Source organism: Mirounga leonina, unplaced genomic scaffold (assembly GCF_011800145.1).
Source record: "Mirounga leonina isolate KUSES-001 unplaced genomic scaffold, KU_Mleo_1.0 Mir_174, whole genome shotgun sequence".
Taxonomy (NCBI): domain Eukaryota; kingdom Metazoa; phylum Chordata; class Mammalia; order Carnivora; family Phocidae; genus Mirounga; species Mirounga leonina.
The window spans coordinates 30,961,586-31,105,764 of NW_023270451.1; the positions used below are offsets into that span (position 1 = coordinate 30,961,586).

The 144,179-nt window shown below is 36.6% G+C and overlaps 1 pseudogene; it reads right to left on the reverse strand.

The window, feature by feature from the left end:
- Positions 1-16,412: 16,412 nt before the first annotated feature.
- LOC118021287 lies at positions 16,413-82,496 on the reverse strand (annotated as a pseudogene).
- Between the last annotated feature and the right edge of the window lie 61,683 nt (positions 82,497-144,179).

Below are 144,179 nucleotides of genomic sequence, written 5' to 3' on the forward strand. Positions count from 1 at the left end.
GGAGGTGGGGAGGACCAGGGAGGGAATGGGGTGGCTCGGATATCCTAGGGACCCGCACGTTTCCTGAGCTTTTGTTATGTACACACGGAGGCGGAGGGTGTCACTTACTGTACTTGACGCTTTCACTTCCTCTCCAGCTTTTAAACCGCCAGAGCCCGGAGCTGGGGGCGAGCGGTGATGGGGCTCGGGTTTCAAGGACAATGATCGGGACGTTAAAAAGTGTGGGCTGCAACTCTGAAACCACTTGCCCTGACGCGCCTATGAGGCTTGGAGCTGTAAAAAGTCACTTAGGCAGCAGCCTCGGCCCAACAGTGGATGGGAGGCCGTGGGGATGGGACCAGCGTACTTAGTGGTGTTGAAATTTACTTGTGATCCTGATGGCGACCAGAGCTAGAGACCAAAGGACGTTTCCGGCAGCTGTTCCGCCTTAGGGAAACGTGCTGCAGTTCTCAATTTCTATTTGAAAGTTTCCTTCCTTAAATGGAACGTGATGGAGACGCATTGAAATGAGAGTGTGAGCCCGTAAGACTCAATTCCGGACCCATGGAGGGAACTAGGAGGGTAAATATCTCTGTCAAAAAAAAAAAAAAAAAAAAAAAAATTAAATAAACAACAACAGAAAAAGTATCACTGGGGAAGCACCCAATAACTGTGGACAGCAAGGACACCCACCGTGCATTCCCTCAAACTAGTTAATCCAAGTAGCCGGTGCAAACGCGAGCACCTAACAAGCACTTGGGGCGGGAACTGCACTTTAACCTCGGCCACGGAGGGGTTCCAGGCACAGCCTGGGTCTCCAAGCGGAATAGTGAGGCTCTCGGGTACATTCTGAGGGTGAAATCAGGCGAGGAGCCAATAGCAAGAGTGTCCCGCCGCCCAGCATTCCTGGGATAAACCAGCCTCTGTAACGTGAGCAACAGTTTCCAAAGCCCTTCTCAACGGCCAAAGCCCGACGGGTATCCAGGGTAACCGAGAGGGGGCGGAGCTTTAGGGTAGGCCCCCGCGAGGTTCTCGCCTCAGCCAATAACGTGTCGTATGTTCCCAGCCCATTGTTGTTTATTGCTGACCCCGCAGCGCTCCGCTAGGAGATTGGCCGCTTCAGGGGAAGGGGCGGAGCTTCTCCCGCCCTTGCAGCCACCTTTCGGCTCCATTCACAAAATTCCGGCCTTTCTTGGTCACGTGCTTGGGGGCGGGGAGGGGCAGGGGAAATGACACAACAAAGGCCCAAGTTTCCCAAACCAAAAAACTTTTTTCTATCCCTCTACCTCCTCTATGATTCGTCCCTGAACAAACACTATCTGAAGAAAAGGAGGGTTAGGTCTGAGGACAAGAGGAAAAGAAATAACTCGAAAATTAAAGGAATGCTCACAGGGCGACAATCTCAGGGCGCACTGCCTACGAGAAAAGCTGCGGAAGAGGAAAGGAAGAGAAAAGGAGAGTGGGGAGAAAGCATAAGGACAGACTAGTAACTTGCTTGCTGCTTCAAGCCATTGCTTTTAGAAGTGCAAGCAGTTCAATCCCAGATAGATTTCAGTTTTCTCACCTAACTTTCTGTAGTTTTCAATTCTACCTTTAATTTATCCCACAGTTTTTTTGTTAACTTTTTGAACTTTCATTTAGGGATACTGCAGGACTTTTCTGGCTGACAGTTTTAGTTTCCATTTCCCAAGTCCTCACTCTTTTCACAGGCTCCCAAAAAGCACTACCCCTTCTCCCCACCAACGCTGGACCGGCAAAAAGAAGCGGCGCCCTAATCCTCCGATTTTACTCTGTAGTGAGGGGATTCCATATTTCCGCCTTGGGATTCTTTAAACGCACTCAGCTCTTAACTATTTGATCTTAACAATAATTGAAAATGATGTTATGTGAATAAGCAGACAGTGAGTCTCGCTACAGCTCAGTTTTGTTGGGACAGCACAATTTTTCTGAGATAAATGTCCCCCTCTAGCAAGTGAACTATTGGACCATGCTCTTTTCTCCCACTTTCTCTTCTGCCCTTTCTCTCTCCTTTTTGTTCTGTGATACCTAGTGAAACACTAGCTTTTAGCTTGGCTGCTGTTTTATCTTTATGCTTGGCACTGGGAAAAAAACCAATAGACCTAGATGCCGAAGATATTTCAAGGACTGAAAATTTGTTTTTCAGAAAAAGTTACCCCTGTGGAAAATGTCTAGAGAGGGAGCTGTTCTATCCACAGAGAGGAACGTCAAAAGTTGCATAGAATTTCCACTACTTTTGAAAGTGAGTCTTTAAAAAAATAAGCTTAGTAAATGCCAGTCCTTGAATGGAAAATTTAATTTTGGCAGGATTTCAGGCAAAGAATGGCAGAGCAGAGGCCAAGAGGCTTTGACATTTATTTACTTGTAGTTTGAAATCCCATTTGGCTTTTGAAATAGGAGCTCTTGAGAGAAAGCCCCTCCACTTAAAAAAAATCCATATCCAAGTTTGGAAAATTTTTAACTTTCATATAAGCTACTTAAATCCTTACAGTTTCTTTGCTGTTATTAAATGAAATAATATTTATTAGTGGCTTTTCTGCAGTTAACTTATTATATAGCATTATACTGAAAATGCATGATGTTAAATTGCGTGTTTCTAAAAGCAGCAAAAACAAAGAGAAAAATGATACCGCTTGTTTTAAATTATTAATATGATTAAAATTAAATAAAATTTGTTCAAATTGGGTTGATTATTAAGTAAAATAGTAACTTTTATCATTTGTTTCTTTAAAATATTATATAAAGCAAATTGTTAATGGCCTAGTTTGCACAGAACTACATCAAATAGTTAAGAAAAAAATCGACTATTAAGTAGCCAAATGTGCAAAGGAAATAAACAGATGACTATAATTCCAAAAGAAAACTTAAGAGACCTGCCAGAATGGTGAAAGATAATTAGTGGCTTAGTGGGCTCCCTGTGAAAAGAAAAAGCAGGGATTTGATGGGAGGGTGGAGCCTAGGAAGAAGGGAAGAGTATCAAAGAAACTGACCCTGTGTAGAATGTCTTGGCTCCCACTCTCAAACCTGCCATTGTCAGCTTGGGGATATCTGCAAACTCCCCAAGAAGAGGAAATGCAAAAACGTGATTAAAAAATTCTTAACTGTACTAGAAGTCAGAATATTATGCATTTAAAAAATAAAGAATGTTAGCCCCACATCGGGCTCCTGGCTCAGAGAGGAGTCTGCTTCTCCCGCTCCCTCTGCCTACCCTTCCCCCGCGTGTGCTCTCTCTCCCTGTCAAATAAATAAATAAAATCTTTTTTAAAAATTAAAAAATAAAGGAAGAAAGAATGTTAAAATTTTTTTTTTTAATACCCAGGGATGTCACTATTGGGATAAGGGCACTCACATATATTGCTGGTCAGAATGTGACTTTATGCAACATTTTTAAAGTAATTTTACAATATCTACTGGATCCTAAAATTAGACCCCATAATCTGATTTGGAATTTACCCTATAAAAATAAAAACAATGTGCTTAAGGAGGTTTACTGAAGTATTATTTATAGAGAGAAAAGTTTAGAAGCATTTTCAATACCCATCAATAAGGGAATGGTTTTCGTTTTTAAGTTTTTTCACTCCCCGTTAGCTAACATAGTGTTATATTAGTTTCAGGTGTATAGTATAGTAATTCCACACTTCTGTACATCACCTGCTGCTCTTCACAAGTTCACTCTTTAATTACCATCACCTATTTAACCCAACCCCCCCTCGGCTTCCCCTCTGGTAACAATCAGTTTATTCTCTATAATTAAGAGTCTGTTTCTTGATTTGTCTCTCTCCATCTCTCTCTCTCATTTATTTTTCTTTGCTTGTTTTGTTTCTTAAATTCCACATGAGTGAAATCATATGGTGTTTGCCTTTCTCTGACTTATTTCACTTAGCATTATACTCTCTAGCTCTATCCATGTCATGGCAAAAGGCAAGCTTTCATTCTTTTTTATGGCAAAATAATACTCCATTGTATAAAAACTTCCCCACAATGAAGGAAACAATCAACAAAACTAAAACTCAACCTATGGAATGGGGTAAGATATTTGCAAATGACATATACAGTAAAGGATTACTATCCAAAATATATAAAACTTATAAAACTCAACATCCAAAAAACAAATAATCCAATTAAAAATAGCCAGAAACATGAACAGACATTTCTCCAAAGACATTTAGATGGCCAAAAGACACATGAAAAGATGCTTATCATCACTGATCATCAGGGAAATGCAAATCAAAACCACAATGAGATATCACCTCACACCTGTCAGAATGGCTAAAATCAACAATACAAATAACAAATGTTGGGGAAGATTTGGAGAAAAGGCAGCCCTGGTGCATGACTGGTGGGAATGCAAACTGGTGCAGCCACTGTGGAGTATAGAGGTTCCTCAAAAACTTAAAAATAGAACTACTTTATGATCCAGCAATGGCACTATAGGTATTTACCCAAAGAGTACAAGAACACTAATTCAAAGGGATACATGCACCCTCTATGTTTACAGCAGCATTATTTAAAATAGTCCAACTATGGAAGCAGCCAAGTGTCCATCAATTGATTGATGCATGGATAAAGAAGATGTGGTATAAATAGGGGAATGGTTTTAACAAAGTATGATAGTTTCATGTTTTGGAGTTCAATTCTGGTTGTGTAGCTGTTAAAAAGTGCCCAATGTCCTTGGTTCACAAACTTGAGATTGCATAAGAAACTCCATGTTAAAAATTCAGATTCCTGGGTAGATCCATAGAGTTTCTAATTCAGTAGGCCCGAGCTGGGGCCCAGCAAACACATCACATACAAATTCTGTTGCAGGGGATTTTGTTGTAATTGGTTTCTGAATCTTTCTTGGGAAACCCTGGGTTGGACTTCTACTAAAATCCAAAGGGGGGCCTACATGTTTATTAGCAAGGACATGTTTGGCTTGACCCACATAATGTTGACCCTCATGGGGAAATCACTGTCAACTTCTAAAATTTAGATTTCCAGTATTGCTTGACAAATCAGAGAATATAATAACACTGAGTCCAAATTCCTTCATGGCTACCATTAGCTGGAGCCAAACACTGCTACTCGTTAAAGGGTAAAGGAGCATGGGCTCTCAATTTTGCTATGGTCCACATTCTTCCCCAATCCCTGTTTTTCTTGTTTATGTTACCCAGCTGACCCCTGTAAGCATTTGCATGTGTCAACCCTGATTTACATGTGACATATCATAGTCAAGTGAAAACAGCACGGAACAGAGTAGAGAGAATAATATATCCTCTCTTTGTTCAAAATAGAAAATAATGCACATAAAGGTGTACATATATACACATATAACAAATATATATATACATATACACACACACACACGTATATACACACAGGCACATATATACCAGTGTTTCTCAACATTGTTTCATTATTTCCCCTTAAGGAACCTTTTCAGACATTTTTTATTCCTAACTGCCCTTCTCCCATTAAATTTTAGTATCAGAAATATACTCTATATCTGTTCTTGTCCTGTAATTCTTTGGAGAGTCACAAACTATTATAATACCATCCATTCCTCCAAGAATGAATTTTCAACACTGGGGGCAATATCACCCCCACTGAGCATGTACAATATATATCTATACTTCTTTTTTCTTTCTATAGATACTATATTTACCTAAACATGTTGATTTTTTTATCATCAAAAAGGATACATCCATTTTTATTTTTAGTCACATGTACCTCTAGTAGAACTGATTAATATGAAGTAAAAGATAACTGAATTTTTCTTCTAGTATTTAGAATGGTTGGTTACAATATGCATGTATTATATTCATGTTTTTTAATCCATTGAAAGAATGAATGATTTAGTAGTTTAAATTAGAATTAGTTTTGTAAGAACTGAAGAAGTTTCCATTTGTAGAACAGCAATATATGTAGGTGGTCAGGGGTCATAACTTCTAAGTGGCACATAATTTGGAATAATTAATAAGCAAAGAATAAAATACAAATCCTTTACTTTCCTTTAGAAAGAGGACACCTTACATTTCTTTTAAAACCAAAAGCATAGCATTGGTAACTTTAAAACAAACAGCAAAAAATAAAATAAAATAAAACAAAATAAAATAAATAAAATAAAATAAAATAAAATAATAAAAAACAGCAAAACAGCAACAAAGTTCACCAATTCCTACTCTTAGAGTTGTTTTCTGGACCACAACAAGAAATGAAGATATGGTTGCTATGCTTTCCTCAAATGTAAAAGATGGATTAGTTAACAAAGGCAAAAAGGGTTCTAAAGGTCCATTTTAGAAATGGAATTCTATTCTTCTGGGACACAACTTGATTTAGAACACTCTAAATCACTAACAAGTTAACCTTGTATGTGTATTAGACACTTCCAGGCTGGCTTCCCAAGGTACCTCCTCTAGAAAGTCTTCCTGGAAAGAGTTTGTTTTACCCAGTTATGATTCCCAAAAGAGAATTAGGAGAATTCCTCCCCATGGGCTCTCAAAGCTGACATTTTTCCATAGCTCTAAATTATGTGTAAATGTTTCTTACTGTCCTTTATTTGATAAATTCTTTAGGATCTTGATTACAATGCTGTCCTTAGTCATTGACATATAGAAGGTGTTAAATGCTTGTTTCAGGATGAAGGGAACAAATGGATAGCATGCTGTTGAACTGCCTTGCTCTACAAATATAAACAAATTTCAAATATTTAAGCAATGTTATGAGCAATGACTTTCTGAAAACAAACAAAAATTTACTGGACAGTTGAAAAGGGCTGACCACCTGAGTACAAATGATTTTTAGATAAAAGTTTGCTCTTAAAATTATTGTCAAAAAAAAAAATTAAAAGCTGCACTCAACTGAATATATTTCTCACATTTGTAGGTTTATCTCATTAAAAAAAAAAAAAAAACCTTCTTTGTGATTTCTAAGGCAGCGATATTTATGTGGCCAAAAGCAAAGTATCTGAAATATATAATTCAGAATCATAGCTTGTATGAATATGACCTTTCTAAAAAATTTATTAAATGAAGGGTTTGTACTCGATGCCCTTAGAACTCTTATGAAAGCAATCCCCTGACTTTCTTATATTTAATCAATGACTATGTTGAGCTCAACCACAGGCAGGGAGAAAAAAACAGTATAGTGGAAAGAGGATCGGGATCAGAGAGTCATGGATTTGAATACTGGCTCCAACACAAGCCAAATCACTTTATTTCTCTAAGTCTCAGCTTCCACATCTATATAATGGATATAAAATCTATTTTTCAAAATTGCTGTGGGGAAGAAAGGAGCTAATGTATTTAAACTGAAGAGTTGGTACCCCATAAAATTCACCTTTCTTGTCTGTTGGAACTTTTCTCTAACTTAAGACAATAGACCTCAACTCTCAAGTTAGTCCTCATTGATGCCATAGTTATATCCTTATGACCTTCCGGATGACTTTTAGAAATGTCTTTGACACCTGGGAACACTCAGCCTGACTTCCTACCCATGTTTAAAATAATTTTCTACCTTCCCATCTATGTGGGGGCCAATTCCTGGTCTCCAATACGTATCCTGCTCAGGCCAGGGACTGACACACCAGAACCATCCCCCTGGTCTCTGGTGGTTGGCTGACTTGATGCCTGACACAACAGACCAGTGATCTTGCCTTTAAGATCTCATTATTGAGTTCAAAAAGTCTAGCATAGTAGTTGAAGGAGAGAGAGAATTGACAAGAGTGCACAACTGAGGAATTCATCTCAAGAAAGTAAAACAGAATAGTTGTCCAAAACAGAGCAGTTTCTGAAAAGGGGGCAAAAGAATGGCCTCATGTCCATAACTTCCTTAAAACCTAGAAAGTCTTCCTTGAATGAGGGTCACAAATGATACTTAAGTCAGCTTCTTGGTATTTGAAGAACAATGTGTCTTTGAACTTCATAATAATGATTTCACTTCTTTGTGATCTTCCCGAATTCCCTTTTATATTTAAAATGTTCCTTTTGTCCTGAATTCCTTCTCAAGTTTAAAAATAGCCGTTTGACTACAGGCATTTCATGTAAGCACATCAAAGAAAGCTACCAATCTTCTTTGTATCTGTATGACACACTCTAAATAAAACTCAGGTTTTTATTCTTGGTTCACTTTTATATTCCAAATTGAAGTTACTCCCTGTTTCTGTTCTGTCAAATATTATCAATGCTTATTGGTTTATAAAATATATTTTGAGGCAACATAGTCCACCCAGAAAAGAAGTTATTTATGAACGAAAGCTTTACCTTTGTTAGGAAAGATGGGTATCATTTGAGTCAATAAAGGAAGGCATTATCAGAAAGGCATTCAGGAAGCAGAACCCCATTGCCTCAGGTATGTATACAGATGAGACCTAAAAATAAATTTTGCATTTAGAAGTAAAACAGATATTTTTTCCTATACATACACACATTCTCACACCCCCTCCTACTGAAATCTACTCAGAATTCTTCAAATAATAAGTGTTATCAGTTAAAATAGAGGAAAAGGCCATGGCATTCATTATAAATAGCTCTTGTTATTTGACTCATTTGTGACATAGTTAGAGATACCAGTGCTTGGATTCTGGATAATTTAATCTTACAGCAGGAAGAAGCATCAGTAGCTCACCTAGTTTGATATCAGTACCATAACTAGTCTTATTCTCCAACATGTCCAGCTATACTTAATAAAAATTTGTTAATTCTTACTTGAGTCTTACATATCTTACATATCTAATATAATTGTCAAGAATACTCCACACCATTGTTTCTCAAACTAACTGCAATGAAAGACCCTGATTAGTTATCTATACTGAGTAACAAACACCTTCCAAATTTAGCAGCTAAAATCAATCTACAATTATTATCTCACAGTATCTATCAATCAAAGAATCTAGAAGCAAGTCAGTTGGGTGTTTCTGGCTCAGGGTCTCTTTTGAGATTGTAGTCAAGCTGTGGGCTTGAGCTGCAGTCATCTGGAGGGAAATCTGCTTCTAAGCTTGCTCATGTGGTGGTTGGCAGTCTCAGTTCCTTGTGACTACCGGCTATACAGCTCAGTTTTTCACCATGCGGATTTCTCCATAGGGCTGCTGATGACATGACTTCCCAAGTGCAAATAATCCAAAAGACAGAAAACTCAAGATGGAGGCCCCGATCTTTTATTATCTAATCTTGGTAGTGACAAACCATCAGCTCTGCCATATGCTATTGGTCACATAGACCAATACAATGTGAGAGAGGGATGGCACAAAGCTGTGAATATCAGGAGGCTGCAATCATTTGGGGACCATTTAGAGGTCTCTATAAGACTTTTTTCTTTTTAAGATTTTATTTATTTGAGAGAGAGCATAAGCAGGGAGGGTGGTGAGGGGAATGGGTAGAGGGGGAGGTAGAAGCAGGCTCCCCATTCAATCCCAGGACCCTGGGATCATGACCTGAGCCTAAGGCAGATGCTTAACCAACTGAGCTACCCAGGCGCCCCAATAAGGACATTTTTCTCTTAAAAATGTCCAATCTATCACATAGTGAACAGAGTTATTTGCCATTCTAATTTATTCAAAATGGCTTCCACAATTAGACTTAAGGCTCTAGGGCAACAAGGACTTTATCTTATTCATGGTTGTATTCCTACACATAAATGACTGATAACTTGAAAGATTAAGTAACCACATCCTATTTTTAAAGCTGCTAAAACAATGTTCCAGGCTAAATATTTGTATCCCCCTGAAAATGCATATGTTGAAGCCCTAACTGGAATGTGACAGCATTGGGAGATGAGGCCTTTGGGAGATAATTTGGGTTAAATTAGATCATGAGAGTGGGGCCCTCAAGACAGATTAGGGGCTTTAAAAGAAGAGAAAGGGATCTCTCTCCCCCCTCCTTCTCCCCCTTCCCTCCCTCAGTCCCTCTCTTCTTCCCTCCTTCCCTCCCCAAGGGTCCCTCTCTTTTCCACCCTCTCCCCTCCCCCTTCTCCCTCCCTCTCTCTCTCCCCACAAGCAAGCCATGTTAGCACATAGTGAAAAGCTACGCTATGAAGAGAGATCACCAAAACATGACCATGCTGGCACCACCAATATTGGATTTCCAACATTAAGAACTATGGGAAAATAAATTTCAGTCACTTAAGGCACTATTCTGTAGTATTTTGTAATGGCAGCCTGAGCAGATTAAGACACAAAGGAAATCCAGAACTTCAAGTAACAATACCATTTAGGGATTCAATACTTCAGGGTTGGGATAGGTCTAATAATAACTAAACTAAATCCCTTATGCTGAGGTTTAATTATTTCCTCCTATTAAATTCTCCATTCAGCATTCATTACCATAGTGTACCAGGCATTGTATTATATGAGAAATACACAAATATAACACCCCCAACCAAATGGGAAGCATAAACTAAAAGTAGAGATAGAATAACAGCAAAACACCCCTTTGGAGGGGGCTTTCATGACATCCCCCCCCCCATGTTTCTCCTAACTCACTCTCTCTTTAGTATATTAATCTGTTTTATTTTCATCACAGGATTTAGCTTGTTTAAAATTTTCCTACGTGTATATATGTGCCCCTAGTTTTTGTTTGCTTCCAGACCCCTCCTCTCTCCTCCTCCGCCTACTACAAGATGTAAGCTCTGGAAAGTAGGGTGGATCCCGGTGGTCTTGACGATTATTTTATTTACAAGCCTGCCTAGAACTTGACTTGGCTCAAACTAAGTATGCACCACATACACATTGAATGAATATAGTTAACTAGAGGTATGTTCATGGCGAGATGGAATCTTTTACCCTCTTCTATAAATCCCGTCTCAGAATGTCCATGACAGAGCCTCAAATTCTACTTTCTCTTGTTTATGCTTCCGCTTAGGGTCTTGCCTCTCAGGGTTTTAATCACAGGCTTTGCCTTTTGCCAGCTTTTGTAGTTGTGGAGCCACAGAATGAGCCCAATATTCTTGCTTGTGTGCAGTGATTCTGCTTTTATCATTTACATTACCTAATTTAGTTTGGAACTAAGTGATGTCAATGGGAGTTTTGCATGAATAAGGACGGCAAATGAATCTGTTCCAATTAAATGGAAATTAAAGAGACATTTTCCAGGACATTTATTCTAGAAATTGATCTGCTTTGCAATTAGTCTCATGTAAAATTTTTTCAGTAGTCATGGAAATCACAGGTAGCCCACTAACCCAAGATGAGTAAAGTAGACAATTTCCTCAGAATTTATAAAAACTTGGATGGGAAAAGTTTTGTTTGTTTTTGTTAAATTAGAATTTTTTTTGTTGCTAATTTTTAACTGTTCTCATTTGTGAAACATAGCAAGGTGAAGGATGGGTGGGAAGAAACACTGACTTCTGCTCTGGGCACTGGGCACTTTACATACTGCTTGATTTTTCTCCCTGGATCTTGAGAACAGTATTAGCACCAGCAGTGTCAGTGGCCTTTTTTATAGTCGAGGAAACCGATTATCAAAAAAGTGAAAGGATTCACCCACAAGTCACAGAACCAGTAAGTGGAGAAACAGAGCCATAAACCAGTTCATTGACTCCCATTCACCTCAAGACCATGAATGAATGGATGCTGAATCACTGTTCACGTCCGATTTCAAGTACTTTCTAATGCGTAGTCCTGACAACTGTAATGACATAATAAAGGGAATACAGTTTCTCAAAGTTCGTCCTGGGGGAAGGATATTATCTTGGAATACTAATAGGTGCTATGGGGGGGAGGGGTTTGCTGGGGAAAGTTTGAGAAATGCTGAGTGGAATGCAAGTAAGTCCATTTAAAATAAAATACAACAAATAACGCTTTGGCACTTCTCAGAGCCTTTAATATGCTAATGTTCCCAGTGAAGTAAATTTCAGTGGAGGTGGTTTAGAGCCACCTAGAGATGGGGATGGTGAGGGGTTGGGGTTGAGACAGAGTAAACTTACCGAAAGTATTTGAACACCTAATATTTTTCCCTGGCAGAACATTGTGTAGGACTAAAGCTCTATGGATTAGAGTTGGTGAAATACTCGTGTAAATTAACTGAGCAAAAACAAAGCAGCAAAGCAGCAGTAGAAGAGGTCTACCACTAGGGCTACTAATTCTACTGATTCACCATGTGGACATAAAAGACGTTCTTTCCTAAGAAAAAGTTAGAATACAAATAGGAGAAAATTAGTATGGATTAATACTGATGAAATTATTCCCTCCACCCACCTTGCTGCCCCTGTACCTCTTCTCACATTTCCATTTTTGTTTTTTCTTCTGTAGTGCCCTAAGGCTATCAGTCTCTCAGGTACCTAGGGCCGTAATGAGCTCATTCAGGAAAAAGGAGAAATGGTTTGTCACTTAGAATACCAGAGATCCGGGCGCCTGGGTGGCTCAGTTGGTTAAGCGACTGCCTTCGGCTCAGGTCATGGTCCTGGAGTCCTAGGATCGAGTCCCACATCGAGTCCCGCATCGAGTCCCGCATCGAGTCCCGCATCGAGTCCCGCATCGGGCTCCCTGCTCGGCAGGGAGTCTGCTTCTCCCTCTGACCCTCCCCCCTCTCATGTGCTCTCTCTCATTCTCTCTCTCTCAAATAAATAAATAAAATCTTAAAAAAAAAAAAAAAAGAATACCAGAGATCCTTTATAAAGAGTTGGGGTTTCTTGAGTAGTTCATCAGTTTGGTCCAACTGGGGATTGGTAAAATTAAAACAAACAAACAAACAAACAAAAAACTATATAAGGGTTAACATAAATTTAACAGTCTTTATTTTGTCAGATAAGAACCAGGAATAACAAAAAAGGCCGGGATGGGGTGGATAGATATCAGTGGAGAGAGGGGAAATACTTACTTTAACTCTAAAATTCTTTTATAAAGGAAGAATACATTTTAACAAAACATTTTAAAAGTACAAAGAGCATATAGCTGAAAAAATTCTAAGAATTAACTACTACGATCTCATACCACACATACACATATATATATGTGTACGTGTGTGCAAGTGCCTTAGTCTCTTCAAGGTGCTAAAACAAACATACACTGGCTGATTTATAAACATTAAGAATACAAGTCCAAGGGGCACCTGGGTGGCTCAGTGTTAAGCGTCTGCCTTCGGCTCAGGTCATGATCCCAGGGTTCTGGGATCAGGCCCCACATCGGTCTTGCTCAGCAGGGGGCCTGCTTCTCCCTCTCCCACTCCCCCTGCTTGTGTTCCTGCTCTCGCTATCTCTCTCTCTGTCAAATAAATAAAATCTTTAAAAAAAAAAAAAGAATACAAGTCCAAGATCAAGGCACCAACATGGTCGTCTCCCAGGGAGAGCCCTCTTCTGGATCACAAATTCCTTACTTCTTTTGTAGTCCCACACAGCAGAGGGCAGAGACGGCATTCTTGCAGCTTTTATAAGGATGTTAAAACTATTCATGAGGGCTTTACCCTCATGACTTCATCTAATTCTATTTATTTCCCAAAGGCCTTACCTTCTAATACCATCATATTGGTGGATAGGGTTTCAACATATGAATTTGGGGAGGACCTAAATATGCAGTCCTTAACAATCTGTGAAAAGATTTTACTGTGTAGGCACTTGATTGTGAGCCAGAAGTGAGGAACCACTATCCTAATGTGAATCCCCAAACCAAAGTATGTGCCCTCAATCTCTTAATTGAAACCCTCATTATTTTTCATAGCACAGAAAAGAAATACATACCTCAATACACGGCATATTACATAACACTTAAAGGGTATGGAACTCTGGAATGTGACATAGCACTATTTCTCCAATAAAACATGGATATTCACACAAAAAAAATCAAGTAAATATAGATTGTAACAAGGCTTGACGTCAGTACAAGTCAGGATGCAACATTTAAAGTACCTTTTAATTTTCAGAGTATTTTCAGACCTAGGTTGTCAATCCCCAAATATGGCTCTCCATTGAATTAATGAGGCTTAGTGAAATAACTTATTTGATTTCAGTCATATGTTTTGTGAAACTGACCTCAGCTGCATTTTGTTGTCTACAAGCACTTTCTCTTGTGATCTGAGTATGGGGTTTAGCAGTAACGAGTGAAATCTGCATGGAAAGGAAGATTCATATTTCTTAATCCCTTTTGGTTGGGAAGTGTTGATGAATGCCATTAACTGGGAAATAGGAAGAGTGCTAAATAATAAGTAGGTAACTGTGGGAGAAAATTATTTCCACAACTAAACTGAAGAATGTGTATCTGTGAACTTTATTTATTAATGAGAGGCAGCATAGCACAACAGTTAAGAACATGGCTGTAGTTTGACATCTGTGGGCCCTGAATGCATTTGCTTTCATGGGCTGCTTCCTACATTGAAAAAAAAAATTATACATATATATATAGTTATATATATATATATATAATTTTATTGTTATATTTTAAGTGTTTGTTGGCATAAGGAAGCATTATATATTCAAGATTATTATATTCATTATATTTATTATATAATCAATGTTACTATATTCATTTTTTTACTTCTGATTTTAGAAGAAATTAAAATCGAAACATTTCTGTGACCCCCTAAAATATGGTGGGCCCTTGGCACTGTATCTGCATGCTTAATGGAGAAGTCAGCCCCTATTAAGAACAAAGATTCTGGAGCCAGACTGCATTGGTACAAACTGTAGCTTCTCTGCTTAGCAGATGTGTGACCGGAGGTAAGTTACTTTACTTTTCTGCACCTTCATTTATTCTGCAAAATGGGGAAAATAAAATATCGACATCACAGTCTTGATAAAAGGATAAAAGGAATTATCTTTTGTCAAGCAGTTAGATCAATGCTTGTCACATTCACTTTCTCCCAGATTATACACATTTGATTATTTTAAAAAATTTGATATCACAGCTGAATTTTTTCTGAATGGAAACAAGCTGCTTCTTGTCTAGGAAGACAAATAATAATAATAAAGCTATGCTGGATTCAGCTGAAAGGAGATGGGAGGGGAGGAAGACATTGAGAAGGGACACATTCCTGGGGCGAGACTGCCTGATGCCAGGGCTTCCTTCTGCCACTTAATAGCTGTGTGTGATCCTAGGCAGGTTGTTTCATCTCTCTAAGCTCTGTTTCCACACTTGTGAAACGGGGATTAAAAATAGCATGCAGTTTACAAGGTTATTGTTGGCTTAAATAACCATTTAATGATATACTTAATAAAAGTGGCTACATAATAAATAATAATAAAGTCAACATGTATTTTTATTTCTTCATAACTTTTCCACTTCTCCCTTTTTACTGCAACTTTTTTTGGGAATCCAGCTCACAGTTCCAACTCTATGGAGTGACAGCAGTCAACAGGGAGACTACAGTGGTCTCCTGTTCCTCCCTTGATCCGAAGTGTGTAAAGAAATATGAAACTTGGGGTGCCTGGGTGGCTCAGATGGTAAGCATCTGCCTTCGGCTCAGGTCATGATCCCAGGGTCCTGGGATCGAGCCCCGCATCAGGCTCCCTGCTTGCCAGGGAGCCTGCTTCTCCTTCACCCTCCTACTGTTCCCCCAGCTTGTGCTCTCTTGCTTTCTCTGTCAAATAAATAAATAAAATCTTAAAAAAAAAAAAAAGACTTTCTTTAAAAAAAAAAAAGAAAAAAAGAAATATGAAGCTTGAACACTAAGGAAATCCTACAATATAAATACAAACTCTGTCATTAAAAAATTATCTTTCTTGGGGCGCCTGGGTGGCTCAGTCAGTTAAGCATCTGCCTTTGGCTCAGGTCATGACCCCTGGGTCATGGGATTGAGCCTCCTGTTGGGCTCCTTGCTCAGCAGGGGGTTTGCTTCTCTCTCTCCCTCTGACCCTCCCTCCTGCTCATGCTCTAGCTCTCTCTCTCTCTCTCTCAAATGAATAAATAAAAAATCTTTTAAAAAATTATCTTTCTCACCATTCTTTCACTAATCTCCATAAACACAAATCCTTTCTTAATTTGTATTATCAATTTAGCTATTACCAAAAAAACCCCAAAACAAAACAAACAAAACAAGAAAAAAGGGGGGCGAGGGAGGTAGGGAGAAAAATATTAGGATGTAGGAAAGAAAGTTAAGTGTAACCTTCAATTAATTTGCTGTACATATCATTGGTTCTAAAGAAGAATCTCAGAGAAATGACCATTATCAAGAAGAACTGAGACATTTATATGCAAGCCAATCCTTAATATTTTCAAGATAAAATATTATTTTGGACAAAAAAAATACAATGAAGGCCCATGTAAGAGTGAGGCCCTGGAAAGTGTTGAGTCCCCTCTTGTGTTAGGACAGGACTGCTTAGATGTTTCATAATTCTCTCCTTGTCTCTTCTATTCTCCCACACTATTTCCCCCCCGCCAGGCAAAGAACTTTATTAACCTTGCTTCAAACTTTATTCCCAGGTTTCTTCAGCTTAATTAGCTGCAAAGAATGAATTGTGTATAAGCAAAAACTGAAAAGAGCTGCAGTGTCCAAGGGGCTTGGGCTTAAAAATATTAGAGATCTAGATTTTATCAGATTCATGAACAAAATTTTAAAAAGCAGTCATAATATAAAATAGCAGCTCCCAGTAACTTCTTTAAGTTTTATCTTCTTCAGAAGTTGACTCAATTAAGTTTGCTTCCTTCTTGGAAGCTTTATCAGAATTCTCCAAAAGATCTGGAACTTCATCATCATCATCCTCTCCAGTAGCAAGTGGGGCTTTTTCATCCACAGATTGTGTGGGTGGGCAAAGCTTCGGCCAGTCTTCTTCAACTAGTCAGACTGTCTGCACCAAGTTGGTTTAAGATCCTGGGCAGCACTTCTGTCAGCTGCTTTGTCTCAGCATGGCCTGTAATGGTGATGAACTTTGGGGTTGTTAAAGTGGATCATTATTCCTTGGTTTGTGAACATGTTCACATCTTCAATACCAGAGATGTTGTTTACCCCAAACTTCTTTAAGGAAAACTCAAGTTTTTTATCATCTGCTGTAGTCATTCTATGAACCACCTTCTTCTTTCCAAGAGCAATTCCTTTCCCACCAATGCACACTTGTGCTTGTTTGGCGAGTTTCTCCTGGTTCATGATAGTTTCTTTCTCTTGTTGGAGTGGAAATGGGACCGAGTGGGGGAAGAGGGTTGGCACTCAGGGGGTCTTGGGCAGACCAGCTGAGATTAGGTGCACACATGCGGGGACACAAGATGGCAGCTAGGGCTCTCCCACACTTTTAAGAATGAAAGGGGTGGGATGTATATGTGTATTTGGTATTCATAATCTCATTTTAATGGTTGGCTTGTGTTCAACAAAAGTCTCTAATTCAATGAAGCGGCTTATCTTTAATGGAAGAATAACAAAGGAGGAGAATTTGCATTTCCTGTTTGATAAAATGAATACAATATATGGAATTAGGAAGTGGCTACTAATATTGTCAGGAGGTGGTTTATGTACTATTACAAAAGATTTGCTTTCCAACTGAAGTCCTATATACTGGCATTTTCTACAAAGAAAAGAGTTGAAAATTTTGAATCCGATAAACTGCGTGTATATAAATATATAAACACTTTTTAAAAATATGGGGCAGAGGAAAGTATTTACAACATATTTGTCTATTCATATGAGATTTTCCTACAATTTGACTGCTTAGCTTATTTTCTGTGGGTTAAGGAAACCCACAGCGATGTAAAAATTTCACAGACACTTCATAAGACAGGCTGCCTCCCACCACGATATTATTTATTTGGGGTTATTTATATATGTATTTAGCTATTTGTATTATTATTTCTTTAGGGAGTGGGTGAAAATTTATTTTATAGGCTAAAAATTCTTATTCTTCGGTAAGTACAAAGTGTAGCCTGGAAGTTCTACTGAGAGGATTAGTCCTTTTTTTTATGATTTTATTTATTTATTTGAGAGAGAGAGAGAGAGGGTGAGATCATGAGTGGGGAAGGGGGGAGGGAAGGGTTGAGGGAGAAGCAGACTCCTTGCTGAGCTGGGAGCCCAATGTGGGACTCGATCCCAGGACCCCGGGATCGTGACCTAAGCCAAAGGCAGATGTTTAAATGACTGAGCCTCCAAGGCACCCAGGATTAATCCTTCTGACTTTATTTTCATAGACTGAAAGATAATGGCTTAAGATTCTTTATGTGCTAGACTTATCATTGCCTACTCTCTCTGTGGAACTCACTTAATGATGTCTCTGCTTTAGTTTTTCTAACTGTAAAATGGAATTATTACCTTTTTCTGCTTTCTTGCCTGCCCTCAAATCCTGTGGACAAATCTGAGTATTCAGAGTTTAAGTGAATGCCTTTATTTTAGTCTTATTAAAGCATTGCAAGCAATTCCCACTGATAAAGGTTAAATGTGAACAAAATATGTATTCATATTGTAATTGTACAGTTATTGAACTGATTTCCAGAAAACATCCCAAATCTTTAAATTTGAAAAAATGCTGGCACTTCGATATTGTGGGTCTTTGGTTAGCAATGGGGACATGTCTAACATATGCCTCTATAAAAGGGCATTTCTTAAAGAAAATCATAAATAAGGGTTCTGGTCCAAGGTGGTGATGTAGAAAGATCCTGAACATAACTCCTCCATAGAATACACCATATTATTCCTATTTAGAGAGCAACTCCTCCTGAAGAAGAACTGAAAGCTGACTGAACAACTTCTGCACAACAAAAGACAAAGCGAATGACAGAAGAGAATAACAAGAGAGACATTCCATTCCTTCAAGCTTACAAGAAGTAGCTGTTCTGCCTAATCTATATGAACAAACACAAAATGTCAAGCAAAATGGGGAGGCAGAGGAATTTGCTCCAAAAGAGAGAACAAGAAAATTATGAATAAAAAGATGTAAAATATGGCAGCATATACATAAAATATGGAGGAGAAAGTAAAAAACATGTTTTTTTTTAAAAAGAATATGTTCAAACTTACATGACCATGTGATACACCACATCAACAAAACAAAAAATAAAAATTATGTGATCATCTCAATAGATGCAGGAAAAGCATTTAGCAAAATACAACACTGTTCATGATAAAAACTCTCAACAATGTGGAAATAGAACATACCTCAACATAATAAAAACCATATATGAAAAATCCGCAGCAAACATTATACTCCAAGGTGAAAAACTAAGAGCTTTTCCTTTAAAATCAAGAACAAGACAACAATGTCCACTCTCTCCACTTTTAGTTAACATAATACTGGAAGTCCTAGTCACTGCAATCAGACAAGAAAAAGAAATAAGAGGCATCCATTTCATAAGGAAGAAGTCAAACTCACTATTTGCACTACTATACATAGAAAGCACCAAAAATCTATTAGAAGTAATAAATGAATTCAATAAAGTTGCAGGATACAAAATTAATACCCAGAAATCAGTAGTATTTCTATACACTAATAACAAAGTAGCAGTAAGAGAAATTAAAGAAACTACTGCATTTACAATTATACTAAAAATGATAAAATATCTAGGAATAAACATAATCAAGGAGGTGAAAGGCCTGTACTCTGAAAACTAAAAAACACTAATGAAAGAAACTGAAGATGACACAAAGAAGTGGAAAGATATTCCATGCTAGAAGGACTAGAAGAATTAATATTGTTAAAATGTTTATACTACCCAAAGCAATCTACAGATTCAATGCAATTCCTATCAAAACACCAATAGCAGTCACAGAACTAGAACAAATAATACCAAAATTTGTATGGAACCACAAAAGACCCGAATAGAAAAAGCAATCTTGAGAAAAAAGAACAAAGCTGGACCTATCACAATTCCAGATTTCAAGGTAAACTACAAAGCTGTAGTAATTAAAACATTATGGTACTGGCACCAAAATAGACACAAAGATTTATAGATCTATAGATCAGTAGAACCAAATAGAGAGCCCAGAAATAAACCTACACTTGTATGATCAATTAATCTATGACAAAGGAGGCAAGAATATACAATGGGGAAAAGAGAGTCTCTTCAATAAACTAGTCAGCATCATGCAAAAGAATGAACTGGACCATTTTCTTACACCATACACAAAAATAAACTCAAAATGGATTAAAGACCTAAATGTGAGACTTGATACCATAAAAATCCTAGAAGAGAGCACAGGCAGTAATTTCTCTGACATCAGCCATAGCAACATTTTTCCAGACAGGTCTCCTAAGGAAAGGGGAAAAAAACAAAAATAAACTGTTGGGACTACATCAAAATAAAAAGATTTGCACAGCAAAGGAAACCATCAATAAAACAAAAAGGCAGCTTACTAAGTGAGAGAAGACATTTGTAAATACATATATTATTTATTATATAAATACATATTATTATATATTTTACATATAAATAGATATCATTGTAAAAATGATATATCTGATAAGAGCTTAATATTCAAAATATATAAAGAACCTACACAACTCAACACCAAAAAACCTAAACAATTCCATTAAAAAATGGGCAGAGGACCTGAAAAGATATTTTCTTTTTCTTTTTTTTTTAAGATTTTATTTATTTGACAGAGAGAGCTATCACGAGCAGGGGGGAGGGGTAGAGGGAGAAGCAGACTTCCCACTGAGCAGAGAACCCAATGCAGGGCTCAATCCCAGTACCTTGGGAACATGACCTTAGCCAAAGGCAAAAGCTTAACTGACTGAGCCACCCAGGTGCCCCCTGAAAAGATATTTTCCAACAAAACACACAGATGACCAACAGACACATGAAAAGATGTTCAACATCACTAATCATCAGGGAAATGCACATCAAAACCACCATGAGGTATCACCTTATACCTGTCAGAATGGCTAAAATAAAAAAGATAAGATATAACGTGTGTTGGCAAGAATGAGGAGAAAAAAAGAATCCTCTTGGGCGCCTGGGTGGCTCAGTTTGTTAAGCAACTGCCTTCGGCTCAGGTCATGATCCTGGAGTCCTGGGATCGAGGCCCGCATCGGGCTCCCTGCTCGGCAGGGAGCCTGCTTCTCCCTCTGACCCTCCCCCATCTCATGTGCTCTCTCTCTCTCATTCTCTCTCTCTCAAATAAATAAATAAAATCTTTAAAAAAAAATGAAAAAATATTAAAAAAAAAAAAAGAATCCTCTTGCACTGTTGGTGACAATATAAATTGGTACAGCCACTGCAAAAACAGTACAGAAGTTCCTCAAAAAATTAAAAACAGAAATACCATATGATTCAGTAATTCCACTACTGGGTATCTACCCAAAGAAAATGAAAAAGACTAATTTGAAAGGTATCTGCACCCTTATGTTATTTATAGTAGCCAAGATAGGGAAGCAACCTAAGTGTCCACTGATAGATGAATGGATAAGGAAGATATCATACACACACACAGAATGGAATATGACATGGATGTAAAAAGGATGAGATTGTGCCATTTGTGACAACATGGATAAGCCTGGAAGGTATGATGCTAAATGAAATATGTCAGTCAGAGAAAGACAAATATCGTACGATTTCACTCATACGTGGAATCTAGAAAACAAAACAACAAAAAATAAACTGTTGGGACTACATCAAAATAAAACAAACAAAAAAGTAGAATCAAACCTACAAATACAGAGAACAAAGTGATGGTTGCCAGAGGGAAGGGGGGTGGAGGATGGGCAAAAAGGGTGAAGGGGAGTGGGAGATACAGGCTTCCAGTCTTGGGAATAAAAATACAGCATAGGGAATGCAGTCATGTATATTGTGATATCATGTATGATTACAGATGGGAGCCACACTTGTGGTGAGCATAGCCTAATGTAGAGAGATGTTGAATCACTATGGTATACACCTGAAACTAATGTAACACATATGTCAACTATAGTCAAATAAAAAATTAAAAATATACACATGATTTTGCAGCTTCTCTGGTGTGTTTTATCAGTTTAAGTCATTATCTCTTCTGAGATCTAGATCTTTTCTAGAAATCCTAATTGAAATTGGCATTTCCATAAATACTGTGGATTTTTTGCTTACCATGTCTTCCTATATACCTTGGTATGTTATTTATTTTTCTTACTTGGAGCCTTGAAAGTTATATACATTGTTTTTAGTTTTTCTAGTATTGCTATTACAAATTTAATTAATATAACCACATTTATAGTTGTCATTTACTACTTCTAGAAATTAAGTAAAAATAAAAAGTAAATAAAAGAAAAATTAAAAAAAGAAAAAATAAACAAAAGGAAAATATTTAATATGTCGAGAAAACAAAATAGGCTCAAACTATTACTTTTCACCTTCTAATAAATGAGTTCAGAAATTCCAGTTCAGTCTCCCTACACTTCTGAAGTATAATCTTTTGTTCAGTTAAATGTACATATGCAGAGGGGCACCTGGGTAGCTCAGTCAGTTAAGAGTCTGCCTTCAGCTCAGGTCATGATTCCGGAGCCCCGTGTTATGCTGGGGTGTCAGGGCTCCCTGCTCAGCGGGGAGTCTACTTTTTCCTCTGACTCTCCCCCCTCTTTTGCTTTCTCTCTCTCACTCTAAGTAAATAAATAAAATCTTTGAAAAAAATGTACATATGCAATAAAAATGAAGCCTCTTTTGCTAAACATTGATATAAGTGTGGTATCATTACTTCTGATTTTTGAAGAAGAGCAAATGATGTAAATACATACTCTTTCTGGCCTTAACCTACTACTTCCTACAATTCATAAAACCTTACCGATGTTTCAAAAAGAAAAAAGAAAGAATATCCTAAATAAGGCAAACATACATATTTAGTGAAATGAATATAATATATAAACAAAAGGATGATGCTTATTTCAAGACATTGCCATTGCCTAAAATACTTTCCGATTTCATCCTTTGTAGATGCCATCAGTGCCGGCAATATGTTTTTACTGAATAATTTTAATTTAAGAGAGTTTTTTTTTTTAAAGATTTTATTTATTTATTTGAGACAGAGAGAATGAGAGACAGAGAGCATGAGAGGGGGGAGGGTCAGAGGGAGAAGCAGACTCCCCGCTGAGCAGGGAGCCCGATGCGGGACTCGATCCCGGGACTCCAGGATCATGACCCGAGCCGAAGGCAGTCGCTTAACCAACTGAGCCACCCAAGCGCCCTAAGAGAGTCTTTGAGTGTGGGTTTTTTTTTTTTTTTCAAACAAGTTAAACCATTTGGAGGGCCGTCTTGTGAATAAAAAGAGGTGGGTAATGTTGCCTTTGTTCAAATACTGGTGTGAGTTTAAAGTCATAGTATTGACACTTTGTTGCAGAACTCAAATAGACTCTGAAAACAGTAAGAGGGGAATTCTGAAATTGTTAGCTGAAGCAAGAATCAGACTTCTTTAACTGGTGATATTGACAGATGAATGGCAGGGAAGATGGGAGTTCTCAGGATATTTGGCAAAAGTCCAAGAAAATAAAGTATTTGAAAAAATTATAATAAAAAATTCAAATTAGCTAAAGCTTTGGCATCTCTCATTATAATCTTTATAATTTGCAAATGATACCACTGAGAATCAGAGAAGTTAAGTAACTGAACCAAGTCCACAGGGTTAAGGTCAGAAACTGGGAGTCGAGTTAGGATACTTGACACACAGTAGAGTGTGTTTCCCACCACCACATCATGGTGACAAGTTAACTGGACTCTCTCAAAGTAAGCTTTGTAAAGGCAAATCTTTTGAATGTGTAGTGATGTACACTCATAAGTGCTAAAAAAAATTGATTTAAAAATTTTTACTCCTTGGGTGGGTAAAAACAAGTTTGAGAGCTTTAAATTTTTCTGTGCATTAAAAAACCTAGAGAATTTATATCTGCAATGATCCATTCTAACAAACTATAACACTATTTTCTCTCTCTCTCTCTAGTTTGAACTTTGCTTTTTGATGCTTAGAGGGAAGGAAAATAATTCTAATTTAATTATTCAGAGTTATGTTTATAGTTCATTTTTAAGGAATTTTTTACTGCTCAATACTTGCGGCCGTTATACTTTTTAGTTCCTAAACTCACAAGCAATACATGTCACATTATCTTTCTTGTCATTAAATCAAATTGAATCTGACTCCAGACTTCTTGCTTGGTTGGTAAGAGATCCGATGTCAGTCATTTTGGCAACATCTATCTGCCTTTCTGGGACCACACAGGAATCCAAGGATTTCACAGGATGACTGGAAAATGGGAGAAGATCTCCGTTCTTCAGTCAAGCAGGACTCTGATGACCTACTCAATATGCAAGCCTATTTGTTCTTAAAAGTAGGTAGTGCCAGTCAAAGGTAGCTTTGTCAAGTACTTTAAGACCTGCCTCCTTAGAAGACCCATGTTTTCAACCAACCTCCCTCAAGTTCTTCCACACTCTTGGGGGTTCAGGCAAGGACTCACATATGGAGCTTCCTAGTTAAGACAATCTTTTTCTACTTTGATTGCTTTTTTTTTTAAGATTTTATTTATTTATTTGACAGAGAGATAGCATAAGTAGGCAGAGAGGCAGGCAGAGGGAGAGGGAGAAACAGACTCCCCGCCGAGCAGGGAGCCCTATGCGGGACTCGATCCCAGGACCCTGGGATCATGACCTGAGCTGAAGGCAGCCGCTCAACTGACTGAGCCACCCAGGCGCCCTACTTTGATTGCTTCTGCTCTTCTGCATCTTCCTCCATTCCCTTCTCTCCAGCCTCCAGCGTAATTCCTCAATAAACTGAGACTTTTGAAACAAACACTGGGAGGGAAGTTTATCTTTAGGTAACAGAAAGAACACAAATTTTAGCTACTTTCTGGACTGAGGAAGGGAGTGAAATAGAGATGCCAAAATAAAAATAGCTCTTGTTTTTTCTGATCCTTCCATAGCAATGAAAATGAAACACAAATTAATATCTTACATGACCCTGTCACACGTTCTACACTCAAGACCCTCACAGATATGGTCTGTATACTGGTCACAAATAACGGTTAAACACAATTCTTTATCACTACAATATCCTATTATCAGAGGTAATCCTGGAGCTGATACAATTCTAATTCTTTAAAAAAAAAATGAAATTAAGAATCAGAGTGAGCTGTCCTTTTTCTTATCATCACGTACATACTTTGGTAAAGGTAGTATTAATGACCAGCTCAGCATTCTTTGTACTGAAAAATTCAAACGCTTTTCCTTATGAATATGAATAAATGATGGTAATGAAAGCCATAGAATTTTTTAAAGCACTAACATAGTCAAAGTTGACTCTGGTTTCAGGTACCTTGCACATAGTTCTTGCCTGATCTAGATCTGAGCCCTAGTTAAAAATCAAACAATACAACAGTGAATAATCATATAGAAATAAATGACATTTTTATTACAAATTACTTCAAGTTAGAACATACTTCCTGCCTCTCCATCCCACCTTACAGAGAAAACAGACAATAAAAATGCTTAGACTGGGATAAGTGAGTTTTTTGTGTTCCCGCTTTAATGATAGAATGATAGTTTGGGGGACTCATTTTCCTGGGGTATTTCTCTTACCTGCTCTCTATTTATGGCAAATGGGGGCAAACAACACATCTGATGGGACCCACTTTTCAGATCTCCTGGAAAAAAGAGAGAGAACCAGAAGTTATTAAACTGTATGTGGCAAAAGAAAAACAAAGGCCGAACTGCAAGGCTCATTTTGACATGAAATTAATAAGAAAGCTGGGCTAAGGATTTTTGGTAGGAAATCCAAACAGATATAAAATAACTGAGAGTTAAAGAGAATTCAGAGTTAAAGAGAATATTGGACCTTCAAATCTGTGGCAATAATACTTTTTAAACAACTCTTCATGTTGAGTTTTCAGACCTAGGCACTTAAGTATAACTAATGTATAACAGTTACTAGTTGCATATTTTTCCAAGAAGAAAAAAATGAAACAGTTCATTGAGCCCTAAATTTTCATTATTTTGAGCTTTCTAAAACTGTTCTATCTTGTATACAAGGGACTAGAAAGGAATTTAAAGGTTTGACCATCCCAGAATTGGTAAGAAAATTTATAGCTAAATGCATAGTTACAGATTTTATTAAGTATCATAGCAAAGGAGTAGACTTTTTGAAATAAGAATGCATAATATAGCCTAACAAACTGTTCTTATGTAATATTTTACTTAGACTATAGACAATCACTGGCAAGCACTCAGGGAGGCAAGGTATGGTAAAATTAATAAATGTTGAATATTTTGTTCAATGATGTCATTTTCATATGGAAGACAATTTAAATGTCTAAAATATTCTGCAGTGTATTTATATAAACATGCTACATGAAGCTTCCTTTAAGGAAGGGTTTATTGAAACTGGTTTTAGGCCACATGCATCAGATTCAACCTGGGTAATTATTAAAAATTCCTATCTTAAACAATTTTCTCATGAATTTTATCACTGCAGATTAAAAATTATTCCTTTTCATTCTTCTGTTTGGTGATGCAAACAGGAAACAAAATCTAAATCCCTTAATATTTTTAAGTATAGTTTTACTCATTGAATAAATGGCATGAATGAAATCACTGTAATTTCTCACACTGGTAGAATTATGAGTAATATAATGATTAGTATATCTTATAAAAATTTTATCAAGTATGAAGACAAAGTTAAATATTTTTTTCCAGTTTCATAATGGAGATATAAAAACTAAATTTCAATAGTGGTAAATTTTCACTTATTTTCAAGTTCCACTTGTTACAAGGAATATGTATAATCATATCTATAGAAATATTTTAATATACATTCATATTTCAGATATGAACTATAAATGTAAACATAATAAAAACTAATTATAAAGATACATGTGGTAGGTAGATCACTGTTCTTAATTCTTCATATTTTTCCTATGCATCCATGCACTTTGCCATGTCACTTGGGAGTTCCCCTCATCAGAAGCATTTATATTGGGCCTTGCCAAATTACTTTCTTTGGCCAATGGGATGTGGGCATAAATGACAGTGTGACAGTTTAGTCTATTTCTTGAGGTCCAGTGATACACCAAGAAAGAAATGCCTCAGGTAGCTGCTGCCCCATTAGCTTGGCCCCCAAAAAGAAGACGTATGAAAAGAACCTGAACCCAACTGTAGTTAAGCCCAGCTGAAATGCCTCCTAAAGCAGAACTCAATGTAGTTCAGCTGAAGCATAATCAACGGACTCCTAAGTATGCAGATCAATGCTTCTCATTGTATACCAATAAAAATTTGTGATTGTTGATTATACACCATTATTGAAGCAATAGAACAAACTTATACAAGGTTATACAATATATTTATACAAAAGTGAAAAATAAATATACTAATTCATGACAAAATAAATGTATAAATCATTTGGACAAAGAATTAGTCCAACATACTATTGGACCCAGTGTCATCCTTAACAGCATGATTTGGGCAAGTTATTGTAGCTCTCAGATGAGCTAAACTGCAGTGCTAGTTAAATGGATGATTTCTTTTATTTTGTCTTAATTTTTTTTAAGATTTCTTTATTTGAGAGAGAGAGAGCACACAAGCCAGGGGAGGGGCAGAGAGAGAGGGAGAAGCAGACTCCTGCTGAGCATGGAGACCAACACGGAGCTCATGAACCTATCATGACCTGAGCCAAAACTAAGAGTCGGACGTTCAACCAACTGAGTCACCCAGGTGCCCCTTAATGGATGATTTCTAAGGTCCATATACATTCAATAAAGAAAGAATGGCTTTGCTTTCTAAGAATGATTAAAGTGCCAAAATATAAATATTTTATAAACTGAGTGTCTCTAGAAACCCATTATGGCAAGTGACATGTTACTATCACTCATTCATTCAGTGGTTACTTTAGAACAGCCATCTTAAGACCAGAATAATGCCAAGCACCATGAGGGATGAAGAGCAAGAGATGGTGTGTTTTTGTCTGTAAGAAATAAAAAACCTAATAGGGGACATAATACAAAAAAAGAAAAATCTAAGTGTTAGAAAAGTGTTATTAACTAAGGGCTTCAAGGAGGTAATCTCTTCCAGCTGGAGAGATTAGGAAAAGCTCTTGGGAGGAAGTGGTGTTCAAGCTGGATCTTGGTGGACATGATTTCAACGGGAAGAAATTTAAAGTCATTTGTTGACTGAAGGAAGGGCACTGAAGCAGGCAGAATTAGTTATTTGAAATGGTGAGTTTCTCTCTTTCAGTGGAATATACTGTGTCAGGGACCAGATGGAGATATGGCTAAAAAGAGAGGTAGGGGCCATATTTTGGGGGATTTTAATTTCTACATTCAGAGGCTTAGCATTTACCTTTTAGAGGATAATTAACAACTCAAAGATTTTGAAAAGAAGAGTGTCTAATGAGTGCTTTAGAGAGATCCAAGTGGTCAAGTGCTGGGAGAAAAGAGATAAAGGAGACTCCAGGGAAGTTGGAAGCAGTTTTGAATGGGCCTGAGCTTGGGGGGTGGGTGGTAGGAGACGGAGTGGGCATTTTAAATACAAACCTAGCAATGTGTTCTTCCCTAGAACATAGCATATTGAGGAGATACAAAGATGGAATTACTAGAGAGTGATTTTAAACTACTACTATATAAGAAAACTGCATTAAAAAATAAAAGAAAGAAAGAAAATTCTGGGGCTAACTAATGTTTTTCAAACTTTAATATGCAAAAAAATCACCTGGGGTTCTTCTTAAAAATGCAGACTCCTGGGCCTCAAGCCTAGAGATTGTGAAACAGTTGGTGCTGAGAAAGACCTAGAATTTGTATTTTAATAAGTACCTCAAGTAATAATGATGCAGGCGGTTGGTTTGTAAATCATTCTTTGACCCTGGTTGGAACACATAGTAGTAACAATGAAAGGAAACATTTATTGCCTACTTCCCATGTGGGGACACTTGGCTAAAGGCATGCATGCAATATCTCATTTTACCCTCATGATGAGCCCAAGATGTAGCTATTAACACTATTCTCCAACTTATAGAAGCCAAGAATTAGACGGATTCCACAGCTCTCTGAAAGTTATAGAGCCAGTAAATGATAAATTCAAGATATGATTCAAAGACTGCCCAACTTCAGAACTCACATTGGAGAAGTTCATGACATTAAAGACTTGAGCTTTTGTCTTTTTTCTATTTTTTCTTCTTAAAACTTTCAACTGATTGGGACCAGTGCCACATTTAACAAGATTGTCTGATTAAATTTACTCTAGTAAAAAATTTCATTCCTAAGTAGAGAAAGACCAGCTGGAACATAATCAGTCATCATAGTGGGATGCCCTAGATATGAAGATGCCCATCCTACCAAGAATAATGCATATGCACATAGCAGTAATTCTAAAATAAATATAGAAAATTTCTACAGCATGTGTTATTATAACCATTTAAGCAGAAACACAAGAACTTTAAAGTGGGACATTATCATTGCCTTGAACATTTTTCCTTCACGATCTTAAAACTGACATCTCAAAATAAATCATGATCGTGAAGCCTAAGCATTAATTGTCTAAAGGAATGGGCCACAGTAAAACATGCTAAAAGTCAGACTTAACTTTATTCTTTTTAAATACTCTTGGCTCCAACCCCTGTTATTTACTTATTTATTTTTTTAAGACTGAAGAACCAGTCATTTATCTGTATTTCCTATAATAATGGAAGTAGTAGTAACTTTCGTTGCTGCAAGAAAAGGAAATGAATTAAATATGTTATGTGACAGAGTCAAAGTCCAATGAACCCAGTACTGACATTAATTCTCCCCACTTTAAGAAAGAGGCCTAGACAGGGAGCCATTAATAGAGTTTTCTTCATAAAACTTAATGAATAAAAAAAGTTTCCAGAGTTGGAGCAGAAATTGTTATCTGCCGTCAGGTGTAATTTTCCAGTTTTAAACCTAATAACTGTTCAATGTTGTTATTTGTTCTGGAAGATGTGACTGAGAAAAAGGTGGTGGTAGTATGTTGTCACTGTAAACTAATAATGGAGTTTTTATTTGCCTTTCTTATCACTGATAGTCTTTCATTTAGTGACATTTCTCTCTTGCTCCCAGAGGTGAAGATGATAGTGTTAGAAGTTCCTTTTAATTTTAGACTTAGAAATCCAAGTCAGTTTATGAAGTTGTATCATTTTGTTCTAGGCCCTTTAGAGTGGCTTCTATTTAAAGTTGATGCAGAACCGACTCTGTCCCAGGCACTACGCTAAACTCTATGCAGGGCACAGGTGGGGACCGATTTCTCTGCTTTCCATTCCATTCATGTCCAGCTTGCAGTGTATCTTCTTATATCCTTAAGTAACTTATTGAACCTTAAAGAATAAGGGGAAAATAAAAAGCCTACTCTGAAATATGAGCAGAAAGTTTCTTACAGCGAAATAATATATATTTGAAAAATATATAAAATAAGTGTTATAGAATTTAATTCCCTTAAAAGAATCATTCATCACCAATGCTGGACATTTGGACATGACAAAAGATACATTGGATAACCCTTCAAGGTTGCAGTCCACATATATCCTCTGGTCTACCCTTCAGTATAAACTTTTTGATTGCTTGATAATGTGGAGAGAGCCTGGCAGCTTTTTATAGAAATGGAAGACTGAGAACAAGGTGCCAAAATTATAGACTTAGGATATGATTATTTATTGGGAAACCAAAGAGAATCAACTGATATTATTTAAAACCAATGTATAAATATAAAAAGTGGATATAAGATAAATATATCTACATGAATAATACTCTTACATTTAATCAAAAAATTCTTTGAAAATAAAAATAATATCCCACTCCAATGTCCACTCTCACCACTGTTATTTAACATAGTACTGGAAGTCCTAGCCACAGCAATTAGACAACAAAAAGAAATAAAAGGCATCCAAATTGGCAAGGAAGAAGTAAAACTTTCACTATTTGCAGATGACATGATACTTTATATAGAAAACCTGAAGGATTCCACCAAAAAACTTATAGAACTGATAAATGAATTCAGTGAAGTCGCAGGATACAAAATCAATGTGCAGAAATCTGATGTTTCTATACATCAATAATGAAGCAGGAGAAAAAGAAATTTAGGAAGCAATCCCTTTTACAATTGCACCAAAATCAATAAGATACCTAGAAATAAGCCTAACCAAAAAGGTAAAAGACTTGTACTCTGAAAACTATAGAGCACAGATGAAAGAAATTGAAGAGGACACAAAGAAATGGAAAGACATTCCATGCTCATGGATTGGAAGAACAAATATTGTTAAAATGTCTATACTACCCTGGGGCACCTGGGTGGCTCAGTCAGTTAAGCGTCTGCCTTCGGCTTGGGTCATGGTCCCGTCATCCTGGAGCCTGCTTCTCCCTCTCCCTCTGTCTACTGCTCTGCCTACTTGTGATCTCTCTCTCTCTCTGTCAAATAAATAAATAAAATCTTAAAAAAAAATGTCTATACTACCCAAAGCAATCTACACACTTAATGCAATCCTTAATCAAAATATGACCAGCATTTTTCAGGGAGCCCGAACAATCCTAAAATCTGTGTGGAACCACAAAAGACCCTGGATAGCCAAAGCAACCTTGAAAAAGAAAAGCAAATCTGGAGGCATCACAATTTTGCACTTTAAGTTATATTACAAAGCTGTAGTGATCAACAGTATGGTACTAGCCACCCCCACCAAAAGTCCAGAGATCAAGAGAACAGGATAGAAAACCCAGAAATGAACCTGTAACTATCTGGCCAATTAATCTTTGACAAATAAGGAAAGAATATCCAATGGGTAAAAGAGAGTCTCTTCAACAGAGTATTGGGAAAATTGGGCAGCAACATGCAAAAAAATGAAACTGGACCACTTCCTTACACCACATACAAAAACAAATTCAGAATAAATGAAAGACCTAAATGTGAGACAGGAAGCCATCAAAATCCTAGAAGAGAACACAGGCAGTAACCTCTTTGACATCAACCATAGAAACTTCTTTCTAGATATGTCTCCTGAAGCAAGGGAAACAAAAGCAAGAATAAACAATTGGTACTACATCAAAATAAAAAGCTTCTGCCCAGTGAAGGAAATAAGCAGCAAAACTGAAAGGAAAATTAAGGGATGGGAGAAGATATTTGCAAATGATATATCCAATAAAGGGTTAATATCCAAAATATATAAAGAATTTATATAATTCAACAACCAAAAAATGAATAATCCAATTAAAAAATGGGCAGAAGACATGAATAGATATTTTTCCAAAGAAGACATCCAGATGGCCAACGGACACATGAAAAGATGCTCTGTATCACTGATTATCAGGGGAATGCAAATCAAAACTACAATGAGATATCACCTCATACCTGTCAGAATGACTAAAATCAGCAACACAACAAACAACAGGTGTTGCCAAGAATGTGGACAAAGGGGAACCCTCTTGCCTTGTTGGTGGGAATGCAAACTGGTGCAGTCACTCTGGAAAACAGTATGGAGATTCCTTAAAAGTTAAAAATAGAACCACTGTATGATCCAGCAATTGCACTACTAGGTATTTACTCAAAGGACACAAAAATACTAATTCAGTGGGATACATTCACCCCAATGTTTATAGCAGCATTATCAACAATATCCAAATTATGGAAAGAGCCCAAGTGTCTGACTGATGAATGGATAAAGAAGTTGTGGTATATGCATATGTGTGTGTGTGTGTGTGTGTATGATAGAATATTACTCAGCCATAGAAAAGAGTGAAAATTTGCTATTTGTAACAATGTGGATGGAGCTAGAGTATATTATGCTAAGCACAATAAATCAAAGAAAGACAAACACCATATGATTTCACTTATATGGGAATTTAAGAAACAAAACAAGCAAGCATAGGAAAAAAAAAAAAAAAGAGAGAGGCAAACCAAGAAACAGACTCTTAACTATGGAAAACAAACTGATGGTTACCAGAGGGGAGGTGGGTGAGGGGATGGGTTGCATAGGCAATGGGGATTAAGGAGTGCACTTGTTGTGAGGAGCACTGGGTGCTGTGTGGAAGTGATGAATCACTATATTGTACACCTGAAACTAAGGTTACACTCTATGTTAACTAACTGGGATTTAAATAAAACTAAAAAAAAAAAAAAAATCCCGCTCCTAATAAAACAAAGCAAATAAAATACCTAGTGCAAACCTAAAAAAGGAACAGAACCTATGTGAAAGACCCATAGAAAATTATCTTTTTATATGACACTTTGCATAAATGGAGAGATGACAGAAATGAACACTTAATATTGGAAAAATGTTGATCTATTCCAAGCGAAGCTATAAATTTAGCACAATTTCACTCAATACCCATATTGTCCCGTAAGAATAAACAAATAAGAATAGGTCCGGATATTTTGTCTTAAGAAGAGTATTAGAGGTATAATTTAAGATGCATTTAATCTTATTATTAATGCAATGTGGTATGCACACAAGAATTAACAAACAGGTAAGTGGAATGTAAGAGAAAAATCCCGAAATACACCCTAACATGTATAACTCAGGATATAATGAAGTAGCACTTGAATTTGGAAGGCATATAATTAAATATTTACTACTGAGATAATGAGAAGGAAATGCAATTAAATATTTGGTACTGATATAATCATTTAGAAAAAACATACATCAATAGTTCCCAATCTCATACCTTACCATAATAAATTTAAAATATATGAAATAAAAATTAAATGAACGGGAAACTAGTTTTCTATTCATCAGATTTGACAAAAAGTAAAAACAAGGATGGTAAATATAAATTGGTTGAAAAGTTTGAACAAGGAATTGGGTAACATGTACCAAAAGCCAAATACAATGTGTATAAAAATCTGTTAGTTAGTACACCTTAGTTTCAGGTGTACAATATAGTGATTCATCACCCACCTCCCCTCTGGTAACCATCAGTTTGTTTTCTATAGTTAAGAGTCTGGTTCTTGGTTTGCCTCTCTTTTTTTTTTTTTCCTTTGCTAGCTTTTACACACATAGACTAGTAATTCAAGTTTTAAGAATTTATATTAGGAATACAAAAAGGCTACGTGTGAAACTATTTATGTATAGGAATTTAATGTATTTTTTTTAAGGGGGAGAATTAGAACTGACTAAATGATCAAGAGTTGAGGAATCATTTGGTAAATGATGATACAACCATGCCATGGAATGTTACCAATGATTCAGAATGATGATTGGAATGTTTATTTGAACGTGTTTGTACAATGTGCCAACATTTTCATGTGTATGTAAATATAAATTTTAAAATACACTTGATCTCTGAATGATGTAGGGGTTAGGGGCGCCAACCCCTGTGCAGTCAAAAGTCCACATATATCTTTTGACTCCCACCAGAACTTAACTACCAGTAGCCCACTGTTGACCAAAATCCTCACTGATAAATAATTAACACATATTTTATATGTTATATGTATTATATACTGTATTCTAACAACCATAAAGTAAGCTAGAGAAAAGTACATTTATGGTACTGTACTGTAAAAAATTCTATGTATAAGTAGGCCCAAACCTGTGTTGTTCAAGAGTCAACTGTGTTTACAAGTAAACGTATCTTGAAGGAAATACATAGAAGGTTTAATAGTGGCTATTTCTTGTTTGTAAAAATACTAATATTCCTCATTTTCATCATCCTGCTTCTCTGGATTTTTTTAATTTTCCAAAATAGAGTCTACTTTTAAAAGGGAACAAAAAATTCATTATTCCCGGGCACCTGGGTGGCTCAGTCGGTTGAGCGACTGCCTTCGGCTCAGGTCATGCTCCCAGGGTCCTGGGATCGAGTCCCACATCGGGCTCCCTGCTCTGCGGGAAGCCTGCTTCTCCCTCTCCCACTCCCTCTGCTTGTGTTCCTGCTCTCACTATCTCTCTCTCTGTCAAATAAATAAATAAAATCTTAAAAAAAATTCATTATTCCCTCTGTCCTGAAAAATAGAGCAGAAGGAAAATGAGGGAAATAAGTACCCTGTCACACAACCTAAAATGTCCTTGCCACTCTTACTGCCTTCTCACCGAGACCAATTTTGCAGGAATTAATTCCCAAGTTCCTGGAACCAGGACTCATTCACTGAGTTGTAAGTACCTTTGAGGGTAACACAGAGGAAGTGGAGGCCAGCTGTCTTAAAGGATCTTAGAAAATTCTGTTAACTATATTGTACAAATTTTGCCCTGGGAGTTGAACAATAACTTTGTACAAGACAAACTTGGAGCATTCAAAAAGATTTTTAAAACCTCAATATATAATACTTTCTCCAGCCTCTTCCCAATTTAACTTTCTTTCATTATAACCCACAGAACAAAAGGGCAAGTGGAAAACGGACTGGTGTTTATCACATCACAGGCCCTAGTTTCTCTTTGATATGCCAGGGCCAGTCACCTGCACATTCCATGTCGTGCATTTCAAATCTGAGGTACCTTGCTCCTAAGGTGGTGATCAGGTAGGGCATCTCCACAGCCAGTATACCTGGATTGAAATTCTGGCTTTGCCTGTTAACCACTTGTGCAAACTTGAGGACACTGTGCATCAGTTTTTCATTTGCAGTCTGAGGATCTTAGAATCTATATGAATTTTTCTGATTCTTAATGCTAACTCAAGTTTCTTTTGTAAACACGGTGTTGTTTAAACTGAGCACATATGCTGGTGGGTCTGGTCCATAGACCGCCACCTAAGTGACCTCTTGGGACCTTCAGAATTAACTTTAAGCTCCTCGGGTTGGCCTAAGAAACCCTTCTTTGATCTGGCCCTGTCTTTCCTCATTTTGTCAGAGGCTGCTTTCAGATCTTCATACACAGCACATACCTCAGTAGCTGTGCGTGCATAGTACATAGTTCCATTCTAACTCTTTCCTTCCTGAATAACTCTTTACATACAGAACCCAGGACTACCTTCCCCAGACGTACTTACCAACCCTACCTTAGTCTAAGCTAGAGTCTCTTTCTAGACCTCCCAGAACATAGCCCTCAGTACATAGTTCCATTCTAACTCTTTCCTTCCTGAATAACTCTTTACATACAGAACCCAGGACTACCTTCCCCAGACGTACTTCCCACCCCTACCTTAGTTTAAGCTAGAGTCTCTTCCTAGACCTCCCAGAACACCATGTGTATTACTCAATCATAGCACTTAGCAAATTATGTAGTAATTGTAGATTTGCCTTTCTACACTAAACTATAAACTCTTTGAAGACAGGCACTATGTCTAATATTCTAAGTTTCTAGCACAGTTCTTTGCCCCCCCAAAATGCCAATAATTTTCTTATCTTATGTCTCTTCATACCTAGCAACAATGAACAAATTCACACTTTGGTGTGGATTTCTCACAAGTCTTAGGCATTGCTCATTATCAGGTATTTGTATTTATTGTGGGTCCCTTACCTTTTATCCATTTATGATACTAATGGCCATTTTCTTGTCACTTCATTTTTTTCTTCCAGGCCCATTATTCCCTGCTCTACAAATCTTATTAACCTGAAGACACACAAAGCATGAAGAATTCTGAATTTGTGATCCCAGGCATTTTATTTTCATGTTTACTTTTTTCTTCTTTTTGCTCTCTAGTAGGCTGACGGTTAGAATACATAGAACCTATATGAAAAGGATAGAAGAGGACCCACTTGTTAGGAATATGGGATATTTATAAATTGGATAAGTTGTTCTGAATCTAGGAGAATTGGCTACTTAACACTCCTAAATTAAGAGCCAATATTTGGGGTGTTGGGGTGACTCAGTCTGTTAAGCAGCTGACTGTGGCTAAGGTCATGATCTCAGGGTCCTGGGATTGAGCCCCACATCAGGCTCCCTGCTCAGCGGAGAGCCTGCTTCTCCCTCTCCCTCTGCCCTTCCCCACTGCTCAGGCTCTTTCTCTCTCTCAAGTAAATAAATAAAATCTTAAAAAAAAAAAAAAGAGCCAATATTTGTAGTGTTATAAATTGCTTTAAGCTTCTATTGGTAACTATGTCACCTCATCATTTGGTATAAAATGAAGATCTATAAATAATTCTTTAACCTTAGTTAAGACTAATTCTTCTTTTCTTTTTTCTTTTTTTTTTTTTTTGTGTGTGTTCACAGGAGATACGGAATGAATTCAAGGAACAAATAATTAAAACATAGTACATACCAATATCTTAATCTAGGAGAGCTGCGGAGCCTTCTTCAGTTTCACCATGGTCCATTTCCTCATCTGGCCCCAGCATTAGAGCAAGCCTGACCCAACATCCTATCTCATCATCATCTCAAAAACCTGCTAATATTCTCAATGTAAGGTCCAGAAGGCAAGCAAATTTGGAATCAGAGTCTTCTGTGACCTAATCTTGGATAATATCACATGATTTTTGCTATATTGTCTTCACTAGAAGCAAGTCATTAGGTCCAGCCCATACTTAGGGTTGAATACCAGGAGGTGAGTAACACTGGGAGCCAACCTAAAAGCGGCCCACCACAAGCAAACTGCACCTCTTACCTCTTCCATTACACATATGACTTTCTCTCGCAATTTTTACCTTAGTCACTCTGCTTTAATTACATGGGCTCCTTTGCTGTTCCATGTGAGTTATACCCTCTCAGGCCATCTGGTCTACAAAGGTGAAAAGGTTTTAGATTTTTAAAGGTTGCATCCAAATTCTAAGAAGTTGTCTGGAGCAACAAGAATGGTAGTGATCTCATATAAACTTCACAGGAATCCACTGTCCTGAAATCAATAGCATGTTTAGAGTCTAGCTGCTGAGAGTGGGCTATATGATGTACTGCCATGAATTTATAGTATTGTGCATGATGGAAAACATCTGAGGAGTCCTATGGAGTTGGCTTTGAGAACTACAGAATTCTCTCCGACCAGTTAAAATTTCATCAGCAGGTAGGAAGTGAGTCTCAATTATCCCAGAGCTTGTTCATTAGTTAAGAGAAGAATGTCATGGTGGCTGCAGGCTCAGAATAATCAGAAGAGAAATACTCTGTAAAAAGTCAAAGTACAAGTTCAGATGGAAAATAAAAAAACATAAGACTAACCACAAAAAAAAATTACCGAAAAACAATAGATGAAAAAAATGACTATGAAAGTTAACCAGTTGAGCTTCACAGGAACTTGAAGCTAAAACTACAGGCAACCTGCAGAGTCTCTAAATGAAAAGAAATGTTAGTGCGATAGGATCTAGGATATGGGTAACATACACCATTATAGAAACAAGACCAGAGATATGCGCCTAAATTGTGATTGTGAAACAATATACACCATTTATCTGCTTTGATGGAACAGTCATAGGAAGTGAGAAAGCTAAAAGGACAAAGATATCATAGGAAGAATTCCATTTTGATAAAATATTTGCCTTTGTTCCACCAGATCTTTCATTAGTAGCTCTTTATAAGGGTTGGTTACGTTAGCGTACGCCCCTTCAGACAAAGATCAGGCTTTGTGGGTTTCCAGTGAACTTTATAGATACTTCATAAATACTAAATAATTCTGATCTAGCAAACAATGACAGGATCTTCAACAATACTACATTTTCCTGACCATTATGTTGTCCAGGGATAAACAGATCTGTAAAAAAATAACTGAACAGTATATTTATTTAAAGTATTTATTTTTTATTAATGTACTATCTCCCACAAAACATTTATGACTAATTTAATATGAAATTATATTTTCTACTGAAATATCAAGATAAAATTTGAGTATTATAATTACTACTGTAAGTATGAAACACTAAGAAAGAATATTTGAAAAGAAGTAATTTTACTGTTTGACTAAAAGCTACAGACCTTTTACAATTCTTATACTGTAAAAAGTTGACTATAAGTTAGATTACTAAGGCAAACATTTCCAATTGCTACATAGTGCATAAACAGTAAGGTTTTTAATATTATATATAATAGGAAGAGGTCATGGTTTTGATTAAATGTATCTAATACTAACTAATCATATTCAGAGTTCTCTTTACCTAACACTGTTTACCTGACATTTAAAAATTAAATAGGAAGAAATGCATCTAAATCTATGCTACACATTTGAAATTGATAGTTTATATTTGGTATAAAAGGGATAAAATTTATAGTCCTGAGTGACAATTTTATGTAACAAGGCATGAGAATGTAAAATTCCATTCAAATTCCTTTCTTATCACTATTCATGAAAATAGCATTTCTCAGCTGGGAAAGCTAACAGTGATATTACATGGTGACATTATTTCAGAAGTGTTGTCTACGATGCAGAATATCTAATTTTTTCACACGAGTAAGGACTATGTAAAATTTAGCATTTAATTTGCATTCTGTATGCAATATTTTAAAGGGCAAGGTTAAGTATTTTTTGAAATATTATAATAACCTAAAATTAATTTAAAAACAAAAATTTAATATTTATGTACCTCTATCTGTCCAAGTCTTTCCAAATAGCTTTTTCAAAAAGAATAGTATATCTTGATATACTAAAGATACAAACACTATTATTGCTGTTTTAGTAAAAAGGAAACTGGAGCATGGAATTGCATAAATGATTTTTCTAAGGCAATCCAAATAAAGTATAAAAGTAGAGGAATCATAATATAGCCACAGCTTCGTATTCCTCATTTTAGTGTTTGATGCTTTTTCTTTTAAATATTAAAACCAGTGGAACAGTCTGATAACAACATGAGCAAGGGACAAAGCTGTTAGCTGCCCTCTGTACACAACCTTACAGAAGCACAGTCAATGCAAGACCACGCAATTTAATTCCGTCTTTATGGACAAGAAAACTTAAATCTAGTGGGATTGTGACTTGCCCAAGGCCATAGAATATGTTAGTGGGACAGATGAGACTCAAACTCAGGTGTCCTTTATTCCCTGGGTAGTGCTGTGTCCACCACGATTAAAGTGAAAGAATTTAATCAGGTTCCCAGACACTTTGATCCTTTATGTAATTAGATGGATGATAGAAAGAGTTTTTGTTACAAGAGATTTTGACTTTAATATGTTTCAAATATGATCTGTAGAGCAGGCATTGTTTTTACTTGCCTGTTATACTTAAGGGACAACATTATTTTAATAATCTTCTTAATTTGGAAATAAAGATAAATTGCTGCTACTCTTTACACCTGATTCTCCACTTACTTATTTATTAACAATATGGGCACAACTCTTGTTCCTGCAGCATAGCCAACTAACGTAGGTGTCAGCAAACTTTTTCTGTAGAGAGACAGATAATAAATGTTTTTGTAACAACTCGCTTCTAGTGGAATCACCAGTGTTTGTACCACCGAAGCAGCCACAGATGATATGTGAGTGAATGGAAGTGGCTGTGTTACCATCAAAGAAACAGGTGACTGGCCAGGGGCTGCAGTTCGTCCACCTTGATTCCCACAGAATGAAGGACCAAGATGAGGACATTCTGTGGCACTTCAATTCACGATATTTCAGTTCTGTAACAAAATCACCACCAAATTCTGGGAGTTCTAGTTTTTTTTTTGTTTTTGTTTTTGTTTTTTAAGTGGTATCTATAAACCTGCTGAATTGGCATAACTTCTTAAAAATAAAATATATCTCAATTTTTTTAGATTTCTTTTTAAGTTATCTTAGTGTTATCATTACCATCTTTTTTTTTTTTATTTAGGAGAGAAAATTCAAGAAATAGACAACCTATAGGGTTTAAAATATCACAATACATGCTTTCTTAATTTAAACTCAAGTATTGCCACAACTTTGATCCTCACACCCATGTGTCTCTTTTAGCTCATTGCTCATCTTTGCCTCTTGAGAATCCCAATGACAGGGACGCCTGGGTGGCTAAGTCGGTTAAGCAGCTGCCTTTAGCTCAGGTCATGGTCCCAGGGTCCTGGGATCGAGTCCCGCATCAGGCTCCCCCTGCTTCTCCCTCTGCCTGCAGCTCCCCCTGCTTGTGTGTGTGCTCTCTTTGACAAATAAATAAGTAAAACCTTAAAAAAAAAAAAAAAAAGAATCCCAGTGACATGCCAACATAAGAAATTAAAAAATGTATAGAAACATGAGGTTGCAGAGAACTGGAGGAGAGAGATTGATGGGTCATATTTGGAAGATGGGAAGCAGAAGGAGTGGTGGTGACCCACTTAGCTTAGTGGAGGAGGCTAAGTGCAAAGTGCTTGCAGAGGGGGCCAGGATGAGAAATGGACCAATCCAAACTTCAAATTGCAAAATGTCAGGGAGACTCAGCACTTGAAGGCACCAGTTTATAAGGAAGTTGAGTTGTGTGAGGTGTGGAAGTAAGGATAGGAATACTGATTTTACATATCTTTATACATATAAACATTTTACAAAGTTTATACATATAATGGGCAGTTGCTTCCTTCCTTTTGCCAGATCCCCAACTCTCTCACAGTCCTGTGTCCCATCAATGGCTCCATATCAGTGGGGACTGGAAGTTTACTCTAAAGAAACTGAGCCAGAGAAGCGCGGGGCTCAGGGACACCCAGCCCACTTGGGAGCTGGAGAAGGGAATGGAACTGAAAGCAAGGAGATCAAGGTCCAGTCAGGGCACTGAATTTGAGATCCTTTATGCTTCTTTTCCTAACTTGCTCCCAGAATACCAGCTAGAGAGCCCAAGAAGATTTCTCCTGAGAAACTAATAGTTCTGTAGAAAAAGTAGAAAGGAAAAAAATCCACAATTTATTGACATAGGAAGGTCCTCATGACCCAACTTAAATACTCAAACTTCCTTTGTTCTTCCTGTCTCTCCTTTCCAATCTCTCTTCCCACCACCAAAGCTCCTATTAGCTTTTTAGCATCTCATTATTAGATGTGATTTGTCGGCTAATGATCACCAACTCTTTGAAGAAAGTCTCTGATGTGAGAGAAAAAGACACCAAACCAAAAATAAATAAATAAATAAATACAAAACAAAATAAGACTCAAAACAGAAACCTAGATGAAACAGACCCAACACAAGAAATAGGAGGAAACTAACATTTAATATCATCAGAGAGATAGGAATATTTATTACATCTCTAAAATGGGAAGAGAATGTTATTACAAAGGAACAATGACAGAATAAAGAGAAATCTCTTAAAATTAAAAATATGGCAATGGATACAGAAATAGTAATTCAAAAAGATATATGTTCCCCTATCTTTACAGCAGCATTATTTACAATAACCAAGATATGGAAGCAACCTACGTGTCCACTGATACAGTGATAGATGAAGGGATAAAGAAGATGTGAGACATAAACAAACAAACAAGCAAATAAATAAATAAACGTAATGGGATAATATTCAGCCATAAAAAAGAATGAGATTGTGTCATTTGAGACCACATGGATGGACCTAGATAAGTCAGACTGAGAAAGACAAATATCCTAACATTTCACTTATGGAGAATCTAAAAAAAAAAAACCCCACAAATGAACAAACAAACAAGAAACAGAAACAGAATCATCAATACAGGGAACTGGCAGCTGTCAGAGGGGAGAGGATTGGGGGAATGGGTAAAATACGTGAAGGGGGTTAAGAAGTACAAACTTCCAGTTAAAAAATAAATTAGAGAGATGGAAAATATAGCACAGAGAATATAGTCAATAATATCGTAATAATGTATGGTGACAGATGGACATTGTGCTTACCATGGTGAGCACAGCATAATGTGTTTTATATTATATGCTAACTATACTTCAGTAAAAAATATGACAGTGAATATAAATCAAAAAGAGAAAATCTCATACATTAGAACAAAGAAACAAAGAAGTGAAAAATAAAGAAAAAAAACTTAGAGGATTGATACTACATGATCAACATCCAAGTGATAGATTTTTCAGAAAGATATATGAAAAGAGAAGGGAGTAATTTATCAAAGAAACAATAAAAGTAACTTTCTGAGAAATTATTGATATTTTTAAAGAAATACACTCTTTTAAATATCCTTTAATAGTTTCTATAGTATTTTTATACCTAAAGAATGTTGTAATAGAGACCAGAACATGGGATACTATAAAATTTAGAGCAATTTTAATACTTTGGCAATAGAAATGAATTATGAATCATGTCAGAAAGGTTAATTTTGACCCATATTCTAATTCAGGCAAATAGTAAATGGAAATACTGCATTCTGTATTGGGTGTCATACTTTCAAAGGGATAGCCACTCCAACGAGTGGAGTAATGAAATGTGTAATGGACAATTTACTGTATTGGTTATTTAGTGGGTAACAAACCACACCAAAACCGTAGTTTTGAACAACAATCATTTCATTTGCTCATGACTCGAGGTCAGCGATTTGAGCTGGGCTCAGCTGGGCAGTTCTCGTCCCGGTCTTATCTGGGCTTATTCATTCAACTACGGTCATCCTGTAGTTAGACCGAGACTGAGTACCTCCTTTGTGGGTCTGAGAATGGGTGGTGGTTGACAACTGAGCCATTCTACTCCTTGGGGAAACAAATCCAGGTTTTTTCACATGGATGTGTCAGATTTCAAGAAAGTGAGAGTGGAAGCAGCAGGGCCTCTTGAGGGTTACACCCGAAACTCTCTTAACATAACTTCTGTCACATTCTACTGGTCAAAGCCGGCTGCAAGAGAAACCCAGATTCAAAGTAGAGAAAATATATCACCCTCTGGTGACAAGCTGCAAAAGCATGTGCATACAGGGATGGGAAGAATCTGTCACCGTTATTTTGCAAGTCACTATATTTATCCCAAACCAGATCACATGAAGAAGGGTTAAAAACTTACACACGATTAGCCTGCAGTATAGTAAAGGAGCTACTGTCATTATTTTTGGACACGTGAAGTGTTGTTGTGTGGAGGGGATGTTACACTTCTTTTTTTATGGACCCCACGGATCAAATAAAATATGTATAAAGAAGTTCCAGATAGCAGGCTTTTGCCCAATACAAGGAAGAACTTTTTTTTTTTTTTTTAAAGATTTTGTTTATTTGAGAGAGAGATACAGGGAGGGGGGAAGGGGGAAAGGAGGAGGGGCAGAGGGAGAGGGAGAAGCAGGCTCCTCACTGAGCAGGGAGCCTGATGTGGGACTCGATCCCAGGACCCTGGGATCATGACCTGAGCCAAAGGCAGACGCTTAACCGACTGAGCCACCAGGTGTCCCACAAGGAAGAACTAAAAAACTGTGAAGTGTCCTGTAGTGGGAAGGCTTTAGGTATCTGTTCAGCCACCGTTTGTTTAGGGTGTAGCAGAAGGGGTTTGTGTATAGAAGGACTTTCAGTGTCTCCTCAATACCAGATCCTGACTGTCTTCACAATTTGTAGGGACTGTAATGGAGTACTTTGGACCAGATGAGATGTTTGCAAGTGGCCTGTGGCAAATGACTCACCTCAGTAGCCCTAGTTTATAAACAGGGAGAAGAGCTAGAGAGAGGAGGAGTAAACCCTCGGGGGCTCTGAAACTCCAAGGGGAGGAAAGAAGAAGCAGGGCCAAACAGAGGAGTACAAGAGAAAAGAAAAAACCCCAAAACCAAACCAAACCAGAATGACACATAGTATGTCACCACAGCATTTATCTCTGCGTGTAGAATGTTGTACTCTTCAGAATCTCTATTTCACCTTATTCCTCTCTGATCCATAAATCTTTCCCCTCTGAAATTCCTATTTGTGAAGTTATTACTTGGTTACAGAGTTATTCAGATTCAAATGGCTCCCTCCCCTCAGAGTTGCCCATTTATAATAGCATCCTAACTAGTATATCTTTCCTGGGAGGATAAATTACTACAGCTGTGGGTTTAAAATCTATCGTTACCTTCCAACCTCCTGCATTTTTAACTGAATTTGTATTCGGGCTCTTCAGAGAGAAATATGACTCAACAACCAGGAGAAGCTTGCATTACCTAATCCAACTGTACATTAGTGGCAGGATAAAGACACACTCTCACTCTAGACCCAATATGCAAGGTAGACAATTTCCTGGAGACTCTTGTGTCTCCTACTTCTGTATTTAGCTCTTACCCGGGACGGACTCCAGTATCATAATGGGGAATGTTATCGATGGAGAGATATCCACATTTTTATGAATCCCTCCCTACTCCTAGAGTAATAAGACCTTTGTATTATAAATTTAGTAGATGGAAGACTACAGAAAAGAACAAAAACAAAACTGTCAATAAAAGATTAATTATAAGAAAGCCCTTTCAAATGGAATCACGAAGCCTACAAGTAAATGAGGTCCACCTACAGCACTGAATTTAGTGTAAGCGGGAGACATTACAAACAAACAAGGTCTGAATGGGGTTCCTTCCACAATCGGACTTTGCAATGACTATCATTTGATGTGATCATGCCACTTCACTGAGTTGGGGTAAGCAACGAGAAGGGAATTGCTGGGGCTCAGGAAGTATCAGGCTTAGTCCCATGCGTTTCTCTAGCTTGGCTGTAGAGGAATGGCATGCATATGTGCCTGCTTGCCTGGGTTTCCCCCTGAAAATCTCCTGGCTGGCACAACTGACACTTATTTACTTGAGTAATTTCTACTTATGCAGATGTATGGGTAATACACCCATTACTAACATGTTCCTGCATTCTCCGAACTAGACAATCTGTCCATGGAACTTAACATTCTTCTTTCCAAATTCTCCTAGATTCTTATCTTTTGTGACAACATGACCCATGCAGTGCTCTTTTTTATGAACTTTCTAAATGAACCTCTAATTTGAAATGTCATATATATAATGAAATAAATTTTATGTATATATTTTAATTTATATCATGCATTACATATAAATATATATGACCTGATATCGAGACATATAAATATGCCCACACATATTTTCTAACACACACACACACACACACACACATATATATATATAAACAATTATTTCTAATTTCTTTTCCTACATCTTTTGAGGTCTTGAAAAATCAAAACAGGTTGTTTAGGATTCTTTAAATGGAGTTTCCTTCCTGGCTGCTGTTAGCTTTGGCATTTGTCTTCAGTTACCAATAACCAAAATGCTTAGCATTTTATTTATATTCACAAAACAGAAAAAATATTGGAATGAAGATGATAACATTTCAGTAACTCCAGGCCCTAATGCACGTATCTTTTTCCAACTCTTTTTTTTTTTAAGATTTTATTTATTTATTTGAGAGAGAGAGAGAGATCACAAGCAGGGGGGAGGGGTAGAGAGAGAACCAGACTCCTGCGGAGCAGGGAGCCCAATGCAGGACTCGATCCTAGAACCCTGGGATCATGACCTGAGCCGAAGGCAGACGCTTAACCAACTGAGCCACCCAGATGCCCTCTTTTTCCAACTCTTAAGCAAACCATGCTTCAAATACCTCCCTCAGAGCCCTCCGAATCAGCAAGCACACCCCTCACTTGTTTGAGAAGTCATTAGTTTTTATTTTTGTTAGTACATGTTCGTATATATTATTACTAGTGAACAACTTTCCACAATGATAACCAATTTGGGGAAAATATATCAAGTAAGAAGTGAAAATTCCCGAAATTTTCCTCTACCCCAAGCCACAAAGATCATCATTGTAACTGTTTCATGTCTACCAGGATTTCCAACTCCCACCACGCTGTTCTTTTATTCACCCCAATAACTGGCATCATGCCATATATGTTGATTTTTATAACTTTGTATCACTGACATTGTTCCAGATCAAGTGGTGTTATGTCATTATTTTTAATAGCTTGCAGAATGTGCCTCTATTTTATTTAATGGTTTCTTTATTAATAGACATGTAGGATTTTTTGTTTTGTTTCTCTGTTACAATCGATGGTACACTGAACACACACAGGCACAAAATTACACTATTTTTGTCACGGAACATAATTCTGTAAGTGGATTTGTTGAATAAGAGAAAAATGTACCTGCTAAGAAAGACTATCAGTTTGTAATTTCACCAAGAGTTCTTGAGAGTATCTTTTCTCCAATAATCCAAGTCAAAATATTTTTCAATTTTCTAACTCTGCTGGCAAAAACCTCACTGGGTATTCAATTTTTAGTTTGAGTACCATTGCTACATAACCTTTGCCCATTTTTGAATTTGGTTGTCTTTTTTTGTATCAATTTTGTCTCCACTGATTTGGCAAATACTGTATCTGTATTTATGTCTTAACAGTACATCTGTTATATTTCTTGTGAATATTTTCCACCTGCCTATTTTTTCCATTTATTTTTCTTATGAAAGAGCTCTGTGTGCTGTTTCCAATCACATCCTCTTACCTGCTCCCACGCCAAACAGATAATCATTTATCATTAATCATTTTATCTTAAATTTTTTTCATTCTTTGTTTTTTATAAAATAGCGTTTTACCACATATGTATGTATCCCTAGGCAATATGGTGCTGAATTTTGCTTGTTTTTGAACTCTGTAAACATGGAATTCAACTGTTTGTGTTCTTCTGTATCTCGCCTTTTTCAGTCAATGATATATTTCTAAAATTTATTTCATGTTAATATTTGTGGCTGTAGTTCATTTCTTTTCAGTAATTACTCACATGTTCAAAATATGGTGAATGCTACTTTTTTTTTTTTTTTAAGATTTTATTTATTCATTCATGAGAGACAGAGAGACAGAGAGAGAGGCAGAGGGAGAAGCAGGCTCCCAAGGAGCAGGGAGCCCGATGCGGGACTCTATCCCAGGACCCTGAGATCATGACCTGAGCCGAAGGCAGATGCTTAACGACTGAGACACCCAGGCGCCCAGTGAATGCTACTTTTAATTATAATAGATGGTCCGTGTATGGGTTGTATTTTCTATCTAGGCTATCATAACATTTTAAGTAATGGCTGTAGTACTTCTTACTTCCTACCTCCCAACTGCTATCTCATTTCTTTCTTTTTCTTCTTTAATTGATCTAACTAGGCCCTGTCCTCAACAGTGTTCTGACAAAGCCGCTCCCTCCTACTCAATCCCCCTTTACCGCTCCCATCCTTGATTTGTAGTATTTGCCAGTTTTCATAACGCAAGTAGTTCTACCGTGGCTAATTTCAAGCTACCAGCAGCGTCTTGGATTCAGGAAGAAGTGTGCATAATGGGCTTTCTTTGTGTCTGTATGAGCAGACTGCATCAGGCCATCGAACTATAGCTGCTCTAGTCTAGTTCCTAACTTTTTATCATTGAATCGGATGATCGCTGTATTTTTCAGACATACCCTTGGTAAGTTAGAGTTCTCTCCCATTTCAAGTTCACTAAGGGTTCTCATCATGGTTTTTGAATGTTCCAGTGGCATTTTTTTTTTTTGTATCAACGAGTGAGATAATATCGTTTTAATTCCTCCTTTATCTGTTAATGTGTAAATAAAATTTAGAACTCTTTTAGTGCTGATACTCTCTTATCCCTAGGGTAACCTAACTTGCTATTTAGCTATTATCTTCTTTATAGACTGTTAGATTTAGTTTGCTAATATTTTGTTTGGGATACTGCATCATATACATGTGGTAGTTGTTTTGTTTTGTTTTTCTTTTTCTTTTTTACAATTGCCATCTGACAATGTAGTCTTAGCATAATTGGAGGAGTTTTTCTTCTTTATCTGGGTAAGTCTACACATGTTCTGAGTTATCTGTTTCAGAAATATTTGGTAGAATTTGCCTAAAAACCTGATTGGGACTGGTGTCTCCTTTGTGAGAAAACTTTAATTAATAATAATTGATTTTGGGGGATACCTGGGGGGCTCAGTCAGCTAAGTGTCTGCTTTTGCCTCAGGTCATAGTCCCTGGGTCCTGGGATCGAGTCCTGCATTGGGTTCCTGGCTCAGCGGGGAGCCTGCTTCTCCGTCTCCCTCTGCCGCTCCCCCTGCTTGTGCTCACTCTCTCTCTTTGACAAATAAATAAAATCTTTTAAAAAAATTATCGATTTTTTAAACTAATGGATATAGGAGTATTCAGGGTTTTGTTTCATGCTTTTTGAGTCAATTCTGGTAAGATTTTTTTCTAGGAATTTTCTATTTTTTATATACTTTTAATATTAAAGAAGTATTTCCTTATATTTGTTCAATAATTTTATCCTTTACTATATCCTTGATAATGTCCTGTTTCCAAACTGTCTTTTTTTTTCCTTCACCAGTCTTTTTGTAAGATTGTACGTTTCATCAGTTTTTTTCAAAGAATAAACTTGTTGATCTTGGTTGAGCCTCTATTGTACTTTTGTTTTACTTGCATTAAGTTCTGCTTACAGTTTTGTTATTTTTCTACATTCTTTACTTTTTGACTGCTTTTTAATAGGTGTATTCATGGTATATTTTATCATAAAGTTTATTTAATTTTTATCATTAAATTTGTCAGTTTTTCACTTTGTGGTTTTTGAGTTTTTTGTCATTCAAAGGAAGCTGTTTCACACACCTAAGGTAATAAAAGAGGGATATATATATTTTTTCTAATACTTTTATCATTTCTTTTTCTTCTTATGTATTCAATCTACTTGGAATTCACTTTCAGGTGTGTGTTATTTTCTTACCAGCTGATAGCTAATTGTCCCAACAAAGTGTAATAAATGTTTTCAATTTTGATATGCTTATTTGAAAATCATATATTAAATTCCCATCTCTACCTGGATTCATTTCTGAATTCTATCTAGCTAGTTGTCTGCTTGTCTCATGGGAATATGCTGTTTTAATTACAGTAGCTTTATCAATTATTTGAACAGTTAATAATACATAACCTCTCTCCTTATTCTTGTTATTTTCCTACAATTTTCTTAGCTATTTCACACACTTTTCTCCATGAACTTCATTTCCTCTAAGATTTGGTAATACTTATTTGGTGCATGTATTACAAAATTTGCAAAAGGAAATACAGATAAATATAAGTAAGTTCCTTTCTTGTATACCTCACCTTAGCTCCTCAAACTTCTTATGGAGACAGCTCCTCTTGTCAGAATCAGTCAACTCAATAATGAAACGTATTTTCCTTTTATGCTCGTAAAATAATAGCACTGTCATGTCTTTTGCCTTTTTTCACTTACTATCTTGGCCATTTTGTTAATATCAGATATAAGGAGCTATGCCTAATGAACCTCAAAAACAAAATGGCAAATTTTCAACAAAGTCTGTATCACTGAAAACTCAAACATATGACCAAAGGTCATTTTTCAAGTGCTATTTCTAGTAACCTAAATCAAAGAAGTAATATTTTATCATGTTGTATGAAGTCAGCTTTTCTATTCAAATAACAAATTAAGTCAGTTTGTGGATAATATTCTTTAAAAGCTGTAACCTATCAGTTTTCGTGTCATCACAACGTCCTGAGGAAATGTTAACTTAAAATATATATTTCATAAATTTGGGCAAAGTATTTTCTCTATTCTTCAGTTTTCTCATCTTTAAAGATATGAATGAAATAACTAAGATCACTTTCAGCTCTAAAGTCTCTAAAGTTTACTTTTTTATTATATTCTCAAAGCAATTACTTCTTGCTAGCTCAAACAGAGATACCAATGTATTGGCATGATGATGTAATCTATTTTGACTTCCTGGAAGAAGTGAACAATTGATATTTAAAAAGCTTTGTAATCATGACATCTTCATGTGGCCCCTACAGTAGCCAGCCATGGGCTGCTTAGCAAAGTATTATCACTGATATGATTCAAACCTCTATACTTCCCTTTTCCATGTCTCTGGGTTCAAAATTGGACATTCTTAGGACAGAGTGTCCAGATTGGCTTGGCTTTAGTCTCCAGCCACCTCTGGTAGAAGAGGCTGCAGGTGACAAAAATATGTAGAGTAGATCTCATTGCTGGAGGACTTCACTGTGAATTGAAGGTTTTCTGAAAAGACGATGCTATTGTCATGACCCTGGCAGCTATACCAAGAGATATTTATTCACAAAATAGAAAGGGTATTCTGAATATCGTTCTGAATACTAGGCATATTCTAGTTCTTTTGTTACATTAGGTGAGAAAGTACTGGACACCATTATTAAGTAAATAGTTCAATTTCACAAAAGCAATTCAATTGTAAACACTGTATTTGCAATGCTTTTTTCCTACTTATATAAAATTCGAAGATTTTCTTTTGAGTTTAGTTCAGTCTTGTTCTGGTATGGGATTACTGCCAAAATGTTTGTTTGATTTCTTTAAAAGATATTGGAGTCTTATCGAAAATGGAGTAATCAGTATTGATCTCACTAGGAAGTCAAAGAATTTCTAAGATAATGCATTCATTTTCATTTTCTTATACCTCTTTATTTAATGGATATGGCACTAGACTAAAAATGAAGTCATGTTACTTATCTATGAATGGGGACTAATAATTCTGACCCATGGGGGAGGGAGCTGTGAGGATTAAGTAATTTATTTAGAGGAATTCAGGAATAAAAAAGTTGAAAATATGACATTGTAAAAGTTTATTTGTGGGCTAGCTTTTCCTTAACAGTTTTACTGGACGATTGCTAGGTTGCGAGGTCCCTAAGGACAAGAATCAAATTCTTATCACTTAGTATCCCTAGAAACTGTGGCAAATGATTAATGCCTGTGTATTTGATAGAAGGAAACTGGTCCTGAGGGGAAAAGAGAAATGGAATCATAATACAAAATACACTTAAAATGAGACTAATAAAACCGTAATTGCAGAGGTGAACTGGCATAGAATCTGAACAGGAATGTGCACACAGAGCAAACAGAATTGGGGAAAACGGAGGTCAGAGCCAGGCTGGGCCAGGAAACAGGCACATGCATTAAGACTTGAGCAGCCCTCAGACTGCGCTACCCCAGGCAGCTGTTGATCTTTCTCTTGTCCTTGTGCCAGCCTGTCACTCTCCTCTGATTCTTTGAAACCAGGTAGATTCTACAAAAGTCCAAGGAATATTTTCCTTTTACAGCTTTGAATCTCTAAATCATATTTGGTTGGTATCTGACATACTTGTTGACAGCCTAAATGGATTTTTTAACAGTGTAGCTTAGATAAATCTTTCTTCCATTGTAGGGGAGCCAAAAATGTTTTTTATGGCTACCTCTAGCTTAATAAGCAGCCAGAGTTCTTCTTTTTTTTTTTTTTAAATGCAACCATTTAATTTTTAATATAGATGTGTTCCTTTTGGTAATTAAAAACAAACATTTTGTAAAACTGCCAACATATTTGTCAAAATAATATAGGGTTATGTATGTCAAACATTTAAATATATTTTAAACCTTTCCGAGATGAAGTCATGAAGCACTATTAAAACAGACTGAAACAGGACTTTTTGTTGCTTATGCGTGTTGTAGACCAAAGGTCATATATAAAGTTCAACTAGGCCATATTAAATTTCAGTAGGTTTACCTGGGGTAAACCATAAATGTGTGTGTCGCTATCCTAACATGTAGCACCAGAAAATAAAATCAGGACGTATCACCTTGATTATGTAGGCCTCAGATTTCTTGCCACTAGCCAAGTTTGATCACTGATGATCCAAATCTCTTCCATTTTTCTTTTGTTAGTAGCAATGCTAAATGCTGTTTTCAAGTCAGGATGACAATGAAACTAGACCTTTCTTGGCCACTTAGAGCTAAAAACTCTGTTTTAGCCAGAGACCAAATAACAGGGCCCAAAAGGAGAGTTTTCTCTCTTTATTCCTGCCTAAAAGGTTATGTCATTAGCAAGCAGTCAAACATAAGGATTATAAAGTATAATCATTTCAAGGCCCTTGAAATGTTATGCTTTGTGTAGTTCTATGCAGAGTGCTGGCATTTCATTCCCTTCTACTAATTCTGTACTGCAGGGGGAGTCCAGAATTTCTTCTGCTGTCTTAGCTATTATATCAGTAAAATAAAAATCAAATACTAATTATCTTATATTGGTTCGTAATAAAAATCTACATGTTAACATGTCAATCTTAATATTAAATATCAAGTGTCTTACTGTTTACTAGGATCTTACTAATTTTCCAACATCAAACATACATACATATATGTATGTGTGTGTGTGTATATACATATATACACACACATATATTTATATCTATCTATCTTTTTATCTATCTCCTATAGTGTCATCCTGGCTGGCACCACTTTTGGCTTAATCAGAATCTTAGAGATGTTAGAATGTTAAGAATGATCAGGCATTGTATGGAACCACCAAAGATCTCGAATGTCCAGGCAATATTGAGAAGAACAAAGTTAGAGGCATCACATTTCCTGATTTCAAAGTATATTAAAAGATACAGTGATTAAAAATAGCATGGCCTCTTTATAAAAACAGACACACAGATCAATGGAACAAAAGAGAGAGTCCAGAAATAAATCCATGCCTATATGGTTAATCAGTTTTCAACAAATAAGCCAAGCCTATACAATAGGGAAAGGATCAACTCTTCAATAAATGGTGTTGGGAAAAACTGGACCACAACATGCAAAAGAGTAAAACTGGAGCCCCAACTTACACTATACACAAAAAGCAATTCAGTGTTTGATTAAAGACTAGAACATAAAACTTGAAACTATGAAATTCCTAGAAGAAAACTGGGTTAGCTCCTTGACACTGGTCTTGACAATGATTTTTTGGGCTTGGCACCAAAAGCAAAGGTAACAGAAAACAAAACTAAACCAGTGGGACTACATCAAATTGAAAAGTTTCTGCACAGCAAAGGAAACCATCAACAAAATGCAAAGGAAACCTACAGAATGGAAGGAAATATTTGCAAGCCACATATACGATAAGGAGTTAATAACTACAATATGAAATGAACTCGTACAAGTCAATAGCAAAAAAAACCAAAAAACAACAATCCAATTAAAAATGGACAAAGGATCGGGCACCCGGGTGGCTCAGTTGATTAAGCAACTGCCTTCAGCTCAGGTCATGATCCCACGGTCCTGGGATCGAGCCCCGCATCGGGCTCCCTGCTCTGCGGGAAGCCTGCTTCTCCCTCTGACCCTATCCCCTCTCATGCTGTTTCTCTCTCTCTCAAATAAATAAATAAAATCTTAAAACAAAAACAAAGGGGCGCCTGAGAGGCTCAGTCCTTAAGCGTCTGCCTTGGGCTCAGGTCATGATCCCAGGGTCCTGGGATCGAGCCCCACTTCGGGCTCCCTGCTCTGCGGGGAGCCTGCTTCTCCCTCTCCCACTCCCCCTGCTTGTGTTCCCTCTCTCGCTGTGTCTCTCTCTGTCAAATAAATAAATAAATAAAATCTTTAAAATAAATAAATAAATAAATAAATAAATAAATAAATAAATAAAATAAATAAATAAAAATGGACAAAGGATCTGAACAGCTTTTTTCCAAAGAAGACATCCAAATAGCCAATATGTACATGAAAATGTGCTCAACCTCATTAATCATCAGGCAAATGTAGATCAAAACCACGATGAGATATTACCTCACACCTGTTGGGATGTTATTAAAAAACATCAAGAAATAACAAATGCTAAGTGAGGATGTGGAGAAAAGGGAACATTGGCACACTATCGGTGGGAACGTAAACTGCTACAGCCATTATGAAAAACATTATGGAGGTTCTTTGAGAATTAAAAATAGAGCTACTATATAATCCAGGAATTCCCCTTCTGGCTATATATCCAAAAGAAATGAAATCACTATCTTGAAGAATATCCCCCCTACACACACACAATGGAATATTATTAAGCCTTAAAAAAGAAAGAAATCCCGCCACTGTGGATAACATGGATGCAATCGGAGGGCATTATGCTAAGTGAAATAAGCCAGAGAAAAAAAAAAAACTCCATGGTACCACTTCTTCGTAAAATCTAAAAAAAAAAAAAAAAAGAAGAAGAAGAAGAAAAAGAAGAAGTCAAATTCATAGAAACAGAGTAGAATGGTGGTTGCCAAGGGTTAGGGACTAGGGGTTGGGGGTAATAGAGAGAGGTTGGGAAAAGGATGCAAATTTTCCATTATAAGATGAATAAGATCTCAGTATCTAACGTATAACATGGGGACTACAGTTACTAACACTGTCCTGTATAATTTTCCTCAGTAAGTAAAGCTTGCTTGATACTATTAAAGGATGCTCCTCAATTAAATGACAAACTCGGTGAAGTTAGTTTAACAAACTGAATTCAAAAGAACATTTCCCCTGCTCAAAACAATGCAGCACCATTAATTTTTAGAGAACAGGTTTCAAGCGCTCATAGTTCGGCCTACACAACGTTTAGAAGCTTTAAGTACTTTGAAATGATGTGAAAGCATGTGTGGAGATGGAGTTTGGACTGAAACTTTAACTACTGTATAGATTTGTCTGCTGTTTCGTGATTGTAGTTTTTCCATGTATTTTTGCAGTACTATGAAGGTGAAGATTACTAGGCTCCCTTTTTTTTTTTTTTTTTAATATTGATGGAGCCACTGAAAGCCCCAAACTACCACAAAGTCAGGAAATGCAAAGTGTGGTCACTTTCCACAACCTATTATGAAATAAAATTGCTTTTGTATTCTTGCGTTATGTGAGGTTTCAGTTATTGATCTGGAGCATACATCATCAACAAGCAAATAAGTGAATGTGGCCCTCTTTCTCCCCTCTATTCTCCATAAAGAATCAGCTTGGTGTAATAGCCAGCCACAAACTTCTCTCTGCCCCCTGAAAGATGAGTGTAGGTGCACTCCAAAAAAGCAATCATTTATGTGCTTATTATGGTATATTATTAATGTGTCATTTACTTTTGTGATGGGTTTCTAAAATTACATTTTCAAAAAGGTTTCCTATAGTTCTGCTTGGGAAATCTAAGTATCAACAATAAGAAATGCTTCGACTGTAATACAACATACTGAATTTTGGCCTCGGAAGTATAAGGCCACTTCACTGACGCCACTGAACTAAAATGATCTCTAGCTATTCACTGGCCAAAAGATCAGGCTTACGTTTTGCCACTTTTGCAGCTTTCCAAGTAACACGGTATAGACAAAGAGAAGCTAACATTTAAAATAAGTTTTCTCCACAGCATCAGTTGAACATGTTCTTCAAACTTTTGATGTTTTCTTAAGAAATAACTTGATCAATTTTCCCCTAAACTAATCTGTCTTGTTGGCAGCTCTGAACCAATATTGTTAAGAGACAACGTGAAAATTTTTAAGGCCCCCAAAAGTCCGTAAGGCAAAATACTCTAGGATTTAAATTTGTCCTTTTAGAAATATGTTCTTTTAAAAAATTTGTTCCATTTTCAGCATCACTGCCCTTTTTTTTTTTTTTTAAGATTTTATTTGACAGAGAGAGAGGGAACACAAGCAGGGGGAGTGGGAGAGTGAGAAGTAGGCTTCCTGCAGAGTAGGGAGCCTGATGTGGGGCTCGATCCCAGGACCCTGGGATCATGACCTGAGCTGAAGGCAGACGCTTAACGACTGAGCCACCCAGGTGCCCCTGCCCATTTTTTACAAGAAATAAAACAAATACAAAACTCCAAAGTGAAAAAACTCAAAACAAATTCTGTAAGTATAATGTAGTTTTTGAGTAGGTAGAATTTAGAACGGGCAAACTTGGATTTGAATATCAGCTTTCTTTTACTACTTCAGTCAAAATATCAGCTTTCCCAAGCTTTAATTTCACTTGGACAACTTCAGACAATGACCGTGTCAACTTTTAGGATTCTTGGGAAGATTCTATGACATAGCTTGCAGAGCTCCTGCCACACAGGAGACGGTAGTTATCAGGTAAATGTTTGTTGGCTCTTATCAGACTTTATCCACTGTTAAGTGCTCTTATCAGACTTTATCTACTGTTAAGTGCTGAATTAAGTGTTTCCTCACAAGTCTTCAGTTAAAACTCTAACCCTCAGTACCTCAGAACATAAATGTATTTGGAGAGAGGGCCTTTAAAGAGGTGACTAAAGTAAAATGAGGTCATATGGGTGGCTGCTAATCTAGTCTAACTGATGTCCTCACAAGAAGAGATTTGGACTGACAGGTGAGGGAATAGAGAAAAGACTAAGCCGAGCAGGGAGACCTCAGAAGAAACCAACCCTGATGGCACCTTGATCTTGGACTTCTAGCTTGTAGGTCCAGGAGAAAATAAATTTCTGTTGTTTAAGCCCATGGTATTTTGTTAGGGCAGTCCTGGAAAACTAATGATATGTCTCCCCAGGAAAAAAAGTCTCTTGTTTTAGAAACAGATCTTACCTCATTGGACAAAAGGGCTGGGCTCATGACCAGGCTCGGCCATGCTCACAGCATCTTAAAACAGCCAGTCATTTGTCCAGGCCCCAAAGAGGGTCACTCAGAGTCCTTCTGTAGCCTTTTTTCTTTTGCCAAAGGAGGTGGGATGGTACTCTAATTCTTCACTTAAAATGATGATTCTAGAGCTTCAGGTAACCATAACTGGTGAGGCAAGGATTGCCTGAGGGGACATAACAGGTATCCAGAGAGAAGCAAAGGTGAGGGGCAGAGAGGGAGAGTCTCAGAGCTGCCCTTTGATTGAGTAACTCTTTTTAATTTTGTGAGCTTCCCTGCAAAAATTTTTCTTTTTAAGTTGGGTTACAGTTACTTTTAGCTAAAAAAATCCTGACCATTCTTTTGATTTTTGTTAGAAAATTGAACCTATGGTTCCATGAGGAAAAAATAATCCTTAGATCAACAGAGTTGATATGTTATGAGCTAAATTGTGTGTCCCCCACAACTTTAAAAAAAAAAAAAAAGGTATCTTGAAATCCTAATCCCCAGTACCTCAGAAGGTGACCTTATTGCAAATAGGGATTTTGCAATTATAATTAGTTAAGATGAGGTCCTACTGTAGTAGGATAGGTCCCTAATCCAGTATGACTGGTGGTCCGATAAGAAGATAGCCACAGGAAGACAAAGAGACAGAGACACACAGGGAGAAGGCCCCGTGAAGATGGAAGCTCAGATTGGGGTGATGCATCAACAAGTGAAGGGATGCCAAGGGCTGCCGGTAAACTGTCAGAAGCTCAGAAGAGGCAAGGAAGGATTCCGCTTTGTGTTTTAGAGGAAACATGGCTCTGCTTTCCCCTATCTGTGTGCCCACACCCTTGACTTTATAGACTCCTAGCATCCAAAACTGTGAGACAATAAATTTCTGTTGTTTTAAGCCATACACTATCTGTGATAATTTGTTATGGAAACCCTAGGAAACAGCCTTTGAGAAAGAAGTTAAGAGCTATGACACTCTGAATCTTTCCTTGAGTTCCCATGTTTTGAGCAATAAGGCACTCCATTCATCTTCCCGGGTCCTTATTTGCAGTCCTCTTAAAAAAAAAAAAAAAAAGGCATAATGCAATTCGTATTGCTATTTTAACATATATCCTGCATTATGTAGTTGATAAACCTTTTGAGGTCAGGACATATGTCTTTTAGTTCCCCATAACCTAGCACAGTGAACAAATATCCACATTCTGCGCTGTTTTTGTCTTCCTCCTCATCATCACCTTCAATCAACAGTGTAAATACTGCTACCATATACTGATCACCTACTGCACCGCCAGGAGCTAAGCAAGGCACATTCCATACAGGACCCCATTTAATTTTCACAAGACCGGTGCAAATAGATATTAACCTATTTAAAGGAGATGAAACTGCTATTGAAAGAGATGGGCAGTGTTCTCATGGGCAGTGGGGGAGGGGAATTAAGCACATTTCTATGTGTTTCCAAAGTTAGAGTAGCCTTGATGATAACGTGATTGCTCTTTTGTGAAGCTTTTCTAATTTTGCTGCTGTTACACATTCTAGGATTTCATCTATGCTCTGAGTCACCCAAATGCCCTTATACTTCTTTGTGGGGGCTGTGTTATTCTATAATATTATTTTAGCAATTAGATTACTAATATTGATCTATCTCAATTTACTTAATCTCTTGCTTCTCATTGTGATTTAGGTTACGTGAAATGAAATTACTTTTCAATACTATATAGATTTAAAATACCAAAAAACAAATTTTCATGAATTGAATGATACATACATGAACTATTCTTTTTTTTTTTTTCATCAAGCGCAGTGGCGAGAAGGGGGAAAGAGTAGAACAAGTTTGATCTGTGACTGACTGTGAATAATCAATTGAGATAACTCACTACCTTCAAACCAGCCAATATTAGCTATTCTTATCATTTCCAGGACAAAATAAGGGCTCCCTTAAAAACCACTGGAGCAACCTTGACTTTCCTTCAGTCTCAACTATGAACTACGTGAACTAAAGCCAAATCACTGTTTTCTCAGAAAATGCTTCTTTGACTTCCCACATTAGATCAATGTCCACATTATGTCATAGTACCATGCCCTATTCTTCTATAGAAATTATTTTTTAAAAAACCTGTGTCATTTTTTTTTTTTTTTGGTCTTTATTAGCATTGGTGTTCTTCACAATTCCGTAAATGCCATGAGGGCACTATAACTTCAAATTTTTAGAGACTTGGTTCAGTGCCTGGTATGTAAGCAATACGTAAAAAATTGAAAGAATGAATAAATGACCCTAAGTGCAATGTCCCTCTCATTTCTTTCCACCTTCATTCTATTTGGGCTCTGTATGCTTCAAGCACTTGAATGATTCTTCCTAAAAGTATCTTTCCCATGACATGGTGCTCTGGCCTCTTCTTTCTCTGTGCCCACACTCTTGATCCCTCTTCCGGATTTTGTCTTCTTCCCCACCGATTAATTAGTGTGGGCATTTTCACAGCCTATTTTCTCCTTCCAACATTTCCTATTGGACAATCACACTCAGTGGTCATCCTGACCTTCCCCCTTACTCAATTTTTTTCTCTAGTGCCTGGTTTGCAGCCTGTAGCTGGTGCATATTTCCATTATGGCACTGGAATATTCCATAGCATTTACTTGTTCAGTGTGTCTGTTTACCTTCTCATGCTCCCTTAATTGATGGGAAGGATTTATGTCTTATTTGTTTTACCAAGTATGGTGCCTCACACATACATTTATGAAAGAATGACCAAAATGACTCCCTGCTCAGAAGCCTCCAATTGTGTCTGCTGCCCTTAGAATAAAACCCAACGTCCTCAGGATACTCATCAAGTCCTTACCCCATTTCCCATATTTCTGCTCTCTCACTCGGCTCAAGCCAAAATGGCCTTCTGGCCAATCCTTGGCACACTAAACATATTGATATTTCAGGGCTCTTGATCTGCTGCTCCTTCAGCCTTGAATCTATGGATAGATTTTTTAAGGCATCCACGAACTTGTTTCTCCCAGATATTCCCATGGCTTTTCTCATTCAAATCTCCACTCAAGAGCCATTCTCCCAGAGACTGGCAATATTATTTAAAACACCATTGTACTTTACTTTCTATCCCATATCCTGCTTAACTTATTTTACTCTTCATAGTTCTTACCAATAGCTAATATTATGTTTATTGCCTGTTTATTGTTTTTATGTGTTACTAGAACGTCGGCTCTGAGAGAGAAGTAATGTTATCTATTTTACCCTTTGCTCTGTATTCTCAGCACTAAGAGTCACATAGTAGGTCTGCCACAATTATTGCTGAGTAAATGAGTCCATAAATATTCTCAAGCTTTTCAAAGGCAACATCATTTCAAATTCCTTTTTCAAATCACCAATCAACTGATACTCTGTCTTCAGTCTAGGTTTCCAAAAACTAATCGTTGAAACTATTTTCATGTGAAGGTCTCAATTACATGAACAAGCAGTACGTCCTATTTCAAACCTTGGGATCACTACTCTATCAGATATTAGGAGAGTCTATATCTTGAACTGTTGATTCTACTATCACAGTATTTTATTTCACTTTCCTATCTTATTTTTCATATTATGTTTTCAGTTCCAACATGTTATAATATTAATTGTATGAAACATTCAAGTGAATGAGCACATTAAAAATGTGCACTGTAGAAAAACAGGTTCTTTTATCTGGGACTTCCCTAGTATGGACAAAAATTACAAACATTTCCATGATTCCCTTTGAAACAGCCAGAGCACATAAGTTATATGCAATTAAGGAATAGAATGGAGTTTCTTATGGAATCATTTTGGCTAATCATTATAATTCTGTTCTTCATAATGACAAATGGAAATCATGATATCATGATATATGAGGCTTTTGATACCATATAGATAACAAGTGGTGATCATTTGTTGGAGAAGGAAGAAAATACACAGTTTCACTAAAATATTTATAATTTGAGGAAATATTTTAGAAAATCTTTTACATAATATGAGCATGAGTCCCTAGATTGAATTTCAGAAAATCAGATTGAGTTTTAACTGCATAATAATTGTGGTTTAGAACCAAATGATTTAAATTCTTAGCATCTTAGCTTTTTTCTGATATACTGTCTTCAAAATATCTCATCAAACTAAATGAAGTGGGGAGCCTTATTTTTCTCTTCTTTTAACAAGGTGTTTATTCATACTTGCATGTAAGGATTCAGGCTTTTAAAAGCAAATTTTCATGGCACAGCTAGTCTGGGGAAATTGTAGAACTTTGTAAAATGAAAAGCTAAGCAGACATGTAACTGGTACGCAGTAGGGAATCCAAGCGATAGTCTCCTCCCCTATTATGTGCCGTTCAGGCTATGTAAAGTGAAGAAAATGAGAACATTTTTGCTCCCTTTCCAACTGGCCACTCAACTAGCATTCAGAGTTTTCCAGTTGAGTCAAACATTTTACTAGTTAAAGGAATGAGAAGGGGGAAAAAAAAAGGAAGGAATTAAAGCTGCATCCGCTATAAAAGGAAACTAAAAGACTAAATGATTTAGTATAAGATACTCTAAATTGCAGCTATTACATGAAAAGGCACTTTTTAATAAAATTCTACATCAGTGGTTCATAAGCTCACATCCACCAATCCCAGCATACATAAATAGATTTCAAGGGCCGTGTAAACTTGTCTGGGGAAAATTACATCTTCATTTCCATTAGCCTCCCCCTGAAATTGAGCATTTCCTTCAATTATGAAAGTAGGCAACAGTAGTAGTAGCAGCACTAGCTATAATTTAATCATTAATAGAAATCAGAGATTTCTTTTTAACTTTTTAAAAAAATATATTTATTTATTTTTGAGAGAGAGCACGTGGACACACGAGCAGGAGGAGGGGCAGAAGAAGCAGCAGACTCCCGGCTGAGCAGGGAGCCCGATGGGGGACTCCATCCCAGGACCCTGGGATTCCGACCTGAGCCAAAGGGAGACGCTTAACCGACTGAGCCACCCAGGCGTCCAAAATCAGGGATATTTTAAAACCACATTACAGTTGGTGATATCACAAATTACTGTGTCTGCTCATCACTGCTCTGTTTTTTTACATATTGCCAGGTCTTATTTAATGTGTTGTTAAAGTCATGTAACTTTCAGAAAGTATTTAAGTAATATTTCAATATAATTGGTTCTGTTTATAATCCTAAATCTTTCGTTTCATGAATTTCAAAACGTCATTCTGAGAACTTAGTCTATGGCACAAAAAGAAAAGCTAAAAATCTCTGATAGGTTATTATTTTGTTTAAATTAGTATAACCTGCTAAGATTTGCCTTTTAAACCAATTTAAGTGGTAAAATAAAAATAAAATTGAGGGCGCCTGGGTGGCTCAGTTGGTTGGGCGACTGCCTTCGGCTCAGGTCATGATCCTGGAGTCCCGGGATCAAGTCCCGCATCAGGCTCCCTGCTCAGTGGGGAGTCTGCTTCTCCCTCTGACCCTCCCCCCTCTCATGTGCTCTCTCTCTCTCTCTCACTCTCTCTGTCTCAAATAAATAAATAAAATCTTAAAAAAATAATAAATAAAATAAAAAAATAAAATAAAATTGAGAGGAAAATTCTCACCCCAAATCATAGAAATGGTGCAGTGAGGTCAATACAAAAAAAAGCACTATTGAAAAGAAAATAAACTAAACTTTAAAAATGTGTATATTATAAAATGGTGGAAAGGTTAACTATCCTCCAATAAGGTATACCAATATAATCCTGAACACTGACCCTGTTATGCCCTCTGACAACAGAATTTCTACTGTATGGAGATGTGCCTGTCAGAAAACAGGTAGCAAGACTCTTCATTAACACTGCCTTTGAGTTACATGTGTGAAAATTCTCTCATGGATGATTGAATTTTTTTTTTTTTAAAGATTTTATTTATTTATTTGACAGAGAAAGACACAGCGAGAGAGGGAACACAAGCAGGGGGAGTGGGAGAAGCAGACTCCCTGCCAAGCAGGAAGCCCGATGCGGGACTCGATCCCGGGACTCCAGGATCATGACCTGAGCCGAAGGCAGTCGCTTAACCGACTGAGCCACCCAGGCGCCCTGATTGAATTTTTGATATGATTAACATCAATTCCTTGCACATTTTGCTAAGAAATTTGAGACAGCATTTTCCTTATGCTGGAAACATAACACAAATAGGTTTTCTTTTAGAACTAAAAGAAGTTTTATTTTTTTTTATTTATTTATTTTTTAAGATTTTATTTATTTATTTGACAGAGAGAAACACAGTGAGAGAGGGAACACAAACAGGGGGAGTGGGAGAGGGAGAAGCAGGCTTCCCGCCGAGCAGGGAGCCCGATGCGGGGCTCGATCCCAGGACTCTGGGATCATGACCTGAGTTGAAGGCAGACGCTTAACAACTGAGCCACCCAGGTGCCCCAGAACTAAAAGAAGTTTTAAACGTAACATTGGATGTGGAGCACCGCAAATATGATTGCTCTCAAACTCTACTTTTAAGGGCACCTTGACTTTTGAAAGAGGTGAAAATTTTTCATTTTCTTTTTTTAATTTCTGAGAAATTACTGAGTTATTGCTTCTTTCCCTTTTTTTTTTTAAGTGGGTAGAGGTACAATGCATTTTATGTTACCATTGCATTTAAAAAACTCTATAGGCAGTGAGAAATCACCAGACTGATTCTGAATGTGACAGGGAAGCACACTGACAGAGAAAAATAAACCCCAACATCAATAACAAAAGTGATTGATAGGTCAAGGAATTACTAACTTAATTTAAAAAAAAAACTGGGCTTAAAAATAGGGTAAAAATATAATTTGTTTTAGAAAAACCATATTCTGTTACTAAATCATTTGCATATTAGTAATGATTTGTACATGAATGTGACCCTGAGTTCCTCTAAATTTCTTTTTCTCTACACTTACCTCTCTCGAACTTGTGGGGTGGGGTAAAAAAATGAAGAGGGAAAATAATGAGATATTTTTAAGGTTCTCTTTAGTCCTGCTTGAAAAGTTTATGGTACAGTGGATACCATGTCTTCCAGCTACAATCTGTATATCAAAACCAGGTACTCTAAGAACCTTCAATCTCTTCATAGGAATTTTTTAAGGGTGCATTTTATGAGAGGTTACACTACCAATAAATATTCCCTTTAAAAATAGTGTAAATACATTTAAAAATTCTGAAACTAAAGCCACATGTATAAGTAACTAACACATGAACCACAAACTGACAGTAATATACAGGGTATTCACTAAAATGGGTTACTATCTTAGGCACACTGAAAAAATGTCACTTTGAAGTTTTACTGATTCATTCTTTTCCACCATATTACTTCTTACCAAATTAAAAAGAGTCTTAATATTGAATGTACTCAATATTCTAAAAATAACAGACTCATGGGGTACCTGGCTGACTTAGTCGGTAGAGCACGCAACTCTTGATGTTGGGGTGGTGGGTTCAAGCCCCATGTTGGGTGCGGAGCCTCCTTAATAAAAACAAAATTAAATAAATAAACAAATAGGTAAAACTGACTCATAACTTAAGACAATCTTTTAGAAGTATTGTAGCTCGTCCTTCTATCCACCAAGAAAGGCATTATTTAAGTAGCCAAGTTACAAGACAGAGATTAAATTGATCAACCTTTTAGACCTTGAGTGAAAAAAATGTTAAAATGTTCATTTTCATGGTCAGTCTTTTCTCTGTCTCACCTATGTGGAAATTTAACTTGTTAATTAACTTCTTAATCACTCTCTGAGAACACATGGTGAATTCTAACACAAATGAAGCAGGAACTGTATCTTTGGCTTTTCTTTCTCTGAACATCTCAAAATAATAATGCTTGACATTTATATTGCTGTTGAACAAATTTAAACTCTCGCTCGTACATTATTTTATTTAATGCTTACTAAAACTTAGGAGTAGACACAGCGATGCCTGGAGCCACCTGTTTCAGCTCTGGAGAGCTATTACGTTTTCAGGGATAAGTTTACTAAAATGAAATATTAAAGTATGTAAACTTAAAATTACATAAATTATATTTGGAACAAAGGCACTAAATTTTCAAGACTCATTTCCTAATTTCTTTACACAAATTCTATCAATAAGAGCTTGTTTCCTTCTGCTAAGCTTAACTTTACTAAGGAGAAAAACTCCAGAGTGGTGGGAGTGACTCACTTAACACAGTAGGGACTAGAGTAGGGTCTCCAATCCTTATCTACTCTCTCTCTTTTTTTGTCAGTTACAAAGGGAACAAATATTGAGTACCTGCTAAGTGAAAGGCATTACGATTGGAAATTTACAGTGAAAGCCTAAAACTTTCTCTCTCCTCACTCAGCTGATGACTTTGCTTTCTATTCCAAAATCAAATAGAAACTCTCAGGGGAGAACCTGAAGTTCCCTCAACCATGTTTGACCTACCTGCTTGTATTTGCCCCCGATCTTAGGTGATTTACTAGCATTATTTGATAGTGAGGATTATTTTTTTTGGAAGCACTTTCTTCTCTGGAATTCCACAATATCACTGTGGACTAGTTTTTCTTTTTTGCCTTTCTTACTGCAGTGTCTCATTTGCTTTCCTTCTCATCTCACTGACCTCCAAATGTTCGACTATGAATAGGGCATCTAATTATATTTAATAGTATTATAATCTGTCCATCTATTTATCTGCTTTTCTGACTGCCTATGTATCTGATTTATGTATCTCCATTCCAGAAAGCTCCCCAGAACTTCAGATCTCTGTCACTGGCCTATTTCATATTTCCACTTATTAGTCCAATAAGCATCTCAAACTTAACATGTCTTAAGCTTAACACTGAGCTCCTGATACACCTGCCCTCTACCTAATCCTGCATCATCTTCTCCATATAGTCTTCCCATTTGGGCCCCAAATCCTGATTACTTTCCTTCATTCACACCCCAAATCCATCTAAAAGCAAATTCTTTCAGTGATGTTTTCAAAACATATGCATAATTTGATTGCTTGTCAACACCCCCATTTCTACCACCTTGGTCTAAAGTGACCGTTCAGCTCCTACCTTGATTATACCACTTTTTTTTAAAGGTTATTTATTTATTTATTTGAGAGAGAGAGAGAGAGAGACCAAACATGAGTGTCAGGGAGGGGCAGATGGAGAGGGAGAAGCAGGGAACCCGACATCGGGCTCCATCCTAGAACCCTGAGATCATGACCTGAGCCACCTAGGCACCCCTATACCAGTCACATTTTAAAAAAACTTTAGTTAACATATCAAAACCACAACTGGCAGATCTCTGACTCAACTGTTAGTGAAGTTTTAAGATTTATACCTTCTTTTAGTTTTGTCATTAAAGTGTCCTTTATTAGAAGATATGGTATATATATACAATGGAATATTATGCAGCCATTAAAGGAATTAGATCTTGCCATTTGCAACGACGTGGATGGAACTGGAGGGTATTATGCTGAGCGAAAAAAGTCAAACAGAGAAAGACATGTATCATATGACCTCACTGACACAAGGTATTCTTAATCTCAGGAAACAAACTGAGGGTTGCTGGAGTTGGGGGTGGGATGGGAGGGATGGAATGGCTGGGTGATGGACACTGGGGAGGGTATGTGCTATGGTAAGCACTGTGAATCTTGCAAGACTGTTGAATCTCAGATCTGTACCTCTGAAACAAATAATGCAATATATGTTAAGAAAAAAAAAAAAGAAGAAGATAGCAGGAGGGGAAGAATGAAGGGGGGGACATCAGAGAGGGAGACGAACCATGAGAGATGATGGACTCTGAAAAACAAACTGAGGGTTCTAGAGGGTAGTGGGTCGGGAAGATGGGTTGGCCTGGTGGTGGGTATTGAGGAGGGCACATTCTGCATGGAGCACTGGGTGTTATGTACAAACAATGAATCATGGAACACTACATCTAAAACTAATGATGTAATGTATGGGGGTTAACATAACAATAAAAAATTTAAAAAAATAAAGTGTCCTTTATTTTTAAAGTGTCCGAATTTATTTTTTTTAAAGATTCATTTATTTATTTCAGAAATACAGAGAAACAGAGTGAGCGGTGCAGAGGGACAGAGGGAAAGGGAGAGAGAATCCCAACAGACTCTGCACTGAGCATGTAGTTAGACTTGGGGACTTGATCTCACAACCCTGAGTTCTAAACCTGAGCAGAAACCAAGAGTCAGACCCTTAACCGACTGCACTACTCAGGCGCCTCTAATATGGGGAAAATTTTAATGGAATATGAAATAATATTCCATTGACTTTCTCAGCAAAATCAATATCTCAGGATTAATGAGCATTAGTAGCAATTTTGATTTAATATTTTTCCCACAATATTTTACTTTTATAAAATAATGATAGAAATACAATTATGTCATCTTATATACTCCATATAATAGTATTTGGTTAATTCATTTAGTTGAAAATATTTACCAGTATTTATGTAAAGAAATGAGATATGCTGAGGAATGAGACAATAGCCTAAGGACTCCTTAGCAGAGGCATTCAACAAGGCATGGTTACTTAGAAAGAGTCACTGGTCAAATACGGCATTAAAACTATTGTATTCGCTGAAAAACAAACAGGGTTCTAGAGGGGAGGGGGGTGGGAGGATGGGTTAGCCTGGTGGTGGGTATTGAGGAGGGCACATTCTGCATGGAGCACTGGGTGTTATACGCAAACAATGAATCATGGAACACTTCATCTAAAACTAATGATGTAATGTATGGGGATTAACATAAGAATAAAAAAAAACTATTGTATTCAGTAAAATGTAATGACATAAGAAACATTACGATTACCTTAAAAAATATAATTATCACATCGTATGCTTGAGTGGCCAGTCATTTAACATTTTTATTGAGCAATTATTTCCAGTTTTATTGAAAAATGATTGACATATATCACTGTATAAGGTTAAGTGTACAGTATGGTTTGATGTGCATATATTGTGAAATGATTACTGCAACAGGTTCAGGTAACGTCCACCTTCTCATATAAATAGAATAAAAAGAAAAGAAAGAAGAAAAGAAGACAAATTTTTTCTCCTTGTGATAAGAACTCTTAGGGTTTAACAACTTCCCTTTATATCACACAGCAGTGTCAGCTGTAGTCATCATGTCATACATTACACCCCTAGTACTCATTTTTCTTATACATGGAAGTTTATACCTTTTCACCACTTTCCTTCATTTCCCTCTCCCCACCCTCCATCTCTGGTAACCACAAGTCTTATATCTTCTCCTGGGTTTCTTTCTTTTTTTTCTTTGTTTTTAAGATTCTGCATGTGAGATTATACAGTATTTGACTTTCTCTGTCTTATTTTAGTTAGCATAATCCCTTCAAGGTCCATCCATGTTGTTGCAAATGGTAGGAGTTCTTCATTTTTTATGGCCGAATAAAATTCTAGTGTGTGTGTGCCTCCTGTAAGTAATGCTGCTCTGCACAGGGGCTGCAAATGTCTCTTTCACATAGTATTTCATATCCTTTGGATATATTCTCAGAAGTGGAATTGCCAGATCACGTGGTATTTCTATTTTTTGTTTTTTGATTATCCTCCATATTGTTTTCCACAGCTGTTGCGCCAATTTACAATTCCACCAACTTTGCACAGGGTTCCCTTTCCCCATTTGTTATCATGAACAAAGGTTGAATTTAGCCAAATGCTTTCTCTTCATCTACTGAGGTGATAGGATTCTTTTCTTTCATTCTGTAAAGTTTATGTATCACATTGATTGATTTGCCTATGTTAAATCTTCCTTGTATCCCAGGGATAAATCCCACTTAATCATGGTGAATGATCCTTTCTGTGTGCTGAATTTGGTTTGCTAGTATTTTATTGATAATTTTTGCATTTATATTCATCAGGATATTGGCCTATAGTTTTCTTTTCTAATACTTATTTTCTGGCTTTGATATCAGCATAATGCTTATCTTTTAAATGAGTTTGGGAGTGTCCTCCTTTTTAATGTTTTGGAAGAGTGTGAGAAGGATTGGTGTTAATTCTTCTTTAAATGTTTGTTAAAGGGCACCTGGGTGGTTCAGTTGGTTAAGTGACTGCCTTCGGCTCAGGTCATGATCCTGGAGTCCCAGGATGGAGTCCCGCATCGGGCTCCCTGCTCAGCAGGGAGTCTGCTTCTCTCTCTGACTGTCCCCCTTCTTGTGCTCTCTCTTTCTCATTTTCTCTCTCTAATAAACAAATAAAAATCTTAAAAAAATATATATATACCAGTGAAGCCATCTGGTGCTGGGCTTTCCTTCCTTGGGAGATTTTTATTAGTTATTCAATTTCATTTCCAGTAACTGGTCTATTCAAATTTTCTATTTCTTCCTGATTCAGTTTTGGTAAGTTGTATATTTCTAAGAATTTTTCCATTTTTTCTAAGTTGTCTACCTTTTTGGTGTATAGCTGTTCAGAGTATCAAGTAATTTTTATTTTCACATATTGTTCTAGGAACTATGCCATGGTAGTGAACAAAATAGGTAAGATCCTTGCTTTTATGATACTTAGTGCTGGAGGATGAGATGAACAACATACAATTAAAAGAAGACAAGTTTTAAGTACAGCAAATGCTATGTAGAGAATCAAAATAAGGTTCCAATTGCTATTATAGATTGAGAAATAAATTCCCTCTCAGATGAGTATTAAGCTGAGATATGACAAAATGATATGCCACATGAATATCGGGGGATAACATTGCACGTCAGTGTAATAAACTCAGTAAATTTGAGGAAAATTAATGATAGTGTGACTGGACCATCATGATTGAGGTAAGCATAATAACTGGAGTATAAATGTTCCAGAGAGGAAGTTTCAGTCTAGGTGGGACAGGAAACCATGGAAAAAGTTCTTACGGGCAATAGCATGATCTCATTCACATTCTTAAAAGTCACTTTGGTTACATGTGTTGTAGGTAGACAAGAGTGGAAGATGGGCTACAAATAAGTAGACTACTGCAATCAGCAATTAGCCAGGTGAGAGATGATGGAGGCCTAGCCAAGGAAGATGTCAGTGGAGATGGCAAAAAGGGAAGACACAGTATAGTTTTAAAGACTGATTCATAGGACTTGCTTATGGATTGGGTGAGGGTTATATAGCAAAGAAAGAAAATCAATGATAAACCCTAGAATTTGGCTTGAATAACTGAAAGCATTGTACTATTATTCACCAAATCAGCAAGACTGGTAGGTAAGAAGTTTGGTTGTATCTTAATATTGTTTATTTTCTCAAAACCATCTCCACTCTTTTAAATTGTCCTGTGTACTGCAGTGACTGAAAACATGGAATCTACATTTTTCCAAATCATTTGTCAACAGTTACTGGTTTTGGTTTTGCCAGTGAGACACTCTTATCGGAGATTTGGAAGATGAATAAGAAGGAGAGGGCATTTTCTTCTGTGGGGGCTGCAGGTAGCTGCATGGGCATTGGAGATGACAGATAAAGGATTTTCCCCTGTGGCTTCCAGATGTCCTCCTGACGGTCATCCATTTCAGTGCTGCAGGTAACTGAGACTATTTATAGTAGTTTCTGAGTTTCCTGCCTATCCTGATTAGTCCCTAGTTGCGGCTTCCCCAGACTTGCTAATAGTTGTACAATTCTCTAGTTCCTCAAATTAAGTCATTTCCTGTATGAAATGCTTAGAGTAGTTAATATTTTTTTTGAACAAACTCTGAATAATATAGGGAGAGTAATTAATAGTTCTGCTTTCAGGCTTCAACAGAGAGAGGTCAGAGCTGGAGATATAGATTTTGGAATCATTGGTGTTTAGATAATAAACATGGGACAGGATGAAGTTTCTTTGCAGATAAAATAAATGGGGCAGGAGAGAATCCTGTGGGTTCAAACCATTTGAAGTCAAATAAAAAAGAAGTCAGAACAAAAGAATGAAACTGGACCACTTCCTTATACCATACACAAAAATAAACTCAAAATGGATTAAGGACCTAAATGTGAGACCTGAAACCATAAAAATCCTAGAAGAGAGCACAGGCAATAATTTCTCTGACATTGGTTGTAGCATTCTCTGACATTGGTCGTAGCATTCTCTGACATTGATCGTATCCTTCTAGATATGTCTCCTGAGGCAAGAGAAATAAAAGCAAAATAAACTATTGGGATGACATAAAAAGAAAAAAAAAACTTAAGCAAAGCAAAGGAAATAACCATTAAAACTAAAAGACAACCTACTGAATGGGAGAAGATATTAGCAAATGATATATACAGTAAAGGGTTAGTATCCCAAATATATAAAGAACTTATACAACTCAACACCCAAAAAACAAATAATCCAATTAAAAATGGGGTAAAGATATGAACAGACATTTCTCCAAAGAAGACATCCAAATGGCTAACAGATACGAGAAGATGCTCATTATCATTCATCATCAGGGAAATGCAAATCAAATCCACAATGATATTATCACCTCACACCTGTGAGAATGCCTAAAATCAAAAACACAAGAAAGCATTGGTGAGGATTCAGAGAAAAAGGAACTCTTGTGCACTGTTGGTAGAAATGCAAACTGGTACAGCCACTGTGGAAGACAGTATCTAGGTACCCTCCAAAATTAAAAATAGAACTACCTTTCAATCCAGTAACTGCACTACTGGGTATTTACCCAAAGAAGTGATATATGCACCCCTATGTTTATTGTAGCATTAATTATAATAGCCAAACTATGGAAGCAGTCCAAGTGTCCATCAATAGATGAACGGATAAAGAAGATGTGGTACACACACACACACACACACACACTGGAATATTATTCAGCCATAATATGGAATGAAATCTTGCCATTTACAACATGGATGGATCTACAGAGTAAGCAAAATAAGCCAGTCAGAGAAAGACAAATACCATATGATTTCACTCATATGTGGAATTTAAGAAACAAAACAAGTGTAAGAAGGAAAAAAAAAAAAAAAAGAGAAACAGACATACCAAAAAACAGACTTAACTATAGAGAACAGATAGTTAACAAACGGGAGGTTAGTGGGGGAATGGGTGAAATAGGTGAAGGGGATTCAGAGCACACTTATCTTGATGAGCACTGAGTAATGTATAGATGTGCTGAATCACAATATTTTACACCTGAATCTAATATAACACTGTATGTTATCTATACTGGAATTAAAAAAAAAAAAAAAAGATAATCTGGAAAAAAAAAGTCAGAAAAGAATACCAAGCACAAGAGACCAATGAATTAGAAGTAAATTTATGTAGGTATGGCATTATCAATGACAAGGGTAGAAAGTGTTTCAACAAAGAACATGGTCATTATAGTCTAGAATGAACTGGGTAAGTTTAATTGTTGATGAGGGGCCCTGAAAGGTGAATTTATTTCAGATTAAGAAAGAATGATTTTTCGCTAGTTACTGAAGACAGCAAGAAGAGTTTGAGCACGGCAACAGAAGTGCTAATGTATGGTGGTCTTTGTAGAGGGAGTGTAGGGGAGGGTGGTAAAAGAGGGTATAAAAAAATGAGAGCCATTAGAAATTTCAGAGTTTGTGAAAATTATAAAAAAGTCATGCCATTGAAAAAATTAGGTGAGATAACCAAAATGATTTCTTTTAAATAATCTCTACCCCCTTGCAAAAAGACTTTTCAATGGAAGACATTTAGTAGACTATGATGACATTAAATATTGACATAAACTAGGACATTTTGGGCAGTTTTATGTTGAACTGATTGCATTAACAAAAAGGGGGTTTAGGAAAGGAAACCAATTCTGTCTTTTCTGTAAAGGTAGCATTTTCTCTAAAAGATTTTATTTATTTATTTATTTAATTTGAGAGAGCAAGTATGAGTGAGAGCGAGCATGAGCGAGTGAGCGCAAACCAGGGAGAGGAGCAGAGGGAGAGGGACTAGCAGACTCCACCCTGAGTGGGGGCTCAATCCCATGACCCTGAGATCACGACCTGAGTGGAAACCAAGAGTCAGATGCTCAACAGACTGAGCCACTCAGGCACCCCAAGGTAATTTTTTTTTTTTTAACACAGAATAATGGTCACTTGAAGGAATCAAAGAGTTAAGAGTCATTTAATAAAAGAATTATTTGGAAAGACGTTCCTTTTCTTTCTTCCTATTTTTCTATTATGAAAATTCCCAACATAGTCCAAATTAGAATAATATAAATCTTTGTTTTTCTAATACCCACTTCAACAATGATTGAACGTGTCTTGCTTCGCCATAGTACCATCTAGATTAAGTTAGTGCAAATCCCAGCCCTTATATCATTTAATCATTTATATCATTTAATATGTAAATATTTTAGTATATATCTCTAGAAGAGAACTCTAAAAAAATAACCATAATACACACCTAAAAAATTAAAAACAAGCCCACTCATTGTTTAGTCAGAGTTCAAATTTCCCTGATGTTCTCGTAACCATTTGTTGATGGTTATTTGAATTAATATCCATATTATGTGGGCAACTGTCTTTTGAGGGACATCATGTAATATTAATACTCACCAAAGAGTATACATATGACATATATGTAAAATATAAAGCAAATAATAAAACAAGCACTATGAATCCCAAATCCCAGCTCTAGAACTAAAATTTATCAATACAGATGAATCTACCTATTTCCTTTCCACTATTCAAACCCTGTGTCATTACATCAAATGTTAGGGCTATTCTGGGTTTTCTATTTATTATTACCTTGCTTTCTTTCCTTTTACCACATATGTATGTATGTTTTCATGATATGTTTAGTTGTACTTGTTTTTAGTCTTTAGAAAAATATATACTGTACTTGGATTTTTTTTTCTCCCACTGAACAAATTTCTAAAGTTGGTTCATGTTGTTTTGAGCAGCTGAAGTTGATTTTTTTTCTCTGCCATATAACCTTTCATAGAATGACTACCATTGTTTATTTCCTCTTTTCCCGTTCATAGACATTTTGTCTGTGCCTAGTTTTCTAGTATGAACAATTTCTATGAATATAGCTCCTATTACACAAGTACAAAAGATCTGCAATGTGAAGCAATGGAATTACTAGATATTTGCAAAATAATGCCAAATTGTTTTCCAAAGTAATCATACTATGACAAACATTCCCACTAGCTGTTTATTAGAATTCTCATTGTCACACATCTTTACCAAATTAATAATTTTCAGACTTCTTAAATTTTACCACTAGCTGGGAAAGCCAGTATCAAGTCTTGTTTTAATATGTGTTTTCCTGACTACTAGAGAGGTTGAACACTTTTTTAATATGATAATTTACCATTAAACTCAAAGAAGAGGCTGATGTTCTTCTATTTTTTACTTCCTTATGTGTCATTTGACTTTTTAAAAATATTAATGTAAAGGTGTTCGTATTGTGGGTAGTAATCCTTTACTATTAAAAGGGTTTGAGGGACGCCTGGGTGGCTCAGTCGGTTAAGCGTCTGCCTTCGGCTCAGGTCATGATCCCAGGGTCCTGGGATCGAGTCCCGCAGCGGGCTCCCTGCTCCTTGGGAGCCTGCTTCTCCCTCTGCCTCTGTCTCTCTCTGTCTCTCATGAATAAATAAATAAAATCTTAAAAAAAAAAAAAGGGTTTGAAATACTTCCAAGTTGTGGCTTCTATTTTCACTTTCTTTATAGTATCTCTAGATGAACAGACAGTTCTTACGTTAATGTAATCAGAAAATCAATTATTTTAGTGTTAGTGGTTTTGGAGTCTTCTTAAGAAATCCTTTGTACCTCAAGTTTATAATAATTATCTTATATTTCCTTTTAAAAATTGTACAAGTTACCTTTCACATTTACATTTTTATTTCATCCAAACTTCTCTGGATAATTCCAGAATAAGTCAAATTTTTAAAATTTAAAGTATTTTATATGAAATAAAACATCTAATAATTATATTGAGTGATTACTGTGGGACAGATCCCCTGGGAAGCACTGAGATTCTGAGATTTTTGACAAGAGGTTTATTTTGGGAACAACCCCTTTGAGGGGTGAGACTAGCTAGACCGGGCCAAGAGTGAGGTCAAGCTATGACGAGATTACAACAGAGGACTCAGCTACTCCAAGAAGGAACTCGGGAAGCCAGGAGTCCATTCAGACTAGTCCTGGTTGAGGCGATGCCAAGCCCTTTGTCCTGCCCCATCAACCAGTCAATAGCACAGCTGCTAGAGGGGCTCTAACCTTAAAAAAGGCAGCCTCTTTAAACCCCAGGCAGGTTTTAGAGAGGGACTGAAGTCTGGGCCTTTAGTAACTAAAATTCCTGGAAGTTGAGGGTGGAATGATCACGCTGAGGGGTATCTGCGGCAGCATGCAAGACTACAAAAATTATTTAACGACTATAATAGTTCACCAAGTAAGGTGAGAAAATTACGTTCAGTGCTGTATCTCCAATACCAACACTGGAATGTTAGAGACATTGTAGGCAACCAATAAATCTTTGCTGAGAGAATAAACGTAACATGAAGTAGACACAATGGGAAAAGGTTGTATTCTCCTGAAGTTGCTTTTAGCTACGTATTAAGTAACTGAATACATCACATTGAATAGATTTTTGTCTAAATTTTGATCATCTTAAATGGTCATTGTTGTCTTCCGTAGGATTTATGCACGATGGAAGTTCAACTGGAAGTAGCTCAAGTAACAGAAGGGAATTTAATTCCATTTATAATAAAATAAAAGGTCAGCAGACATTTCAGGTATGGTTAGTTCTAGTGGCTCAGATGAGGTCAGAGTGACTCTCTTCCTTCATCTTTTGGTTCCTCTTTCCTTTGTATTGGCTTCTTTCTTACTTGGCCTCTCTCCATACAGAAAAAACCATGGTCAGCAGCAGCTTGCACTCAGATGCTATTATGACAACTGCATAAAAACTGAACTCTCTCCCTCATAACATTAAAGAGGTCTAAGGAAGACTTGAAGTGATATCGCTTGAGTCACATACCCAGCTATTAATCATTCACTGTGAATGGCTGAACAGAATGCTCTGAATGACTTGGCCTAATTCATGTGTCTCTCCAGGGAGCCTAGAGAGCAGATATCCAACTCATTGCAATTACACAGACAGAACAGCACTGTTTCACCTCGCAGTAACCATATAGACTAGACAGCATGGTGTCCATCTGCCCCCAGCCACATGGGGACTGAACACCACTCTGTCCACCTCACTCTACCCATATGGACTGAACAGGATTCTTGTATCATGAGAGAGGGATGGTTGGTTCCTTATACTGATACTAGGAAGATATATATAAATATTTATGTACCTACATTAACTCAGTTGTAAAACATTATTTTGTATAATAAAGGAAACAAATCTTTCTTACAAAAATAAATTAAATGCTATTATTAGTCCTTTGAGAAGTTATGCATGTTCAAAATAATATATTGTTATACCTTTTCTAAATTGGGCACTTATTTTATATACCTGCTCCAAAATAGTATATTAATTAGTTACATGTGTATTTTCTTGTGATAGTTTATCATTTATTTATCTTAAACTATAACTCAGTAGCTATTTATTTGAACATACTCTAAAGCAAGTATAATAAACATGCCTTCAAATATAAATAAGGCCCTGTCTGGCAGCATTATCATACCCAGAAATCTGGTTGGGGAAAGCTTTATCATTGTGGAAGGATTGGAGCCTCTAGACTAGTCTAGAAATAAGGATGCTTTATTTAATAAATGTCTCATTTCTAGTTTCTAAGTCAATTTTTGACAAATTGCCCAGAACCTACACGGATTTCCTCCCCCCTTCCCCAGCCCCAAACTACTCACTCACTCAAGTCTATCCCTTACTAAGTGTCCTCCCCTGAACTGACTTGTTGCTTTATCACTATATTAAACAATCATAAGATCTAGATTGGAGGCTTTTTTTCCTTTCTAATAAAATTATACGATAATGATTACCATTAAGATAATTATCATCAAGATGATTGAAATATTTTACCTTCCATAGTTCCATCAGGCTTAGTAGATGCCTCTGTCAATTAATGTATATAGCACACAATACTTGTCTGAGATGTTTCTTCTTTATATGTGAAATTGATATAGCAAGGGGAATTTTTGCCATATCATTTTTCATTTTTTTGTATATCGGCCAAGCTTATATCAACTTATAAAATTCTATATTGGGAAGAAAGTTCTTCCATAGTTGCTAATGAAGTTCTGTTTCAGGATTTGTGATAAGTTGGACAGATATAGCTAGATCAAACTTTATTTTTGTTCTCCAAAGGAAAAAAAGGGGACTTGTTAAACAAGAGACCATTATGCATTATGTTACAGAGAAAAATACTTCAGAGAATTAGCTGCTGTAAATTCCTGATAAATTTTCCAGTAATCTGCATTATATCTTTATTATAAACTGTATAATTTTAGTCTTAGATGAGTACTATTCAGTTTAGGTTGGTATTTTTGCCATACACACTTCAAATTATTTTCTACCCACTAGAGCAAAATCTTGAAGTTACTTGGTTAAGATTGTGTTGTGCTAAAAAATTATTAAATAGATCTTTTAAAAACAGTCAAGTATCCAGGTTTCATAGCAGTTCAGATAGGTCTTCTCCAATTAATTTGAATTCACAGAATATTGTGGGGCAAAATTACCTTTGGTTGAAAACCACTGGTGCAAGATATTTGCAATAGATGACAAAGTGGCAGTGAGTAAACCAGACAGTTTCCAACCCAATTTAGATCGTATAAAGTGTACATCCAATTTATTGAAAGGTGATATATAATGAGTATTTATTTATTTGTAAATTAACTTCCCTTTCAGTTAAAAAGATGGTCACATATTCACATACAAACCAAAAAAATCCACGGAAAACCAAGTGAGCAAAAAATATTTTATACTTCTGCTTTTATATGGGCAACTCGACATTTGTCCTCCTAGGCTTCTACTGCTGACCACTATTCCTATGGGCAGTGACCATGGCCTGCAATTGCTCTGACACGTGTTAAAAATGACCTAAGTTCACATAGAAAAAAACTACAGAGAATGAAGCCATCGCAGAGGAAGGAGGAGTTGAGAAAGATGGGTACCGCTATCTGAGTGTGGGAATCCAGCATTAGTTTTCAGATACATGAGATAATGAATTTCCTTTTTTTATTTAAACTGATTTGAGTTGGGCTTTCTTCTGTAACAAACTATAACGATCTTGAGCAATGCAGAAGTCTCTAACAAAAAGAATCAGAATTCTTCCATTATAAATTATGTTTTTACAACCCATTTTGATTTCCATTTGTTTCTAAGTTCAAAAAAAAGGAATTTATGAAAAAATTGAAGGTGATCCAGTGAAAAGAGATACTGTTTTCTGTTTAGACAAATGGAGCTTATAAATAAGTGTGTAAAATATATAAAAGGCAAAAAATATAAAACTGCTTAATATAATTGACTGCTTCCTATGAAAAATTTTGTCAAAAATATATATGTATGTAAGTCTATCACCCAAATCTAATACAGACATCATCAGTCATTGTGTATCAGAGTCCACAGTCCCACCACTTGCAGGGGGACCTGTCTTCCCTGGGAGACATGTTTTATACCATATAACCCTACCCCCAGACACAAAACCAATTAGGCTAGGAGTGGTCTCAAGGACAGTTAATCTACACATTTAATGAAGTCTGTGAACAATAATGAACTTTGCTAAATAGATTCCCTCTTTCCAGGACTTGGCACATTAAGTCCTGAAAGAATGCATCTGTTAAAAGTGGAAGTTGAAGCTGAAATGTCTTATACAGAGTGCAGTTACAGAGACTGGGATGGCCATATACAAGTTAAAATGGTAAAGAAAGACTCCAAGAAGAGGAGAGAAGTGCAGATTTACTGAGAGATAACTTGAAAGAAGACACAGTCAGGAGGGAGAGAGAAAGAAGAAGGAGGTCTGGTCCCTAAATGCAGATTCAATTCCTTATGATTATCTAGCATCAGTTACAAGTTCATCCCATTCTCATTTGTGCCAACTGTCACTTTCCTGCCACTCAGCTCCAAATTCACCCTTCAGTACCTGCCCTGCAATAATGGAATGGACTTCAGACATTTTTCTATTACAACGAACACGTTAAGTTGTGTCAGTAGAGGGTCACGGGAGAGACACTGAGGGAGGAAGAAGACTTCTGATTCTGGGGTGCTGCATTTTATTTTGTATTTTCTTTTTTTGCTTTTGCTGCACATTCTGTCAACAGTGGGTGTATAGGAACATCCGCTGGTACTTTGTTCCAGTTGTGCCCCAGAACACATAGTCCTTGAAGCTATGGCCCACTGGCGACCACTTTGCATGGACCTTCCTCCTGGAACATCATGCCCCAGGCTCTGTGCACCTGCCCTAGGCTCAGCTCATCTGTGCACATGGAAGGGCAGTATCCCAGCTCCGTCTCTTAGTGCATACCAGAGGTCCTGTTTCTGGAGAGAAAGCCCCCCCATTCCTCCGTACACACCTACTTACCAACTTTGGCCAGCTATGGCATTAGATCCTGCTTGCCCAGACACATAAACTAGCAAATTTTTCAGGGTTTTGAAATCACACCATCTCCAACAAAATCTAAGGCTCACCTTAGAATCCTCTCTTCCAACCCTGTCCTACAGTGCATACTTTCCCTCAGCCCTAGGGTCACCTGCAGAGTTCTCTTTCCATCCTTACAGTTACTCCCCATTCATAACTTCATAATTCTTTATTCTAAAATTTTCCTGTTCAAGATGCTGTGATTTCTTTCTCCTTATTGTACTCAGACGGATATACCCCTTTATAATAAGTTCCATTTTTCTTGGCCTAACCTGAATGAATTTCTGTTTTATGGGATCACAAGAGCTGGATTCAAATAGTCAGGACACACCAACTGATTTTTCTCTTTGAGATTCAGATGCTTTTGCCCTTGTCCTTTGACTCCCACAAAGGACTGCCCTTGTCCTTTGACTCCTACAGAATTTCATGAAACTGACCTCAAGGCTTAGATCTGACTGTACATACCAAGGTGCAGAACACTGAGATCAGTTTTGATGAATACAAGGTTTGACATATTTGTCAATAGTACCAGGAATAGTTTTGCATACTATACTATTTAACAACTGCTGGAGAAGGGCAAACCAATACAATTAAAGTTAAGGGTATATGGAATAACTGACTCAGAGAAGCTTAATGTGTCCCTATTTCTATTTTAACTCTGCTCAGGCTTATGAATCAATGAGCTAGAGCAAAGATATGTAAAAAGAATAAATATCTAAACAGGATTTGCTTTAGTTTCCCCAAATGGATTGTTAGTCATGCAGGTTAATTTATCCTTTGAGAAAGCATGTCATTTTTCTGATATACCCAAATGCTCTGGGGTGGCAAGTCAATTCTTTCATCGAAGAAAAAAAGTCACAAAATATCTTCAGTGGTTATTTAATGATTGATTTCATTAAGATGTATGCCTAATAAATTTTTGCAAAATTATTTTCATAGTTGTTGATCCACTTTGGCACAAAAAAAAATATATTTTTTTAAATGGAGAGTAGGAATGAGGCTCCTCAAATATCTCAACCCACTCTACATTTAAATGTGCTTAGTCATTAGTTACATCATTAACAGGCTACAAATTTGCTATATAATTTGTTTTTTGATAAGCAGTGATATAAAAATATCAAATGGAATTAAGAAAAAAGACTTAATAGATATAATGCAACCTTTTTTGGAATTTTTTAATATAATAAGTATTTTTAAATGATGTAGTCTATGCTAATAAGAGAGAATTAAAAGCAGTCCGGCAATCAATAATTATGCAATAATACTGGAAAGAGCAAAGTACAATGATTTTCAGTATAGCTGACTCTTTAATTACAAATAAAACATCTTACAGAATATGAAAAGATAAAGAGCACTTGTGCTTAGAAAAGCTGATTAAACATTCTAGTGTGCAATCAATATGGTATTTGCAGAACATCAAAAATTAGTACCTAAATATTAACCTCCTTTAAAAAAATTATGGCTAGGTCATACCACATTAGAGAGCGACATTGAAAGGAGACACTAAAAAATGTCTTTCTGAATAATTTACTTTTTTATAGTTGAAAATGATACTAGATATAAGTAAAAATATAAAATGTAAAAAAAAGCTTTTAAAATGTTTTAAGATATATTCTTGAAATACATTCAACGGAGATCAACACTTCTATTATTTTGAGGTGAAAAGAATAAAGGTGTGAGTGTTTTCGGTGAGGAGAAGTGGAGAACCAATTTGGACTACCACAGAAATGAGTTCTCCTGAATTAAGTACATAAATATTATTTGACTATGTACTGTTTGAATATATGAAGTAATGAATTACTAGAGTATTCTAACTCTAAAGAATGTTTTAAAACAATTTTTGTGGGTTTTCCCAGCCTAAACATATTATTTATAAGCAGAATTATGTATTTATAGTATAAATCAAATACATTCAGAAATTTTAAGAGTTCAACAAAATTGAAATAAACAGAAAATATTGTAAGAAAATTCCCCAAAGAGTAGGCATTACAGATTGTTAGTGAAAAATACCTAAAAGCAAAAAGGAAAAAAAATGGGGAAAATATTAAATATCTAACTCAGGCTCTAGATAAAAAAGAATTTGTGGAAAGAACACAATGAAAATATATACAGAAAAGTGAAGTTCTTATGCCTTGTTTTTTATAATTGAATTCCTGGAGAATATAGTTCAAGAGCTAATAGATGACATTTGGGAAAAAGAGCTCAATTATTCCCTAAGGATGCTGAATCAGAATTTGAAGTATTCTGTATATGAGTCCAAATGTTGTCCATTCCTGCTCTTTTGAAAACTCTAAAATGCTTTTATTTCCACAGTACCATGGAAGGGTAGCAGAGTATTGGCTAATAATAAAGTTCTACTCAGCATCACATCCTATTACCTAAATGAATGTGGATATTTTCTTAGCTCTCTGTACCTCAGTTACTGCCTATAAAATGGGACAATACTCATCTCAAAAGGTTATGCAAGCATTACATAAGTACATATAAAGTACATAGGATAGTGTTAACTCCTAATAACCATTCAAATATTATTATTAGATTACATTTTGGTTTATTTGGTATCCTTTCAACACCATTAGTTTTTATGCACACACAACACAGAGATGATTAAAGATGGCAATTATCAATTTAATCAGTCTACTCACTCCTTCCAGAATAATCTTATTTAAATTTTTTTTCAATATTTTACATCATTGTTCAAAAACTAATCATGCTTCCCTATTGCCTAGGCCATCTGAGATTAAATTCTACCTGCACTCTAAAACTCTCTGTAAACTCCCTCCCTTTTACCCCACATTATTCCCATCTGTCTCACATGAGATTTCTCAGACTTTCCTATATGTGCCATGCCTTTGTTCATCTGTCCTGGTCGCCTAAACAGCTTTTCTCTTTTCCATTCCTTCAAGACAGTTCCAAAGCATTTCACAGAGGAGGCTTTGTGCATGAGATTGCCTTCCCCTTCATTCCTCAATAGGAAATGTATTTGAGGATCTAATCTTTACTAGGCTCTGCCAGGTTTACAGCAGGGAGTTAGCCAGCAAGGTTGCTGACCTTGTCGACTTCACAGCTTTGTGTAGGAGATGGAGAATGAAATAAGCAAGCGGACCGAGTAACTGGTCTGCCTAGATTGGTCCTTCCCAAGCTCTTCACAAGACCCATTTCTTCTCATTACGCAGGCAGGCCTCAGTTCCCATATTACCTTCACTTTTTTTTTTTTTTTTTAATCTAAAACAGCACCTGTTCTACCTACAGTCAGTGTCACATTACCCTTGAATATTTTTTATAGCATTTACCATTACCTGAACGCACCTTTTTCACAGGTGGATTTACTTCTGAATAGGAGTGTCGCATAGCCCCCTCTTTTCCCCCAATTATCCATCCATATTAGTACTGTAGTTGTTTGGTACTGGTAACTCCTTAGCTCCAGTGTGGGTCCTGACTGGCACAAATATATCCGAATCATTTCCCCATCCTTGCCAAAGTAAACTGTCCAGGAAAGGACAGGAACCTAGGCCTAAGCCATCAGTGGAAGACATCCTCCTGACCACAACTGTACAACTCAGAGTCAAATACTTGAAAGGTAAAGAAAGACCCCTTCTGCTCTGGACAGCGTGGTATACACATACGAAGTCTGGAGTTGCTGCAGCCATTTGGCAGCAAATAGGGCAGTTTTATTTATCTTTTATTTCCAAACTGTATGCCTTCCATTTCCTTTTTAGTCCTATTGTTAGTAACTAAAATTCCAGGAATGTTGAATCTGAGTGTTGAGAGTAGATATTCTTGTATTCTTACTGATTTTAGGAGGAAAGGACTCAGTCTTTCACCATTAAGTGTGATGTTGACTGTAGACTATTTTAAGGATGCTCTTTATTAAACTGAGGTGATTATCCTCTATTCCTAATTTGCTGAATATTTTTATCCTGAAATGGTGTTGGATTTTGTAAATTCTTCTTCTGGGCCAATTGATATGATCACATGATTTCTTTTTTAACCTACGGATATGATGGATTACATTGATATATTAAATATTTAACCAGTCTTGCACACCTGGAATAAATACCACTTGGTCATGGTAGATAGTTCTTTTAATACATTGCTGGATTGGGCTCACTGATACTTTTGTTCAGAATTTTTATGTGTAAATTCTTGAGAAATATTGGTCTGTAATTTTCTTGTGCTGTCTGACTTTAGTACCAGAGTAATTCTGGCATGATAAAAAGAGCTGGGAAGTGTCCTTTCCTCTTCTATTTCTGAAATAGATAGTGTAAAATTTGTAAAAATTGGTGTTAATTTTTCTTTAAATGTTTGGTACAATCCTCCAGTGAAACCAGCTGGAGCTGGAGATTTCCATTTGGGGAGCTTAAAAAATATGGATTCGATTTATTGAATAGTTATAGGACTTACTCAGGAGATCTATTTACCTTGGTTCGGTTTAGGTGTAAGTTTTTAGTTTTGGAGGAATTTGGTGTATTTTTTCTAGGTTGTCAAATTTAGGACACCGTAAAATTTTTTGTCATATTGCCTTATTATTTTTTTAGTGACTGCCGGAAATGTGGTGATTTACCTTATTTCATTCCTGATATTGGTGATTTGTGTCTTTTTGTTTTTATTGTTGTCAATCTTGCTAGAGAGGTTTGTCGATTTTATTGATTTCTTTTGAAGAACCAACTTTTATTTAATAGATTTTCCCTATTGTTTTATTTTTTATTTCACTGATCTCTGTGCTTTATTTTTTTTTATTCTTTATTCTTTATACTCTCTTTGGGGTTCTTTTGTTCTTCCCCCCCGCCCCCAGGTTCTTCGTGTGGGAACCTAAACTGATTTGAGACCTTTCCTCCTTCCTAATGTAGGATTCTATCCATAGAAATATTTCTCACACAGTTGTAGCTGCATCTCAGGTATTTTCCTATTTATATTTTTATTTTCATTCAATCACATGTTTTGTTTAAATTCCTCTTTCATTCATGTTTTTTTAACAGGAATTTGTTGTTTAATTTCCACATGTTTACAAACTTCTCCTGTTATATTTCTGGTATTGCTTTCTAGCTAAATATCATTTTAGTCAGAGAACAGACTGTATGATTCCAATTCTTTTAAATTTCTTAAGGTTTGTTTTATGGTTGAGGATATGGCCTATTTTGATGAATTTGTCATTGGTGCTTGAAAAAAAGTCTATCAGGGCGCCTGGGTGGCTCAGTTGGTTAAGCGACTGCCTTCGGCTCAGGTCATGATCCTGGAGTCCCGGGATCGAGTCCCACATTGGGCTCCCTGCTCAGCGGGGAGTCTGCTTCTCCCTCTCCTGCTCCCCCCTCTTGTGCTCTTTCTCTCTCTCACCTCTCTCTCAAAAAAATAAAATCTTAAAAAAAAAAAAAAAGAAAAAGTCTATCAGGCTGTTGCTGGGTGGGGTGTTAAACTATATATATATATAAACTTCTTGATTGATTGCATTATTCCATTCTTCTCTACCCTTGCTGATTTTCTATCTAGTAGTTCTATCAGTTGCTGAGAGGAGATGTTGAAGTCCTCAACTACGATCATGGATTTAGTTACTTCATTCAGCTTTGTTAGTTTTTGCTTCATGTATTTGGAGACATGGTTGTTTGGTGTCTATACAGTTAGGATCATTGGTCTTCCTATGATTTAAATTGATTTTTAAAATTAATGTATCTTGTCCCTATTTGTCTTCAGTAATTTTCTTTGTTCTGACCTCTGTGTCACTGGCTACTTATATATTCATTCTTCATTGTTTTGGATAAATGTTTGCACAATATGTTTTCTTCCATGCTTTTACTTTTAACCTACCTGTGCCTTTGAATTTGAATCGGTTTCTTGTAAACAACATATATTCAGGCCTTTTTAAAAATAATTCCCATCAAACTTTGTCTTTTGGTTGACATTTCAGGGAATTATTCACATTTGAGGCAATTATTCATATGTTAGGGCTTAAGTCTACCATTTTATTATTCGTTTTCTGGTTCTCATTCCTCTGTTTCTCTTTTCCTTACTTCCCACAGGAAGTAAGGAAATGTTACTTGAACATTTTTTAGTATTTCGTCTTGATTAATTGTAGTTACTTGTTTTTTAGTGTTTTCATTGTATAGCTTTCATGGTTATTCCAGGCATTACAATATACAAATGTTACTTAACATGTCTACTAGGATAAACGTTTACCAATTAGAGTGAAATGTGGAATCTTCACTTTCTTTTAGGTTCCTTTACTTTCTGTACTTCAAATATCACTATCTAGACTATCAGATGGTTTTACAATTCTTGTTCTAATAATCCAATTTATAGGATTTATAAGAAAAGGATAATCTATTATATGCATTCATATTTTTGCTCTATTATGTTTTCTTCAGTCCCAATTCTTCAAGATTTTCTCTTTTATCATTTCATTTGTTTGAAGGACTTTCTTTAGACAATCTTCAAGGATAGGTTTGCTAATGAAACATTTCTTTAGTTCTCTTTCATCCGAGAATGTTTTTATTTACTTATAATTCCTGAAGGATCATTTTGCTGGATAGAGAACTCACCGCTGACAGTTCTTTCCTCTTAGCACTTAAAAAAATTTGTGCCACTTACTTCTGGCCTTTGTGATTACAGATGAGAAATCATTTGAATTGATGTTTCCATGTAGGTAATGTGTTACTCCTCTCTGGTTGTTTTCAAAAATAAATTATGATGTGCCTTGGTGTAGATTTGTTTTGTTTTGTTTTTTTCCTGTTTGAGATTCACTTGACTTCTTAGATCTGTAGGTTTCGTGTCTTTTGCCAAGTCTGGAAAATTTTTAGCCCTTATTTCTTTGAATACTCTTTCAGTTTCACTGTCTCCTCTCCTTCTAGGATTCCAGTGATATTAATGTTGAATATTTGTTATTGTTGCACAGATTGCTGGGGCTCTATTACATAGGTATACATGTGTACATACATATGTATATGTATATCTAATATATTTGTATATCTTTAAATTTTGTATAATATTATTATATATATTATATATATTTCTTTCCCTATCTTTCTGCCTATTATTCAGATTAGGTGTATTCTGTCCTTAAGTTCATTGATTTTATTTTCTATCATCTCCAAACTAGTATTAAACAAATCCAGCAAGTATTTCTTATTTCTGTTATTAAATTTTTCCATTCTATATTTAACATTTGCTTCCACTGGATATTTTTTATAACTTATATTTCCTGAATTTTCTATTTTTATTTAAGAGAATTTGTAATTGATGATGAATTTTTTTTTTAAGATTTTATTCATTTATTTGACAGAGAGAGAGAGAGACAGTGAGAGAGGGAAGACAAGCAGGAGGAGTGGGAGAGGAAGAAGCAGGCTTCCCGCCAAGCAGGGAGCCCGATGTGGGACTCGATCCCAGGACCCTGGGATCATGACCCGAGCCGAAGGCAGACGCTTAATCATCTGAGCCACCCAGGCACCCCTGATGTTGAAATGTTTCTATGACAACTGCTTTAAAATAGGATCTTAATAATTCTAACATCTGACTTATCTTGATGTTACTATCAGTTGATTATTATTTTTTCATTCAAGTTTTGAGTTTCCTAGTTTTTAGTATGATGGGAGATTTTTTTATATATCTTGGAAGTTTAATATATTATGTTAAGAAATTCTGGTTCCAGTTTAAATCTTTTATTAGTCAGTGACTCTGCTTAGCTTTAGCACATAGGTCCTAGCCTCATTTTGGCCTAGCCTATTCTTCCAATGATAGCTTCATTTTGTGGTTTTTTGAGCCTTTGTGGTTTTATCTTGGCCGGTTTGGTTTGTCACATGCTACTGGGGCTCTCGCTGCTCCTTGATGGTACTGCCTGAGGGAATGGAAGGAGTTGGGATTTAAGTAAGCCAGGCTGCCTGGTGTCACTCACTGGGGCAGGAAAGCCTCAGGCCCAAAGACCCCTGTTAATGACTCTCCACTCCTATAGAAACAAACTCCCTAAGGGGATGTCTGTCCTTCATCCAGCTTATGATGATACTATAATAAAAAGAGTCCCACTAGTAAAGCACTGCAAATTACTTTGCTGTTGGGATCAAGGGGGATAAGAAGCTATCACAGATCTCTCATCCCAGCTTTCTCATGTGGGACCTCAAGATAATAAAAGAGGGCAACTATTCAGGATCTAATCACATGGAAGTCTTAAGATGGTTAATTATAAATGTATGCAAAAGGAGAAAATTGACAGTATGCTTATCAAAAGCCTGGTGGAACTTTATAGGAAATTCAGAAACTTACGACTATCTCTCCTCAAACTTTATAGGATATCAAAAAACCTCAAGGCAGGTATGCTCGGTTTGTCTGAGCTTAGACCAATTAATTACAAAGAAAAGTTCTGATGAGTCTGTAATGGCCAAATACTGTCTTTTAACATTATGTTGGTCATAGAATAAAACTGACATGAAATTCAGGGTTCTTTTCTCTCAGTCTCCAGTAAGGTGCCCCAATATTGGATGAAATGGCTTGGTAGTTGAAAAGAAACTCTTTTAGATCTATTGGATAAAGGAGCACAGTACTGTCTAGACCTGCTAGTAAGCCTCTTGGGGGTGATAGAATTAATTGATGGGATATGGAGATACTACTGCAGGATAAAAATTAATGTCTAGTTAAATTTTGGAATGTGTGAAAAAAAAAGTATGTCCTGGTGGCAACTACCATTACTTCAACACATAATTAGTATGAATGTAATACTTGAATGGAAATTCTTCTTCTCAACCAGGTAGTAATTTGTCAAATGCTAATTAGACAAGCAAAATGGAAGCCTTTAGCTTTACCTGAGACATCTCAAATGGTAAATCTGAAACAATATCAGATACCTGGAAAACAACAAATTATGCCTTTATTAAGGAAATGTTAGACTCAAATATATTAGTGCTCACAAACTCATTGTTCAATAGCCCAGTGTGGACAATGAAGAAGACTGATGAAATTTAGAGGCAGATAGAAAATTATAAGACTCAATACAACAGGGGCGCCTGGGTGGCTCAGTTGGTTAAGCGACTGCCTTCAGCTCAGGTCATGATCCCGGGGTCCTGGGATCGAGTCCCGCATCGGGCTCCCTGCTCTGAGGGGAGCCTGCTTCTCCCTCTCCCACTCCCCCTGCTTGTGTTCCCTCTCTCACTGTGTCTCTCTCTGTCAAATAAATAAATAAAATCTTTAAAAAAAAAAAAAAAAAAGACTCAATACAACAGTATTCCCAATAGCAGTTTGTGATATAATGTATTATTCAACTGATACAAAAAAATATAATGGTGACTGGTATTCTGTGATTGATCTGGTTAATGTGTTTTTCTCAATATTATTGCTATGAAGAATTAACAGTGATTTAAACTTATGTGAAACTGTCTGTAGTATATATTTACTGTATTATTATAAGGATATTTGAACCCTCCCTTATATTATCACAATCTAGTAAGGTGGGACTTAGATCTAATACAAGTGGCAGTATTATAATACACTATACTGATCACACAATTATTTCTGAAACTGAGGTCAAGCTTAAAGCAAATTTATGATGGTAACCAACCCTATAAAAATGCAGAACCCCACTTCTACTGTTAAGGTTTTGAGAATTACAGGACTGAAGCAACCTGTGTCTTATCATAGACCATTAAAAGTAAATTATTTTCACTGTCTGTCTCTCGGTGTGAACAATACCTACTGAAATTTCTTGACTTTGGGAGAAATCCTGTCCCTTACTTTGTGATACGGTTGACTAGAATCCTTAAAATAATTGAAAAAAGGCCATATTTAATCAGGGGCCTGAACAAAAATAAGTCATCCTAGAACTACAGAAGGCTATAAACTCAAGCTATTCTCAAACCACATAGTCCTAGTGTTCAAATGATATTAGAAATGTTGACCACCTACACTCATGGCAAGTAGAGTCTCTTACAAAATCTCAAACCTACTACTATTTAATGGTGACTTCTAGTCTTTTGATTTAGAAAATTATCAGATATGGCTCTCTGGTATACTGCTTTTGAAAGACAGTTACTGGCTTTTTATTGGGTACCTGTGCAGACAGCCAAAGGAAGTAAAGGCTTAAGACTACATTAAGACTTGAAATACCTATCACCATTGGTGGTTCCAGAAGAGCATTCCGAAAACGAGGGTGATAGCCAAGAGTTCCCTCATGAGATTAAACAGAAATGATATATTCAAGAACATCCTACCAGGGATTTACAAGAAAGAGTCATTCCTAAGCAAATTGTATTCCTAAGCAAAAAGTCTCTTTCATCCTGTGATCTACTGTAGAGCTGCCCAAGGACTTGCCTGCTATTATTGCTGAATGGGCATGCTTTGGAGCAAGTGCCTGAAGAGGTCACTTTACAGAGGGCAATTCCAGAAGCAAGGTCCAAGACTCAGTGTAAGAAACAGCTACTCTGAATCTAACAAGTAGTAAAAACCCTCATGGAATAGCTAAATTACAGGCTGTTTTCTGCAATAATAGAAGAATGAAAAACAAAAGCCCTACTATTTGGGTATAGTGACTCTTGGGTTTACAGTCTGTTCTGCAAAATGGACCAAATGGATCATGAAAAGATCCTTATATAAGATACTGCTCTTAAAAAAATCTCTGGAAACTCTGAGATAAAATCAAAGTAAGGCATCCCAGATGCTTATCAAAACAATCCTATTCCAGGAGCTGAAGGTGATTGGAATGAAGAAGCTAATGCTCTAGTTTGATCTCTTGAAGTGGCAACTTAGGTCCATGACATGAATGGACATAGGGGAATTGCAGCCATTCAGTGACAAATGGTGACAATATACTCATGGCCCCTACCAAACTTAAACTTCTAACAAAACAGAAAAAGCAAAGTGTGCAGTTTACCCTTGCCAGCAAGTAGTTGGCAAATATATTACTTTGGCTCTTTACCTATTGCTGGCAAGAGCGGGAGGTACTTAAATGGACACTGACAGGGCTTGATCCACAGTCTGGGTTTGGATTGCATACCCAGTAAATGAAACTGGTACTGCTAACACTACCAAAACACTGAGATAACAAGAACCAGGACAAACAAAAACTACTGTACCAGTTTGGTCCTCCTAGTTACAAATCATCAGATCAAAGCCTTTACTTCTCCACTCCCCTAGTGCAACAGTGGGTGCAGAAACAAGTAACAGCACTCACAACTGACTTTTCATATTCCTTATCACCCTTAAGGTGGTGGGTTAATAACTGACATGATTAAAATACCTGTTTAAAATAATGGAGGGTGACAAAGCATTAAAGGGTGAGTCTACAAACTTCCAGCCTTTTATTTTGCAATTGAATATCAAGAGAACTAATGATGTGTCTCTATTAGATAAAATGTTACATTTTTGTGTTAAAATTAGGAAATAGAGTATGAGGGATGATACAGAAGCTTACATACAAGTCTTCTCATGCATGTAACCACATTTTTTTCTTTTAATACCAGACCCAGTAGTCCCTAGATTACAGCCACTGTCCCAGACCCTGGGAATATTCAAAAATAAGAAAGTATATCAATATTTTTTAATTTTTAAAAAGATTTTATTTACTTATTTGAGAGAGAGAGCATGCACGCACAAGCACGAGCAGGGTGAGGGGCAGAGGGAGAAGCTCTAGAGACATGTTATACAACAACTGCATATAGTTAACATTACTGAACTGTATACTTAAAAATGGTTAGAAGGGTGAATTTTATATTATGTGTTTTTTAACCTCAATTGAAAAAAATTTAAAATCTTGATATTGAGGTCAGATGTATTGGTAAATTAAAATGTCCTTAGGTCATTTCACATACAAAAGAGAATTGGCCTGAGGAAGATTTAGACTTTGATTATTGATATACTTGTTAGACTTATTGTAGTTCTTAATCACTCAGTCTATGTATACCTTAAAGTACAGATAGCTGAAGATCAGAGATGTGAAAGAATTGTGAAGTTAGTACAAGAGTACATGAAAATTTGTGCAGATGTTATTGGATAATCTAGCAGTCTCTTTAAATCCATACCAACCTCAAGGGGCTATTACAAAAAAGTACAAAATGTAATCCATAGGGCATCTTGTCTATTTGATTATGCAATGTTGTAAGACAAATGAATGGTTAATGACTAATGGAATCACTATCATTTCTAGATTTCACTATAATAAATGCACATTTGAACCCAAATTGCATACTTTGTTTCCTAATACTAGTAAGCTTTGTGAAATGAAATATACACAGGAATAAACTGTCATTTGTGGCTCATTTTACTATACCAAATAAATTTCTAATTTGTAGTTCTATTCTTCCTTTTAATGACAGTGGATACCAATTGACTGGCTAAAAATTTGCCTGGCTAAGGTAATTTGCCTGACAGTGGATACCAATTGACTGGCTAAAAAATGGGGTAAAGGTCCATTGCTTTATTCATACTCAATGACTAAAACTGGCATGATAGTGATTTAAAATATGTTTTTTTTATTATGTTATGTTAATCACCATACATTATATCATTATTTTTTTTTAAGATTTATTTATTTGAGAGAGAGAATGAGAGAGAGAGAGAGAGCACATGAGAGGAGGGAGGGTCAGAGGGAGAAGCAGACTCCCCGCTGAGCAGGGAGCCTGATGTGGGACTTGATCCCAGGACTCCAGGATCATGACCTGAGCTGAAGGCAGTTGCTTAACCAACTGAGCCACCCAGGCGCCCCTACATCATTAGTTTTTGATGTAGTGTTCCATGATTCATTGCATATAACACCCAGTGCTCCATTCAGTACGTGCCCTCTTTAATACCCATCACCAGGCTAACCCATCCTCCCAACCCCCTCCCCTCTAGAACCCTCAGTTTGTTTCTCAGAGTCCATAGTCCCTCATAGTTCATCTCCTCCTCCGATCTCCCCCCGCTTCATTTTTCCCTTCCTGTTAATTCTTTCCATCTGTTACATAATTTTTACAACATCAAAGATGGAATTCCAGTAATCAATTATTATTGCCTTTTCTATAGTTCCATTGATCAGTTGCCTTTATGGTTTTGAGATCTTTATTCCAAATTAGAATAACTAGGACCATAGTGGATCACTGATGACTATAACATTTTTTTTAATTGGCAAAATGCTTACTGAACACATTAGGGATTCTCAGAATGATTCTGAGAAAAAAAAAGAAGTGCTGGATGTATTTTACCAGCTATCCTACTTATCCCACTACGTATAATTATCTAGCCAGGTCTAAGGAGAACACACACACACACACACACACACACACACACACACTTCTAAAACTGAAGCTATAGTTGTCTATAGTCATCAACCAATCTTTTCTTCAAAAATGGCATATTTATGTCTCTGAAAATTCTTTATTAATTCAAATGTAGTGCTTTCCTGTATTTCTTTAGATATTTGAATGCTTTCTTCAGTTCTCTAGTTGGTCCATTTGAAGGACAGTAAAATTTAAAGTTCGGAGAAACTCTCCTGATTCTCTCATGGATTAGATGTGAATTAGCTTCTGAAAAACACCCATCATCTCTAGGTCTCTTTTCTTTAATCTCTAGAGTGAGTCACTGATAATGTCAACTACTTTAATTTTTTTTTAAGGTCACGGGAAAGTTTATTCAAATCAAATTTTACAAAGAAGCTTAACATGTAAAACAGATGAAAACCAAGCTTCTCTGATCATGATGGTAAGGCCAACAGGAGTCCTACTTACTTACATTTTCCACATTCCCACACCCTTGTTTCCATCAAAAACCCACCCGAAGGGACTCTGAAATTACCAGAAATCCACTTAGCTCAGTTTAAAAATGTATGGATTTAATTACAATCCAATTTCAATTATTGACCTAAAACTCCAAGTACAAAACACAGTTTACATTTAAACGATTCACCTAAAAATCAGCCTAAAATGAGCAAATTTCTAATCATTTAAAGCAGTTAAATGTCATTTATATTTTGTCCCTGCAGGGTTTCAAAACAAAGTAACATAAAAACAAAGAAATACGTTTTATACTTCTCTACTAAGAGAGTCAGAATTCGAGATAGAGCTTAAAGCCTCATAAATTAAAGTACAACCTTTTTTTGTATGACAGCCAAGAGAAAGTATGAGATTCCTAAATCACTGTATTTAACTCAAGTCAAAACAAGACTAGATACAAAAAAGAAATGTGTTGTTTTATTAAAATTCAGACTCATGTAAAGAACCTTAGCCCCATCAAAGCATTTAAATTTTAAAATATTTTTGAAAGGATATTGGTTCTCGTTTTGTGTCAATGGCAATTCAGCAATATGGAGTAAAAATGCACTCAGCCCAAGAAAGGTAAAACAAACACATAGGTGAAGTGAGGTGCAGGGATGTTTGGGGTGACCATGCCATGAGTATTTGATGCTGTTTTCATTTCTGTTTCATTAGGCCCAGATGGTGCAGTTTCTCAACATACCCGGTAGAAAGGCAAGAAGATGTTCACAAACAGACTTCCAGTGATGAAAATGTGACTGTTAATTGCAAAGTTTTATTTCCAGATGTTCAGATAGCTGAGTGCTTTTCAGACAGCACAAAAAGCTTGACAGAATAGCTCCAAGAAAGTAAAATAAGACAAGAGATCAAAAAACTACTGAAGTTTGAGAAATATGCCACCAGAAAGGAGTGAATATTCAAAAAAATCTTGGTAATGGGAACATCTGGCAGATATGTAGAGGATGCACTGGAAAATACAACAACCAGTTTAGGCATTCATGGATGATAAAGTCCATGATAATTTGACTTGAATAGTAAAATATATCCTTCCTTTACTAGGCCATTAGTCATGAACTTCAAGAATTCAACAAGAAGAGAATTTAATATGTTGGTACTTCTTTAAATAAGTAAAATGATTCTCAGCAAAAGGAAGATGATCTTATCTTTTGTTTAAGTGCTGCTATAGTTCATCATTTTTTACAAAAATAACTCCAATGCAGATTATTGCTATTCCTTTATTTAAGGGCATTTGCAAATTTATGTGGATATAGAGATCCTATAAAAATTGGATTTTACATATGTATAAATATTTCTCAGCAAGGACCAGTGAAAAGCTTGATTTTTACCTGCAGCAGGTTTGTGAACTTGCTAAGAAATCAAACATGGGTGGCTTTTGGAGCAATCTAAGATAATTTTCATAAACTGTGATCTTCAAACACTGATGATCATATACCAATATCTGTGAAACATTTTCAGGTATGTACACTCAGTATATATGTATTAACTGTGGTAACAAAGAAGAAATTTGTACTGCTATTCTAGCATTTAAACTACATTGTAAAATATATTTTAAAAATATTTTAAAAGGAGGCTTTTTGTGTTGGATGTGAAACATTGTGGTAGGCCAGCATTCCTGCCATAATAAACTAAAACCAAGAAAAGATAGTATGAATAAAACTGTCATTTGCAGAACCCCAGAGTACTCTGGATTAATGAAAAGGAGGTGAAACAAAATTTCGGAAATGAAAGGGCCCTTCTGGAGAGCTCCAGACCTCTAGCTGTTTTCTCCCTGGGAGCATTTGCCAAATATGGATATGAGCTTAGTTAGATAGAGGTTCAATGCTAGGGGAAAGGGAAACCAGCAGAGCTTTTAACAATTGTGCAGTCTTAAATTATGAATTGATATTTGAGGAATCCCAAATACATGGCCAACTTTCATTCTAGGACATTTGCTCATGTCTGGGGTAATATGGGAAGCTGGAGACTGGGATGGAAACATTTTAAAAGTAGAACAAAATATTAGTTTTGTGGCGCTTAAGAAACAAAGTTCTGCTAGAGGGATTGCTTTAAACTCACAACAATATCTCTGTCTCAGGATTTATGCCATATTTTGAACCTCCAAGAGTGGAAGATTAAATAACTAAGCTTAAAACCTAAAGATGGTAGAAATTAATCCTCCAGTGTTTTAGGGCCAAGGAAGCAGAAGTTTGCCAGGTTCTCAATCAAAATCCAGATGAAGGTCTGACTACAACTCAAACTCAACCAGACCTTTTTTTTTTTTTTCTTTCAACATTTTTAAGAATTCACTCCACTCCATTCTGTTTGCATTGTTTCTGAGGAGTTTGATGTAATTCTTATCCTTTATCTGTGTAGGGAAAGCAGTATTTTTCCTCTCTGGGTTCTATCAAGGTTTCCGGTTGTCTTTGATTTCTTTAGTTTAAATATGATATGCCTAGATGTAAATCTTTTGGTTTTTATCTTGATATTTTTTAAGCTTCCTGGATATGTGGTTTGTTGTCTGCGATTTAGTTTGGAAAACATTCAGCCACTACTGCTTCAAATATTTTTTTCTGCTTTTTTCTCCTTCTGGTATTTCCATTATGTCTACATTACACCTTTTGTAATTGCCCCACAGTTTTTGCATCTTTTGTTCTATTACTTTGTTCTTTTTGTCCCTTGATTTTTCAGTTTGAAAACTTTCTGTTGACATATCTTCAAGTTCACTGATTCATTCCTCTGCTGTGTTCATTCTACTAATCAGGCCATTAAAACATTCTCATTTCTCTTATAGAAATTTTGATTTCTATCTTTCCATTTTGATTCTTTGCTAGTGTTTCTATCTCTCTGCTTACATCACCCATCTGTTCTTGTGTACTGCCCATTTTTTCTCCACTAGAGCCTTTAGCATATGAATCATAACTGTTTTAAATTCCTTGTTTGGTAATTCCAAACCTCCGCCATATCTGCATCTGGTTCTAATGCGTATTCTGTCTCTCCAGACTGTTTTCTCCAGATTATTAGCATGCCTTGTAACTTTTTGTTTAAAGCCAGTCAAGATGTATCAAGTAATAGAAACTGAGATACATAGGCCTTTACTGTGAGGTTTTGTATTTATTGGGCTAGGAGTTGGGCTGTGTTTAATATTTGCTGTAGGGGTAAAAAGCTTCTTCTTGTGTTTTTGTTTTTATCTTTGGGTTTCCATAGAAACTCCTTTTTAAATACAGTCTGTCTTTTACCTCTCAGTTATTATATTGGGTTCCGTTGATGGTGCAATAGGCATTGGGAGGCAAAGCATTCTTATGATAGTTTCTATAAATCTCTGTGTTTTTATGGGGCCTAATTCCTGGGATATGGCTTTCAGAAGAGGTTTTTAGCCTTTTGTTTTGCTTTTCTCCCCTTAAGTGAGACAGGAAGTCTACTGTGGCGAGAGCTGTGGCCAGAGCTGTTCCCCCAGGTTAGAACAGGTTCTGAGAAAATAGTTTACTTTGAAGGTGGGCCATTGATATGGAGACCTGAAAGCTCTGGGTGTATTTTGAAAAGGTTACCTTTACCTTGGTTGTATTTTAAAATGGTTACTTTCCTCCCTCCCTCTTTAATGGAACACAAGGGGACTTTTCTCCTGGTGGGGCTCTTAGAGGTACAATTCAGGAAAATGTGGCCAATGCTCCTAAGACTGTGCTCTTTTAAAAAGATGTAATTTTTTTTCATAATCACTGATGATTATATAGTGAAATCATTCCTTGTAGAAAAAACCCCCACATATTTTGAATAAAATATAAAAATCCTCTTTCGGTCCCCACCAATTGCCATCTTCTTCTTAGAGTTAACTACATATCAGAGTCTGATGTGCTTTAGATTTCTAAGTAGGCAATCATACATTCTGCAAACAATGTTAATTTTATCTCTTCCTAATATTTATACCACTTGCATTAGGCATACTGATATGGTACTTTAGATCCAATTTTGCTCACCCATCTCCAGTTTTGTTTAAAGCTCCCACCACTACCCCCCCCCCCCAATAGTTTAGGCTCCAGTGTTTCCTTCTTAATATTATGAAACACTGCCAATTCCCAGGAATGTGAAAACAGAAAGGTTGGGTGTGTTAACTCCCTATGGGAGACCAATGGAACATAGGGATCATTGGTTAAATCCTTACTCCATTTTCCTTCCAGACCAGACTTGTTGAAGGTAACTATGAGACTAAGCAACCAGTTATGCTTGGCACCAAGTGGTGGCCATTTCAGTAATGCAACCTTGTATTGCTTATTTTTCTTCCCTGCCTTACTCCTGTCTTTCTGAGAGTGTACTCATAAATAGCACAAGAACTTAGTAGTGCAAGAACTTTTGCCTCAAGGCAACTTTTGCCTAGGTTCTTAGGGAACACAGGCTAAGACACCACATTTTTCCTTTTCTTACTTCTTATTGACTAGGGTCTCCACAAATAAATTAAAAAAAGATGGTGATGATATAGATTTCATGTATGTCTGAAAAACCTTTGTTTTGCCTATGCAAACCATTTAATAATAATTTTCATGTATAGACTTATAAATTGACTTATGTAGACTTAAAAATTTCTACTACAAAATGTTAAGACTTTTTTATTCAACTTCCATCTGACTTCCTGGTTGTGACAAAAAGTCAACCAATTTTGCTTATTTTTTGAAGGGATCATATGTTATTTGTTTTTAAGAAGATTTTAGAACTCCCTTCTTATCTTTATGTTTTTTATCCTGTACCTCAATAGTAAGGTATCTATATACATGTTTTTCCTCTATTCCAATTTTTCCTTTGGTATTTTCTTTCCATTTTAAGACTCAAGTCTTTCTTCGACTTGGGGAAATGATCTTCAGGCTTTCTCTTTCCCTCTCTGTTTTTCTCCCTTAGAATTTCTCTCTTTTCATTTTTTTTTTCCTTCTCATTCTCTGGGAATGAGATGTTTGAGTTTCTGAAAACATTCTTTATGTCTTTTAAGTTGACACCTATAATTTTTTTTCTGCTCTATATTCTAGAAATTTGATTAACCTTACATAGTGTGATTTATTTTTTGTCTATTTAGTTTATAATTTCATTCTAGTAAATTTTTACCTTGGCAATGTTATTTTAACTGTTTCTTATTTGTACATTGATTCTTTCCTATAATCCAATTTTCTCTTTTTTATTCTTATAGTTGCAATAACTTCTTAAACCATTTTGAAAACACTATAATTCTAAAATTCTCTTTTATTTCTTGTGTGATATCCCTTTCTATGGGATTAATTGTTGTATTTGTTTTTGCCCTCCTTCCTGCTGTTGATTTCCCATGACAAATAAATCTTAATCTGTTTATTTTTGCTTAAGCAATAAATGGAATATGTTGACTTTCATAAAGGAAATTTCTAGGAGTGATTGGGCATGTTACATGAAACAAGATCTCTCTCTTCCATTTCTAATCTGCATTTTCTTATAGGTTCTTCTGATTTACAGGCAATGATTTTCTAGTAGAGAGAGCCACAACAATTCTAGGGTAACATAATACCATCTGCAACCTCAAAACCCAGCTCTGCTTTTGAAAACTTCAGCAAATGCCCCAGAAAATAAACTCTTTAGCTTTATTTAGATCACATGCCATAAGTCCATTTTTGAAGAATTACCAAGGAAGTATATGTTAATTATAACACATTTCAATCTTAAATAAAAAATAATATTCTTTTTATAAATAGACTTTACACTCTTATTTCAAACTATAAGATAGATTTTTTTCAAAATTTTGGGTTATATGAAGTCAGTCTTTTTTTTCCAATGAGATTTGAAAAGCAAATTCTTTTTTTTCAAGCTGTCACTCTTTTGCATGTAACTAAAGGCTTAAAAATTCTGCCTTTTGATAGATTATTAAATCATAAGGAGCTTTGAATTATTTCAGAAGAAATATCAAGACATTAGACTGCTGTCTTAGTGGAACACAAATGAAAGGGTGAGATCCCATGAAAATGCAAAATGCTAATGTTTATTTACATCTTTTAAATTTGGGAGTTCATTTCCAAACATATATGAAATATTAGAGCCAATATAAAATGTAAACTGTAAGAAGCATTTATTTTTTACTACGACTGTTTCATAAGTTCATTTTTATTATGGGGTTTAGTTTGAGTCCTGTAAATTTAAAAAGATTTAATGTAACTTATGAACTCGAAGAAAGGCTATCTATACAATGTACTCCATGTACTACCAAATCTATAAATTCTCCAAAGTTCAAAAGACCAATATAATCATAGATTAAATTGTATTGATATAGGATAGGAGGACTGGCCTATTGGAAAGAGGAATATTTTCAGTACAAAGAGATCACTACCAACCAGTGAGAAGTAGAAGAAAGAACCGTGAAGATCAGCATGAACCTGAGACAATTGCATTGAAGACTGGTAACCTAGAGATAAAAAAGCCTATTTCAGAAAAGGATCAAAGCCCCAACAACAGAGAGAATAACTGTAAAAGGAAAATTTTTGGAGGTGATCACAGAAATAAGCTCTCTCCTCTTGGAATGAACTTGCTGAAATTTTGTTGCATCATTCAAAAAATACTTTGAATACATCATTAAAGGGTTTCTTCAGAGACTTAATCTAACAACTAAAAGTTCTTTAGTTGAAAAAGGGAGAAGAAAGAGTTTTGTTATGTAATGTGCTATGCTTGGTTTGGAAACTTTTGCAGGTCCTAAAATGTCTATTGTGTGTATATACAGATTAAGAAAGGTATAGAGGGACATGCTATGTCATCAGACTTAATGCTAACTTCGTTTTTACCTGTGAAATGCGGAAGACTGCACTTTCTGAGGTGCAGGCTACAGGATGAATATGATAAAGATATAGAATATTCTCAACATGAGAAATTTAACAGACTGATTTAGATTATTTTTGAGAAATATTGTATGTCTTATTATATAGCAATATATAGTTTTGCTAATTGTGAACATGCCTGATGTATAGTACAAAGGTAGTGGGTAGGAATGAGCTTTCGCTATCGAGTTAGATGACTGCCACACACTCAAATTTCACTGTGGCTTTGTATTCTCATTTCACATTTATAGCATATAACGTTCTACTTTAGTGTGACAAAACTATGTTTCATTTTGAAAAAAAAAAAAAATGACTTTGGAAAGAATTCCAGTTGCTACTGGTCGCAATTCATTAAAAGTATTAATGTTTTTACCCAGAAATTAACATTTTAGTTAAATTATGGATTGTCAAATTATACAGCAGTTTGGAAATTTGAAATTGTCAAGCCCACCATAAGTTCTATGTGAAGACAAGAAAAAGTGATTTGTGAATCTGATTCAGCAATGTTCTAAATAGTCCAAAATTTGTTCTTACTCTGAAAGAAAAAAACTTTAGTAAAATCTGAAAAAGCAATTAACGCATAGTATGAAACGTGTAATGTTGGAAGGAAATATGCTTTGGAGACGTTTATTTTCATAGCTGTATAAACAAACTATATTCCCGTGTTATAGATGCTTAGTAACCTGAAGATATCATTAGTATTTCCCAGTTATACTCGATTGTATTTAAAAGAAGTATATGTTTAGAGACATATTCTTGAATTTTAGATGGTCTTAGAAAGTACTTTACCAGAATTTGAAGGCTCTACTACATTTCACTTATAATTACCAGGAAGAATTCATGATGTAATGAAAATAAAACTTGATTGAAATCTAAAAAATCTGGATTCTAGCCTTGATTTTCATACCAGATAGATGTATGATTTTGTTCAGGCATTTGAGCTTTCCAGGGTTTGGATGCTTTCTGGTTGAGGAGTAGAGTAGTAAATGCAGGTGAGTCACTACTAACTCTGAGGTGCCATGCTTCCTCTGATGTTCTTTGTCCACAAAACAAAAACAAAACATTGTCCACAAGTGTCTGCAGATGACTATAAGTCACTTCAGCTGCTTCTCACTTTACATGTTGGCAGCATTACAAGTAAAACACAGCATTTCTGCCATGAGATGAGTAGGAGATTGGGCTCCATCTACCCCATAAGCAGACTGGTTTCTCTCCTCTCTTCTACATGCTCTCAGAATGAGTGGAATGTGACTGCCAAGCCAAATATGACATAACTATAGATTTGAACATTAGCCTAAACTATAGAAGAAGTTGTATGGGATTACAACTGTTGACGGCTGCCCCTATCCTGAAGTATTTTTTGATGGGATTCTATCATTTAAATACATTTTGGTATTCAAGTATTCCTGTAGCTTCCCCCACTCATCTTCTTATCCTTGGGAATAGGGTTTGTGGCGTTTCATCTGTGAATAAATGTAAGAAGGGGGAGATAATGGGTTTCACGATACAAATCACTTAAGTTCTATATTTCTCTGTGATTTTTTTAAAGAGAATTAAAGAGGAGATAGGCATCTAGAGCTGGTGTGAATGTCATGCCTCCACCTAAAATTGCAAGAGAGATATGTAGATCAAGATCCATTATAAATTTAATTTTAAAAGGCAGATATTTATAATGCTCCTTGATAGCTAAGATGTTTAATCACTGAAATAGGGTGGGGTTTTTGGTCATGCTTCAGGGTCTATTCATATCTGACCCTCTCTGTGAACCTGACTTGCCTTCACAGAGGAGTTTCAGTGGCTCTACTCTCTGCTCAGTAGCCCATGTAGCATATAGGCATCTTAGCACCAATTCCTTTCTAAAGCTTCCTATCTGTCTCTGTCTCTCTGTCTGTCATCTGTTTGCAAATATGATAGAGCAATACATTGAGAACAGACTTTCTCATTTTTTCTACCTTAGAAACTAGTAGCCACCAGGCATATAGTAGGCTCCTAATAAATGCTTGTTGAATAGACCTATTAGTCATGTTCCCCAGACTCTAGTTATATACTCTGAAATTCATTTTCCAGAAGTTCTGCAACAGATGATGGTACAAATTTGCCTAATAAATTGTCCAAATTCAAGAGGAAGTGAGATTGTCTTTCCAAAAATGAGAGAAAAATTTTATTTTAGCTAATATTTAGTGTAGTTAATATTCAGATAGAGTTGAATTCATGCCAGGCTCCATCCTAAATTCTTTTAAGTTTTTATTTAAATTCCAGTTAGTTAACATACAGAGTAATAATAGTTTCAGGTGTACAATATAGTGACTCAACACTTCCAGACAATACCTGGTGCTCATCATAGCAAGTGCACTCCTTAATCTCCATCACCTCTTTAACTCATCTTCCAACCCACCTCCCGTCTGGTAACCATCAGTTTGTTCTCTATTGTTAAGAGCCTGTTTCTTGGTTTGCCTCTCTCTACCATTTCTTGTTTGTTTTGTTTCTTAGATTGCACATATGAGTGAAATCATATGGTATTTGTCTTTCTCTGATTGATTTCACTTAGCATAATACTATCTACCTCCACCCACATCATTGCAAATAGCAAGATTTCATTATTTTTTATGGATGAGTAATATTCCATTGTGTGAGTGTGTGTATACCACATCTTTTTATATGTTCCACTGTGTGTGTACAGTTATATGTATATAAATGATATATATAAAATTATATATACATCTTGTTTATCCATTCATATATTTATGAATATATGAATATATATCCATTCATATATATAAATTATGTATACCACATCTTCTTTATCCATTCATATAAATATATATATATATATATATAATTCCACATCTTCTTTATCCATTATTAGTCGATGGAAACTTGGGTTGTTTCCATAATTTGGCAATAGATAATTTGGATTTGGAGGGAGGAGAGGAAGATGTTGGCAGAGTATGAGGACCCTAAGCTTATCTTGTCCCAGGAACACAACTAAATAACTATCAAATCATCCAAAATACCCCAGAAATCAAGCTGAAGACTGAGAGAACAAACTCTACAACTAAAGAGAGAGAAGAGGTCACACTGAAGAAGGTAGTAAGTGTGGAAACATGGTTTAGGGGAGAAACAGATCATGGGTTCTGCAGAAGGGAGGGAGCCATGAAAATGGAGAAAGGCGAGAGATAGAGGAACACACAGGGAAATGCACAAGGAGACTGTCCTAAATTCTTTACATATTTTAACTAATCTTACTCAACTGTATGTGAAAGATGTCATTATTATTTCTATTTTACAGATGAGGCACAGACAGGCTAAGTAATTTCATCTAAGTCACAAAGACATTGGCAGAGCTAGGATTCAAAGTCCTTCAGTCCTGTCTCAGTGTTCAAGTTCTTGACCATCACGCTATGATTGCCTGGAACTATATTCATTTTCAGTCATATAAAAATGTATTTTTCACTCATATGTGGAATATAAGGAACAGCACAGAGGACCAGAAGGGGAGGGAGGGAAAACTGAATGGGAAGAAATCAGAGATGGAGACAAACCATGAGAGACAAACTACTCTTCGCTTTGGGAAACAAACTCAGGATTGAAGAAGGGAGGGAGGTGGAGGGATGGGGTAACTGGGTGATGGGCATTAAGGAGGGCACGTGATATGAGAGCTGGGTGTTATGTAACTAATCAATCATTGACACTACATCAAAAACTAATGATATGTTGGCTGATTCAAATTAAAAAACCTATATTTTTCAAATTAATAAAGCTGATTTGGTTAATTACGGTTGGAATATAGCAGTCAAGGGAATCCTTAATCAACTATACCAGTTAAAAATATTCCCTTTGGTATTGTTTTTATTATTTACAAAGAAATAATTAGCTTTATAGGATAAATGTAAAGGATTGCCCAATTAGAAAGAGATTAATTTTGCAAAAAATCTCTGGCCATTGACTTGGGTTTGTAAATCAGAGAGTGTATTACTTGGCTCTCTCACATAGTTCTATTGTAGCTAAGTGTGTTGAACCAATGAGCAAACTTGAGGAAGCTTTACAAATTTTTATATGGTTAGCCGCTTGTGATTTTTTATTTTTCACATTGCCTCATTGACCTTCCAATTCCTTATTGACTGCCTAATGATCCTGGCCAAAGTAAGAACAGTAAAAGTATGTTAATGTAGATTTCTCCAGGTGAAAAATTAAAACTGATCTGGAAAAATAGTCTTAAAAAGCTAGTATATGGAACTCCCTGTAATCCACACAATCAGATTGCTCTATCACATTTCAACAAGATAAATATATTATAGATCTAAAACTGATTTAAGAAATAAAAAAAAAGGTGGGAAGAAGAGGCTAAAAGTAGACACATACCTGGCATTGAGAGCCCTTTATTGTAAAACAAATTTTGAATTTCCTGAGTCCAGACATCATTACAGTATGGGCAAATATTGAATATGCATTTGTGCTGTAATTTTTGTTGGAACACAAAAGTCGTGTTAATAAAGCTGTCAGACTTGAGAGAGACATTTCCTAAATTGTCAAAGGATTTCCTGTTGTTTTAACTTCAGTTTCTCTTTGGTAAACTCTGATTATTGTAAACTATTTGAGGACATAACAGGATCAATGGTAGTTTTATTAAATCTTTTTTAGTGAATGAGTTACATTTTCATTACTTTGGCACTTTTTTTAGCTTTTGAAATAATACAGTCACTTAAGTTACATTTATTATTTTTGTAATTATTTTCTATTAGTAAATGGAAATTTGTATTACTAACCCAAAAAGTTATGTACTAAATTCCCATAGATACTGTATTTCATACAGGAACTGTGCTACACAATGATAATCTGTGATGGATATTTCACTTTACAAATTATTTTTCCACAATTGGTATTTAGAGTGTACTCTAAAAAATTGAACTAGTATCTATTCTGAAAATGGCATTTTTCAGAGGCTGATATATTAGTTTTTTTTTTAAAAGATTGTATTTATTTATTTGACAGAGAGAGACACAGCGAGAGAGGGAACACAAGCAGGGGGAGTGGGAGAGGGAGAAGCAGGCTCCCCGCAGAGCAGGGAGCCCGATGCGGGACTCGATCCCAGGACCCTGGGATCATGACCTGAGCCGAAGGCAGTCGCTTAACGGACTGAACCACCCAGGTGCCCTGATATATTAGTTCTTAAGTTACTATATTTTTAAAAATATCTGATAATAGTACTTAAATTGCTATATCTGACACAAACAATATTTTTTAAATAGATTATGCACACAGTAGTGGAATCAGTATATATTTGAGTATAATAGAATGATTTTCAGAAAATCTGAAAATGTAGTAGGGTCTCATTCCAGAAAATTCTGGCATCTACAGAAGTACAAAATACGTGTGCTTCATATTATAGGAATCAATTGACTTTGACTAGAATTGACTAGAATCAACGTTTTAATCTTCTGCTTATTTACTTGTTGGCATTTTTCTCACCCTACTGATTTATCTGTACCTCTTGTTGTATGGCTCTTATAATAAAGTCCCTGGTCATTTTACTTTTAGGTCTCTGGATGCTGCTTCTAAGTCTTTTTTGCCTCCCCTTTCTACACAACTCTTCAATATTGATATTCTTCTGTGTCTATAGCCCAGACATCTATCCTTCTTTGCAGTTATTTAACACAACATCTCCATCTTCATTTGAATAACTGATTTATCCTTTTCCTCTTTCAAAAATCAAAAAGAGACGATGACGTCTATGTTCCTTGGGCAACGTTCCTTATATTGGATGATTACCAATAGCCATTTTTGTTGCTTAAACCAGCAATGAGGAAATCATCCTTTTTTATTTCTTTTCTCTTATCCCTTCTAATCAACCACCAATAACTCTTTATTCTTTCCTTCAAATATTCTCACAACTGTCCCATTTCTTTTATTTCCTGTGTTCTCCCTCCCTTTTAGGGGTGGGTTCCTTAGAGAAGAATTCAGAGTAATACTAAGAGTAATGCTTTGCTGCAAGCCTACAAGTGCATCATACTTTCTATTTCTGCTCACCTGAGTTACCACCACATAAGCGCTCCAGGTTGTCCTTCTAGTGTCATCTCCACACTACCCTTGACAGCCACTCACCTGACCTTAGCACCCCCATGCCCTTTCTCACAAACTCACAGCTACTACATCGCCCACTCAGATCAGAAGGCACCTCAGTATCTTTAACCTCCTCTTGGAATATTCTCTTCTCCTGGCCTTAGGTGAACCCCAGATATCCACCGGGGCGATTTTCTCCTTTTCCTAACTTGAAGTTGTTTCCTTTTTCACTTACCACAGGGTCTACATGGGCTACTTAGAATTCCTTACTTTCCATTATTACTTACAACCCGTTACTTCAACCTCATTTTTTGAGACTCATCCCTGTGGGTAAAATACCTTTTCCACCATTCATGCTGTCATCTAAGTATTTTTTTTCTTACCCAGCTTATTCATCGAAGGCTAGAACTTACAGCTAATCATTTTACTCCTTCGTCTCTTTTCTTTATAACTTTAATATGTACAAATCCTATCTCCTGGCCTTTCATTTTTCTGCTGCTCTCTTTTCCAATGACCTTTTTTCCATTCTGTTGCTGCCATTCCTTTTTATGAAAATGTGCATAAACCCTGTTATTACCAGACTTTTAAAATGGATATTTAAAGCAATCTACTCTGAGATAAGTGACTTTATTTTTATAGCATTTCTATCAAATAATGTGTATGGCTACAAATCTTTGACTTCTTTGATATCCCCAGTGTTTAACTCCATTACTTTTTCAATATCCACCTGCTTCTGAGTTTAGCCTCGTTTCTATGGTCCATAGATAACATTTCTCTTTTGTAAATATTCTCAATTGGTTATTTGACTCTCCCCCTAATTTACTCATTTGAGAAAATAGGTCTGGATGAGACATACCATCCCTTTTCTGTATCTAAAATGAACTGATTAATAACCATATAGGAAGTCACCCAACTGAGGCCAGGACTTTTTGGTGTTTTTTAATTAAAATTTCAACATTAAGATTTTTTATGGCACTCAGTATGGCCCAACAATCATATTACATCTCAAATAGGCTGACTGCCCCACATATCTGAAATTACTTCATACCACTGTTGAGGGAGAAATTGGTTAGCTTCCCTCCAAATCATTTTCTCTTTCTCCTAGACTCATAAGCTGACTATATTCTCCAGCAACCTTTTAGTTAGAGGTAATCATGTTCCCGAATACTGGCCAGTGGAACACAGGCAGAAGGTATATCCATCACTTTCCAACCCGGCCATAGAAAAAAATCTACACACAGTGCTTCTCTTACCTGATCTTCTGGCTGAATGGAAAAGCACTATGAGGATCCAGCAGATACTGAGGTCACAAGCTGGAAAGAAAATGGGTTATGAGTGACTATGAAGAAGAGAGCTTGCCTATCAGGAATACTCACATTGGTTTTGTATGCATCATAAAAATACATTTATCACTTTCAGCTGCTGAGAACTTCAGGTTTGTTTTGTTACACTAACTCATATATATTACCAATGCAAGAGTCTTTCTATTTTATGCTCAGGTAATGACCTTGTGACATAATTTGTTAAGAAAATTTAAACCACTACAATCAAATTCTCTCCATTTTCTGACCCTAAACATACAACCTGCTTACATTTGTACCTAGATTTTTCCTTCTTCTCTTTTGTTACAATGGAATGACTAGCCCTCTTTTATGTCCAAGGACAATCACTCAGCTAGTGCTCTGGGTTCCACCCTTTATAACCTCTTCAAAGAACTATGGTCCTTCACTTAGTTATCTCCGCTATCACCTGCACTATCAATTTCCTGGCTACATAGGATTTTCCTATCAGCATAGAAAGATGTTCCAGTTTGCACTATTTTAATGAAAACCCCATTGTTAATCCACATTTCCTTCCAATTATAGCCTTTTCTAGGTCCCATTGGACCAAACATTTTCAAATAGTTTTCTATATTTACTCTCCCTCTTACAACTTTACTTCTATGTACATTTTATAATGTTTTGATAGTAGAGTGGGGGGGAATCAGAACACATTTGAAAAAAACACAAAGAAGAATAATCATTCACATATCTACCATCCTTAATGCTAGTTAACATTACAAAATTATTGCTTTGGGGTTTTATTATGTTTTTTAAAATCACTTTGTTTCTGCAAAGTAATAAATATGAATTATACCTATTTTCAAATTTTGTAGAGATATTATAAAGACAAAAGTCTTAAAAAATCTCCAAATACCACTCCCTTGGAATTGTCTTAACACAAAGCAAATGCATATAGCCTATACATGTAAACAAATGCACAATTGATAGAAATATTTTATAAAAATAGAATACTGTATTCTGTATTTTAAATAAAATGAAATGTTTTATTTGAATTTGACTATTAAGTTTACAGTATAAACTTATGCAAACTTATGATTTACTTCTATAAAAGGAATAATTCCCACTGTTGTTTCCAACTGGTTTTGTTCCACTTGTTTAATGTTTACCACTGATCATTCTGGGCTCCTTTTGTGTTCCTCAGTTTTATCTTCCTCTTACTTTGCTGAATTTCTTTGTCAAACATTCTTCCTTCCAAGGAGGATGTGTAGATTGTCTTATTCCTGACACTTTTCACATTTGAGGATATATCCCTATTGCCTTTATACTTGACTGATTTGGCTGGCCATAATATTACTGGGTCATACATTCCTAAGAACATTGTGGAAACAATGTATTCTGGCTTTGAAAGTTGCTGAGGAGAACTCTGATGTGAGCCTGATATTTCCCTGTTGTAGATGATTTGAATTCTAGATACCCCAAAAAAGACTTCTTTAAAGCAACACTTAACTGACTCAGCATATAGTTTGTTCCTGAGGTTTCTATATCAAAGTATCCTGGAATATAGGGTTTTCTTTCAATTTGCAGATTTAACTATTTATTCAGGGGAAGTTCTCATATTAAATTTAAAAACACTGTTGAATCACAGACCTGTACCTCTGAAACAAGAAATACATTATATGTTAAAAAAAAAAAAAAAAAAAGAAGAAGATAGTAGGAAGGGAAAAATGAAGGGGGGGAAATCGGAGGGAGAGATGAACCATGAGAGACTATGGACTCTGAGAAACAAACTGAGGGTTCTAGAGGGGAGGAGGGTGGGAGGATGGGTTAGCCTGGTGATGGGTATTAAAGAGGGCACGTACTGAATGCAGCACTGGGTGTTATACGCAAACAATGAATCATGGAACACTACATCAAAAACTACTGATGTAATGTATGGTGATTAACATAACATAATAAAAAATAGAGCTACTGAATAAAATTGTTCTCTTAAAATAAAAATAATCTGTTCTATTGTTAGGTTTTTCTACTTCAAGAACAAAAATTATATTTATGTTAACTTGTCTTGCTCTATCATCCAATTGTTTCATTCTGTTTCTTTAAGCTCTTTTATAACTACTGTGATTATTTCAAACACTTCCTCTATGTCGGCAATTTTATTTTTAGTTATGTCATTTTTGTTCTTTGCTTCTAATTAATATATTAATTCTATTATGATGATTTAATCCTCACTTCCCCTTACAGTTGCAATTATTTTCAAACTACTTTTTGTCTTACATTTGATCTTGGAGCTCTTAGAGAAATAACATTTTTTAATTTGTTCTACAATGTGAAGCAATTGTGAATAATTGTCTTTTGCTCAAGTTATAATTTCCTATTGGATGAGCTCTTTTTCTTTCTTTTTCATGCTTTAATATCTTAGGTCATTTTGCCATATTATGTTTGTTTAATTGCTGTATTGTTTTTTTTTTTTTTTCCCCATTTCTGGTTGTTCCTGTCTAGACACTCCATTTGCTTAGATAATTGAGAGAGTAACAAAGCTATCTTTCTACAGTATCAAAGCCAGCTTTGCTTTATTTTCTCCCACAATATGGTGTGAAGCTGGATAAATGGTCTGTATGCATTTTTTGTGGGATAGGAAGCAGCATCTTTTGTGGAGGTGGTGGTTCATTTGTAGCAGAGTCTCTGTTTTATCCTTTATGAATTTTTTTTTTAAAGATTTTATTTATTTGACAGAGAGGCACAGCGAGAGAGGGAACACAAGCAGGGGGAATGGGAGAGGGAGAAGCAGGCTTCCCGCCAAGCAGGGAGCCCGATGTGGGGCTCGATCCCAGGACCCTGAGATCATGACCTGAGCCGAAGGCAGACGCTTAATGACTGAGCCACACAGGCGCCCCTCCTTTATGAATTTTTTTGTGTACACTACCAAGGTTTACTCTTCCTAGTTTTAGGCAAAGGTAAATTGAGGTTTAGTGAATTTATACAAAGGGCCTTTGTTAAAGAATAAAAAATTATGAATATGACATTAGGTGTAGTGACTTAAAAGAGATGGATGTAGGGGTGCCTGGGTGGCTCAGTCAGTTAAGCATCTGCCTTTGGCTCAGGTCATGATGCCAGGGTCCTGGGATCAAGCCCCACATCAGGCTTCTTGCTCAGCAGGGAACCTGCTTCTCTCTCTCCCTTGCCCTCTGCCTGCTGCTCCACCTGCTTGTGCTCTGTCAAATAAATAAATAAAATCTTTAAAAAAAAAAGGGGGGGGAACTAAGTAAGGGAGGAAAACCTGAGGCTTAAGCTTTATTAGCCTCCATTAAATCTGCCTTAATGAAGTCATTTTGCAGCCATGGACTCAAGATTATTTTTCTTATGCAATGTATAGTCCTGATGTCTTCCTTTCTATCAGAGTTATCTTCTTTGTTTCTTCTCCACTTTATAGCATTCTTTCTAGATGTCATTTCCTTCGCTTCATTGTCATAAGAAGAAAAAGAGAATGTGCCAACTTGGGTTGTTTAATCCCTGTTTTGTGATATTGCTCAGGACTGTTTGTGCAAATATCACTATGTATTGGTCAGGGTTCTCCAGAGAAACAGAACCAGTAAGATTATATTTATGTGTGTGTGTGTGTGTGCACGCGTGCATATATATATGAGTGTAGGCATTGGATCATGTTATTATGGAGGATGAAAAGTCTTAAGATCTCCCATCTGTAATCTGGAGAATGAGGAAAGTCAGTGCTATAATTTAGTCTGAGTACAAAGCCCTAAGAACTGGGGAGGCCGCTGGTTTAAGTTCTACAGTGTGAAGGCCTAAGGACCATGAGCCCCAATGTCTGAAGACAGAAAATGGATGTCCCAACTCAAGAAGAGACAGACAAATTTATCCTTCCTCCACCTTTTTATTCTATTCCAGCTCTCAGATTGGTTGATGCCTGTCTACACTGGTGAGGGTGGATCTTTATTCTGTCTACTGACTGAAATGCTAATCTCTTCTAGAAACACCATCACAGACCCTGAAATAATGTTTTACCAGGTACCTGGGCATTCTTTGGCCCAGTCAAACTGACAGGGAGGGATAATATCCATGCCATGCTCACTTTTTACTCTGGTATAATGTCCTATATGTTTTCCTTTTCCCAGTTTGCTGATTAATAGTTTGGCTACTATTTATAAATTTTGATGTGGGTTTTACTTTGAGGAGACAAGAGATAAGTTTTGTGAGGAATTTCTTAGGGTAGAATTTTCCATTTACTCCTCAATTCTTCCAGCTGCTCCCATCACTTCTCTGCTCCTGTCAAGGCTATAGTGACCTCTGTGTGGAAAAACAAACAAACCCTGCTTTAAACATATCTTTCTTGGTCTCACAACATAATTTACTAAGATTTTGGCTTCTTCTTGAAAGATTTTCCCCTTGTTTCCTTGAAACAACCTTTCCCTAATTCATTGGAAGCCATTTTGCTATCTCTTGGTTAGATCCTTCTTCTATATTTATGAAGGAAAGTTCTCTTTAGAGTGCAGTCTGGAGCCATCTTCTTTTTCTCCACACTCTTTCATTCCCTGACTTAAGTATGATTTATATGCTGAAGATATTCAGTATTCTACCTACAGGATGAACTTCTACCTCGAGTTCCAGAAATGAATGTGGATCTGCACTTGGATACTTTAGAGCTATCTGCAACTTAAAAGTGAACAAAACAGAATTTTACTTTCCCCTTGTCAAATCTCTACATTTCATTCTGTATGAATTTTGCGTATCAGTAAATTTAAATAAATATTTGTGCTCATCTATTTACAGTTGAAAAATAGTGTGTATTAAAAGATAAAATATGTATAATTTAACCGTAACTAATAAACATATATGTACATGCTACTGAGCCTAAGAAATATTAGTAGTTTTGAAATCCCTTGTGTGCCCATCTCAGCCGCATTTCCTTCCTCCCTCTTGCATGTATAATCACAGTCCGGACTTCTCCTAATTTTCCTTATGGTTATTGCAAATATGTAGGTATTGGAAAATAACCGTATAATACATACTTATATATAAATAATATATAATTACATAAATATGCATGATTTATATAATTATATATATATTTTAGAAAAATTGATCAATAAAAATACAATAGTGAGATCTGAAGTTGACTGACGTATGTGCAGAAAGGCGATACATAACAGAGGTAGTATCAGAGCTCATGGGACAAAACTATTGAATAAATGTCACTGGGACAATTAATTATGCAAACTTAAAATTTAGACCTCTATATCATTCCACTAATACTAGTTGCTTAAAAGAATAAATACAACAAGGCATGGGAAATATAGGTGGCATACATCAGAATAGGAAGATCAAAGAAAGAGGTCATCCTCTTACACGTAGTGGCCACTCTCTTCATTGTTCAGCTATCATCAAGATAAATCATAAAAATAAAGATATAATAACTTTAAAAAGAGGAATATGGGTATAAGAAAAGGGAAACCTTAAATCAAAACTGGAGAAAAAAATTTATACCAAATACAATTGATTTAAATGAGAAAGACATGGCCAAAAATTAAAACCAGAGACTAAAATTTGGAAAATTATAAGACTAAGCATTTAATAAGTTAGAATAAAACATTTAAAAGACAAATAGTAAAAGATTTAAAAAAAATGAGGAAAGATTGAGATAAACCTGCTACCTGAAAAATAAAGTTTAACTTTTTAAAAAAAATGGAGTTAAGAGCTAACAGAAGAGAATAAAAATGGTAAAAACCATTAGATGGAGACAGGGACATGTATCATGGAAATATTTTTGAGGGTTATCCATCTTCCTGGGGTGTAATATGATCTGCTGTGTATTTCACCATCACCATGTTCTCTTTGACGATCTGAGGGACAGAGAATGATTGGTCTTTATTTCTTATTCTAGTGTAGATCACAGAAATCTGTTTTTTTACTGGTATACTTCCACTCTTATATTGTTATTTTACACTTCTTTCCCCCTTAGAAGAGAAACTTCAGTAAATTTGTTAGACTTCAAATCTCCAAAGTGTTAAGATTGTTTTCATCTACAAATGAAACCCATGCCATACTCAGGAAACTCTTAACAGCACACGAAACATAATTTGGGCTAAGTATTTTCTCCTCAACGCTCAAGAGCAAGAAGTATCACATCATCATTATTATTTAAAAACAAATTGAAGTTGACTCAGATTCCCAATTATAAGAGGTTTGGATCTTTCTGTCACTGTACAGAAGAATGCCTGAGGTTTATGAAGTGCTTACAACACCTTTTTATGCCACAGGAAATCCCATCATTGCTGTTTCTCCTTCCAGTGCACAACCAATGGCTGCCTTCCCTTCCCATTTCTGTCAAGTGATGATGATGCTTCTGAGAGGCTCAGATAGGAGTCTCACTCACAGCACACTTAGCCTCAAAGAAATTTGCTTCTGCTATCAAGGGCTCATGTTTAGGAGCCAGGCTTTACAAGCCTCCACCTCCCTTCTGGCCCTCTGAGAATGACCAGGGGCTGAAGAAATGGTGCTAATCCTGCAAAACCTCTTTCCTTCCTAGTCTCAGCGAAGATTTAAAGTGCTGCCTTTCAGGTCTACCACCCATGCTCAACAGCCTCTGCACAATATAATCCTCTCCCTCTCCCCACACTCCCACCCACCTCCCCCAAGTGAAATCCAGATGATGGAGAGTTGCCATTTCATAGGTAAAAGATCTTCTGTCTGGATTCCCGAAACACAAAATATTAACCCCTAAGATAAAAAAACAAAAAACAAAAAACAAAAATACCATACCTTTCCTTCTTTCAGTCTCTTACTGCAGTAAAATCAACATCCTAAGGAAGAATTTCTATATAAACATGATTGATTGTCTATCTGCATCTTTCTTTTATTTTGTCCCCTAGTATTATACTTGGTCAATCCAAGTGTGTGGCTCTCAGTGCCAGTGTTCCAGGACATTTTATTTCTGCAATTGCTCAGACATTGTCACCTGTATTTCTATGGTTCTAGCTGCTCTGGACACTATTGGAATTAGTGACCCCATCTGCCCCTTCATTGTGCATTCTGTTTGAAGTTCTCCTGTTTTTTGCCCTTGGCAAGTGTAAGATTCTTTCTCTTTGCCTGCTTATGTCTTCACTTGGAATGTTTTCTTTGCTCTCTTCTATATTTTCTCCTTCTCAGAAAAAAAAAAAAATGGGAGGAATAGCATGATTTGACCTGTCTTTTAGATGAAATAAAGAAGCTTTCAGGTTGACTTTGACCCCAAGCCTTCTTTGATACTTCTTGAATTGCAGTATCAAACAGCATCTCCATTCTCCACTCCATCTGAAATGGCACAAAACTCGACAGCCTGTTTCCTGCCCACTTTCCTGTGGGCTACATCGATAGATTCTAGTGTGCTTCCATATACAGCCAAATCATAAAAAGATTTTAATTAGAAACCTAGATTCATCAAGGAAAGCTTGATTTCATTAGCTGATTCTGTTCTCTTTATATGTATATAAAAAACTGATGGCAATGTTTCCTGTTAGCAATAGGACGGAGATCTTGCTGAATCTGACAAAACTCAGTTGGGCTTCTATTGTCTGTCTTATGTCACCTATTCTTAGGTTTTCATTCTTCCATGTTAGGAAAAAAATAGAGGAGAAAAAAGAAGCAATGGAATTTATCTCCTGGGGTTTTAGGAATATCTTAAACTTTGAAATTTTTGTTTTTGTACACTAGTTTTCTGGGTTAGTAAATCATCATTTAGTTCAGATAATATTTTCTTTCATAGAATTTTGCACTAAAATCTGTCTTCTGTCAAATGTTTAAATTTAAACTCAATGACATACTCCTATCAATAGTCTGTTCTAGCCCTCTACTCGAAGAAGCTACTCTTCTTTTATTCCTCAGAAACATTTAAATGAAACTTTTCAATTTCTCTATAATTCTTTAAAATCTAGAGTCCTATAAGGGAAGATGAGTCTGAAAATCAATTATCAGTTGGTAATTTCTTTTCTCTAAGTCATAAAACTGTTACCTGAAACTATCTTATATTAGAATGCACTACCCCATCATACAAGTTAGCCCTGCATTCATGCTCACAGGCCATTGCTATTTTTGTAATTATATAGAACAAATGGTGACCATCATGTTGCTTTCTGGCAGTTGAGATGGAAGTTACCTTTTCATAAGAAACCACTAAAAATTCTTCCAATGCAAGCTGAGACTGTCCAGTGTATAACTAAACTTTGAGAAAATTATTTAGCTGTCTGGATATACAGTAAACACAGAATTCTTGGATAGCACCTTTGCGCTCTTATTCTATTAGCACTATTTTTGAAGTTTCTGACCTTCAATGTCAGAGACTGTTCTCTTGATGTCAGTGTTTGATCCATGGGCACTGAAATTCAGATGGAGAGTATAACGTACCTCTAGCTTGAGAGTAGCAAAGATATTTATAATTTTGAAAAGTTTTGCTAATCTTGGCTAAACATTTTAGCTTTCAAAATGTAATTCACTGGAAATTAAATATGAAATATGTTAGTAGTATATACTATTGAAGGACTATATTCTATACTTCTTTAATATAGCTCAGATATGATACTCTATGAAACTCTGAAGTGAAATTATCCTTGCGCTGTTTCATTATATACAGAGAATGACTTTCTTAACCCATGTCTCTGCCCACTACATAACTTTACCCCTTAACTCAAACAAGACATGACATGACTTCATCTCTTTGCCTAAGACAACACTGCATCCTTTTGTTGTAGAGCGGTTCAAAACGTTAGCCACACTAAATATGATTTTGGTTGTTATTATATAACAAATGCCACAACGTATATTGACAGCAGAGTCACATCTCTGTTCTGCAGATAGAAAATGAGAGAATTGGAACTTGCTGTGCTAAACTGCTGAGATCATCATCATGCATTATTAATTAAAATAAATAAGAAATAAAAGAAAAAAATGACTTTTGCTCCTGCTATTTGAAAGGTCTGTAGTACATTATCTAGTCATCAATTCCTTTTACCACATCATGCACCCAGACTTATACTATGTGGGTGAAAAAATTCTATGACCTTGTCACTTCAAGTTTTCATAAACTCCCACCACACCGTTATGTCTCAGATTCACCAGAAACGCACATCTCTGAATCTTAGATTCACAATGGCAAAGCCATGGAATAAAAGTAAAGCTCCTGTCATTAACGGGTTATTTCAAAATAACTAAAAATAATATGAGTGAATCTGTCACTTGGAAAACTTAGACTGAGTTCCACATTTTGTTGGGTGACCTTGGAACAAACACTTAGGTTATGTCTACTAGATTCCAAAGTAGAAAACTGAGGTGATCAATTGAGCAAAATAGCAAATTTTAAAAGAAGAAGAAAGAAAGAGAGAGAGAGAGAGAAAAGAAAAGAAAGAGGAAAGGGAGGGCAGGTGGGAAAAAATCAGCTTACTAAAAAAGTCAATTATGTTTAGTGAATTTACTAGGTATTAGACTGAAATAATGAGTCTAAATTAAGAAACGGGCAAATCTTAATTTTCCATTTGGTCTTTGGTGATTTTTCTGAAAATTCACTGACATTTCTGTCTTTAAAAGGAGAAGCCTAATTTCCCTTCCCTTGAATGTAGGCTGGATTGTGACCCATTTTTAATGAATAGAATGTGAGAAAAATCAAGGTTTGGTCCTAAAAAGGTAATTTTTATCTGCCCCTAGCTCTTCTGTCACTCATAGGTAAGCTCCTTTGTCACTCATAGGTAAACCAATGGCCATATTGTGAGGACACTCAAGCAGCCCTGAGAAAGGGTTATGTGGAGATATGAGCTCTCAACAAGAGCCAGCATCAACTTTCCCATCACTTAAGTGAGCCACCATGGAATTGGGTACATCTGCTTCAGTTAAGAGTTTAGATGATTTCAAGCTTAAACAACATCACCTCACAACATCACAAGAAACCTCAAGCAAGAACTGCCTACCCAAGTTGTTCTTGAGTTCATGATTCATATAAACTGTGAGAGATAAACAATGTTCATTGCTCTTTAAAGTCATTAAAATTTGGGGGAACCAGCCAAGGACATTACAAGAAAAGAAACTAAGCACCAATGTCCCTGACAAACATAGCTGCAAAATCTTCAATAAAATATTAGCAAAGTGAATTCAATAGTACATCAAAAGGAGCACACACTATTATCAAGTGGGATTTCAGGGATGCAAAGAATGCTCAACATCTGAAAAATCAGTGTGATACACCATATTAACAAAATGAAGGAAAGAATGCACATGATCTCAAGAGATGGAAAAAAAACATTTAATAAAATTTAACATCCTTTTATGGTAAAGACTCTCAGCAAACTTGTTATAGAGGAAATATAAGTCAAAATAATAAAGACTATGATGACAAGCTTACAGCTAACCTCGACCTTAATGGTGAAAAGCTAAAAGCTTTTCCTCTAACATCAGGAACAAGACAAGGATGTCCATCCACTCACAGCACATTTATTCAACATAGTATTGGAAGTCATAGTAACAACAATGGATAATATTGGTCATGATATTAATATTTTCATTCTTCAGCATCTGCTCTTTGAGTTAAAGATGGATATAAATGTCATTTTTTATATATTCTACTACAAATTTGGGTCTTGTATTTCTCCACTTACATTGAAAAAATGTAATGGAAAAAATAGGAGTTAACATTAAAGAAGGCTTTTGAATATGATGGGAATAAGAAATCTCAAGTAGAGTGCTTGTTTATTTCATACCTGCTACATGTGGTGGATGAAAAATAAAATCCTATAATCACATTTTTTCCAGAAACAGTTTTTGGGCTTTGTTATTCATTTTATTTAACATTATACCATTTTTCTTTCATTTGTATCATCCATTATTTCTTCTATCATTCTTTCCTAGGATTTATATTGGTTAAATATTAGGAAATCTGTTATAATGCTGATTATTAAATATCTTGAAAATGGTTGGGAAAGAGAAATATCTAGAAGAAAACCATTCTTTGCCTGGGATTGGTGAAAGATAATAAATTTTATCATTTGTTTGTTTGTTTGGTACAGGCTTTCATTTGTTTCATTTGCTTTGTAAAGCCAAAGCAGTGTTTATTTACTATTACTTACTGGATTTTCCAATTTTCAACTACACAAACAAACATAATTCTCAAATACCTTAATACCCAGACTTGTCTCCCTTTCCACTCCTGCCCAGACAGTGCAATTAATGCAAAGTGGAAAGGAAAATTATACAAAAATTTTTATTATTTGCCTTGTCTGTCAGTAGATTAACATATTAGAATTTTAGATTCAGGACCTTAAGATTTCTCTGGTCCTGACACTCTCAGTTTATATATAGGAAAAATCAAAGCCCAATGGGTTTGAGTAAATAGTGGGGGAGTAACACTAACTCAAGTCTAGTGTTCTTTCTACTTTATCTTCTCACTGCTTGCTTTGGATATATTTTTAACAACTTGCCAAATATACATTTGATTCCAGAGCTACTGTCTTGTTCTCAAAATCTCATAACATTGTTTTACTTCCCATCAACCTAGGCTAATGGAACACAAGCTTTACTCTATCGTAAAGACATCATGGAGCTACAAAAATACAAGTGGTTCATAAAGCCCAGAGGCTGTTCTAAACCTGTGCCCTTGAATCCATCACCTGCATCACTAGGGCATAGTTCCAGGGGAATTATTATTACAACTGAACTGTGATCTGGTTCCGTAATACCTGCAAGCGTACAGGTTTTTTCTCCTCCACATCAAGTTTCTTGGATATGTAATGCAATTACTAAAGCATGGAATATGAATGCATTTGATTGTTCCATTCACAGTCGGTCATCAGCAAAAATCATGTTCTTTATGTCCTTGCTCTATGTTGAAATCTGCCTCTTCCCTAAAGACACAGCTTCTGGGGCACCTGGGTGGCTCAGTTGGTTAAGCAACTGCCTTCAGCTCAGGTCATGATCCTGGAGTCCTTGGATCGAGTCCCGCATCGGGCTCCCTGCTCAGCAGGGAGTCTGCTTCTCCCTCTGACCCTCCCCCCTCTCATGCTCTATCTCATTGTCTCTCTCAAATAAATAAAATCTTAAAAAAAAAAAAAAGACACAGCTTCTGCTGTCACCTCACATGGCACAGGTCTGCTCCTTAACACATTGCATGTTCCTCTCCAGAAGTATAGTAGGCCTTCTTGCTCCTTATTAGGGTTTGCAGACCATTCCTGTTCTCTACTCTTTAAAAAGTATTCAGTGTTTACTCTTCAGATTCCGTGTCATGAGACTATCCTCACCAGTATCCATGCTTCCTGCAGTTGGTGGCTGGCTCTTCTGTTTCTTTCTTGCCTTAAGAAGTTTGCCTCCTGGTTCCTGGTCACTCTCCATCACTACTCCTGCCAGAATTCTAAAGGATTTTGATATTTACCTAGATGATTCTTGCAATATTTTTTAAGATTTTATTTATTTGACAGAGAGACAGCAAGAGAGGGAACACAAGAAGGGGGAGTGGGAGAGGGAGCGAGAGAAGCAGGCTTCCCACTGAGCAGGGAGCCTGATGCGGGGCTCAATTCCAGGACACTGAGATCATGACCTGAGCTGAAGGCAGACACTTAATAACTGAGCCAGCCAGGCACCCCTTTGCCTATAGTTCTTTGATCATCTTCCCTCTAATGCCTATGTCCCCACCTATTCACTCTCAAGGTCACACCCTACAATTTATCATTATCCATAACTGTAGTCCTACCAAATTTCATTAAAAAGCATCCTTACCCCCAACAACTACATCCCAGCTTTCCAGTTCACTTGATCTAAAATCCCAACTCCAATAATCTCTTTAATTCATGGGTTCTACAATCCATTGACTGTACCAGCTCATATTACCCCTCACCCATCCTCATATTTCTATTTCCCTCCTTATTCTCCTTGAATTCCATGTTCAGTCATTTTAACCACTCCCTGATCCCTACCCTTACCATCCCTGCCTTTCACTCATTTTGCTCTATTCTCTTGGCAATGCCTGTGTGCATCCTGTTTATACCCAACTTGTCTCCCTTCCCACTCCTGCCCAGACAGTGCAGCTAAACGTACTGGAGAAAAACCCACATCACTTTAAATATGACCACAAAGATCAAGTGAGCTTTTAACAACGTCTGGAATTCACACTGTGTTTGCCCAGTGCAGTTTCTCTCCCCTTTTCCTTGGTGACTATTTTTTTTTTTAAGATTTTTATTTATTTATTGAGAGAGATAGTGATAGAGAGAGAGCATGAGAGGGGGAGAGTCAGAGGGAGAGGCAGACTCCCCGCTGAGCAGGGAGCCCAATGCGGGACTCAATCCCGGGACTCCAGGATCATGACCTGAGCCAAAGGCAGTCGCTTAACCAACTGAGCCACCCAGGCGCCCCCCTTGGTGACTATTTCAAATCATCTTTTCTCTCCTCAAATCTTCAACACCTAGACTTTCATGCTAATTCTCAGTCCATGACCTAACACACTACTTTTGTGCTAATGCTGAAGCAAGAAGAAGAGGATTTCAGAAAGTTCCAACAAATACATCCCCCCACCTCTCTGCATCTATGCCCGTGCAGTGACCAACTCTTCCACTTGTGGCCAGTTTCTAAACCACTCAAGCCACTGCTTCTGCAAATCTCCCTCTGCTCCATCGTTGTTGTTGTTGTTTCCTTTTCTACTGAGATCTTCTCAGAAACATAAATTCTCAAGTAGGGGCGCCTGGGTGGCTCATGCAGTTGAGCATCTGGCTCCTGGTTTTGGCTCAGGTTATGAGCTCAGTCTTGCAGGATTGAGGCACACATCGGGCTCCACACTCAGTGGGGAATCTGCTTGAGATTCTCTGCCCCTCCCCCTTCTCGCTGTCTTTCTAAAATAAATAAATCTTTAAAAGAAATTCTCAAGTATCTCCCACCCTACAGCAGTTCTCCTTGGATCTCTCTCCTCTCCCCAGTTACTACATCAGATTTTTGTCTTTAAAGAAAAACTTCCCAAAACAGTTGTCCTCACTAACAGTCTCCCAATTATTTTCCTTTATTCTACCTTGAACACGCCACATTGAGGTTTTCGTGCTTTCAACTTCACTGAAATTATTCTTTTCGATGTCACCAATGACCTCAGCCTTGCTTTTCTTAGTCCTCATCTACTGACCCATCAAAAGTATTTGACAACTAATGGGTCTCTCATCCTGAGAGCACTGTCTTCACTTGGCATCCAGGATGCCTCTGTGGCATGCTTTTTCTCCTGAGTAACGAGTTGCTCATTGTCAAACTTTTTTGCTGCTATCTATCTACCTGCCTATTTCTAAAATTGGAGTGTTTAGGGCTCAATTTTGGATATTTTACCTTTTATTCCACACTTATTAAAAATAAAACCTCAACTTTAAAGATCATTTAAATCTTGACAAATTACAAATGAACATCTTCAGCCCAGACCTTATTCCTGAACTCCCACCTTGAACAACTGTCCATTTGAAATTTTGACTTGGTTATCTAATAGTCTAATGGTCACCTTAAAGTTAACATATTACAAAATGAACTCTTTATTTTGAACCTTCCCAAAGCAGATTTTCTGGCCATCTTTCTTATCACTTAAAGGCAATCCCATTCTTTCAGTTGCTCAGGCCAAAGTCTTTAAGTATCCTCTTTCTCTTTCTCTTTTACCCTAATTCAATCAATCAGTAAGCCCTTTCAGCTCTACCTTCAAAATGTATTTGGAATCTGACCATTTTTTACTACCCCTTTTAATTTTTTTTACCACTCTAGTCCCAGACCCCTTCATTACTTACCCGAATTAATGCTCAAGTGTCCCTTACCAATCACCCAGCATCTGTCATGGCCCCCCCACTCTATTTTTATCAAAACTGTTAGAGTGCATCTCATAAAACATAAATCAAATTAGATCAACTCGCAGCTCATGATCCCTCAATGACTTCCCACATCGTTCCATGCACAAGCCAAGTTACTGGAAGAGATCTGGACTCCTGTTAAAAACTCTAGCCTCACCTGTTATAATCCCCTTTTCTTCACTTTATTTCAGTCACACTGACCTCCTTTCTCTTTCCAAACAAACCACGCGTGTTCCTTCAAGATGGCCAATATGCTATTTCCTCTGATGACAATGCTCTTCCTTTGAGAATCACAGCTTTTGGCAACTCTTTTTAAAACTGCACCCTCTATGTAGCCCTTGTTATCCTTCCCTTTTTCTATTTTTCAATAGGATCATCTATTATACTATGTAATTATACAGCTCATTTATGATCTGTATTCAGTCACTCTAAACTAAAAGCCCTGTAAAGGTGGGAAATTTGCTTTACTCACAGCTAGATTTCCAGCACCTCGAATCTGATGCAAAGTATAAATATTAGTGGTATTTATTATTAATTATATCACACAAAGTAATAAAGTAGTTGAATTGGTGTTGCAAAGAGTTATATTTCTTTTATATTCATGATAATATGAGCAATATATACTAAAAAATAGTGTTCCTTTTATCCTTAGGGGTGTTTAACGTGGGTGGTTCATAGCACAGAGCACAGATGAATAAGAACAGGAAGTACAGGATCTTCTCAGACTGGATAAATATGGTAGGCCAGCATCAAATTGGTTAGGAGGGGAAACATGAGGACAATTGTAGAGGAAAGGAAAGCATCCTTTCTGTGCCTTCAGAGTTAAAGCTGAGATTCAATAAATTCAGGTACTCACATAGTGGGAAGCATCAAGGAATGGAAGATTATTTTCTGAGCTATACATATGTCCAGTAATTCAGACCAATAAAAGAGGACAGTCATATGGAGGTTTACAAATAAACAAGCAGGAACGGTTACCTTTTACATGAAGTGTCAAGAATTAGCAATTACTGACGGGGCTATTTTCACTGTTTTCAAACATATCATTACACATGTTCCCTTATTTGACCCTCATAATACTTGGTTGGAAAAAGGCAAAACTCATTTCAATTTTAGAGAAATGATGTTTAGAGGTTATGTGTCATGCCCAATGTCACATGGCTTCAGATGAGTAGAGCTAGTCATCTTTGCCAGTCTCCTACTTCAAAACATTTCTGTTTGCATCATTCCGGGCACTTAGCCAGGCGCTGTGGTTGGGCTGAATCTACGCTGAAGAGGGTCTCAATCTATGTGGCATGACGTTATTGTAAAGCCTTTGATTTGGGACTTTCTATTCCAAGGGGCCAAAGGCTGATAAATGTGGACAGATTCTCTCAGTGAGGCAGGGCTCCACAACTGTTCAAGATGGGGTATGGCTGCTGTATTAATCATCTACTGTGTATAACAAGGTCTCCCCAAACATAGTGGCTTAAAATGATAATATCATCAATATTATCAGTATCCTCTTCTTTCTTTCATGAGGTTCTAGTGAAAATATCTGGAATTATCTGAAAACCTGACTGGAGCTGACAGATCTCCTTCTAAGGCTATTCTTCAACTTGCCTTATTTTTTGCTGGCACTTGCCAAGAGGCCTCATTTCCTTGCCACACTACTTTTCCATAGGGCTGCTTGGGTATCTTTCTATAATTACACCTGGCTTCCCCTCAAGAGTGAGTAGTCCCAGAGAGCAAGATGGAAGTCTCAATGTCTTTTATTACTAGCCTTAGATACATTCCATTCTATCATTTCTGCAGTATTTTGTTGATTACACAAGTCAGCCCTACTCAGTGAGGAGGGCACAACACAAGGATGTGAACACAAGGATGAGGATGATCAGGGGCCACTGGGGAGGCTGCTGCAACTGCCCACGAGACATCCCAATCTCGCATTTCTAGCAAAAGCATCCTATGTTTGAGAGGATTCCTGTGACTGCTGAGTCCTAGATAAATGGACCTTCCTAATATTATAAAAATAGTCATTTTAACTTAGCTATTTATGCTAAAAAGAGTTTCCAATTCAGACATTCTTCCCTGCATTCAAAATACACCTCAGCATTTAATTCTTCAGGAAGCTTGGCCAGATGAGTCAGTCTAAGAGCAAAATAGAAGATAGAATCTCTTTACTCACATGATAATAAGACATCTATTACTGGCACTCCAAGAGTAGCAATGGTTGCATAATTCTCATTAATGTAACATTAAATATCTAGCAAACATTACCTCATCATATAGGTCCTGTTGCTATAGCAATGTCACTTCTACTGTTTTCTTATCCATTTAAATGTATTTTTGAGTGGAAATAGTGGCAAAAGCCAAGTACAGATTTATAATTTTCTTAGGTTGGAAGAAAAAGCATACACGATCCAATTGAATTGGATCAATTACACTGAAAATTTTATCACTCTCAGAGTTATTTGTTAACAGATAAGAATATAATTATCTACATTACTAAAACAATTTGCTCAAAATGAAATAAAAACACACAATAATTTAAAAGTACCATATAAAGAACATAATAACCTAGCCCAACATTTGATCCAATAATCCCCCTTCCCCATGAGCAACAGGTGGTCATCTAGATGTATCATTCAGCAAACTTTTTCTGTAAAGAGCATAACAGTAAGTATTTTAGATCTGTGGGCCAGTCTTCCATAACTCTTCAAATTTGCTCTCGTAGTATGAAAACAGCCATATATAATATGTAAATTATTGAGCATGTTTGTGTTCAATACAACTTTATTTACCAAAAAAACAAAAAACCAAAAAAAACAAACCACCAAAACCAAAAACAGGCAGCTAGCTGGATTTGGCCAATGGGCCATAGTTTTCCAACCCCTGATTTAGACTATGAATCATATACTGACAATCCGGTCCTAAATGTGAACAAGACAGTAGTTTTCTTTCATTGCTGTTGAGTTCATGTTTTTTGTTTTTTGGGGAGGTTTTAAGAATGAAATGCATTAAGCAAACATGTTCTTAGAAATCCAATCATCTTAGACTCTGCTGTTTCAAACTCACTCAGCTTTTTAACAATTATGTTTAAGGTACATGTCCAAATGCATTTGAGTCCAACTCCTATTTGGCTTGAATGCCTTCTCTACCTGGGATCTCAGTACTACTCAAGGTAACTCATTAACTAATTGAACATATTTAAATGAATTAGTCACCACATTTTCTGTGCTCCCTTAGTATACCCTATTACTTTACCACCTGTTATTAATTTTTAACTTTGTAAATATTAGTTTCTTCTACCTGATTGAAAACCCTTTGAGAATTGCTATTGTCTTTCATGTGCTTTTGTATCCTAGTATCTAGCACATTGTGCAGCATCTAATAAATGCTTCAGATATTTTTGCTGTTGTTGAATTAAGTCTCAAATTTCCTTATCATCTCCCTTTTTAATTTCCTTGTATGGGCCTCTCCTGCTGTTGGATGACTGCTTCTAATTTCACTTCTATATAAATATCATGCAGTCATGTCATGTGTGACTATGTCACTATCTTCTTATTTTCTCGGAAGCTTTTCAGTGATTCTCACATGGCATGGTCTTTGGACTCTTCATTACTTTCTTTGTCCATCAATACATGTGTTCCATTTGTTGGCATTCCTCTTAAGATGTCATGCCCATGGTAGCACTATATTGTTCAGTAAATCTTTATCTAGCACTTACTGCATGTTAATGCACTGGCCAAGACACTAGTAAGCCCTATGCCTAACTGGGGACAAGTATAGGTGGTGTTTTTTAGTACTCTTTTCCCCTTTCCCTTATGCATGTTCACAGATTAACTATTCTGAAATGTAGGAAGGGATGGATGTTAAATCCCTTTATCTAACAACACTTTCTATGCAATCCTCATTTTATGGGCTCTCTACTGATCTTCATAGTGCCTCAAATACAATGATAGGGGCTCTAGAAAATTTATTTAGAACCCTTGGATATAATGTTTCTGGACCAGAGATGCAATTTTTTTTTTTTAGCTTCGGACATATATAACATCATGTAAACTTCAGGTGTACAATGTGTTGATTTGATACACTTACATATTACAAAACAGTTCTACATCATGGTGTTAGCTGACAACTTCATTACATCACATTACTATTTCTTTTTTGTGGTGAGATGATTAAGATTTAGTCTCTTAGCAACTTTGAAATATATAATAGATTACTGCTATTATAATCACCATTCTGTACATTAGATCCCCAGAATTTACTCATCTTACAACCAGAAGTTTGCACTCTTTGACCAACAAGAGCTAAAACTTCTTAAAATAGTGCCCCCTTTAAGGGTCCTTATCTATTTTTGACAAATTCAGCCTGGCAAATGAAGAGTTTGTCAGATGCTACCGGAACTCTTTTGGAATACTAATGAAGTAAGACTCCTTCATCTGTAACACACATAACTGACAGATTACTCTTCAGAATATGTTAAAATAATTTCTGCAGGTCCACAGAAAAGAACTAAGCATCAGGTTGAGTATATGGCAATAAGGATAAGACTACAATTAGCAGACATGGAAATCTGCATGACCAGCATAGCTTCTTAGTGACCAGGGAAGCCCTGTAACAACTATGTGGATATGCATAGTTACTTATGATAACATCTCATGTTTAGCTTGTTTCTCACTCCCTGGGTATTTGTGTATAAGAATCTGATGCTAAAATTTGAGTTACTGACGCTCTTCTCAGCTGTTTCTGCACTGGTTAGTCTGTTTTTTGTTTTTCTTTTTTCTGTGTACTTTTTTGATGAATTTTTATTCCAGCCGCCAAATTTTATTTAAATCTCTTCTCTAATCCCAACCATGCATTTCTAATTTCACTATTTCCCTTCTAAATGCCTAATTCCCCCTAACAAAGTTTGAAAGCATCAGCTATGCCCACATGACTGTAATTTCTTAACACTTAAAGGTGTTAGATGTGTTTTGACTCTCTTCTACAAACATTCCAGCATTTATCATTGTAGAAACTCAACAAATACTTGATGAATTCAATTTAAATGTATGATATACATCCTATATTCCCATGAGATCACAAAAGGAGGCATCAGAGAGGGGTTGAGACACACCACAGAGATAGACAATACTTTCCTATTAAACATGTTACACTTGAACTCTTGAGTAGCATTCATCATTGATCATTGGGTATATCACAAGGTTCATCTAATTGATATGAGAATTCTTTACCTCTACCATCACCTAGGAGTCATTCTTTTCACTTGGGTTCTTCTGTTTCCCAAGACCTAGATCACGGTTTTTCAAATTAATATAAATGGGTCATGAAACCAATTCATGACCAGCAGTGTTTTAACGAAGTGATATGATGTTAGCAGGTCCCGTCCCTTTCCCCTCCCCAACAACAGCAACAACAAAAGTTTAAGTTCAGGCTAGAGTATATGTGCAAGTGGTTTATTTGTAATTTGATCCCAAGAAACAGTAGTCAGGGACTGAGAGTAGTAACGAAGATGAAGAACAAACCACAGGAGTGTTGTCCTGATCATCACCATGGCATTCAGGGCTAGATCTCTCTAATGTAGTTCTAGAACGTTAGGAGTCATGTGCCTCAAAAGAAGAATAAAAGAGAGAAGTATTTTTCCAATGGTTCCTGTTCCCCTAATCATTAAAGATTACTCCAAAAATGTGTTACCTTTTAAGTTTTGTTTGTTTGTTTGTTTTTCTCTATGCTTCTCAGAATGGTTGATGGCATTTCCATCTAGTCCCAAGCAGAGGTGGTTGAGAAGCCCCAGGGCAGAAACCAAGAAATACCTGATGCAGCTGAGGCACATACTATCCTCTGATAGACAGCAAAGATTATAGTTAATATATGGAGCATAACAGTTGCACCAACACAAGTGATGCAGAAAAGAATAGTATGGAAGAGAGGACATAAGTTAAGGTGGGTTAGAAAATACCAGAATATATTTCATTTACTACTGATGTTGTTTCATGAAAATTCTATTTCAGTTCTTGCTCTTCACATGCACAGGTGTATGTGTGCTTCCACTTGTGTTACTAGATGATGAAGTAAAATTTATTTCTTGGCTCTGCTCTGTGGTCAAAAGCTTGAAAGCCACTTGGGACATGTCCTGCTCTTGCACATACTGCTCTATTCTGACCTCCTGTCTAGGACCCATCTTGTTTTTCTCCCCACTTCCTCTTATCATTTTGTTTTGAACCATAATGGTCTCCAATAAACAAAAATCATACGGAACATTTCCTCAGCATTGTTCAGCTTTCTTCTATTATTTATAACAGAGTATTTGTAGGTTGAGTATCTTGAATCAGGTACAAATACTTGGACTGGAGTGTGGTTTACCCGGCAAGTTAGGCAAAAGCTATATATTGTACTTTGTTTATAGCTGAGGAACAATGGCTGCACTTTGAAACACGCTTAGGAAAAAAAAAATCTAATGGTGTGGCAATGAATTAAATTGTTAAAAAATTAAACATCTGGAGTTTGAAATCTGTTTCTGTGAAATGAATCCCATTTTATGTACTTATTTGATGCGCAAGGAGAAAACACAAGCAAAATAATGTTTAGAGGCCTACATCTGAGGCACAATCTTTAAAAAAAATATGCGAGTTTTGATTATTACATGATCATCTTTGATATTCTCCTTCAGGAAATGGTTTTTGGCTACTGCTGGGATCTTTTCCAGAGGTAAATGTTTGCGCCTAAAGGAAAACCAACAAGGTGGATCTTTTAACTATTATGGCATCCATGTTGAAAGAGTGCATTAGGGTATATGAATTGACAGCTTTGCATTAATTATTTAGAAACCCTGCTATTTTTTTGGTTGATGAAGAATAAAGCAAGCCTTTTTCAGCAAGGTGTTCCTTATGGTCTTCTTCAGGGAAATGCCATAGATGTTAGGGAATTGTGCAGCACAGGATGGAAGTTTGTATTTCATGCTTCCCATTTGATATTATTGGTAAATGCAATCGCTGTCAAGCAGGCTAAGAAGGTCATTTGTGATTTTAAATTTTCAGTCTTACAAAATAAAGATCAATGTACATATATTTTAAGTATCACCTCATCTTTGGTTTAGAGCATTTGATTTGGTTTGAAAAAACTTTAAGATTTTACTTATTTGTGAGAGAGGGAGAGAGAGAGAGCATGAGCAGGGGGAGGAGGCAGAAGGAGAGAGAGAAGCAGACTCCCCACTGAGCAGGGAGCCCAACATGGGATTCTGGGACTCCATCCCAGGGTCCCAGAATCATGACCTGAGCCAAAGACAGATGCTTAACTGACTGAGCCACCCAGGTGCCCCAGATTTGCTTTGAAAATCTTTAACTAGTTATGTCTAGATATATAAACATTAAAACCATAATCTCAAGCACTCTGAGTCAAACGTTAAATTGACAGAATTTTCTACTTTGGATTTCAACACTCACGTGTCATCAGTGGACATTTTCTTATACTTGAGCATCACTAGCTTTTGAATGAAGTGATATTTTCTTGCTTTTCATTTTCTATTAGTTTTAACAGTTTGAATGTCATTGAAGAGTAGTAGCCATTTCTTTGGAAGATGCGTTTCCATTCTCAAATAACCAGAAGCATTACTCAGACACAGCAAACCACTAATATTCTCACTTTGGGTATATGGCTTCTTTAGCCTATTATTAAGTTAACTCACCAGGAAAAAAGGGCAAGAAGTTGTTTTGATAATGATAAAATTCCCTCTGCTGGGAAAGAAATAATCATTTGAATATAGATATATACACAGAGATGATGATGGAAGAGGAGGCGAGAGAGGAAGTGGGAGGAGGGAAAGGGAGGAGGAGGGAGACGTTAGGAAGACGGGAGGGAGGGAGTAGGGAGGAGGGAAAGAAAAATAATGGGAATTGGGTGCTGTGTGTTACTTAATAACAAGAGACCCCAACCCCCCATTTTCAGTGGCTTCCTGTTATGGCAGGCTTATAGAAGTGTAAAATAAAAAAATGGTATGAATAGCCCCAAATTGCTATTTGTTCTTCCATCTTAGTGAAATAGGTTGGAACGTGTGTGAATCAGGAAAATCCCTTTTGTTTCTTTAAGTTAAATTTCAGACAAAGTCAAGCCAAATAATCTACCTTATCCATTTTCCTGATCTTAGATTAGGTGATTTACCATCTCAGTATGTTGAGAAAGCATAGAACATTTAACTCATAGAAAAAGAATATGTATCCCCTTCAAAAACTTATGTGCACGGCCTACCACCTCACCCATTTTGTGGCCCCAAACCCCTCCTGGTCCTGCTTAATCTTTTCAAAGACAGAGAAGCACATTTATGTGTCTCTTACGATGCTCTCCATTTGAGAGGGAACCTAGAGAAGACAGGAAATGCTGTCCAAATTCATACAAATAATAGCCAACATATTCTATATCTGATTATGCACCAGGTACTGTCCTAAGCTCCTTACATTCGATATTTTATTCCTTATAATGTAGTAATATCACAATCCTCATTTATAGATTAAAAAACTGAGGGTATTACGAGTTGAGTAGAATTGCAATGTCAAACAGCTAACAAGTGGAGAAGCTGGAGTTCAAAAGAGAAGTGTGAAGAGGTAACCAAAGGATGAAATGCTTTATTCATCTCTCTCTTCCCACCTAATGCTTTGCCCTCTAGCCACGTGTCCCATCACGCAGACTTCTTAGAAAGCCCCCCCTCATCGGGGCATAGTAAGGACAGTTCAAGAATTTGACCCACAGAAAGCAAGTCTTTAAATATTTAGATTTATTTTAAACCTTCGGCCTCTGTAATTAGAGTCCTTCTAATTACAGAGTCTCTAAGATTTCCAAGGAGGAAATCTCAGGTTTCTTGAGAATGAAATCTGTCGCATTCTGTATACTTAACTGAGGTGGTTCTACAAACATGTGACTTCTGTTTGATACCAACGGTGTCAAAACATCCATGTATGCTCCCAGAATCATGTACAGCTAATCATCCGAACTATCTATTCAGAGTCTATGCCATTGAGAGTTAGTGTCCTATGGGATTGCCTTACTTGGGATGCAATTTTGAAGGGGAGAGAGATTTTTTACGGACTTTGTTTTTACATTTATTTCACTCTCCTGATGAACTTACTTTTCCCAATATCCTCTAAGGACAGCAGAAATTAATAGTAATGAGCTCATTTGGAAAGAAATGGGCTCGTGATCATTTTGGCTTTGTTCACTGTGCAGTAATGGCTCCTGCTCGTTTTAAGGAATTTTGCTTAGGCAAGATGCTTAGTGCAGCAAGGTGGTTTTCACTAAAATAAACTTACTGAATTTTGGTGAGCCTCTGGGACAAAAAAGGAAAGACAATTGCCTATAAAATGTGGAATTGTTATCTTCTGGCAAAGAAGAACAGTAGGTGTGCGCAGCTTCTAAGTGATAAACATGTATGTTTCTAACTTCATTTGTACCCCTGCCAAATCTCCCCAGCAGCTGTCTTCATTACAACCATCTGAGCACTAATAGAACAAGCCCCAAATTTCCCAAACAACATGAATCATAACTAAACTTTAAAAAGGCTTTTATATCATCAGTTGGAAAGTTTCTGACAGTAGGTATAGTAAATTTTAAGGTGTAAAGTTTGTAGAGATTTTTATTCCTTTTGTTTTACATAAACAACGTGGTTTCAAAAGATAGCACATTTAATAAATGGGAATGAAAATGCCAGTTTCTTTCACGAAACGAAGTATCTGTTATGGCATACAGAGACGTTGACTACTAAGACTGTCTTGACCTAATAGTTGTAAAGAAGTAATTAAGTCCTATCACAGATTCCTACTTTCAACGTACCTGATTCCCTGTTTCCTTGTTGGAAAAGTTTGCAGAACACGGGAGGGAGAAAATACTCTGTGCTTCTTGTGGAGATTCATCAAGGTGATGATGTTAGGCTCATATCTGACCAATGCGAGCTTTGTAAGGTAGAATGTGGAAGCATCCCCACTAGTTTAGTTGTAATCCTGGACCTTCTACTAACTCTCTTGCATTACCTTTGAGTCTACTCATTTCAAAGTAGGGATAAGGAACAGCATCTGTTGCATCCAGTCATTTTAACTGTTAGATCATATAATGTGTGCAAAGTGCTTAGCATATTACCTGGCACGGACTGCTAAAGGAAGGCGATTCATCATCTCACTCATGTGAAAGCTGAAGAAATTCCTTTAGGAGAGGATTTCAACATTTGCCTGTTGGGACTTATCTGAGCAGGACTTAGGAAAAGTCTGAGAAAGTCTCCTGAAGGCTGCCATGCATTCTGCAGTCATCCTTAAAAGGGCCTTGGTGAGACGTCAGGCAATGTTGCAGAACTAGGCACAATTCTCATCATGAAAAGAAAGCTCTAGTCTCTCAAAAAGAGAATAAGGCAGGTGGTTGTGTGTGTGTGTATGTGTGTGTGTGCGTGAGGGTGTGCAGTATTTGCATTGGTCTCCTGATTAGGGGAAAGGGAGTAGTGGACAGAACTCCTCAGTCCCACCTCTTATTTTGTAATCCAGTGGATTCGGGAATCAACATTTCGAAATTGATTCTCAGTCTGCTGTTGACTGATGTTGGTTAACACATAGGAATGGAATAGTATGTAATTTATACAAAATTTGTTTTTCTACCGGAAGTAAAATAGTTTTTTTTTTTTAATTTAACGTTGCATGGTCTTGGATTTTGAGGTTGCCCGATAGACTAGAACACTGATGGACTTTAACAGCTGGTACAGTCAAGTTTGAATTCAGCTTTTCTCATATTGCTATGGAGTTTTAGTCAAGTCAGTCTCTCTGAACTGAGTGTCCAGGCTTAGACAATTGGGGGGTGGGTAGTTAATAACCTTACAGGGTTCCCGAGAGTATTACAGTGAATAATACCTGGAACACCTACAATAGTGCTTGGCTTAGCACAGAAATGGTCGAGAATTATTATAGTAGGCTCTTTCCCTTTAGTAATGACATTATCCTTGTTAAACTAGGGAGATACGGTAGCTAAAAAGTATATGGATATGAACAAGAAAAGATGTTCCATGTAAAAGAATAAGTTAATCAGGTAGTATTAGAACATGACGATTCAGTAAATCCCATCACTTAATACTAACTAAAAACCAGTTTATTGAACTCTTATCATGTGCCAGGTAGTATATTACTTACTTACATGCATCATCACAGCCCTATAACCTTAGTAATTCCCTCACAGTAGCCCTACCATGGTAGTAATTACCTACATTTAATAAAAGAGCAAGCAAGCAGATTTTGTAATGCTGTTAATTATTTCTCTTGTTACATATAAAGAGGAAAAACAAAAAACAAATACAAGCCCATGTATATAAATGAGTAAACAAGTCCTAGCTCATTTTTTTAACCCCTTGATTAATTTCTAATCTGAACAAAGATAAATTTAAGAATTTCTCATTTTCATTTCCAGTGCATAAGATTTAAATGACTGATAGGTTACTCTTTTTAAGTACTGTGCATTTTTCATTTACTAACATCTTCAACTTGTCTGTAGTGTATTTTTTCAAAGTGTTTTAGAATTTCACACACCCTAAGAGGCAGCAAAGTAGAAAGACCAGAACACATTACCTGAACCCTGAGGTTTTCATTCCTGACTTGCTGAAATCTACTTTGTAACTTTGGGAAAGTGAAAACTTTCTGAACTTCAATTTTCTCAATCATTAAAATGAGGGTATCACCTAGATTTTCTGTTAAATCTTTATATCACTTTCTGAAAATTATTTTAAGGTCATGTAAGTAAAACAATACCATTTGAAATGTCTTTTTAAGATTTTTTTATTATTATTATTTTAGGAGAGAGAGTGTGTGTGCTAGAGCACATGAGTGGAGGGGAGGGGCAGAGGGACAGGGAAAGAATCCTCAAACAGACTCTCCAGTGAACATAGAGCCCACGGACTCTATCCCAGGACCCTGAGATACAGACCTGAGCCTAAACCAGGAGTCAGACGTTTGACTGAGCCACCCAAGTGCCCCCAAATGCCTGCTTTTTGGCATAAAGAAATCACTACAACAAAATAGCAAAATCTTTTGCATTAAAGAATCCGCTGTGTCATTTTCACCATGTGGAGGGAACATTTAAAATTATTCCCCAGACACTGTTATAAGAAATATCCAATTAAAATTGTAGTTTTACTCTCTCAAGGATTGTAGTTTGGTTACGTATATGTTGACTCAAAATGAATATTAATTTTAAAAAATACATATAAAATTTACTTTTTACATTTTAGATGCTATTGTTGATTAACCTATCAATAAAACCCTTTCCAAATCAATCCACATTGAGTTTTTATATTGTGATTTTGGTCATAGTAAATCTAGATTTCCCTATATGAATTGCCTCCAGCAATAATATTGTATTGTCACTGGTAATATTATATATAAAAAGTGTTCTATAATCAATCATACTGGATATTTAATTTATCCCTCTACCCCTGGCTGGAAGAAAGCTTACAAGAGCATTTTAGGAAGACTTTTTGTTCATTAGAGGGCAAGTGGAATGGTTTTAGATTTTGATTATATGAGAGAAACATTAACAAAATAAACGTGATTTGGAGCTTCCTAGCACTTAATGGCATAGTTCACTCTGAACTCTAAATTATTTATGGCACAGAAGGAGACACTTGGTAAATAACAGGAAAAGCATAGAAATCAAATACAGATTGTGGTATTTGTTAACTTTAACACTTAGGTGACCAAAACCCAAGACTGGTGATTTATTTACTCTGAATTACTTCCTAAAGAATAGTTACATTTCTGAAAGAAAAAAATAAATTAGACCACTAGGAAATGACTTAAAAAACTTCACAAATAATCCTTCTGATTGGATGTAAAAGCAAATTGTATACAACTGTCAGGAATCTGGAAATATATATATATATATATATATTTTTTGTAGATGTGCTCAACACTTAATAGCCAATCTTATTTCAGTATAAATTAATGATGACGTGTTTATGATATGCAATATATCATCACCTAGGCAGTAAATAATCACAGCCAAGTTGGAAATCTAGAAGTGCGTTTGTGTATACGTGTGCACAAATGTGTGTATAGGTATGTGCATTCACATGGATGCATATATATTTATGTCAAAAACGTGAAAGCTACTCTTTACAAAAAAGACAATGAAAACCGAACACTTTTTATAAACTATGATGAATCAGAACACCTACTCCAAACCAAGTTAAAATTATAGAAAAATTGAACTGAAATATTTTTCATTTAATGCATTACAATCTTTTCTCTGATATGCAAATAATTATTCTCACTTCTTAAGCATTTTATTTTAGTACTTCAAGAGTTTCCCTTCTCCCTAAATTCCTTCTACTTGTGGATTTCACTTCAGACTCCAATGGCTTGTATCCCAAGTATTTGGTTGGCTTCTTTTCTACAGAGGGAAATGATCATAGAGCATGCTTCCTTCTACTGAATTCAGTAGTAAAATCTTTCACTGGCATCTGCTTTGGATGACCTCTGGTTTATTTGTTACATAACAGATTTACTTTTTTTTTTTTTAAGAAGGTTGAAGTTGCAATACTTTTTTCCTGGAATTTCCCCTCAAGTTTCAGCCTGCATATCTTTTTAAAAAACTCAGTATTTATACTGGTCAAGTTCATGGCATACTCCCATTAAATATAAATACCACATCATTCATTTCAGTTTCTAAGCAGTAGAGTCCAAATAACCTTAAGCCCTAGTCCAGCTTTTCTTTCCTCATTCATCAAAGCACACTTATTCTGTTCCTTCTCTTCCTTCTCTCATAATTTTATTTTTCTCAGGATTCTGGAATTAAGTCAGGTTAACCATAAGCCCCGTGAGCTTTCTGCTACCCAAGTCTGTTACCCAAAGGAAGCACTTTGTCAAAACTAAACCCCTAAATGTGAAAGATCTGGTTAGGTCTTCCTGACAAGAATGGATTACATTATCAATTTCTTGATGTGAGACAGTAAGATCTGTTTCAGGGGGAAATATTAAGAATTTTTGGAAGAAGGCAACCATTGATAATAATCAAGGGGACCCTGAGAAAAGATGAAAAACATTGAAGGAAGGTCATCTTATTGAATTTGCAATTTTGACCAAGACCAGCCCAGTATACACATACTGGCATAAAAAGGTGCTTGATCAGGCAGGATGTTATATATCATCATGTATGTATGTATGTATGTATTCTCCAGGAGAAGCACAGGTAAGTAGACAAAAATTATGGGAAAAGCAGAGGAGGGCAGAAAACCTGCAAAAGTGTTGATAGAACCTCAGGTGACTTGACTGTGATTGATTTCTTGAGGTTCTTGTTCTTTCTCACTCATCACAGGAAATAAGAAGCAATGGATATAATTGGAGAGGAGACAGAAATCTCAACCTGTTGAGATTTAAAGGTAAAGAGACCAGAGTAGAACAGAAGGGTTTCACAAAAATCAACTAGCAGGGAAAAGAAACTGGACACCTAAAATCAAGTATCTGTGTGGAAAGGTAAATCTAAACTGGGGTTTAGGCTTAAGACAAAGGTGTAAACAGTAATGAAGGAAAATTGGTATGAGCACAACTTCAACCTGAACGAAGCAGCCCATCCCAAGAGAGCAAGTACAGGACAGTGTTGTGTTTTGAGGAGAAGAGCCCAAACATCTTGGGGAAAGGAAGGGAAACCTAACTCTAGAAACTATGCTTGGAGTGGAGTCACTCCACCAACAATCTCAAGAATTGTCAACAGCACAGGCATCACTACTTTATTGACAACTTTCAATGGTGTCACCTAGTGCCTGCAACAAATAACAGCATGATTTTGTGTGTTGAGATTCATCTTGGCCTCTCTCTGCATCATCCTGTAACCTCCTCCAACTTATACTACAGGATCCTGGTGATTCTTTTACCAGAAGGAGATATGAACTGGTTTCTGTGCTAACTGAAAAGATGAAAGCATGAGCCATCAATTGTAAAAATAGTATGTAACTATATTTGGATTCTGAGTTGAGAAGGCCAAAGATTAGACACATGCACACTGCTTTCTCTGCCAGAATAGGACTCCTAATCTGCAAGCACAATAGCAAGTGGTCCAGACACATCAGCAGAAGGGAAGTAGAGTAAGCAGTGACCATGCGAGCTCAAGCAATGGTGTCACAGAAGAACACACTTCCTGTCATTTCCATTAAAACCAAAGGTGGAAGACAAGCCTTGTGGATAAATTTTGACATCAATTTCAAATCTATATACGTTGGTAGAGGAGAGCTAAAAGTGAGTGACTATTACAAAATACATCTGAGGAATTAATCTTAAGTGTTGAACTAAATAACTATTTTATTGCTTTTAAAAAAAAAGGCTTCAAATCAGTCTTAAAATTATTTTTTGATTAAAATAAAGGAAGCAGAGTATATTCTCCACCTAAAAAATCAAATGGCGTTACTATGGTCTTTTTTCCAGACTTTGTGGCTAGATAGCATTACATCTTGCTGTAACATTTCTAAAACAAGGTTTTCAAACCAAAAAATTTTGAGGTAATCTGGGAGCCTAAACTTTCAAAATAACAGTATCCCAGTGAATGTACATATATGCTTGATTAGATTGTTATTTTTAGTTATTCAATTATAATTTTCAATCACTGATGTGACTTGGGGTTTTGCATTTCATCCAAGACGTATATTAAAATTCTGAAAAAAAATTTGCCAACTCCAGTCAACCCCACTCCTCAATTATCCTTATTATCATCAGACATTGTTTATTCAGGAGAAGCAAGAGGACTCTAAAAATTGCCTAATAAAATGTAATTATACAAAATGCCTCTAAAATTAAAGCATTTTCTAATAACAAATACTTTATAAGTAACTATTCTATCATACACAAACTTTTATTTTGCTGGATAATTAGATTTGACTATAGCTATTTTATTTTAAAAGTATTACAGATTTTTTTTTTGGCCAATTTGAACTATTTACAGAGATCAGAGTAGTTCTGAAATATGTGGGTGTTCCATTCTTAGTTAACTGTGAGAATGTGGCTGAAGAACTTAAGTCTTGCAGGCATAATGAAAAAAAAAAAGAGAGAGGTTCTAGGGGAGGAGCAAGATGGCAGAGGAGTAGGAGAGCTAAATTTCGTCTGGTCCCAGGAATTCAGCTGGTTAGGGATCAAACCATTCTGAACACCTACAAACTCAACAGGAGATAGAAGAAAAGAATGGCAGCAACTCTCTGAACAGAAAGGCGACCACTTTCTGGAAGGTAGGGCGTGCGGAGAAGTGAATCTGAGGCAATATTCAGGGAGACAGATAGTGGGGAGGGGGCCTCCATTGGCCACTTCTGGCAAGTGATAGAGCTGCAGAGCACAAAATCGGAACTTTTAGAAGTCGGCTCCGCTGAGCGACATTGCTCCAATGGCTAAGGGGGGGGTGGAACCCTCGCTGGGACAGTGTGGTCTCAGGACCCTTGGAATCACAGGAAGACTGGGGGTGCCTGAGTGTGGCAGAGCTCCCAGGTATCAGAGCAGGGAAGCCCTCTTCCAGCAGGGACCCAACAAGCAGCAGATCTGGGGTTATTCCTCTTTCTCCCCCCAGGAGGAGCCATGCAGGAGCGCACCGCAGGGATCTGCTGGGTTTGGAGACTCCACACGGGGTTTGGTGCCAGAGATAGAAATGCTCGGTCACAGGCTGGCTGAGCACGGAGTGCGGCCAGAGACCGGAGAGATGGGAGTGATTGACTCCTTTTCTCTGGGGGCTCACTGAGGAGCGGGGCCCCGAGTTTTCAGCTCCTCAGGGACCAGAGATTGGGAGACTGCCATTTTCACTCTCATCCTCCAAAGCTGTATGGAAAGCTTGCAGGGAACAAAAGCTCCCAGAGAGCAAACCCGAGCAGATTACTTAGCCCGCTGGGGCAAGGGTGGGGCAATTCCAGCTCCTGCGGAGACATCTGGGAACCACGGCAACAGGCCCCTCCCCCAGAAGATCAGCAAAAACAGCCAGCCAGGGGGCGCCTGGGTGGCTCAGTCATTAAGCGTCTGCCTTCGGCTCGGGTCATGATCCCAGGGTCCTGGGATCGAGCCCCGCGTTGGGCTCCCTGCTGGGCGGGAAGCCTGCTTCTCCCTCTCCCACTCCCCCTGCTTGTGTTCCCTCTCTCACTGTGTCTCTCTCTGTCAAATAAATAAATAAAATATTAAAAAAAAAAAAAGAACAGCCAGCCAAGACGAAGTTTACCGATCAATGAGAATGGCAGAACTCCAGCGCTAGGGCAATACTGCACATAGAATCCATGGCTTTTTTATCATGATTCTTCAGTCTTTCAAATTAATTTTTTTGAACTTTTTTTTTGAATTTTTATTTTTCCCTTTTTCAACCAACATCTCATCAATCCCTTTTTAAAAAAAAAAAAATTATTTTTTAGAGTCATATTCTATCCCCTCAGTAGTTAACCTTATTTTTGGTATATATATTTAGTTGGTCTCTTTAAAATTTTGGGATACACTTTCTTCAAACAGACCAAAATATACCCTAAATCTCTAGTGTATGCCTTTGTTCTACTCTCCTGCCTGATCACATTCTCTCCTTTTTTTAAAAAATTTCTCTTTTTGTCAACCAACTTATCTTATCAATTCCTTTTATGAAAGTTTTATAATTTTCATCTTTACAGTCATATTCCATCCCTTCATCGTATTTACCTTATTTTTGTACATATATAAGTTTTTCTTTCTTTAAAATTTTGGGAGGCACTTTCTTCTAACAGACCAAAATATGCCCAAAATCTAGTGTGTGGAACTGATCTATGCACCAGCCTGATCATATCTGATCATATTCTGTTTTTTGTTTGTTTGTTTGTTTGTTTTTATCTTTTTTCTTTTTTCTTTCTTTCCTTTTCTTTTCCCCCGGTTTCAGGTCTCTTCTCATTTGTTTAGTGTGTTTTTTCCTGGGGTCATTGTTACCCTGTTAGCATTTTGTTCTCTCATTCATCTATTCTCTCTGGACAAAATGACAAGACAGAAAAAAAATCACCTCAAAAAAAACCAACCAAACAAATAAACAAACAAACAAAAAAACCAAGAGCCAGTACTGACTGCCAGGGAACCAATCAATATGGACATTAGTAAGATGTCAGAACTAGAGTTCAGAATGATGATTTTAAACATACTATGTGGGCTTGAAAAAGCATCGAAGGTATTAGAGAAACCCTCTCTGGAGAAATAAAAAAACTAAAATCTAACCAAGTCAAAATCAAAAAGGCTATTAATGAGGTGCAATAAAAAATGGAGGCTCTGGGGCGCCTGGGTGGCTCAGTTGGTTAAGCAACTGCCTTCGGCTCAGGTCATGATCCTGGAGTCCCGGGATTGAGTCCCACATCGGGCTCCCTGTTCAGCAGGGGGTCTGCTTCTCCCTCTGCCCTCTTCCCTCTCGTGCTCTCTGTCTCTCATTCTCTCTCTCTCAAATAAATAAATAAAATCTTAAAAAAAAAAAATAGAGGCTCTAACTGCTAGGATAAATGAGGCAGAAGAGAGAGTCAGTGATATAGAAGACCAAATAATGGAAAATAAAGAAGCTGAGAAAAAGAGATAAACAACTACTGGATCACGAGGGCAGAATTCGAGAGATAAGCAATACCATAAGATGAAACAACATTAGAATAATTGGGATCCCAGAAGAAGAAGAGAGAGAGGGGCAGAAGGTCTATCGGAGCAAATTATAGCAGAGAACTTCCCTAATTTGGGGGAATGAAACAGGTATCAAAATCCAGGAGGCACAGAAACCCCCCCTCAAAAATCAATAAAAATAAGTCAACACCCCGACATCTAATATTAAAACTTACAAATCTCAGAGACAAAGAGAAAATCCTGAAAGCAGCTCAGGACAAGAGATCTGTCACCTATAATGGTAGAAACATTAGATTTTCAATAGACCTATCCACAGAGACCTGGCAGGCCAGAAAGGACTGGCATGATATATTCAGAGCCTAAATGAGAAAGATATGCAGCCAAGAATATTATATCCAGCTAGGCTGTCACTGAAAATAGGAGAGATAAAAAGCTTCCAGGACAAACAAAAACTAAAGGAATTTGCAAACACGAAATCAGCCCTACAAGAAATATTGAAAGGGGTCCTCTAAGCAAAGAGAGAGCCTAAAAGCAACATACACCAGAAAGGAACACAGACAGTATACAGTAACAGTCACCTTACAGGCAATACAATGGCACTAAATTCCTATCTTTCAATAGTTACCCTGGATGTAAATGGACTAAATGCCCCAATCAAAAGACATAGGCTATCAGATTGGATAAAAAAAACAGGACCCATTGATATGCTGCCTGCAAGAGATTCATTTTAGACCCAAAGACACCTCCAGATTGAAAGTGAGGGGCTGGAAAACCATTTACCATGCTAATGGACACCAAAAGAAAGCTAGGGTGGCAATCCTTTTATCAGACAAATTAGATTTTAAACCAAAGACTGTAATAAGAGATGAGGAAGGACACTATATCCTACTTAAAGGGTCTATCCAACAAGAAGATCTAACAATTGTAAATATCTATGCCCCTAACATGGGATCAGCCAATTATATAAGCCAATTAATAACAAAAGCAAAGAAACACATAGACAACAATAATAGTGGGGGAATTTAACACCCCCCTCACTGAAATGGACAGATCGTCTAAGCAAAAGATCAACAAGGAAATAAAGACTTTAAATGACACACTGGACCAAATGGACTTCACAGATATATTCAGAACATTCCATCCCAAAGCAACAGAATACACATTCTTCTCTAGTGCCCATGGAACATTCTCCAGAATAGATCACATCCTAGGTCATGAATCAGGTCTCAAGTGGTACCAAAAGACTGGGATCCTTCCCTGTATATTTTCAGGCCACAATGCTTTGAAACTAGAACTCAATCACAGGAGGAAAATTGGAAAGAACTCAAATACATGGAGGCTAAAGAGCATCCTACTAAAGAATGAATGGGTCAACCAGGAAATTAAAGAAGAATTCTAAAAAATTCATGGAAACCAATGAAAATGAAAACACAACTGTTCAAAATATCTGGGATGCAGCAAAGGTAGTCCTAAGAGGAAAGTATATAGCAGTACAAGCCTTTCTCAGGAAACAAGAAAGCTCTCAAATACACAACCTAACACTACACCTAAAGGAGGTGGAGAAAGAACAGCAAATAAAGCCTAAACCCAGCAGGACAAGAGAAATAATAAAGATCAAAGCAGAAATCAATGAAATAGAAACCAAAAGAACAGTAGAACAGATCAACGAAACTACGAGCTGGTGCTTTGAAAGAATTAACAAGATTGATAAACCCCTGGCCAGACTTATCAAAAAGAAAAGAGAAAGGACCCAAATCAACAAAATCATGAATGAAAGAGGAGAGATCACAACCAACACCAAAGAAATACAAACAATTATAAGAACATATTATGAGCAACTCTATGCCAGCAAATTAGATAACCTGGAAGAGATGGATGCATTCCTAGAGATGTATCAACTACCAAAACTGAACCCGGATGAAATAGAAAACCTGAACAGACCTATAACCACTAAGGAAATTGAAGCAGTCATCAAAAATCTCCCAAAAAACAAAAGCCCAGGGCCAGATGGCTTCCCAGGGGAATTCTACCAAACATTTCAAGAAGAATTAATACCTATTCTTCTGAAACTGTTCCAAAAAACAGAAACGGAAGGAAAACTTCCAAACTCATTTTATGAGGCCAGCATTACCTTGATTCCAAAACCAGACAAAGACCCCATCAAAAAGGAGAATTACAGACCAATAACCCTGATGAACATGGATGCAAAAATTCTCACCAAAATACTAGCCAATAGGATCCAACAGTACATTAAAAGGATTATTCACCATGACCAAGTGGGATTTATCCCTGGGCTGCAAGGTTGGTTCAACATCCGCAAATCAATGTGATACAGTACATTAACAAAAGAAAGAACAAGAATCATATGATCCTCTCAATAGATGCAGAAAAAGCTTTTGACAAAGTACAGCATCCTTTCTTGATCACAACTCTTCAGAGTATAGGCATAGAGGGTACATACCTCAATATCATAAAAGCCATCTATGAAAAACCTACAGCGAATATTATTCTCAATGGGGAAAAACTGAGAGCTTTCCCCCTAACGTCAGGAACGCGGCAGGGATGTCCACTATCACCACTGCTATTCAACATAGTATTGGAAGTCCTAGCCACAGCAATCAGACAACAAAAAGAAATCAAAGGCATCCAAATTGGCAAAGAAGAAGTCAAACTCTCACTCTTTGCAGATGATATGATACTTTATGTGGAAAACCCAAAAGACTCCACCCCAAAACTGCTGGAACTCATACAGGAATTCAGTAAAGTGGCAGGATATAAAATCAATGTACAGAAGTCAGTGGCATTCCTATACACCAACAACAAGACAGAAGAAGGAGAAATTAAGGAGTCGATCCCATTTACAATTGCACCCAAAACCATAAGATACCTAGGAATAAATCTAACCAAAGAGACAAAGGATCTGTACTCAGAAAACTATAAAATACTCATGAAAGAAATTGAGGAAGACACAAAGAAATGGAAAAACGTTCCATGCTCATGGATTGGAAGAATGGACCCTCAACTCTATGGTCAACTCATCTTTGACAAAGCAGGAAAGAATGTCCAATGGAACAAAGACAGTCTCTTCAACAAATGGTGTTGGGAAAATTGGACAGCCACATGCAGAAGAATGAAACTGGACCATTTCCTTACACCACGCACAAAAATAGACTCAAAATGGTTGAAAGACCTCAGGGTGAGACAGGAGTCCATCAAAATCCTAAAGGAGAACACAGGCAGCAACCTCTTTGACCTCAGCCGAAGCAACTTCTTCCTAGAAACATCGCCAAAGGCAAGGGAAGCTAGGGCAAAAATGAACTACTGGGACTTCATCAAGATAAAAAGCTTTTGCAAAGCAAAGGAAACAGTTAATAAAACCAAAAGACAACCGACAGAATGGGAGAAGATATTTGCAAATGACATATCAGATAAAGGACTAGTATCCAAAATCTATAAAGAACTCATCAAACTCAACACCCAAAGAACAAAGAATCCAATCAAGAAATGGGCAGAAGACATGAACAGACATTTTTCCAAAGAAGACATCCAAATGGCCAACAGACACATGAAAAAGTGCTCAATATCGCTCAGCATCAGGGAAATCCAAATCAAAACCTCAATGAGATACCACCTCACACCAGTCAGAATGGCTAAAATTAACAAGTCAGGAAATGACAGATGTTGGCGGGGACGCGGAGAAAGGGGAACCCTCCTACACTGTTGGTGGGAATGCAAACTGGTGCAGCCACTCTGGAAAACTGTATGGAGGTTCCTCAAAAAGTTGAAAATAGAGCTAC